The following is a 126545-nucleotide window of genomic DNA, read 5'->3' as shown; positions in this document are numbered from 1 at the left end:
ATGGGCGCCCAGCATCCACTACGGACTACGAGAAATAGAATTACCAGTGAGTAAATTCTTATTTTCTCTGACGTCCTAGTGGATGCTGGGAACTCCGTAAGGACCATGGGGATTATACCAAAGCTCCCAAACGGGCGGGAGAGTGCGGATGACTCTGCAGCACCGAATGAGCAAAAGCAAGGTCCTCCTCAGCCAGGGTATCAAACTTGTAGAACTTGGCAAACGTGTTTGAACCCGACCAAGTAGCAGCTCGGCAAAGTTGTAAAGCCGAGACCCCTCGGGCAGCCGCCCAAGAAGAGCCCACTTTCCTTGTGGAATGGGCTTTTACAGATTTAGGATGCGGCAGTCCAGCCGCAGAATGTGCAAGTTGAATCGTACTACAGATCCAGCGAGCAATAGACTGCTTTGAAGCAGGAGCACCCAGCTTGTTGGGCGCATACAGGATAAATAGCGAGTCAGTTTTCCTGACTCCAGCCGTCCTGGAAACATAGATTTTCAGGGCCCTGACTACGTCCAGCAACTTGGAATCCTCCAAGTCCTTAGTAGCCGCAGGCACCACAATAGGTTGGTTCAAATGAAAAGCAGATACCACCTTAGGAAGAAATTGGGGACGAGTCCTAAATTCTGCTCTATCCATATGGAAAATCAGATAAGGGCTTTTACATGACAAAGCCGCCAATTCTGACACACGCCTGGCCGAAGCCAAGGCCAACAGCATGACCACTTTCCACGTGAGATATTTTAGTTCCACGGTTTTAAGTGGCTCAAACCAATGTGACTTAAGGAAATCCAACACCACGTTGAGATCCCAAGGTGCCACTGGAGGCACAAAAGGGGGCTGAAGATGCAGCACTCCTTTAACAAACGTCTGAACTTCAGGCAGTGAAGCCAGTTCTTTCCGGAAGAAAATCGACAGAGCCGAAATCTGGACCTTAATGGAACCTAATTTGAGGCCCATAGTCACCCCTGACTGTAGGAAGTGCAGAAATCGACCCAGCTGAAATTCCTCCGTTGGGGCCCTTCTGGCCTCACACCACGCAACATATTTCCGCCATATGCGGTGATAATGGTTTGCGGTCACCTCCTTCCTAGCTTTAATCAGCGTAGGGATGACTTCCTCCGGAATGCCCTTTTCGTTCAGGATCCGGCGTTCAACCGCCATGCCGTCAAACGCAGTCGCGGTAAGTCTTGGAACAGACAGGGTCCCTGCTGCAGCAGGTCCTGTCTCAGCGGCAGAGGCCATGGGTCCTCTGAGATCATTTCTTGAAGTTCTGGGTACCAAGCTCTTCTTGGCCAATCCGGAACCACAAGTATAGTTCTTACTCCTCTCCTTATTATTATTCTCAGTACCTTGGGTATGAGAGGCAGAGGAGGGAACACATAAACCGACTGGTACACCCACGGTGTCACTAGAGCGTCCACAGCTATCGCCTGTGGGTCCCTTGACCTGGCGCAATATCTTTTTAGCTTTTTGTTGAGGCGGGACGCCATCATGTCCACCTGTGGCCTTTCCCAACGGTGTACAATCATTTGGAAGACTTCTGGATGAAGTCCCCACTCTCCCGGGTGGAGGTCGTGCCTGCTGAGGAAGTCTGCTTCCCAGTTGTCCACTCCCGGAATGAACACTGCTGACAGTGCTAACACATGATTTTCCGCCCATCGGAGAATCCTTGTGGCTTCTGCCATCGCCATCCTGCTTCTTGTGCCGCCCTGACGATTTACATGAGCGACCGCCGTGATGTTGTCTGACTGTATCAGCACCGGCTGGTGTTGAAGCAGGGGTCTTGCCTGACTTAGGGCATTGTAAATGGCCCTTAGTTCCAGAATATTTATGTGTAGGGAAGTCTCCTGACTTGTCCATAGTCCTTGGAAGTTTCTTCCCTGTGTGACTGCCCCCCAACCTCGAAGGCTGGCATCCGTGGTCACCAGGATCCAGTCCTGTATGCCGAATCTGCGGCCCTCTAGAAGATGAGCCCTCTGCAGCCACCACAGTAGCGACACCCTGGCCCTGGGAGACAGGGTTATCAGCCGATGTATCTGAAGATGCGACCCGGACCACTTGTGCAACAGATCCCACTGAAAGATCCTTGCATGGAACCTTCCGAATGGAATTGCTTCGTAAGAAGCCACCATCTTTCCCAGGACTCGCGTGCAGTGGTGCACCGACACCTGTTTTGGTTTTAGGAGGTCTCTGACTAGAGACGATAACTCCTTGGCCTTCTCCTCCGGGAGAAATACTTTTTTCTGTTCTGTGTCCAGAACCATCCCCAGGAACAGTAGACGCGTTGTAGGAACCAGCTGCGACTTTGGAATATTCAGGATCCAGCCGTGCTGTTGTAGCACTTCCCGAGCTAGTGCTACTCCGATCAACAACTGTTCCCTGGACCTCGCCTTTATAAGGAGATCGTCCAAGTACGGGATAATTAAAACTCCCTTTTTTCTAAGGAGTATCATCATTTCGGCCATTACCTTGGAAAATACCCTCGGTGCCGTGGACAGACCAAACGGCAACGTCTGGAATTGGTAATGACAGTCCTGTACCACAAATCTGAGGTACTCCTGGTGAGGAGGGTAAATGGGGACATGCAGGTAAGCATCCTTGATGTCCAGTGACACCATGTAATCCCCCTCGTCCAGGCTTGCAATCACCGCTCTGAGCGATTCCATCTTGAACTTGAACCTTCTTATATAAGTGTTCAAGGATTTTAAATTTAAAATGGGTCTCACCTAACCGTCCGGTTTCGGTACCACAAACATTGTGGAATAGTAACCCCGTCCTTGTTGAAGGAGGGATACCTTGACTATCACCTGCTGCGAATACATCTTGTGAATTGCCTCCAGCACTGCCACCCTGTCCGGGGGAGCTGTCGGCAAGGCAGATTTGAGGAAACGGCGAGGGGGAGACGTCTCGAATTCCAGCTTGTACCCCTGAGATACTACTTGTAGAATCCAGGGATCCACCCGTGAGCGAGCCCACTGGTCGCTGAAGTTCTTGAGACGGGCCCCCACCGTACCTGGCTCCGCCTGTGGAGCCCCAGCGGCATGCGGTGGACTTAGAGGAAGCGGGGAGGACTTTTGTTCCTGGGAACTGGCTGTATGCTGCAGCTTTTTTCCTCTACCTCTGCCTCTGGGCAGAAAGGACGCGCCTCTAACCCGCTTGCCTTTCTGGGGCCGAAAGGACTGTACCTGATAATACGGTGCTTTCTTTGGCTGTGAGGGAACATGGGGTAAAAATGCTGACTTCCCAGCTGTTGCTGTGGAAACGAGGTCCGAGAGACCATCCCCAAACAACTCCTCACCCTTGTAAGGCAACACTTCCATGTGCCTTTTAGAATCAGCATCACCTGTCCACTGCCGAGTCCACAATCCTCTCCTGGCAGAAATGGACATTGCGTTTATTTTAGATGCCAGCCGGCAAATATCCCTCTGTGCATCTCTCATGTATAAGACTGCGTCTTTAATATGCTCTACGGTTAGCAATATAGTGTCCCTGCCTAAGGTATCAATGTTATCTGACAGGGAATCTGACCACGCAGCTGCAGCACTGCACATCCATGCTGAAGCAATAGCTGGTCTCAGTATAATACCTGTGTGTGTATAAACAGACTTCAGGATAGCCTCCTGCTTTCTATCTGCAGGCTCCTTTAGGGCGGCCGTGTCCAGAGACGGTAGTGCCACCTTTTTTGACAGACGTGTGAGCGCTTTATCCACCCTAGGGGATGTCTCCCAACGTGACCTGTCCTCTGGCGGGAAAGGGTACGCCATTAGTAACCTTTTAGAAATTACCAGTTTCTTATCGGGGGAAACCCACGCTTCTTCACACACTTCATTTAATTCATCAGATGGGGGAAAAACCACTGGAAGCTTTTTCTCCCCAAACATAATACCCTTTTTTGTGGCACCTGGGGTAATATCTGAAATGTGCAACACATTTTTCATTGCCGTAATCATGTAACGGTTGGCTCTATTGGAATGTACACTAGTCTCATCGTCGTCGACACTGGAGTCAGTATCCGTGTCGACATCTGTGTCTGCCATCTGAGGTAGTGGGCGTTTTAGGGCCCCTGATGGCTTTTGAGACGCCTGGGCAGGCACGGGCTGAGAAGCCGGCTGTCCCACATCTGCTATGTCGTCAAACCTTTTATGTAAGGAGTTGACACTGTCGCGTAATTCCTTCCACATGTCCATCCACTCAGGTGTCGACCCCGCAGGGGGTGACATCACATTTATCGGCATCTGCTCCCCCTCCACATAAGCCTCCTCATCAAACATGTCGACACAGCCGTACCGACACACTGCACACACACAGGGAATGCTCAGACTGAGGACAGGACCCCACAAAGTCCTTTGGGGAGACAGAGAGAGTATGCCAACACACAAGAGCGCTATATATATATATAGGAATTCACACTACCCACAGTGATTTTTCCCCTATAGCTGCTGATATTACACAGATTGCGCCTAAATTTAGTGCCCCCCCTCTCTTTTTTACCCTATGTAGTCTGGAAACTGCAGGGGAGAGCCTGGGGAGTGTCCTTCCAGCGGAGCTGTGAGGGAAAATGGCGCCAGTGTGCTGAGGGAGATAGCCCCGCCCCTTTTCCGGTGGACTTCTCCCGCTTTTTTATATGTATATCTGGCAGGGGATTTTACACATATATAGTCTTAATGACTATATTATGTGTTTATTTTGCCAGCAAGGTACTATTATTGCAGCCCAGGGCACCCCCCCCAGCGCCCTGCACCCCTCAGTGACCGGAGTGTGTGGTGTGCATGGGGAGCAATGGCGCACAGCTGCAGTGCTGTGCGCTACCTTGATGAAGACCGAAGTCTTCTGCCGCCGATTTCCAGGAACGTCTTCTTGCTTCTGGCTCTGTAAGGGGGACGGCGGCGCGGCTCCGGGACCGGACGACCGAGGCTGGGCCTGTGTTCGATCCCTCTGGAGCTAATGGTGTCCAGTAGCCTAGAAGCCCAAGCTAGCTGCAAGCAGGTAGGTTCGCTTCTCTCCCCTTAGTCCCTCGATGCAGTGAGCCTGTTGCCAGTAGATCTCACTGAAAATAAAAAAACTAAATTATTCTTTCTTTTCTAGGAGCTCAGGAGAGCCCCTAGTGTGCATCTAGCTCGGCCGGGTACAAAATTCTAACTGAGGTCTGGAGGAGGGGCATAGAGGGAGGAGCCAGTGCACACCAGGTAGTCCTAAATCTTTCTTAGTTGTGCCCAGTCTCCTGCGGAGCCGCTATTCCCCATGGTCCTTACGGAGTTCCCAGCAGCCACTAGGACGTCAGAGAAAACCCGGATCAAGTGACCCGGGTAGCTACCTGGGTAGGACACGGGAACGATCCGAGTAAGGTGTTAGTGCTATCGGAAGCCGTGTCGATGCAACAGTGCTCCCGTTTACATTGTATGGAAGGGCGGCGCTGGGAGATCATGTGATCTCCCAGCGCCGCTCCTGCAGCGTCACCAACCCGGCAATATGCGGGGTTGGTGACTGCTGATGGGAAAGGGGCAGATGCGGGTCGCAGCCGGGTAGCACCCGTGTCAGCCTCCCGGCTGCGACCCACATCGTAGATGGAAAAGGGGTATAAGTTGCGGTTGGTTCTAAATCGGAGTGGGAAAAGGGAACTTTGACGTCACTAGGGGAGGAGCCACGTCACCAGGGGGAGGAGCTACGGCCGAACAGGGTACCCAAAAAGTACTCGCGGGCTCGCTTCGCTTGCCACCAGCCCAGGTTACTAAAGTTAATAGTCGGTGGCGTGGATAGTAGAAGAACTATCCCACTGGCCTAGCTCCTCCCCCTGCTGCCGTGGCTCCTCCCCCTAACGTAAAATGTCCATTGTGCCACTTCGATCCAGCGTCTTCCATTTAGTTGCTGTAAGGGCGGAAGTTCTCGTCTGCCCTCTCATCGTCACTTCCAGGTCCTGATCACGAAGGCAACATAGACATAGTTTCCCTTCGTGGAGAGGACCTTTCCCATAAGCCCCTCGACGTAGGCACATCCGTTCTTACACGCTAAGCTAAGAGACCTCACGAATAAAGGCGCCTACCCCGGGAACACCGCAGCGTGCTCTGTGCGTCTGTCGCAGCTGGGAATCGCTACAGGAGAGGACTGTGCTGTAACTGAGCGGCGTTTAGAAGCTCTCATCAGTGAGTATGTGATCTGCATTATGTATACAGGGCGCTGTTTTCCCTCCGAGCATTACACAGGCCAGCACAGGATGTGCTGGGGCTTGTAGTGCTACAGCAGCGGGGCTGGTTCTGATTATTGATACCAGTCTACATGCATGAAAGGTAATGCAGCCTGTGCAGCTGTATTATACGCCGGGCACACATGCAGTCCGTGGCTACGGGTACTATGCGCCATGCTATGTCTCTGTGCCCAATGGAACCTATATGGGGCAGAGCGCAAGCCTCGGAGGCGCACGTATCTCTTATACCCCTTTCACACCAGCAGCTTTGAACACGGGTAATTGGCACATGAACGCGCATATCCCGTGTTTATGTGCGGTATGAGAGGGTGCCGGGTTGAAATACCGGGTCCAGTAACCCGGTATTTCAACCCTGCTCTTGACCAGCGTTGAACCCGGCTCACTTTGCGGTGTGAACGGGAGCCGGATCAATGCGCATCGGCTCCCGTTCACTATCTATGTACAGGTGATCTCTAGCACCGCCCCGTCACCGCTGACTTCAGCAACCCGGCAATATGCCGGGCTGTTGACTGCGTTATGCAAGGCGTCTTACCCGGCAATGTCCCTGCAGGATCCCGGAACCGTATTCCAGGGTAAGACCCTGCATTTTTAGGTATGAAAGGGGTATTATACCCCTTTCACACCAGCAGCTTTGAACACGGGTTATTGGCACATGAGCGCGTATAACCCGTGTTCCTGTGCGGTGTGAAAGGTAGCAGGGGCAATAAACCGGGTTGAGCGACCCGGTATTTCAACCTTGCTAATGAGCAGGGTTGAACTCGTGTTTAACCCGGCTTGCTGTGCAGTGTGAACGGGAGCCGGGTCAGTGCGACCCGTTTCCCGTTCAGTGTGTGGACGAGTGGCTCTTGGAGATCATGTGATCTCCCAGCACCGTCCACGCCGCGTCACCTGCCGGGTTGCAGTCTGCGGTGTGAAAGGGGTATTGAGATGCGTCGCACACTGGGAGCTCCCGGGTGTGACCCGCCTCAGACAGTGTGAAAGTGGTGTTAGGGGAGCAGGGTGAGGGGTGTACACCGGCCCCAGGAACCACCCTGCACCTATATCGGTTACCTCTTGCCTGTCCTGCTGCCGCCAAAGCGGTTATTCCATCAGTAGTATTGGAAATTTGTCCCCGTTGCCATACTTCGGAAGAGAATGGTGTATGATTGGGCACTAATTGAATATACCTATAAGTCTCACGGTCTCCTGTTCTCTGATTTTGCTACTTACTGTAGTGCTGTCGCATTCATTGCACTACCCCTATAGCTTCACACCACTGTTTACTTAACTTTGTGTGTGGGGGTTGCCTTGGATTTCTGTATCACATCTTCCAAGAGCAAAGCACCCAAGGAGGTGGGCGCTCCTGTGCTGCTTACCTGTAGGGCTTGTGCCACTGTACTCTCTCTCCTCAGGATTCAGAATCCGGCTTGCGCTTCCTCTCACAGGTAGTGTTGCAGTTAGTTAATAAACTTGCCTACCCCAGACCCAATTGCCCTGCTAGTATCTCTAGAGGGGCCCAGCTGCCCCCAGTTATACTGTCTCTGTGTACTTTATAACCGACTGCCATAAAACCACCATGGATGCAGTCCTTCACGCAGTCAGTGCAAGGATTGGTGCGGGTGTCCGCATCTTTCCGACAGATGCTATACAGAGCCGTCCTTTCATGCACAGACCATCTATGTGGTTCTGCATCCCTGTCCGGTTATGATTCTGACATTGAGGTTTCCTCAGACCATGAGGAAAATATGTCAGATACTTCGGATGTTGAGATCGCTTCTATCACGGAAGACTCCCTATCTCAGGTTGATCTAGCGGCCCTGATTAAGGCGGTTAAATCTGTCCTTCTCATCCAGGATGCTGAGCCAGGCCCCTAAGGTTAGCACAGTGACAAGCGACTGAAGAGGGTTTCGGCAGAATTCCCTTTGGGTCTACCGGAGAACCTTCTAGCAGAGGCATGGGCTCACCCTAACAGTGGCCTCTAGGTTTCTAAGTATATTTCCTTCTATCTCAGTGAGGCAGCAATAGACACTGGTATCCTAACCTCAAAGTGTCAGCATCCTCTGTGTTGGCTGTGTTGACTAGGCTTCGTTCATGGTGTGCTGACTCTAAGAAAGCCTTGTAGGCTCTTCCTTATTCAGGGTATATTCTCTTTGGTTCAGAATTAGGCAAGATCGTGGCTACGGTGGCAGCCCCTAGGTTGCAAACATCTACTTTTCTCTTCTTTTGTCCGCAGGGAAAAGCCAATGTCCAGCCTTTCTCAAGATTCCAGGGTTACTCCTCCATGGTCTCCAAGCCCCAAGGTAAACTGCCCTGGTCTACCGGAGTCCCTACCACCGTGCCAGCTGACAAGCCTGCCGCATGATGGGGTGGGACTCCACCTGGGAGATCCCAGTGTGGAAGGCTGGCTTCTGCTATTCTGAGCCCTGGATGGTGACCATGTTGTATGCCTGTGTACAAAGTGTGATTTTCCCAGGGCTATGCCCTAGCCTTTTGTGAGTGGCCTCTGGGCCTAATTTGTGTTCTACAAACCTTCCAGTGCATCAAGGCAAGGCAGAAACACTGCAGGAATCCACTCACTCCCTTCTGGCCTTCAAATTAATTATTCCAGTTCCCCTGTCTCAGAAAGGCACGGGCTTCTATGCCAACCTCTTATTGGTTCAGAAGCCGAACGGTTTCTTCTTACCAATCTTCAACCTGAAGTCCCTCAACAGGTACTTGCGGATCCCCAGGTTCTGCATGGAGAGTCTGCGTTCCATCATTCTGGCACTGAATCTTGGTTATTTCATGGCCTCCTTGGACATCCAGGATGTTCCTATATGGCTAGGTCACTTTCTCAGGTTTGCAGTCTGGGAAGAACATTTTAAATTTCAGGCATTGACATTTTGTCTTTGCACGGCTCCTCGTGTCTTCACAAAAGTCATGGCTGCGCACTTGTGGTGCAGGGGTATCATTATCCTACCTTTTATCTGGATGACCTATTTATCCTGACCCAGTCACCAGATGTCCTCAGGGAACACATCCGTCTCACGATAGTTCTTCTTTTCCAGTCCCGTGGATGGCTCAACAGTTGGAAGAAACCCTCCTTGACTGTCTCAAGAGGTATTCCATCTGGGGACCTTGCTGGATTCCTCCAAAGTTCAGCGGGTGTTCCTCCCTGTGGACAAACTTTGGGACCTACAGGCCAAGATTTGCAAGTTCTTACGTATGCCCAGTTTCACTTCCAGCCTCTTCAGATGGAAGTTTTAACCTGGTGGAACTAATCCCATTGTCTGTTCAAGACACAAACGATCATCCTCTCTCGGAGGGTCCAGCACTCCCTCTTGTAGTAGCTCCAGGGGTCCCACTAGGACAAGTGCCACCCCTTTTGGATTCAGGAATGGGTCCTCCTCACCACCGATGCAAGTCTTTGCAGGTGTCGAGGGGGGGGGGGGGGGGGGGGGGGGAGTACCCTGTCGACCGACCTTTCATGGATGGTGGAAGGCTCAGGAGAGCCGGTTACCGATAACATTCTAGAGCTCAGAGCGGTTTTCAGGCCTCATTGTCTAGGTTAGCCACTCTTTCAGGTACAGTCCGACAACGTGACTGCTATCGCCTATACAAACCATCAGGGCGGCACCCATAGTCGCGGTGCCATGAAGGAGGCGAGTCGCATTCTCAACTGGAGTCCAGAATATGGAAGCAGACTTCCTAAGCTGCCAGGACGTTCACTGAGGTGAGTGGGCACTTCATCCAGATACCTTTCATCTCCTAGTTCTACATTGGGGCTTGCCGGAAATTGATTTGATGGCGTCTCTGCACAACCACAAGCTGCTTAAGTACTGCTCACACACCAGGGATCTGGCGTCTTAGCGGTTTGGTGGATCTTTCACAAAATTTCCGCACCTCCAGACCGCCGAGGTTTTTACATTTAGCTGATATTGTGAAATGTGTCGGCGTCTTGTTCTTTAAGAGTTGTTCTGAACATTCCAATAAAAGTAGTTTAGGACAGTAGTTTCTAGTAGACTGGAAAGTATGTGAATCCATCATGGCAGTACATGAGTAGGAGGTTGGTTGGAGACTGTGTACAGAAGACCTATAGACCCCTTTAGGTGGGAACTGGGGCACATGGGCATTTAAATGAGGTGTTCACCAAGCAGCAGCGAAGCCTAGTAAGCATTCTCTGATGCCAGGGCTTCTTGCATCAATTTCAGCGTTGCCTGCGTCGTTCACAATGTAGATAATCCGTAAAGCGCGGTGGAGTAGCACGTCTGTCAAAGCTCTGTGTAATGTACAGCGCAGTACATTACTGTGAGACGTATTAACACGCCGTAGTGTGAGGTCACATTCAGTTTGCATCAATGAGCATTGTTTTGCAGTGTCTGTGTATACATATAGCCTAATAGATGTAACAGATATGTTTATTCGTTTTTGGAATGCTTACATTCATTTATCGTCTTAATCGTTACATTTTCTTTTAGTGGCTAAAGTAAAGAAAATGACCCCCGAACAGGTGGTAGCGCTCGATCTTGAACTATGCAACGTAAGTGCAGCTCTTTGTAACATTTAATGCAAATAGTAGTGGGCGCTGAAAAGGGGCGGGGGGGGGGGGGAGGAGGACTTGCGTTAATGACCACTAAGCTCCAAAAATGTAAAAATGTCCCAATATGAAGCAAGGAAGTAATATTGTCCAGCATATTAAGATGAGTGCTTGTGCTGTAAGGAGAGATGGTGAGAACTAGTGAACTAGCATTCAGATAATAGACTTTAGATTGCAGTGATGTTATTTGCATGCCTTCCAGCAGGGGGCAGAAATGTATTATTAATTATTTCCCTTTATATGGCGCTGCAAGGGTTCCGCAGCGGCCAATTACAAAGTTCATAAACAAATAATCAAAATGGGAAAACGGTGACTACAGTAGAAGACAATATAGGACTAGTACAGGGTAAATAAACATAGCTACAGCAGCAGATGACACTGACAAGTAGCAGGGTGGCTGAAAACCACGTGATTTGGGCAGTTGAAGATTATTAAAGTAAGGTAAGGATAAGCACATGAGGAAAGTAGGCCCTAATCGTGAGAGCTTACATTCTATATATGTAATAGAAGCAGATCTGTGGGGTTTCCCCTACTTGAAAAATATTAAGAGAGAAAAATGAATTTGTTCCCTACTAAAGACTCAGGAGAAAAGTATTAATTGGATTCATAAACTTTTGAGGTAGCATTTATCATTTTATAAAATGATAGGTAGAAGCCGGTTGCTAGGGTCAACTTCTCCACTGGTCTCCTTCTCCACTCTTTCAAGGCTTAATACATAGACCCTATATTCTTTCTTTCTATATCCCCTCAGCTACAGCTTTTTCTCTAACGTCCTTGAGGATGCTGGGACTCCGTAAGGACCATGGGGAATAGACGGGCTCCGCAGGAGATAGGGCACTTTGAGAAAGCTTTGGACTCTGGGTGTGCACTGGCTCCTCCCTCTATGCCCCTCCTCCAGACCTCAGTTTTACACTGTGCCCAGAGCAGGATGGGTGCACTGCAGAGAGCTCTCCAGAGTTCTCTGCCTAGAAGCATTTTTGTTTGGATTTTTTTTCTACCTTTTACTACTTTTTCACAGGGAGCACTGCTGGCAACAGGCTCCCTGCATCGAGGGACTGAGGAGAGAGGAGCAGACCTTCTTGTCAAAGATAGGCTCTGCTTCCTCGGCTACTGGACACCATTAGCTCCAGAGGGGGTGAATGCAGGTTCTTACTGGGCGTCCACCCCCGGAGCCGCGCCGCCGTTCTCACAGAGCTAGAAGTACAGAAGACAGAAGTCGTCAGGTGGCAGAAGCCTTCAGCTTCACTGAGGTAACGCACAGCACTGCAGCTGTGCGTCATTGCTCCCATACACCTCACACACTCCGGTCACTGTGGGGGGGGGCGCCCTGGGCAGCAATATAAACACCTCTTATGGCAAAAGACAATATACATGTACAGGTGGGCACTGTACATGTATATAAAAGAGCCCCCGCCATATTTTTTACTAAGTTTGAGCGGAACAGAAGCCCGCCGCCGAGGGGGCGGGGCTTCTCCCTCAGCACTCACCAGCGCCATTTTCTCTCCACAGCACTGCTGAGAGGAAGCTCCCCGAACTCTCCCCTGCTTACACACGGTGAAAGGGTGCTTTAAAGGAGAGGGGGCGGGCACATAATTGGCGGTTTACATATTATACAGCGCTGCTGGGGAAAAACATTTTGTGTTGATCTCCAGGGTCATTGCGCTGGGGTGTGTGCTGGCATACTCTCTCTCTGTCTCTCCAAAGGGCCTTGACAGGAATACGGTCTTCAGGAAAGGGGTTCCCTGTGTGTGTGTGTGTGTGTGTGTGTGTGTGAGAGAAGTGTGTCGGTACGCGTGTGTCGACATGTTTGACGAGGAAGGCTCGCTTAATGTGGAGGGGCAGTGCTTGAATGTCAGGTCGCCGTCGGCAACGCCGACACCGGAATGGGTGGATATGCTGAATTTCTTGAATGCAAATGTCAATCTATTGCATAAAAGGTTAGACAAGGCAGAAGCTAGGGATCAGTCAGGTAGCCAGTCCATGCCTGTCCCTTGGGCGCCAGGTCCTTCGGGGTCTCAGAAGCGCACCATATCCCAGATCGATGACACAGATACTGACTCTAGTGTCGACTATGAAGATGCAAAATTACAGCCGAAGGTGGTATACGGTACATGATTATTGCCATTAAAGAGGTTTTGCATATTACTGAGGAACCCCCTGTCCCTGACACGAGGGTACACATGTATAAAGGGAAAAAGCCTGAAGTCACTTTTCCATCCTCATTTGAATTAAGTGACTTGTGTGAAAAGGCTTGGGAATCTCCGGATAGGAGACCACAAGTTCCCAAAAGGATTCTCATGGCGTATCCTTTTCCACAAACTGATAGGATACGCTGGGAATCTTCGCCAAAAGTTGACAAGGCGCTGACACGTTTGTCCAAAAAGGTGGTACTGCCTTCTCAGGATACGGCTTCCCTCAAGGAACCTGCTGATCGCAGGCAGGAAATTACCTTAAAGCACATTTACAATCATTCCGGTACTATTGCTCGACCGGCTATGGCGTCGGCCTGGGTTTGTAGTGCGGTTGTGGCATATCGGAACGGAGCATCCTTTATGTCCAGGGCCACCATCCAATCCCCCCCCCCTCCAGGCTGGCGATGACCGCCCTGAGTGATTCCATTTTGAACTTGAACCTCTTCAAGTACAGGTTCAGAGATTTCAGGTTTAAAATGGGTCTGACCGAACCGTCTGGTTTCGGGACCACAAACAGGGTTGAGTAATATTGCTCTCCTTGCTGGAGATGAGGAACTGTGACAATCACCTGTTGAATATACAATTTTTGGATTGCTGCCAACACTAGCTCCCTCTCTGACGGGGAAGCCGGCAGAGCCGATTTGAAAAATCGTCGAGGAGGCAAGTCTTCGAATTCCAGCCTGTATCCCTGAGAAATAATCTCTAATGCCCAGGGATCCACCTGCGAGTGAACCCAGACGTGGCTGAAAAACCGAAGACGAGCCCCCACCAGATCTGCCTCCCCTCGGGAAGCCCCAGCGTCATGCGGTCGACTTTGCAGACGCAGGGGAGGACTTCTGCTCTTTGAAACTAGCTGTGTGCAGCTTCTTTCCCCTGCCTTTCCCTCTGGCAACAAAGGATGATTCACGTACCTTCTTGTTTTTATTGGAACGAAAGGACTGCATTTGATAATGAGGTGCCTTTTTTTGTATGCTGCGGGGGGACATAAGATAAGAAATTTGACTTACCAGCCGTAGCCGTAGAGACAAGAGCCGAGAGGCCGTCTCTAAACAACTCCACCCCTTTGTAAGGCAAGGACTCCATATGCCGCTTTGAATCGGCATCTCCCGTCCATGGTCGGATCCACAAGAGCCGCCTAGCAGAAATAGACATAGCATTTATTCTGGAGCTTAATAAACAAATGTCTCTCTGAGCATCCCTCATATACAAGGCAGCATCTCTGATATGCTCTATGGTCATTTGAATGGCATCCCTATCTAAGGTGTCAATTTCCGTAGATAAGGAATCTGCCCATTCCCCCCTCATCAGGCGTTCCTGAGATTTGCAGTGCAGGACTGTCACTACCAATTTCAGACGTTGCCGTTTGGGCTTTCCACGGCCCCGAGAATTTTCACCAAGGTAATGGCGGAAATGATGGTGCTCCTGCGCAGGCAGGGGGTCACAATTATCCCATACTTGGATGATCTCCTCATAAAGGCGAGATTTCGGGAGAGGTTGCTGGACGGCGTGTCTCTGTCCATGAAGACGTTGCAGATACACGGCTGGATTCTCAATATACCGAAGTCCCAGCTAGTCCCTACAACGCGTCTGACTTTTTTGGGGCTGATTCTAGACACAGACCAGAAAAAGGTTTTTCTTCCGATCGAAAAGGTTCAGGAACTCATAGCCATGGTCGGGAACCTATTAAAACCAAAAAAGGTTTCAGTGCATCATTGCACGCGGGTCCTGGGGAAGATGGTGGCTTCCTACAAGGCCATCCCTTTCGGCAGGTTCCATGCGAGGACTTTTCAATGGGACCTCTTGGACAAGTGGTCCGGGTCCCATTTACAAATGCATCAAAGGATCACCCTGTCTCCCAGGACCAGGGTATCTCTCCTGTGGTGGCTGAACAGTGCTCACTTACTAGAAGGTCGCAGGTTCGGCATTCAGGACTGGGTCCTGGTGACCACGGACGCAAGCCTCCGAGGCTGGGGAGCAGTGACACTGGGAAGAAATTTCCAAGGTCTCTGGTCAAGCCTAGAGTCTTGTCTCCACATCAACGTCCTGGAGTTGAGGGCCATATACAACGCCCTGCGTCAAGCGGAGGAATTGCTTCGGAGAAAAACGGTTCTGATTCAGTCAGACAATGTCACGGCAGTGGCTCATATAAACCGCCAAAGCGGAACAAGGAGCAGAATGGCCATGGCAGAAGCGACCAGGATTCTACGCTGGGCGGAAGGCCATGTAAGCGCGCTATCAGCGGTGTTCATCCCGGGGGTGGACAACTGGGAGGCGGACTTCCTCAGCAGGCACGACCTGCATCCGGGAGAGTGGGGACTTCATCAAGAAGTCTTTGCACAGATCGTTGGGGACTGCCTCAAATCGATATGATGGCATCCCGTCGCAACAAAAAGCTAAAGCGGTATTGCGCCAGGTCAAGGGACCCTCAGGCGGTAGCGGTAGACGCTTTGGTGACACCTTGGGTGTTCAGATCGGTCTATGTGTTTCCTGCTCTTCCTCTCATACCCAAGGTGTTGAGAATAATACGAAGAAGCAGGGTCAGAACAATCCTCATTGTTCCGGATTGGCCACGGAGGACTTGGTATCCGGAGCTGCAAGAGTTGCTCGCAGGGGATCCGTGGCCTCTTCCTCTAAGGCAGGACCTGCTGCGACAGGGGCCCTGTCTGTTCCAAGACTTACCGCGGCTGCGTTTGACGGCATGGCGGTTGAACGCCGGATCCTAGCGGAAAAAGGGATTCCGAAGGAAGTCATTCCTACCCTGATAAAGGCTAGGAAAGACGTGACGTTAAAACATTATCACCGTATATGGCGGAAATATGTTTCTTGGTGTGAGGCCAGAGCTGCTCCTACGGAGGAGTTCCATTTGGGCCGTCTACTTCACTTCCTTCAAACAGGAGTGACTTTGGGCCTAAAATTAGGGTCCATAAAGGTCCAGATTTCGGCCTTATCCATTTTCTTTCAAAGAGAATTGGCCTCTATTCCTGAAGTACAGACCTTTGTGAAGGGGGTGCTGCATATTCAGCCTCCCTTTGTGCCTCCGTTGGCGCCTTGGGATCTTAACGTGGTGTTACGGTTCCTCAAGTCACCTTGGTTTGAACCACTCAAAACTGTGGAGTTGAAATGCCTCACGTGGAAAGTGGTCATGTTGTTGGCGTTAGCTTCGGCAAGACGTGTTTCCGAATTGGCGGCTCTATCACATAAAAGCCCATACTTTGGTTTTTCATGTGGATAGGGCAGAGTTGAGGACTCGCCCTCACTTTCTGCCAAAAGTGGTCTCATCTTTTCATGTGAACCAACCTATTGTCGTGCCTGTGGCTACACGGGACTTGGAGGATTCCGAGTCCCTGGATGTAGTCAGGGCTTTGAAGATTTATGTGACCAGAACGGCTAGAATCGGGAAGACTGAAGCTTTGTTCGTTCTGTATGCGGCCAACAAGGTTGGCGCTCCTGCTTCAAAGCAGACTATTGCTCGCTGGATCTGTAACACGATTCAGCAGGTGCATTCTACGGCAGGATTGCCGTGACCGATATCGGTTAAGGCCCACTCCACTAGGAAAGTGGGCTCTTCTTGGGCTGCTGCCCGAGGGGTCTCGGCATTACAGTTGTGCCGAGCAGCTACTTGGTCGGGGACAAACACCTTTGCAAAGTTCTGTAAGTTTGATACCCTGGCTGAGGAGGACCTCCTGTTTGCTCAATCGGTGCTGCAGAGTCATCCGCACTCTCCTGCCCGTTTGGGAGCTTTGGTATAATCCCCATGGTCCTTACGGAATCCCAGCATCCTCAAGGACGTTAGAGAAAATAAGATTTTACTTACCGGTAAATCTATTTCTCGTAGTCCGTAGAGGATGCTGGGCGCCCGTCCCAAGTGCAGACTTCTTCTGCAAGACTTGTATATAGTTATTGCTTACATAAGGGTTATGTTATAGTTTTTCGGTTGAACCGTGGCTATGTTGTTGTTCATACTGTTAACTGGGTAAGGTTATCACAAGTTATACGGTGTGATTGGTATGAATCTCGCCCTTAGATTTACAAAAATCCTTCCTCGTACTGTCCATCTCCTCTGGGCACAGTTTCCCTAACTGAGGTTTGGAGGAGGGGCATAGAGGGAGGAGCCAGTGCACACCCAGAGTCCAAAGCTTTCTTAAAGTGCCCTATCTCCTGCGGAGCCCGTCTATTCCCCATGGTCCTTACGGAGTCCCAGCATCCTCTACGGACTACGAGAAATAGATTTACTGGTAAGTAAAATCTTATTAGGTTGTTGGCGATTGGCCTTTGTTTAAAAAGGGATGCTTTTCTTTCATATCTAATTTGTCCCCTTTTAATTAAAATACAATTATTATTTTTTCTTTACTGAGGGTGTATATGCTTCGTCGACATTTATCCTGCCGACATTTGAAAAGTAGACAGAAGAATGCAGATATGGTAGTAATGTTTAAAGTATATTAATTGTGTCGGCATTATAGCTTTAAACATGATTTACTGTCATCTTTAAAGTTATAATTCCGACACGTTTAAAATGCTTTAAATAACATTACTACTGCGTCTGCAATCTACAGCCGACACAATGACCTTTTGATTGTGGACAGCATGTGTCGACTATATTCCGTTTTACTTTGTAACAAACTGTTGTGTTTTTACAGCTCTGCCAAATCCCCAAGGGTGTTTGTAGGGGACCTCTTCATAAACACATAATGGTGAGAGAATTTAATGGCTTTTAAAGTGACCTAATAATTAAAATGGAATGTCGTTTAATTATGTTGAAGCATAGTGTTAAGTACTCAATTGCATGCTGTGCGTCTATATAGTTATATAATTCCAGAGTGGATATGGTCTATACCATGGGTCTTCATCCTGCGGCCCTCCAGCTTCTGTGGAACTACACATCCCAGCATGCCCTGCCACAGTTTTACTATTAAGGCATGCTGAAACTGAATCAGGGCATGCTGGGATGTGTAGTTCCACAACAGCTGGAGGGCCGTGGGTTGAAGACCCATGGTTTATATGATCAAAGCGAAAACCTTTTTTCTCTTACGTCCTAGAGGATGCTGGGGTCCATATTAGTACCATGGGGTATAGACGGGTCCACCAGGAGCCATGGGCACTTTAAGAGTTTAATAGTGTGGGCTGGCTCCTCCCTCTATGCCCCTCCTACCAGACTCAGTTTAGAAAATGTGCCCGGAGGAGCCGGTCACAGCTAGGGGAGCTCTACAGAGCTTTCCTAGAAAAGTTTTATTTTAGAGTTTATTTTTTTACAGGAGGCTGCTGGCAACAGCCTTCCTGCATCGAGGGACTGAGGGGGGGAGCAGTGTCCGTCCTGCGGGGTTTTTAGCCACTGACTCCGCTGACTGGACATTGAGCTCCAGAGGGGATAGATCGCTCCCCGCCATAGGGGAGCGCTCACCCCGGCAGCCAGCTGCCACCCCCTTGCAGAGCTGAAGTGTGGCGAGTGAGTCACTGTCCCCCCTTACAAGCGGGGGGTCAGTGTGAAGAGGGCGGCTTAAGGGTAGGTTAATACCGTGCTCCCGGACGGCTCAGCGGTACTAAGGTGCGGCGCTGTGAGGGGCGCCCTGAGCCAGCACCTGACCCTACACTGACCAAAACAAGCCTATCGGGGTCTGCGGATCTCGGCCAGCACAAAATCCTCAGGCCAGTATAATCTACGAAGAGCGGGAAGACAGTGCCATTGGGGCGGTCGGAGCTTCTCCTCAGAGCGGACCCAGCAGCGTTCAGCGCCATTTTCCTGCCTGCAGACACGATGCAAGTGGATGAATAGTCCACCAGAGCAACTCCAGCTATCTGTTTGGTACAGGGGGTTGGAGAAGGGAGGGGAGGCTGTGTAAAGACTGTGTCGCCTATTAAGGGACATAGCGCTTGTTTAGGTTTTCCCTATTCTTGTTATAGTGCTGTGTGGGGGTTGGCTCCAATCTCTGTCTCTCTCTGCCATGCTTGGGGGAAAGGGGGGGGGAATCTGTGTCTGATGTGTATGTGGGTGTTCAATACCTTTCACTGCCATGTCTAGGGACTCGGTGACATATGCTATTGAGATGGATCCCTCTCAGGAGGAATCCTTTTCATTATACGCATAAAAGTAATCACGCTGCCGAACCAGCGTCTGCATACCCTATAATGGTCACAGTCGCTAGCAGGGGACTGAATCCCCAGACTAATGACTGATTCCTCAGTACACGTACGCTAACCAGGGACTGAATCCCCAGGCTAGCGATGGAATTCTCAGCGCTCAGACGCTGGCCGGGGACTGTATCCACTGGCTAACGACAGACTCCTCAGGCGGGTGTATAGAAGTTGCGCGGGAAGACGCGCCATCTTCGGTGGGCGGAGCTTCTTCTCAGTGGAGTTCAGCTCCGTTTTACATCTGCAGCTGGCATCGTCCAGGGAGACGTTGTTACGATCCGTCACGCTCACGACACAGCTGCTCAAGATGCACGGTTGGATCCTGAACCTTCCAAAGTCTCATATGGAAGAAAGCATTGGTGATTCAATCAATGGTCCGGGATGTCCTAAAGCCTGCCCGGGTATTGGTTCATCAGTGCATCTGCCTTTTGGGGAAGATGGTTGCCTCCTACGAGACTCTGCAGTACGGAAGGTTTCATGCTCGTCCCTTTCAGCTGGATCTATTGGACTAGTGGTCGGGGTCTCATCTACACATGCACCAGAGGATACGTCTGTCTCCGGAAGCCAGGTTTTCGCTCTCTGGTGGCACTTCCACACATTCTGGAAGGCCGAAGGTTCGGAGTTCAGGACTGGATCCTTCTAACCGCAAATGCAAGTCTAAGAGGTGGTCGAATCAGAAATCCTTTCTTCCGATGAACTTCCTGGAGATAAGGGCCGTGTACAACGCCCTTCTGCAAGCAGCACACCTTCTACAGGATCGGGCTGTTCAGGTGCAGTCGGACAACGTGACCACAGTGGTCTACATAAACCGACAAGGCGGAACGAAGACCAGGGCTGCCATGTTTTGAGGTGTCAAGAATCCTCCCCTGGGCAGAAAGGCACGCTGTAGCGATGTCGGCTATCTTCATTCCGGGAGTAGATTACTGGGAAGTAGACTTCCTCAGCAGACACGATCTCCATCCAGGAGAGTGGGGCCTCCACCCGGAGGTGTTCGAGGAGGTAACTGGTTGGTGGGGGGTTCCTCACATAGACATGATGGCCTCCCGTCTCAACAAGAAGCTGGGGAGGTACTGTTCCAGGTCGAGAGACCCTCAGGCAGTGGCGGTGGACGCACTGGTAACACCGTGGGTGTTCACGTCAGTGTATTTGTTCGCTTCACTTCCTCTGATACCAAGGGTTCTTCCGCTGGTAAGAAGAACAAAGGTTCTCATTGCTCCAGACTGGCTAAGGAGGGCTTGGTATGCAGATCTGCTGGATCTTCTGCAGGAGGATCCAAGGCCCTTACCTCTTCGGGAGGATCTGCTACGGCAGGGGCCGTTCGCCTATCAAGAGTTACCACGGCTACATTTGACAGCATGGCGGTTGAACGCCAGATCTTAACTCGGAAGGGTATCCCGAGTGGGGATGTTTCTTGGTGTGAATCAAAGAAATTTTCCTGTAGTGGAGTTTCAACTTGGACGTTTTCTCATTTTCCTGCAAGCAGGTATGGGACTGAGATTGGTCTACATCAAGGTCCAAATCTCTGCCTTGTCCATATTCTTCCAGTAACAATTGGCTGTCCTCCCTGAGGTTCAGACTTTTTTGAAAGGGGTTCTGCACATCCAGCCTCCCTTTGTGGCGCCAACGGCACCCTGGGATCTTGATGTGGTGTTGCAATTCCTGCAATCTGCTTGGTTTGCGCCTCTACAGGAGGCTGATCTCAAGTTTCTCACGTGGCAGGCGGTCATTTGTTGGCCTTGGCTTCTGCACGAAGCGTATCAGAATTAGGGGCTTTTACAAGATAAAGCCCTTATCTGATCTTCCATGAAGACAGGGCGGAACTTAGGACTCCTTCACAGTTCCTGCCTAAGGTTGTATCGGCTTTCCATATCAACCAACCTATTGTGGTGCCAGTGGCTACTGACTCCTCAATTGCTTCAAAGGCCTTTGATGTAGTGCGGACCTTGAAGATTTATGTGAAGAGGACGGCTCGTCATAGGAATAGTGACTCTCTGTTTGTCTTCTGATCCCAAGGAAATTGGGTGTCCTGCTTCTAAGCAGTCGATTTCACGCTGGATCAGGTTCACTATCCAGCATGCTTATTCCACGGCGGGATTGCCGTGTCCAAAATCTGTAAAGGCCCACTCTACTCGTAAAGTTAAGACCGATTCTGAACCTCAAGTCGTTGAACCTGTGTTCAAATTGAAGATGGAGTCTCTGAGAGCAGTGATCTCAGGTCTGTAGGGGAGGGGGGGGGGGTGTTCCTAGTGTCTCTGGACATCAAGGATGCGTACCATCACATTCCAATCTGGCAGCCTCATCAGGCTTATCTACGGTTTGCACAGCAGGACTGTCATTACCAGTTCCAGGCCCTGCCCTTTGGTATTTCCACGGCACTGAGGGTGTTCTCCAAGGTGATGGCAGTGATGATGTTTCTACTCCGCAAACAGGGAGTGAACATTATTTTGTATCTGGATGTTCTTCTGATAGTCATGGTCCAGGGAGCGGTTGTTGGACAGCATTGGCCTCTCAACCAGACTGCTCCTGGATCACGGGTGGATTCTGAACCTTCCGAAATCTTACCTAGAGCTAACATGGAAGCTTCCTTTCCTGGGAATGATACTGGAAACAGTCTCGGAAGGTGTTCCTTCCTTTGGAAAAGTCATTGGTAATCCAAGTCGATAGTTCGGGCTGTCCTGAAGCCAACCCGGATCTCGGTGCATTTGTGCATTCGCCTTCTGGGGATAATGGTGGTTTCTTACGAGGCGCTTCAGTACAGAAGGTTTCATGCAAGACCCTTCCAGCTCGATCTGTTGGACAAATGGTCCAGATTGCATCTTCACATGCACCAGAGGATCCGTCTGTCACCAAAAGCCAGGATCTCTCTTCTGTGGTGGCTTCAGACTTCTCACCTAATCGAGGGTCGACAGTTTGGGTTTCAGAATTGGATTCTGCTAACCACAGACGTAAGCCTCAGAGGATGTGGCATTGTCGACGGTCTTTATTCCGGAAGCAGACTTCCTCAGCAGACACGACCTGCACCCAGGGGAGTGGGGCCTTCTCCCGGAGGTGTTCAGGTGCTTTACACATCGATGGGGATATCCACAAATCGACATGATTGCCTCTCGTCTCAACAAGAAGCTCAAACGGTATTGTTCCAGGTCGAGAGACCCCACAGGCAGTGGCAATAGACACTGACTACTCCATGGGTCTATCAGATGGTGTACGTGTTTCCTCCATTTCCTCTGATCCGAAAAATTCTAAAAAGAATAAAAAGGGAAAAGGTTCAAGTAATACTCATTGCTCCGGACTGGCCAAGAAGGTCCTGGTGTGCGGATCTTCTGGAGATGCTCCTCGAAGATCCGTAGCCTCTACCTCTTCGCGAGGATCTTCTGCAACAGGGTCCGTTCGTCTATCAAGACTTACCGCGGATACGTTTGACTGCATGGAAGTTGAACGGCTGATTCTAGCCAGGAGAGGGATCCCTGACAAGGTCATCCCGACTATGATCCAAGCCAAGAAGGGGGTAACGGCTAAACATTACCACTGTATTTAGAAGAAATACATCTCTTGGTGTGCGAACAGACCATATTCTGCGGTGGAATTTCATCTGGGAAGTTTCCTGCTTTTTCTGCAGTCGGGTGTGGATATGGGCCTACGTCTAGGCTCCATAAAAGTCCAGATTTTGGCCATGTCAATTTTCTTTCAGAAACGATTGGCTTCTTTCCCTGAGGTCCAGACGTTCTTGAAAGGTGTTCTGCACATCCAACCTCCCTTTGTGCCTCCCACGGCACCTTGGCATCTCAATTTGGTGTTGCAGTCCCTCCAATCGGGACTGTTACGGGAGGTAGATGTAAAGTATCTTACGTGGAAGACCGTCACACTGTTGGCCTTGGCTTCAGCAAGACGCGTGTTGGAGCTGGGGGCGTTGTCTCACGAGCCCCTACTTAATTTTCCTTGAGGACGGAGCTGAACTCTGAACTCGTCAGCAATTTCTTCCTAAAGTGGTGTCTGCGTTTCACATCAACCAACCTATTGTGGTTCCGGTTTTTACTGACACCTCCGCAACTTCAAAGTTTTTGAATGTTGTGAGGACTTTGAAGGTGTATGTAAAACAAACAGCTCGTCACAGAAAATGTAACTCTGTTTGTTCTCTATGATCCCAATAAAATTTGTGTGTCCTGCTTCAAAGCAGGGTCAGATTCACTATCCAGCATGCTTATTCCGCGGCAGGCTTGCCGATTCCAAAATCTGTACAGGCCCACTCTACTAGGTCGGTGGGTTCTTCTTGGGCAGCTGCCCGGGGTGTCTCAGCTTTACAGCTCTGCCGAGCAGCTACTTGGAGTGGTTCGAAAACGTTTGCAAAGTTTTACAAGTTCGATACTTTGGCCTCTGAGGACCTTCAGTTTGGTCAATCAGTTCTGCAGGAACCTCAGCACTCTCCCACCCGGTTTGGGAGCTTTGGTACTTCCCCATGGTAGTAAATGGACGTAAGAGAAAATAGGATTTTAATTACCTACCGGTAAATCCTTTTCTCGTAGTCTGTAGGGGATACTGGGCGCCCGCCCGGTGCTTTGTTCTTCCTGCACTGTTACTTGGTTCAGTAATGTTGTTTGGTTCAGCTGTTGCTGTTCCTGGTTTCAAGTTTGGTTAGCATGGCTTTCCTCTTGTGTTGTGTTTGCTGGTTCGTAATCTCACTAAATGGATTCCCAGTATCCCCTACGGACTACAAGAAAAGGATTTAAAATCCTATTTTTTTCTTAATACAGGTTGAGTATCCCTTATCCAAAATGCTTGGGACCAGACGTATTTTGGATATGGGATTTTTCCGTATTTTGGAATAATTGCATACCATAATGAGATACCATGGCGATGGGACCCAAGTCTATGCACAGAATGCATTTATGTTTCATACACACCTTATCTACACAGCCTGAAGGTCATTTTAGCCAATATTTTTTTATAACTTTGTGTATTAAACAAAGTTTGTGTACATTGAGCCATCAGAAAACAAAGGTTTCACTATCTCAGTCTCACTCAAAAAAAATTCCGTATTTCGGATTATTTGGATATGGGATACTTAACCTGTATGAATGTTTTGCTATTTTAAAAAGTAATTTAAGAATACCTGACGTGCTTTATAATATGTTTGATACATGCGTGAACACCAGTATCTGAGATTTCTAATGTAGACCATATAAATTTAAAAACTAGGAATGCATTTATTAAAAATGAAGGGCATGCCCCTGACCCTGTCCTTTGGAAGAGGTGTGCCGAAGAAGCATCAGGGTTTAGGTGCAGTGAGGTCTAGAATATAGCCTTGCTATAATACTTCTCACCTACAAATCCGATATAGGAGTTGTCCACTAAGTCCGAAGTAGACTGGCCCATATCGCAGACTGATCTTGGTGATATCATGTTAACTGCTTGTTGGCAGGCTTGGGACTAGGGTGCCTGCCCCATCCCAACTGCAAACCTACCTGATGACCACCACAGAAGCTACCACAAAAGGATTTTTTCCTTTGTTCTACCATAGATCCGAAAGGACTGAAATCGCTGGCCCCATGGTCTTGCAGCATTGACCGGCGGGAAAGTATTCTTTCTACCCGGGGAATCTGCAATGATGGAACATAAACGTTCCCCCAAAAAGACAGAACCAGCAAAATGCAATGCCTCCAAGACCTTTTTAGATTCTGTATCCACCTCCCAGCATCTTACCCACAAAGCGCGTGTGACTGTAACAGCCAAAGCTGTAAACCCAAGGGCTGCATCCCCATATATGCCAGAACATCGGTGGTATGGTCCAGGACTGTAGAGTCGGTAAGGCAAACTTTCAACTCCCAACAAATTTATTTTAGTATTCAAAGTAAGACGGTAACCCCTAGGGTAAAGGGTTAAACTTTGGGTGGTCAAGCACTCTTTTGTTAGAGAATAGGTGTGTGTATATATAAGGTGTAAAGATACCGGGTTCCAAATCACTCGGGCACGGTGGTAGATGAAAAACCAACAGTGGTTTATTGAACAGAATGGGTTATAAACCGTTCAGCACACCTCTGTAATCCAGTTCCACATGACAATTCCCACCACAAACTCCTGATAGAACATTACTTCTTATGGGGGGTAGACACTGAGAGATCCGTGCTTAAATTCTAAGCAATCTAGTCAGATAAGCACGGAACTGTCCGTGTGTACCCCCCACAGCGATAGCAGCTATCGCTGGTGCTAGATTGTGCCAATCTAGCAGGTCGCTCATTTCACCGCTATGTGAAATGAGCGGCCCACCCGCAATATGTCCCCCCCCCCCCCCCCCCTCGCTCAGCACACATCTTCCCCCATGTGTACTGGCCTTTAGTAAACAATAGGAAACTAGGTCTAACATGAATGCATTATCTACAGCACAGGTTCTCAGACTCGGTCCTCAGGACCCCACACAGTGCATGTTTTGCAGGTCTCCTCACAGAATGAAGTAATTTGCTCCACCTGTGGACCTTTTAAAATGTGTCAGTAAATAATGAATACACCTGTGCACCTGCTGGGTTACCTGCAAAACATGCACTGTGTGGGGTCCTGAGGACCGAGTTTGAGAACCACTGATCTAAAGGGTAACAGATAACATAACACAAGTTATTACATATATCATGCACAAATGTTCTCTTACATAGGCAAAATATTGACAAAGACATACATATAGACATGCACAATAAAAAACACTCAGTGATTAACAAGCAATCTGGTCCGTTCCCTCGTTTTTTAAATGTTTTGAGAGAGGATTTTGATTTGTCAAATGACAATAGGAATAACCAGGTGACTGTAGATAGACGGGCCTACTGAGGTACTTTCGGAATTCTGCTATCTCCCGTTTGCCTAAGCATTGAATAGGGGATGAGAGATTCCTACTGGTGCCAATCCTTAGAAAAATTGTTTGTGTCGGAGAATAGGGAAGTTTTTTTTTTTTTTTTCTGCTTTTGACTATTTATTTGTTACAGAAAACATATGCTAAAATTCATTATTGAAGTTATATATCCAAATCAGTGGCATGAGCTGTAAAGCAGATATTGGCTATTTATTTTTGCATAAACGGATGTTATTCAAGTTCAGGTAAATGACACCATTAGTCTCCTTTACTGTATAAGTTGTGTACATTTCTGTTAACATAGGAGATCATTCATTAACTTTTGGGTATTTAGCAAAGAATTTCCCGATCATGTGACTGCCAGGGCTGCAGGTTGTGGTGTTGCTTACTAACTTTGTGCTCTATAACCTGCCTTCTTGTGTCACACAGGACAGACGAGTATATCTCAAGGCCACTACCAAGGAATTGGCAACACTGCAGGAGAAAATCGACGCACTAGGGGACGCGGAACCTATGATTGGTAAAATGGGAGGGTTCTTATTCTGTGAAGATAATTGGTTGGCATCCTGTTTACAACAGTACCACAAACCTAGATTGCTGTATTTACTAAAAGGCGTCAAGTTCGTTAAAGTGGACCTCTCATTTTTCAGTGACACTTTAGTTAGCCACTGTGACACCGGATTAACCTGGGGCTTTGTCATTTTCGTCACGTTGAATTGCAGAACCTGTTTTGAAGTAACGAAAAACAAAACACAGGTAGCGCAGGGTGCTCTTTCCTTTAATATTGCGTCTTGGTCTCATTCTAGCCGCATTCAAAGCCGCTCACAGTGTACCAGAGACGCTAGGCTGTGACGCTAGTCGCACAGGAATTGTTACAGCCTCTGTACAAAGTTGCAGATTGAGCATAACTATGTAGCTAAACGTATTGGAACTTTCTGCTGCGGGGTACACTGGGCTCCACAAGGATTGGACAATGGGGTGTAGAATAGTATCTTGATCCGAGGCACCAACAGGCTCAAAGCTTTGACTGTTCCCAGAATGCACAGCGCCGCCTCCTATATCACCCCGCCTCCCAGCACAGGAGCTCAGTTTTGTAAGTTGGTGCTGCAGTAAGCAGGCACTGAACAGAGGGGCTGCTCCAGGCAGCCCTAAGAAAAGGTTTTTATGAGGTAAAAAGTGAAGACTTCAAGGGCAGCAGCGGTGGTAAATGTCTTGTGACATTCACTGCTGCAGCTCCAGCTCTCCCTAGCGGCGCTGTACACTCCTGAGCCCTGGTTGCCGGGTACCTACAGCGGAGGCTCCGGTTTTCTTCACGTTAGACACACACGGCTGGGGCTCTCCAGGATCGCGTGGCTGCGCCTCGGGAGGTGGTAAGTGGGTCCCGCTTGCGGGACCCGGTCTTTATCGTGATCCGGCGTGGTCAGTGGGAGGCAGGCCGCGCGCGCTGGCGGTGGACACTGTGGCAGTACAGGCGATCCCACTAGATCACCAGGGCATGGGCGCAGGTCAGGTTTTCTCTCTAAACCAATTCTTATATCACCCACAGTACACGGTGGTTTTGCCAGCAGGGGGGATAAGGCTTAGACCTGAAGCCCCTCCCCCAGCCCCAGGGCGCCATTTCTAGCAAGTGTTCCCGCCCTGGAGCTGCATATCTGTCTTTTCCTCACTCCCTGTCAGTGTCTGCAGCGCCATTATCCCTCAGCTCACTGTTCCTGGGACTGCTTGGGTAAATCCTCCTATGTAAAGCCGCCTGGTTGTCATTGCTGTGACTTTAAATTACAATTAAGTATTCTACCTGCCTTTTTTGTCAGTGTTGGTTAAGAAAGAGTGCACTTAGTCAGGATTTTATAGTACAATTACCCTGTGATATACATACAGTTCTTACTGTGTACTGTTATATCTATTGTTATATAGCTGTGTAAGCTAGTCCAGTGCAGTATTATTGTCAGTAATAACCTCTGCATTGTACAATGTAACTTTCTGTGTGTGCATTTGATAGCTGAGTGGTGTCCATTTCGTGTCTTTCACTCAACCTGCTATCCCTATATTCCATAACCTGAGGGGGCTTTGTGCGTCAGGTGTTATCTAATATAGGATTTTCACAAAGATATACTGTATCACGTATTTATCTCTGATTTAGTCACCATATCTCTCCTTTTATCTCTACTAGTGCTGACGACACTCTGCAGGGGTTTGGGTTTAGAGGTATAGTGCTGCTGATAATTGTACTGTTAACCTCATACTGCAAGTTATATCATGTCTGCTTCTGAGGGTAACTGTTCTGGGGATGAACCCACTGCCGGTGTTGCTGACGCCACGGGGCCATATGAGGAGAATATAGCAGCTGTGGGCTCTGGTTCTGGAGGCTCTTTGCCCCCCAATGGGACTGTGGCAACGGAGGCACATACTGACCCACCGTGGGCCGCTTTTTCCACGCTTCTGCATACGCTAGTTCTTAAACTAACTACCCCTATGGGACCGCCAATGCCAGTACAACCGTATGTGGTCCCTGCAGCTAACCCGCCGTGGGTGGACGATTTATATGCTCAATTAAAGAAGTTGAACCAGTCCTTGACTACTAAAAAGTCTGACCAAGGCTCGCCTAAGTCCAAGAGGTCCTCTAAGCGAACGCTTCTCTCCTCACAATCCACTGCTGTCACTGACACCTCGTCTGATGAAGACTGCACATATACTGACCCCCTCAGGTTCTGACTTAGATACGGCTGATGGGGAGGGTAGTTCACATGTGGATGTTCCTGATCTTTTGGAGGCTATTAAGTTAATTCTGCAGATTACGGATGATCCCGAGCCATCCGTCCCTCCTAAGAAACCAGATAGGTTCAAGCGTCAGAAGGTGGTTAAGCAAGTTTTACCTCACTCTGACCACCTAGTGGATATATGTCAGGAACCCTGGGAAAACCCGGGTACGAAGTTTGTGCCTCAAAAGAAGATGCTGGCTCGCTATCCCCTCGCGCCATAGCTGTCCAAAAATTGGGAAACGCCTCCTCCAGTGGTTTCACATGTGGCTAGGATGGTGGTTTCCTCAGCTCTACCTGTCACTACCGTCACGTCTCTAAAAGAGCCTACGGATAAACGTGTGGAGGGTTGTTTGAAAGCGATTTACACCCTCACGGGTGCTGCACAAAGGCCCACTATTGCAGCTACATGGGCTGCAGAGGCTATTGAAGCATGGGCCTTGGAGTCAGAAGCTGAAATCTCTTCTGACCATGCTAGACAATGCTTGTCATATATTGTCACAGCTTCTCGATATATTAAAGAGGCGGCTTCTGATGCCGGTATCCTAGCAGCCAAGGCCTCTACTACGTCGGTACTGGCTCGCCGGATATTGTGGCTGAGATCCTGGTCTGTGGATCTGGACTCTAGAAAAACCCTGGAGGTACTCCCTTTCAAGGGAGATATTCTGTTTGGGGAGGACTTAAATAAGATTGTGGCTGACTTGGCTACTGCCAAAACTGCCTGTCTGCCTAATACCACTCCTTCTGTGTCGAAGGCTAAAGGTACGTCCTTTCGTCCTTCAGGTAAAGCAAAAGGTCAGGCGTACCATAAGCAGGCCCGCACTTCCAAACCTGGTAAGCCGAAGACCAAAAGAGCCTGGGCTGCCTGTCAGCCAGCTGCCAAGACCGATAAGCCTACCGCATGACGGGGCAGGGATCCCAGGGTGGGGGGCCGGCTTCTATGGTATACCCAGGAATGGTTGAAGACCACTTCAGATGCTTGGGTACGGGAAGTAGTCACTCGAGGTTACGCAATAGCCTTCAAATGCCGACCCCCTCATCGATTTTGCCAGACAGACGTCCCTTTGGACCAGACAAAGGCAAACACTCTACACTCGGTGGTACAAACCCTCCTGGATACAGGAGTCGTCGTACAGGTGCCTCTTGCTCAGAGGGGCCGGGGGTACTATTCTCCGCTGTTTCTAGTCCCGAAACCGAATGGGTCCTCCCGGCCCATTCTCAACCTCAAGGCATTGAACAGGTTTGTGAAGGTTCCAAGTTCCGTATGGAAACCCTTCGCTCTATAGTTCTGGCCTTGGAACCTGGCCTTGGAACCTGGGGACTACATGGTCTCCCTGGACATACAGGATGCTTACCTGCATATTCCTATAGCAGTGTCACATCAACAATACCTGAGGTTCGCTATTGGCAACCTACATTATCCGTTTCGGGCGTTACCTTTTGGTTTAACAAAGGCTCCGCGAGTGTTCACCAAAGTTATGACGGTGGTACTCCGCCGTCAAGGGGTCAGGATACTGCCATATCTGGATGACTTGTTAATCCTGGCAAATTCCCCAGATCTTCTCCTGCGTCATCTGGATATGACGGTCCGGTTTCTACAAGCCCACAGGTGGCTCATCAACTGGAAGAAATCCTCCCTGGTCCCAGCTCAGAGCATGGTGCACCTGGGAGCGTTGTTGGACACTCACAACCAGAGGTTGTTCTTGTCTCAGGAGAAAGTCCTGAAGATTCAGGACAGGATTCGTTGCTTCCTTTCTCGTCCGCATGTGTTGATACATTCGGCAATGCAGGTGCAGGGCCTAATGGTATCAGCATTCGACATGGTGGAGTATGCTCAATTCCATTCTCGCCCCCTCCAGAAGCAGATTCTAGCCAAGTGGGACGGCCTGCCTCACCGGATCAGATCTCAAATTATCTTTTTGACTCCGAAGGTCCGTCTGTGGCTACACTTGGGGCTCTGGGTCCAACAATTGTGCAGGGGTCGTCCCTTCTGGATATCCAACTGGGTCCTGTTGACGACAGATGCCAGTCTAAGAAGTTGGGGCACGGTGCTGGAGCAACACTCCCTTCAGGGTCGGTGGACCAGGGAGGAATCTCTCCTCTTGATCAACTTTCTGGAATTGCGGGCGGTCTTCAATGCGTTCAACCTGGCCCAGCATTTAATTCAGAACCGTCCTGTTCAAGTACAGTCGGACAATGCCACCACAGTGGCTTACATTAATCATCAAGGCGGCACTCGAACCAGTTTGGCAATGAAGGAAGTCTCACGGATTCTACGTTGGGCGGAACTCCATCTACTGGCCATATCGGCAATATTCATTCCGGGAGTCCTGAATTGGGAAGCGGACTTTCTGAGTCGTCAGGACGTGCATGCCGGCGCGTGGGGCCTCCATCCAGAAGTGTTTCAACTCCTTGTGGAAAAGTGGGGTCTTCCAGACGTGGATCTGATGGCGTCTCGACACAATCACAAGGTTCCGGTCTTCGGAGCAAGGACAAGGGATCCTCAAGCAGCATTCATGGATGCGCTGGCGGTGCCGTGGAGGTTTCGGCTGCCGTATGTGTTCCCTCCGGTGTCACTCCTGCCCAGGGTAATTCGGAAGTTCAAGCAAGAAAAAGGAAATCTGCTTCTCATAGCTCCAGCGTGGCCCAGACTGCACTGGTTCTCAGACCTGCAGGGCCTATCGTCGGAGCGTCCAATTCTACTTCCACAACGCCCAGACCTCCTCGTTCAGGGCCCTTGTGTCTACCAGGACCTAGCCTGGCTGTCTTTGACGGCGTGGCTCTTGAAGCTTCCATCTTGAGGGCTAAGGGTTTTTCTGAAGAGGTCATTAAAACTATGTTGCGGTCCCGGAAACCGGCTTCTGCTCGGATTTACCATAGGGTCTGGCATTCCTACTTTGTTTGGTGCGCATCTAACAATTATGACGCTTCCAAGTTTAGTACAGCCAAGCTTTTGGCTTTTCTGCAGCAAGGCCTAGAGTTGGGCCTGCGTCTGGCCTCCCTAAAGGTTCATATTTCTGCCTTGTCGGTGTGGTTTCAGAGAAAAATTGCGACTTTGCCTGATGTTCATACTCTCACTCAGGGTGTGTTGCGTATCCAACCTCCCTATGTCCCGCCTGTGGCTCCTTGGGACTTGTCGGTGGTTTTGGAGGCGTTGCAGGAGCCTCCATTTGAACCCCTCGGTTCAGCTGACCTTAAGTGGCTTTCCCTTAAGGTGGTGGTCTTGCTGGCTATTGCCTCTGCTAGAAGAGTGTCGGATCTGGGTGCCTTGTCTTGTAGTTCCCCATATCTGATTTTTCACCGTGATCGGGCGGTTCTTAGGACTCTTCCCGGATATTTACCTAAGGTGGTTTCTTCGTTTCACCTTAATCAGGAGATTGTGGTTCCGGCCTTTGTCTCTCCTGATTTGTCTCCCAAAGAGCGGTCTTTGGATGTGGTACGGGCTCTCCGTATCTATGTGAAGAGAACTGCTTCTATCCGAAAAATTGATTCTCTTTGTTTTGTTTGGATTTCACAAACGTGGCTGGCCTGCTCACAAGCAGACCCTGGCCAGATGGATTAGAATGGTGATTGCACATGCTTATGTGAAGGCTGGTCTCTCTGCTCTTGTTCACATTAAGGCCCATTCTACTCGGCCTGTTGGACCTTCTTGGGCGGCCCAACGTGGTGCGACCCTTGAACAATTGGGCAAGGCGGCTACGTGGTCTTCCGGGAACACGTTCATAAGGTTCTATGCCTTCGATACTGCCGCTTCCCAGGATGCTTCCTATGGACGCCGGGTTCTTGTGCCCGCTACAGCGCGTCCCCTCCCATAAGGAACTGCTTTAGGACATCCCCATTGTCCAATCCTTGTGGAGCCCAGTGTACCGCACAGCAGAAAACGAGTTTTATGGTAAGAACTTACCTTTTGTTAAAACTTTCTGCGAGGTACACTGGGCTCCACAAGGCGCCCACCCTGACACACTTAGCTTCTTTGGGTTGGTTTGGCATTAGCCGCTGACACTTCTCTTGTCGTGAGAGTGTGGTATATGTGGCTATTAACTGTTGTCTCTTTTCCTGCTACTGCATTGGGCTGGTTAACTAAAAACTGAGCTCCTGTGCTGGGAGGCGGGGTGATAAAGGAGGCGGCGCTGTGCATTCTGGGAACAGTCAAAGCTTTGAGCCTGTTGGTGCCTCGGATCAAGATCCTATTCTACACCCCATTTTCCAATCCTTGTGGAGCCCAGTGTACCTCGCAGAAAGTGTTTTAACAAAGGTAAGTTCTTACCATAAAACTCGTTTTTCTCTTGAGTCCTAGAGGATGCTGGGGACTCCAAAAGGACCATGGGGTATAGACGGGATCCGCAGGAGCTTGGGCACACTAAAAAGACTTTTACTGGGTGTGAACTGGCTCCTCCCTCTATGCCCCTCCCCCAGACCTCAGTTAGACCTTGTGCCCAGGAGTGACTGGGGACACACTAGGGGAGCTCTACTGAGTTTCTCTGGAAAGACTTTGTTAGGTTTTTTTATTTTCAGGGAGACCTGCTGGCTACAGGCTCCCTGCATCGTGGGACTGAGGGGAGAGAATCAGACCTACTTCTTCTTAGTTAAGGACTATGCTTCTTAAGCTACTGGACACCATTGGCTCCAGAGGGTTCGATCACTTGGTGCGCCTAGCTGCTTGTTCCCGGAGCCGCGCCGTCGCCCCCCTCACAGAACCTGGGTGAGTATTAGAAGATCCGAAGACTTCAGTGACTGCAGAAGACTTCAGTAACGAGGTACGGATCTTCAGTCAGGTCTGGGTTCAATCAGCCCTGGATCCTTGGGTCGTAGACAGTGTCCCAAGGGTACAAGCTGGCAGAAATTATGGTACTTCTGCGCAAGCGAGGGGTCACAATTATCCCGTACTTGGACGATCTCCTGATAAAGGCGAGGTCAAAGGAACAATTGTTAAAGAATGTGGAACTCTCCCTGACCGTTCTGCAACATCACGGTTGGATTTTAAATTTGCCAAAGTCTGTTAATTCCGATGACTCGGCTGCCCTTCCTGGGCATGATCCTAGACACGAAGCTTCAGAGAGTGTTTGTTTCTTCCAGAGGACAAAGCTCTAGAAATACAGACCATGGTCAAGGAGCTGTTGAGACCGATAAGTGTGTAGATTCATCACTGCACTCGAGTGCTAGGGAAGATGGTGGCGGCTTACGAGGCCATTCCGTTTGGCAGGTTTCATGCCAGGGTGTTTCAGTGGGACCTGCTGGACAAATGGTCCGGGTCTCACCTACACATGCACCGAAAAATTTGTCTATCTTCCAGGGCCAGGATCTCTCTCCTGTTGTGGCTGCAAAGCTCTCACCTCCTAGAGGGACGCCGTTTCGGAATCCAGGACTGGGTTCTGCTGACCAGATGCAAGTCTCCGAGGCTGGGCCGCGGTCGCGCAGGGAAGAAGTTTCCAGGGAAAATGGTCAAGCCAGGAATCTTCTCTCCCACCTTCTTTAGGGGTTCCCTGTCCTGATCCAGTCGAACAACATCACAGCAGTGGCGTACGTAAACCGCCAAGGCAGAACAAGGAGCAGGGCGGCAATGGCGGAAGCCACAAGAATTCTCAGCTGGGCGGAACAGCATGTGAGCGCTCTGTCAGCAGTTTTCCTCCCGGGCGTGGACAACTGGGAAGCGGACTTCCTCAGCAGACACGATCTCCATCCAGGAGAGTGGGCTCTTCGTCAAGAGGTGTTTACAGAAGTGACAAGGCGTTGGGGTGTTCCTCAGATGGACATGATGGCGTCTTGCCTCAACAAGAAGCTTCCGAGGTATTGTTCCAGGTCAAGGGAACCCCAAGCCTGTGCAGTGGACGCCCTAGTAACTCCGTGGGTGTTTCATTCGGTGTGTGTGTGTGTTCCCTCCGCTTCCTCTCATTCCAAAGGTGCTGAGGATCATAAGACGAACAAGGGTTCAGGCACTACTCGTCGTTCCAGATTGGCCGCGGAGGGCCTGGTTTCCGGATCTTCAGGAATTACTAGTGGAAGATCCCTGGCCGCTTCCTCTAAGAGAGGACCTGTTACTGCAGGGGCCCTGCCTTTTTCCGTACTTACCGCGGCTGCGTTTGACGGCGTGGAAGTTGAACGCCAGATTTTAGCTCTGAAGGGTATTCCCGGGGAAGTCATCCCCACTCTCCTTAAGGCTAGGAAGGAGGTCTCGGCGAAACATTATCACCGTATTTGGAGAAAATATGTGTCGTGGTGTGAAACCAAAGCTGCTCCTGCGGAGGAGTTTCACTTGGGTCCGTTCCTCCCATTTTATGCAGGCAGGCTTGGATGCGGGCCTGAAATTGGGTTCCATCAAGGTGCAGATTTCAGCTTTATCTATTGTCTTTCAAAAGGAATTGGCCGTCCTTCCTGAGGTTCAGACTTTCGTGAAGGGAGTGCTGCATATCCATCCTCCATTTGTGCCACCTATGGCGCCGTGGGATCTTGAAGTGGTGATGCAGTTTCTTATGTCTCACTGGTTTGAGCCTTTGCGTAAGGTTGAGTTGAAGTTTCTCACTTGGAAAGTGGTCATGCGTTTGGCTCTGGCGTCTGCCAGACAAGTGTCCAAGTTGGCGGCCTTGTCTCACGAGCCCATATTTGATCTTTCATTCGGATAGAGCGGAATTGAGGACTCGTCAACAATTTCTGCCGAAGGTGGTTTCTTCGTTTTACATAAACCAACCTATTGTGGTACCTGTGGCTACAGATGCTGTAGCGGTCCCAAAATCTCTTGACGTTGTAAGAGCTTTGAAAATTTATGTCGCTAGAACGGCTCTTACTAGGAAGACAGAGGCTCTCTTTGTCCTGTATGCTTCCAACAAGATTGGAAATCCTGCTTCTAAGCAAAGAATTGCACGCTGGATTTGTAATACGATTCAGCAAGCTCATTCTTCGGCTGGACTACCATTGCCGAAGTCAGTAAAGGCCCATTCTACCAGAAAGGTGGGCTCATCTTGGGCGGCTGCCCGAGGGGTCTCGGCACTTCAACTTTGCCGAGCAGCTACGTGGTCGGGTTCAAACACTTTTTTGCTAAGTTCTATAAGTTTGATACCCAGGCTGATGAGGACCTCATGTTTGCTCATTCGGTGCTGCAGAGTCGTCTGCACTCTCCCGCCCGGTCTGGAGCTTTGGTATAGACCCCATGGTCCTTTTGGAGTCCCCAGCATCCTCTAGGACGTAAGAGAAAATAGGATTTTAATACCTACCGGTAAATTCTTTTCTCCTAGTCCGTAGAGGATGCTGGGCGCCCGTCCCAGTGCGGACTGTTCTTTGCAGTTGTATTGATACTGGTTACTTGTGGTTACACGTGGTTTTTGTATCAGTTATGTTCAGCTTGTTGCTGTTGTTCGTTCATACTGTTATCTGGTTTCATGCTACTCCAGTCGTACGGTATGTTTGTGGTGTGGGCTGGCATTTTTTTATCGCCCTTAGTTAACGAAAATCCTTTCCTCGAAATGTCAGTCTCTCCTGGGCACAGTTCCTATAACTGAGGTCTGGGGGAGGGGCATAGAGGGAGGAGTCAGTTCACACCCAGTAAAAGTCTTTTTAGTGTGCCCAAGCTCCTTTGGATCCCGTCTATACCCCATGGATCCTTTTGGAGTCCCCAGCATCCTCTACGGACTAGGAGAAAAGGATTTTACCGGTAGGTATTAAAATCCTATTATTATTTTTTTTATACAGATACTCTTAGTTGCATAGAGATGTGCGAGTGCCACAAACCCCAGTGATCGGTGTACACTAGCAGTGTAGTTTTCTCATACGTCCTAGAGGATACTGGGGTCCACGTTAGTATCATGGGGTATAGAAGGGTCCACTAGGAGCCTTGGGCACTTGAAGAAATCAATATTGTGCACTGGCTTCTCCCTCTATACCCCTCCTACCAGACTCGGTTTAGAAAATGTGCCCGGAGGAGTCGGTCACGCTTGGGGAAACTCCTGAAGAGTTTTCTGCATTTATTTGTTATGTTTTGTTTTCAGGCAGGGCTGGTTGGCACCAGCCTGCCTGCTTCATGGGACTTAGTGGGAGAACGGCCCAACTTCCTGAATAGTTAATGGTCCTGTTTCTCCGCTGACAGGACACTGAGCTCCTGAGGGAGTCATTTGCAAGCTGTGGGAGGGTACGCTCGCCGCCACCCCTAACAGAGCCAGAAGATAGAGTGGTGAGTACATTGCCGGCGTCCCAGTTAGCGGGTTGCTGGCGGGAATGGTGGCACAAGGGTAGGAGCGCAGCACTGCTGCAGGCTGCGCTCCGGGGGCTCAGTAAGGTGATACACTTGGATGTGTCCATGCTGTGAGGCAGGCGCGCTGAGCCACCAATGAAACCTAGATCTGGCCACTTGCCTAACACTGGAAAAACACTGTTCTACAGCATTCAAAGGCAATAAGGGTAATCCCAGAAAACCAGCAGCTGCAGGTTCTCAGGAACAGGCCTACGGATCTGCTTCCTCAAAGCCTTCAGCATGATGGTGGACCACACTGCCTGGAAGACAGGCAGGTGGGAGCCCGGTTACGTTATTTCAGTCACATTTGGACAACATCTTGCCTGGATCACAGACCTTGTCGCCCAGGGATACAGACTGGAGTTTTAGTAACTCCCACCTCACAGATTCTTCAAATCAGGCTTACAAGCTTCTCCAGAAGCAAGTATGACTTTACAGGCAGCCATTCAAAAACTGGTACAGTCTCAGGTCATTGTCCCAGTTCCACCTCCACTACAAACCAAGGGTTATTAATGTTTGTGGTTCCGAAACCGGACTGTTCGGTGAGGCCCATCTTAAACCTCCAAATCACTAAACCCGTACTTGCGGGTGTTCAAGTTCAAGATGGAGTCCCTGAGATCGGTGATCTCGGGTCTGGAGGAAGGGGAATTTCTGGTGTCTCTGGACATCAAGGATGCGTACCTTCATGTTCTGATTTGGCTGCCTTATCAGGCTTATCTAAGGTTTGCACTACAGGACTGTCGCTACCAGTACCAGGCCCTGACATTTGGCCTCTCCACGGCTGAGGGGATTTACCAAGGTAATGGCAGAAATTATGTTTCTCCTCCGCAAGTAGGAAGTGAACAGAATACCGTACCTGGACGACCTGCTGATCGAAGCACCATCCAGGGAGAGGTTGTTGGACAGCATTGTCCTCTCAACCCGGCTACTCCAGGATCACGGGTGGATTCTGAACCTACCAAAATCCCACCTGGAACTAACACAGAGGCTTCCGTTCCTAGGGATGATCCTGGATACGGAGGTACAGAAGGTGTTCCTTCCACTGGAAAAGGCGTTTGGTAATCCAGTCGATGGTGCAGGATGTTCTCAAGCCAACCCAGATATCTGTGCATCTCTGCATTCGCCTTCTGGGGAAGATGGTTGCCTCTTACGAGGCTTTGCAGTACGGAAGGTTTCATGCAAGGCCCTTCCAGCTGCATCTGTTGGACAAATGGTCCAGATCGCATCTTCACATGCACCAGAGGATATGTCTGTCGCCAAAAGCCAGGATTTCTCTTCTGTGGTGGCTTCAGACTTCTCACTTGACTGAGGGTCGAAGGTTCGAGATTCAGAATTGGATTCTGCTGACCACAGACGCAAGCCTCAGAGGTTGGGGAGCAGTCACCCAGGGGGATAGGTTCCAAGGGAAATGGTTAAATCAGGAAGCCATTCTTCCGATCATCATTCTGGAACTAAGGGCCATATACAACGCCATTCTACAGGCAGCACATCTTCTTCAAGATCACGCCATTCAGGTTCAGTCGGACAATGTGACGGCAGTATTGTAGATAAACCGACAGGTCGGAACGAACAGCAGAGCAGCAATGTCAGAGGTAACAAGAATACTCCTCTAGGCGGAAAGACACGCGGTGACGCTGTCGGCAGTCTTCATTCCGGGAGTGGACAACTGGGAAGCGGACTTCCTCGGCAGAAACGACCTCCAGGTGTTCGAGTCCTTTACGCGTCTGTGGGGGATTCCACAGATAGTCATGATGGCCTCTCGTTTCAACAAGAAGCTAAAGCGGTGTTCCAGGTCGAGGGACCCACAAGCAGTAGGCTCTGGTGACTCCATGGGTCTACCAGATGGTTTACATGTTCCCACCTCTTCCATTGATCCCAAGAATTCTCAAAAGAATAAAAAGGGAAAAGGTTCAAGCAATTATCAGTGCTCCGGATTGGCTAAGAAGGGCCTGGTATGCGGATCTTCTGGAGGACCCGTGGCCTCTTCCTCTTCGAGAGGACCTTCTACAACAGGGGCCGTTCGTCTATCACGACTTACCGCAGCTACGTTTTATGGCATGGAAGTTGAGCGTCAAATTCTAGCCCGGAATGGCATCCTGGACAGGGTTATTCCAACGTGTAAACATTACCATCGTATTTGGAAAAAATACGTCTCGTGGTGAGTACAGGAAAATTCCTGCAGTGAATTTAATCTGGGACATTTTCTCCTTTTTTCTACAGTCAGGTGTAAATGTGGGCCTACTTTTGGGCTCCTTGAAAGTCCAGATTTCGGCCTTGTCCATTTTCTTCCAGAAGCAATTGGCTTCCCTCTCTGAGGTTTAGACGTTCTTGAAGGGTGTTCTGCACATCCAACTGCCCTTTGTGCCTCCCACGGCACCTTGGTATCTTAAAGTGGTGATCGAACTGGTTTGAACCTTTTACAGGAGGTTGACGTAAAGTTTCTTACGTGGAAGACTGTTACACTGTTGGCCTTGGCTTCCGCAAGGCTTGTGTCCGAACTGGGGGCGTTGTCTCATAAAAGCCCCTTATTGATTTTTCATGAGGATAGAGCTGAACTCGGAACTAATCAGCCTCCGCACTCTCCCACCCGGTTTGGGAGCTTTGGTACATCCCTAGGGTGCTAATGTGGACCCCAGTATCCTCCTAGGACGTAAGAGAAAATAGGATTTTAATTACCTACCGGTAAATCCTTTTCTTGTAGTCCGTATTGGATACAGGGCGCCCGACCAGTGCTTCGTGTTTCCTGCACTGTTGCTTCGTTAAGTGTTGGTTCAGCTGTTGCTGTTCAAGTTTGGTTAGCTTGGCTTTCCTCTTGTTTGTGTGTGCTGGTTCGAATCTCACCACTGTTATGTTACATCCTTCCTCAGGATATGTCGGTCTCCTCGGGCACAGTTTCTAGACTGAGTTTGGTAGGGGGGGCATAAAGGGAAGAGCCAGTGCATACTATTGATTTTCTTAAAGTGCCCAAGGTTCCTAGTGGACCCGTATATACCCCATGGTATTAATGTGGACCCCAATATCCTTTACGGACTACGAGAAAAGGATTTACCAGTAGATAATTAAAATCCTATTTTCTCGCTTCTTGTCATTTTAGAGGTGCATGTTTTTTGGGGGGAAAAGGCACTTTGCCGTGGCTTAAACTGGGTCATACTAGGCGATGTATCGTCCGTTTGAGTGATTAGCTGATACAGTGCTAGAGGGTTGGCGGGTGTATGCAAAGGATATATCTGAGAATGATGTTGATCAGACGTATTGCGCCGGTTGTGCAGCACACCTGATGGTTGATATATGTTCAGATATATCTGCGCATCTGGCTGTGCTTCCGGGCGATACACTGACCGCTGTATACTTGCTACAGGGGCTGACGTCACGGCTGGACGGGCAAATGCAGATCCCCGCCCAGCTGGATGGCAGGAACAAAGCATTCAGCTGCCGATCTGTAAATGTATATGCTTACCTGGATCAGCTGCTCAGTTTGACAGTGGCTCCGTCGGCGCAATGCGTACCCAGGATTATCAACGAGGACCCTGGCGTGCCAAGGGGGGCTATTTGTTGTGCCTAGTGCAAAGATATATGAGGACACATCTGTACGTCTACTGTCCCATGAAAACATTACTGGTCTGGGCTGATGCCAGTGACACTATAAAGTCTTATTTATTTGGTCTCTTTTTCCACCAGGTCTTGAATTCATCATCCAGTATGCCCCGGATGTAAAGGGGGTCCTTACGTATCATTGCGAACTGTGCAACGTTTTTTTTAAAATTAACCAGAGCTTTAGCCATATTACTGGATCTAGTCATCGGCTTATGTACTTGGTAAGTGCATTGTCTGTTGTGTTTGGCTAAGGTGAAAGCACCTTTTTATTATGTATATGTTTTAGTGGAATGCAGTTGAGATCCCGCCGTTCATAATGCCGACGGCAGAATCCCGACCGCTAAAAATGCCGGCAGTCTGAATACCGACACGTAGGTACTATTCCCGCTCGTGGGTGTCCACGACACCATTAGGGTGGGAATAGAACCCGTGGCGAGTGCAGTGAGCCCGCAACTTTCCATATGTTACCGCAGAAAAATGGCAGGTGGTTGTTTTTTTTCTATTTCAGAAAACAAAGGGTTTCGAGGAAAAGACTCTTCACTTTAAGACCGTGCAGCAATATGAAGAATTTGTGAGGAGGTGCAAGTTTGCTGAGAAATTTTGGGGAAGTAATAAGATAAAGGTGTGTGTCCATACTTTCATCATTAAAGGCTGCTGTATAGCCGATTGGTTGCCATGGGCAACGTCACCCCTAGTTCACTTCTCCACTCTTTTCACTGCTTGATACATCTCCCCCTAGGAATCCAAAAATGAATCTGTCCTGACTAGCAGATCTAGAAGGGATTATTTTTATAAAGTGTCTCTAATTTCTATTACATATTTACATAATCATAGTCCTAGTTCTAGCGTATACCCATGGGTTAGTACCAATGAAGTGTGTGATGAAAGAGGAGGAGGGAGGGCCAGGTTTACATTGTAAAATGGAATGGGTAATTGGGGAGATAAAAGGAGAATAGAGAAGGAGGAGGGAGGACCGGATTAGGCACAGATCCGGTAGGCTAGGATCCAGAAACGAGGTTTGAGGAAGCATTGGATGTTGGGAGAGAGACTGATAGAATGATGGAGAGTGTTATTGGTTAGGGGCAGTGCGACAAGAGGATTGCCCAAGGACGCACAAACTCAATTATTGCAGTATTTCCTACAGAACCAATATGTGGGTATCTCAGAACTTGCGTAGTCTCAATTTCTTTTTGTGTATTTAAATGGAACACAAGCTAAACAATGCTATGTTGGCATGTTAAAATGGAAATCTTGCTCTTAATCTGTGCAGTCTCTTTTGCTAATTAGAATATCCATTAATAAAAGCAGGAGATAATTGCATGAGTGTCTCTGTTGATTACGAATATTTTTCTCTTCTGAACACTTACTAGGTGGTAGAAGAGCTTGCTCCAATACCAGCCAATGCACAAGCTAAAGGTAAGTTTTACCTCTTCGTCTTTGTATTTCTCCCCCCCGCCCTTAATGTATAATGCATTGACTCACGATCATTAATATGTGTGGCTACATACACCATACAAGAGCTGAAAGGGCATCATTTTAAGTGTAACCTAACAATCAAACCACATATGCTTTAGTTATTTGCGCTATTGTTGTTTTCGTTTTGTTCTGAAAGAGTTTAGTAGTTACTGTGTCCTGCTGCCATATTTCTGCAAGAGCCATCTCCAAATCTCACATGATCAGTAGTTTATTGTGCAGATTTTATCCTTTCATCCCTCTGGGTAGACTGTATTTCTCTTACGTCCTAGAGGATGCTGGGGTCCATTTTAGTACCATGGGGGTATAGACTTGTCATTTGGGAGCCACTGGCACTTTAAGAGTTTAATAGTGTGGACTGGCAGCCTCCTTCTATACCCCTCCTAGCAGACTCTGTTTAGAAAATGTGCCCGGAAGAGCCGGTCACAGCTAGGGGGAGCTCTTATGAGTTTTTCTAGTTTTTATTATTTTCTGAGTTTGTAAGGTTACAGGCAGACTGCTGGCAACAGCCTCCCTGCTTTGTGGGACTTAGGGGGGAGTAGGAACCAACTCTTGAAGTTAGTGGTTCTCTATCTCCGCTGACAGGACACTGAGTTCCTGAGGGTGCTGATCGCAAGACCACGAGGCGACCGCTCACTCCCGCAGCACGGCCGCCACCCCCTAACAGAGCCAAAGGAGTGGTGAGTACAGCGCCGGCGGCCCGGTTAGCAGGTCGCTGGCGGGAATGGCGGCACAAGGGTGGGAGCGCAGCAGACAAAGTATATAGGCGCTTGAGGGGCGTTCTGGGCCAGCACAATTCACTCTAAACTGGTCACTTTGCTAACAGGAGCTAATCCCTGCTGTTGGCAACAAACACCTCAGGCCAGTATAAACAACTTAGTGCGGAAAGCTGCGTGCCATTGCAAGGGGCGGGGCTTCCTCTCATAGCGGATCCTCAACTCGCCAGCACCATTTTTTCCTTGCAGATCAAAGCAAGATACGCTGCCCTCCAGATAACTCCAGCTATACCTCTGCGGTACCAGGGTGTTATAGGCAGGGGGGGGAAGGGGGTGGGGGGGTGAGATAGGAGAGTAGTGGAGTGTGATAACTGTGCTAATTACCCTATTAAGGTTAGTTAGTCAGCGCCGGGACTTTTATCATCATAACTGCCTGTTGGGGCGCTGTGTGGCTGGCTCCTTTATACTCTGTGACTCTCTGAAGGTACTCTGGGGGAAACTGTGTCTGACATTTTCCTGTGGGTGTAAGTGTGTATATCTCGCGTTACCATGTCTCAGAACTCTGTGTCCTGTGCTGCAGAGTGTGTATCTTCTCCTGAAGAGTCTATTCCAAGTACTCAGGACTGCAATATTCTTTCCCTGCCCTCTGAATCTGAACCCAATGGGTGGTTTCTTTGAGGGGAATGATTTCAACTAGGTGGTCGCATACAGAGAAAGAAACAGTTTTTGAAAAAATCTGTAGAGGGTTTGACATACTCAAGCCCCGCTACTGCGTCGATGGCAGAGATGATGCTGCTCCTCCACAAGCAGGGAGTGAACATAACTCCATGTCTGGACGATCTGCTGATAAAAGCATCTTCCAGGTAGAAGCTGTTACAGAGTATTGCTCTCTCAATTCGACTACTCCCAGGATCATGGGTGGATCCTGAACTTTCCAAAGTCTCACATTTGGAGCCGACAAGGAGGCTGTCCTTCCTGGGGATGATTCTCGACACGGAATTGCAGAGGGTGTTTCTACCGGTGGAGAAAGCGTTGGTGATCCAAGCAATGGTCCGGGATGTCCTGAAGCCAGCCCGGGTATCGGTTCATCAGTGCATTCGCCTTCTGGGGAAGATGGTGGCCTCCTACAAGGCTCTACAGTACGGAAGATTCCACGCACGGTCCTTCCAACTGGATCTCCTTGACAAATGGTCGGGATCACATTTTCACATGCACCAGCGGATACGCCTGTCGCCGAAAGCCAGAATTTCACTCCCCTGGTGGCTGCAAACTTCTCACCTTCTCGAGGGCCACAGGTTTGGGATTCAGAATTGGATCCTTCTAACCACGGATGCAAGTCTCATAGGTTGGGGAGCAGTCACCCAAGGGGAAAACTTCCAAGGAAAGTGGTCAAGTCTGGAATCAATCCTTCCGATAAACATTCTGGAAATAAGGGCCGTATACAACGGCCTTCTACAAGCGGCACGTCTTCTTCTGTAAGATCAGGCCATTCAGGTTCAGTCGGACAATGTAACTGCAGTGTCCTACATAAATTGACAGGGCCGGAACGAATAGCAGAGCAGCAATGTCAGAGGTAACAAGAATCCTCCTCTGGGCAGAAAAGCACGAGGTGGCGCTGTCTGCAATCTTCATTCCGGGAGTGGACAACTGGGAAGCGGACTTCCTCAGCAGACACCATCTCCATCCGGGAGAATTAGGAGGTGTTCGCCGAGGTAACAAGTCGATGGGGCGTACCTCAGATAGACATGATGGCCTCCCGCCTCAACAAGAAGCCTCTGAGGTAGGTACTGTTCCAGGTCGAGAGACCCACAAGCAGTGGCGGTGGACGTTACACTGAGTGTATGTGTTCCCTAAAATTACACTCATCCAAAGGATTCTCAAACTAATAAAAAGAACAAGAGTTCAGGTGATCCTCATTGCTCCGGACTGGCCACGAAGGGCTTGGTATGCGGATCTGCGGGAATTGCTCCAGGAGGATCCGAGGCCTTTTCCTCTTCGCGAGGACCTTCTTCAACAAGGGCCGTTCGCTTATCAAGACTTACCGCGGCTACAATTGACGGCATGGAGGTTGAACTCCAGATTTTAGCTCGGAAGGGCATTCCGACAAAAGTCATTCCTACCCTGATACAGGCCAGGAAGGGAGTTACGTCTAAACATTATCATCTGATTTGGCAAAAGTATGTGTCTTGGTGTGAATCCAAGAAGTTTCCTACGGTGGAGTTTCAACTAGGACGGGCTCTCCTCTTTCTGCAAGCAGGTGTGGATGTGGGCCTACGCTTGGGCTCCATAAAAGTCCAGATTACAGCCTTGTCCATTTTCTTCCAGAAACAATTGGCTGCTCTCCCTGATGTTCAGACTTTCTTGACGGGTTCTGCACATCCAACCGCCCTTTGTGCCTCTTACGGCACCTTGGGATCTTAATGTGGTGCAGCAGTTCCTGCAATCGGATTGGTTCGAGCTCTTACAGGAGGTTGATGATGATGGTTGAAGTTTCTTACTTGGAAGGCGGTCACACTGTTTGCATATGCGAGGCGTGTCAGAATTAGGGGCATTTGTCCTGCAAGAGTCCCTACTTGATTTTCCATGAAGATAGGGCTGAGCTCAGAACGCGTCAGCAATTTCTTCTAACGGTTGTATCAGCTTTTCATAGCAACTAACCTATTGTGGTGCCAGTGGCTACTGACTCCTCAATTACCTCAAAGTCCTTGGATGTTGTGAGGGCTTTGAAGATTTTTGTGAAGAGAACTTCTCGTCGCAGAAAGTCAGATGCTCTGTATGTCCTTTTATGATCCCAACAAGGTTGGGTGTCCTGCCTCTAAGCAGACAATTTTCTCACTGGATCAGGTTTACTATCCAGCATGCTTATTCTATGGCAGGCTTGCCGTGTCCAAAATCTGTTAAGGCCCACTCTACTTGTAAAGTGGGTTATTCCTGGGCGGCTGCCCGGGTGTCTCTGCTTTGGAGCAGCTACTTGGTCAGGTTCGAACACGTTTGCTAAGTTCTACAAGTTCGAAACTTTGGCCTCTGAGGACCTTAAGTTTGGTCTATCTGTTCTGCAGGAACCTCCGCACTCTCCCTCCTGTACTCGGAGCTTTGGTACATCCCCATGGTACTAAAATGGACCCCAGCATCCTCTAGGACGTAAGAGAAAATTAGGGGTTTAATTACCTACCGATTACATCCTTTTCTCGTAGTCCATAGAGGATGCTGGGCATCCGCTCAGTGCTTCGTTTTCCTGTATCGTTACTTGGTTCAGTCGCTGCTGGATCGTTTCAAGTTGGTTAGCTTGGCTTTCCTTTTATGTGTGAGCTGGTGTGAATTTCACATCTGTGTATTTCCTTCTCTCGAAGTATGTCAGTCTCCTCGGGCACAGTTTCTAGCCTGAGTCTGGTAGGAGGGACATAGAGGGAGGAACCAGCCCACACTATTAAACTCTTAAAGTGCCCATGGCTCCCAAGGGACCCGTCGATACCCCATGGTACTAAAATGGACCCCAGCATCCTCTACGGACTACGAGAAAAGGATTTACCGGTAGGTAATTAAAATCCTATTTTCTCTTTCACCCAGTCTGGGGGGGCAATGGGCTATGGGGTTGTTTGACGGGACCGTAGGAACTTGCGCTTAATTAGACTAGTATAACTTTAAGAGTAGTTTCTCCTCCCCTCTGAACTCCTTTAAAAAATGGCCCGAGAATGATAATGAAAAAATCCAAATGGCCCTTGGTAGAAAAAAGGGTACCCACCCCTGCTGTAGAGGGTAGCAGTTTGACACGCAGGCTTAGCGTCATCTTGCAGGTTAATCCGCGGCTTCCCTCTTCATGCGCAGGGAATTTCACTTGTGTTTGTGCCCAGGGGGAGCAAGAGAGGGCACTGGAGGGATTAGCAGGCTGCACGACCTGACTCCTCTCCCCCTCCCCCCTCCTGTGGTGACGGCAGCCGTCTCTGCCTGTGGAATGGTCGCAAGAAAGGAGGACAATACTCATTGAGTATACTTGATTGCTGATTCTATGTATACACGGTTTATTAACCAGCTATGCTTGTTCAGATCTGCGCTGCAAGTGCCTCTCCCCTCTACATGATCTTACTCTTGGCTCCTGATCAAGTTTGCTTGTACCTTCCCCCCCCCCCCCCGCACAGGTAAAACAGGGCTAGTGCACGTCAAAAGCAGGGGTGTGGCTTCATAGGGAAAGGGCGTGGCCACTGTTGTGCACCCAGTAGATGTGACCCCTAGTAGCGCCGCTTACAAACACACAAATACTAGCCCCGGGCCCCTGCCTCTAGTGCTGCCGGCTGCAGTGGGCGCCCACATGGCGCCTGATGCAGCTTGGGTGCGGCTAGGCGGCAGATGCCTAAGGGGTGACTGCGGCTTTGCCCGCAGGCTGCAGGGCCCCCGCTCGGCTTGCCCGTGCCTAGATCCGCTCCGGTAGCTAATACAGGAGACTTAGCGTGCGAGATGCGCTATTCTCCTGAGTTCTTGAGCCTCTGTAGACATGTGTATTGTACTCTACTCAGACTGCTTGGGTTCTTATGTGCCACCCCCACTGAAAGAATAAATAATAGCGCCCCACTGAATGAAAAAATAAATAACCATGCCCCCCCCCCCCCCCCCCAATAAATGAAGAAATAAAGAATAGCGCCCCATTGAATTAAGAAATAATAGCAACCCCCCCCCAATTGAATGAAGAAATAGCAAACGCCCCCCAAATTGAATGAAGAAATAATAGCGAGCGCCCCCCCCCAATTGAATGAAGAAATAGAGCGCCCCCCCCCCCCATTGAATGAAGAAATAGCGCGCGCCCCCCCTATTGAATGAAGAAATAGCGCGCCCCCCCATTGAATGAAGAAATAGCCCCCCCCATTGAATGAAGAAATAGCCCCCCCCCATTGAATGAAGAAATAGCGCCCCCCCATTGAATTCAGAAATAGCGTGCCCCCATTGAATGAAGAAGAAATAGAGCCCCCCCAGTTGAATAAAGAAGAAATAGCGACCCCCCCATTGAATGAAGAAGAAATAGCGCATCCCCTCCCCCCCATTGAATGAGGAAATATTGGTTCCCCCCCAGACCCCCAACCCCATTGAGTGAGTAAATAGTTCCCCTTACTGAATGAATGAATATGCTGGCCATCAACAGTGGTACCAAGGCATAGCTATTCAACATGCAGCCCTCCATCTGCTGTGGAACTACACATGTTAGCATGTCTTAATACCAAAACTGGGGCAGGGCATGATGGGATGTGTAGTTTCACAGCAGCTGAAGGGCCCCATGTTGAATACCCCTGCCATAGGGTAACTAAACCAAGGGCAATATCCTAAGGCTGATATCTTATTTTGGGCATGTTGGCAACTTTTGTCTGAAACCAGCATGATGTATAATACACGTCTTTGTTTTTCCCATCCTATGAATATCGCATAATTGATTCTTTTTGTTCTGTTTCTGTTTTCTTCTTCAGATGGACAGAGTCCAACCTTTCTAGGTAATTTCTACCCATCCATGTTTTCATGTCACCGGGTTTTCTGAAGGGAGGGGGTAGGGTTACCGTGCACACAGTGCCTCTCCGGGTGCCGAAAGCCAGTCAGTCATGTAAGCCCACCCCCAAATGGTACAGCCCTCCCCTACACAGGTCTCCCAGTGACGCAGGGAAACGCTAATCTCTTGGCGGCCCTGAGGGCAATAGTAATCCATGTTAAAATGTTTCTGGATAATAAAAACAAACACAGTGCTCCCTTTTTACTTAATACATCCAAAGTATCTATAATTTCTGTAGCATCCATAAGGGATATTGGGGACAGAATTAGTATGATGGGGTATAGACGGGTCCAAAGGAGCCAGTGCACTTTAAATTTCTTCCGCTGAGTGTGCTGGCTCCTCCCCTCTATGCCTCCTCCGACAGCCCAGTTTAGAAAAAAGTGCCATCAGGAGAGTGGTTGCACACTCTGAAGAAAAGCGAGTTCCAGGGAGCTTCTATTGCTCCATATAGATCGCACTATCCAACTTCTGTCTCACCACGGGTGGATCCTCAATCTGCAGAAGTCCCACCTGGAACCATCTCAGAAGCTCCTGTTTCTGGGGATGCTACTGGATACTGTAGCGCAGAAAGTGTTCCTCCCAGAGGAAAAAGTGAGAACACTTCAAGAAATGGTTCGAATAGTGCTCCGACCTGCTCGAGTCTCCGTTCATCTCTGCATAAAATTGTTGGGAAAGATGTTGGCCTCGTACGAGGCGATTCAATTCGGAAGGTTTTATGCCAGACCTGTCACGAACCGATCACTCACCTCTGCGGGTTCTGGGGTCCGTTCGTTGCCGGCGCGGTTGCTCGCAGTGCTGTGCAGCCATGTGGGGATGTGGCGTGGTCAGCGGCAGAGGTGATGCAGGTTCTGCGAGTGCGGGGACCAAATCGCCAAAGGCACCGCTGTGTGTCTGCAGTATAGGAGGCGGCCATGCTGGAGACCAAATGAGCACTTGTGAAACACCTGTGGGTAAGTGTTAGCCAATCCCGTGCTTGTGCTGCCTTTAAGTAGGCTGGGATTATGTTGCTCTGAGCCAGTGCTTTGTTGTATCTACTCTATGCCCTAGCTCTGTGGATTTTCCATGTGATTCCAGTGGTCCAGATATCGCCTCTGCTCCCAGAGGTCGGCCTGCAGCCTTCACTGCAAAAGATCCACCAGCTCCCTGCTGTGCTGTCAGTCAATTGCTCTCCCAGTGGCAACAAGTGAATTTCCAGAGTCTTGTGAGAGCTTACCCTGTCTGCCTGCTTCAATCACACAGCCTTTGGAAGATTCTATTAAACTCAGGTGCTCGTTTAATCAGCTCAGCTTAACCCATTCATCACCATTGTCGTCTGCTGCAGTTTCACAGTGTTCTCTTCACAACTCGCAAGTATTCCATTCAGTATTTTTTTTTTTTTTTTGCGGCAATCAAGGACAATTCTTCACAGCCTTCCAGTTTAATCTTTAATACCAAGTCTCTGCAGTTATTCATTTATGTCTGCAATATCCAGTTAACACTCCTTACAGTTTGGCACCAATCATTGCTTCATTTGGATAATTCGTCAAAAAAAAAAAAATATATATATATATATATATATATGTGTGTGTGTGTATGTATATATATATATATATATATATATATATATATATATATATATATATATATATATATATATATATATATATATATATATATATATATATATATTTATGTATATATATTATGTATATATATATATTATGTATGTGATTAATAATTTGTCATTTAACGCCTTACTGGAATTGTTGCCTTTAATAAATATATGAAACTGAACTTTCTTCGTCGTCCCTGCTTTCATCATTCCCCAGCACCTACACCTTTGGTTGGTCCAGGGTTAACGGATTTACAAAAACACTCGGCCCTGACAAGACCCTTCCAATTGGACATCCTTAACAAGTGGTCCGGTTCCTATCTTCAGATGCACCGGATGATTCAACTGTCACCCCCAGGCCAGGATTTCTCTACTGTGGTGGCTACAGTCTTCCAACCTTTTGGAAGGTCGACGCTTTGGGATTCAGGATTGGATCCTCCTCATGACTGATGCGGGTCTAAGAGGATGGGGAGCGATCACCCAGGGGGCACAGTTCCAGGGCAGGTGGTCTGCCCAAGAGGCCCTACTTCCGATCAACATTCTGGAGCTTTGGGCCACCCACAATGCTCTGCTTCAGGCGTCTTCTCTACTACTGGATGGGGCGATCCAGGTGCAGCCGGACAACGCCACAGCAATGGCGTACATCAATCGACAAGGAAGGGCAAACGGCAGAGCCTGCATGCAAGAAGTGTCAAGAATACTCCTCCGGGCAGAAAGAAATGCAAGAGCGCTGTCCGCAATCTTCATTCCGGGAGTGGATAACTGGGAGGCGGACTACCTAAGTCGCCACGACCTCCACCCGGGGAGTGGGGACTACACCCTCAAGTGTTCCAACTGATCGACAGGTGGGGTTGCCCACAGATCGATTTGATGGCCTCTCGTCTCAACAAGAAGCTTCACTGCTATTGCTCACGAACCAGGGACCCTCAGGCAAGTGCAGTGGATGCATTGACTTCGCCTTGGCCTTACCAGCTGGTCTACCTGTTTCCTCAGATTCCTCTGATCCTAAGGGTGCTGAAGCAGATCAGACATCGGAGTGGAAGCAATCTTGATTGCCCCGTATTGGCCCCGAAGAGCGTGGTACACTGCTCTCCTGGATTTGTCCGTAGAGGACCATTGGCCTCTACCACTAAGAAAGGATCTTCTTCAACAAGGACCGTTCGTCTACCCGGACTTACGGCAGCTTCGTTTGACGGCATGGAAGTTGAGCGGAACATCCCAGCACACAAAGGGCTTTCCGAAAAGTCATTGCCACTATGGTACAAGTCAGAAAACCTGTGACATCAAAATACTATCATCATATCTGGCGGAGATATGTCTCGTGGTGCGAGGAACGCACATATCCCTCTGCAGAATTCCACTTGGGAAGGTTCCTCCGTTTCCTGCAGGCTGGAGTGGATAAAGGCTTGCGTCTGGGATTCCATCTTTTTTCAGAAGAAATTGTCTTTCTTGCCGGAAGTTCAGACCTTCTTGCAAGGAGTGCTTCACATACAACCTCCTACGGCACCTTGGTATCTGGATGTAATGTTAAGCTTTCTACGGTCCTCCTGGTTTAAACCTCTGACGACGGTAGAAGATAAGTACCTCGTGTAAAACGGTGATGTTGGTGGCCCTGGCTTCTGCTAGGCATGTCTCAGAATTGTGGGCCTTGTTGTGCAAAAGTCCGTACTTTGGTCTTTTACGAGAAGAGAGCGGAGCTCAGGACTAGACAGCAGTTCCTGCTGAAGGTGGTCTCCGCGTTTCACTTGAATCAACCTATTGTGATTCCGTCTGGTTCTGACACTGCTGCTCTTCCAGAGGCATTGGATGCTGTACGAGCCTTGAAAATCTATGTCAAGAGGATGGCTCGGATCAGAAAGATGGATTCCTTGTTCATGCTCTATGATGCGCAAAAAAAGTGTTGCCCTGCTTCAAAGCAGTCCATTGCTCGTTGGATTAGGCTTACTATCCAACAAGCCTATGCATCGTCGGCCTTACAGGTTCCCCAGTCTCTGAAGGCCCACTCTACTAGATCGGTGGGTTCTTCCTGGGCGGCTGCCCGTGAAGTCTCGGCCCTGCAACTATGCCGAGCTGCTACCTGGTTGGGGACGAACACCTTTGTGAAGTTCTGCAAATTTGATACCCTGACCAAAGAGGATACCCAGTTTGGGCAGACGGTACTGCAGTTTTCGCCACATGTTCCCCTTCGTTCTGTAAACTTTGGGACATTCGTACTAATTCTGTCCCTTATGGATGCTAGAAAAAATAGGATTTTAAATACCTACCGGTAAATCCTTTTCTCGTAGTCCATAAGGGATATTGGGCGCCCACCTCTGTGCGGTGACTTTCTGCAGGTTCTCTGTTACGTGTTTCTGTTCTGCTGTTGCTGTTAATGTTGCCAGACTTTGCTGGATAAGTTTGTATTGGTGTGCTGGTGTTCAAATCTCGCCACACCTGTTATGTTCCTTCTCTCAAGTATGTCATTCTCCTTCGGGCACTGTTTTACCTATACCTGGGCTGTGGGAGGAGGCATAGAGGGGAGGAGCCAGTACACCCAGTGCAAGAAATTTAAAGTGCACTGGCTCCTTTGGATCCGTCTATACCCCATCATACTAATTCTGTCCCCAATATCCCTTTATGGACTACGGGAAAAGGATTTACTGGTAGGTATTTAAAATCCTATTTTCTGCAGCGGGGTACACTGGGGGTTCCACAGGGATAACATCGGGGTGTAGAGTAGGATCTTGATCCGAGGCACCAACAGGCTAAAAGCTTTGACTGTTCCCAAGATGCACAGCACCGCCTCCTCTATAACCCCGCCTCTGTGCACAGGAGCTCAGTTTGTAAGTTGTTGCCCTGCAGGCAGGTCACTAATACCCCTTTCACGCAGGCCAAAATTTCCCGGGTTATTGCACATGAACGCGCATCAACCCGGGTAATTTCTCAGTGTGAAAGGGTACAGGGACAAAATCCCGGGATTCCTGCCCCTGCATTTCAACCCTGCAATCGACCAGGGTTGGTCCCGGGATCTTCCCGGGAACCTGGTCAGTGTGAACGGTGCAGGGACATGTCCCTCCTTCCCGTGTTGCCTCTGCTGATGCCGATTGGCTATTCAGGGTGTACCTCACAGAAAGATTTAACAAAGGTAAGTTTTTACCATAAATCTCCTTATTGTCCCCAGCGGATAAAGCAAAAAAAAAAAAAAAAAAAAAGGTGCCCCAGTGGATAAATAAATGATAGTACCCCTACCTCCCTTTGAATCCAGAAATAAGTGCCCCCATTGCCAAATCTGTAGCCCAATAAATTGAGGGGCAGTAAGCAGACTGTACTGTAAACCTATACTTCTCTTTCTGTTCTAGAATTAAAATCGGCTCATGAAGCCAAACTGAAAGCCGCACAGGACAGGTAATATTAAAATAAGTCCCAAATAAGTCTCCAGTTATCTGATCACATTCTACCGGAGCCAAAATAATTTTTTGGGTTATTTCATAAATATTTTGTTTGTGTTGTTCAGGTGATTGTTTTGTTTACTCCCTTTTTTTGTGTGATCCACGGATTCCATTATTTGTTGGTATAGTAACCCTTTAAAAACTAAATTGTCATAACCATTCGGTAATAAAAACGAATCATATTCGATGTCCAATTATCCAAACTACCGTCAGCCCCAATCAGATTGAATAATGAAATTTCTGCTGTAGTTGTCTGGACTTTTTGTCCTTTTCGACAAGGTCTGTAAGTGAATTTTTATACTTTTGCTAGATCCTTTTAGAATATGTATCCACCTTCCAAACAGGTGTGTACGGGTACCATCCCCATCTCCAAATTAACCTTACAGATCTCGACCAAGGGGTCAATTTACTAAGGTGGGAGTTTTTATTTTTAGAACTGGTGATGTTGCCCATAGAATCTCATTGGTTGCTATCTATTGTCTATAGATCTTCTAGAAGCAGCTAGATAAATGTTAAGTAGAATCTTTTTGCTATGAGCAACATCACCATTTCTATAAAGCTCCCACCTTAGTAAATTTACCCCCAAGAGTCTAGATCCAGATCATGCCTGCTGCACCCTAACCCCACACAAAGAAGGAACTTCTGGGGGACTATGGGGACCTGGGACTCTGACCAGCCATCCGCAGGTGGCCCCCATACTGCAGTTGATAATGGGGGTTATTCCGAGTTGATCGCTTGCTAGCAGTCTTTAGCAGCCGTGCAAACGCAATGGGAGTGTATTTTAGCTTAGCAGAAGTGCGAACGAATAGATCGCAGAGCGGCTACAAAATATTTTTGTGCAGTTTCAGAGTAGCTCAAAACCTATTCAGCGCCTGCGATCACTTCAGACCATTCAGTTCCTGATTTGACGTCACAAGGCCGTCCAGCGTTCGGCCAGCCACGCCTGCGTTTTTCCGCACACTTCCTGAAAGCGGTCAGTTACTACCCATAAACGCCGACTTCATGTCCATCACTCTGCGGCCAGCAGTGCGACTGAAATGCATCGCTAGACCCTGTGTGAAACTACATCGTTGTGACCGTACGTCGCGCATTTTGCTGCATGCGCAGAGCTGCCGATTTTTAGCCTGATCGCTGCGCAGCGAACAAATTCAGCTAGCGATCAACTCGGAATGACCCCTAATGTTACAAACGATCGATGTACAAACCATTTCTTTTTTTAAGTTTGAAATTGTGATTTGTGTTTGACGTAAGCCCGAATAACGTCGATCCTGTATGTCTTTATTTTTCATGTGATAACAGTGGTGGAAAAATTAAGGTGGAGGTGAGTAGTACAGTACGTCTTCTATGGTTTAGCCTGCGACATAGTGCGTTCTCATTAACACTGCTCCGTTATCATTCTGTTAGTGGGATCTGCTGATAAGGCAGTGGTAACTATATATTAAAAATGGAGGAGCATGGACCTATGGTGACGGCAATGCAGAATGTACAGCGCATGTTGCTGATCCCCCTCCCTCTCCTATCTGGGTCAGTGATCTTGTCTCTGGTCCAGTAGCGGATCTTGCCACGGGCAAGCAGGACTTTTGCCCGGGGCGCCGCCTTCCGGAGGGCGCCGCACCAGGGCAAGATCCGCTGCTGTGCCCCCCGCTGGCCGCCTGCCCCCCGCTGCCGCTGTGAAGGGAAACTAGACGCGCGGAGAGGACTTTTGCTGTGCGGTGCGCTATGACGTCATCACGCACCGCGCATCATTTCAGTCTGGACAGGGGGGCGTAAATGACCACGCCCCCTGTACGAAGCCACGCCCCCTATTGTCGCCCAAGAACCGGCCCTGCTGTGGTCACGCAGCGCTCATAGGAGCCAGTTCTGTGGGGGCTTCAGAACCCCAAATATTTGTTTCCACCAAACATGCCTATGTATGACACATCAGGGGGTAATGCCAGCATCCCAAACCATTTAAAAAAAGATGTCCCCCATGACTCTCTAGACATTGTGGGGCAGATGTATTAAGCTGGAGAAGTGATAAAGCAGTGATAAGTGCAAGGTGATAACGCACCAGCCAATCATTACTAGGGAGCACTAGACTGAGCCCAGCAGACTGTACATGCTACAAATCTATTCCTTCTAGTCTTATCTAGACGTGTAGTTGGAAGATGCAATTCTCCAGTGTTTGTGGAGTTTCCTAATGCTTGGTGTATCAGGATACAATGCAGCAGAAAGTACAGTACTGTAGATAGATGTATTCAGCATACAATGAGAGCTTGTAAACCACTTTCCAAGATATGAGGTTTGCAAAGTAGGAATATGCAGTAACAGCAGTGCACTAACAAAAGCATAGAGCGAGAGATGTAACCAGATAAAGTAGTCCTGGCACTCATCTAGGCGCAAGGATAATTGGGGGTCCTTTACCAGAGTAGCTGTCAGACGCAGGATGCTGTGGATGTAACTTTGTATGGTTACAGGCAGAGAAGACGTGTAACATTCCCAATTATCACGTAGAATATTTCCACCTGAGAACCCGCAGGACCTGCATGGAGCCACTGCTCTAGTAGTTGGGTTTTTTTTTTTTGTTTTTTTTTTGCCTCCCCTATTGATCCACTGACTCTAAAGGGAAAATGCCCATTCCGGGCCAGAAGTGGGGGCGTATCATTATACTTAACAGTGTTAACTGAAACCACTTCTAAATCCTAATGTTTCACGCTCCCTCAGAGCATTGGCTTGGATTTATTGGACTTGCCTAGCGTAGTTTGTGTATACAAGAGAGCAGGAGATATAGCGTAAGGGTCCTCTTTCTGCAGAGAATGCACATTGATACTGTGGCCTAGACAGATCCTTACAGATGTCCATCTGGCACTACAAACCCCAGCACTGCCGGCACAGCACTGTTTCACTCTATTTGCGATTGATGATGAGCTATACTAACGTATCATGATGTCATGTGATTGATAAATGTGTCTCCGCCCCCCAGGTGCCCAAATGTGACGTGGACAGTTTCAGCTGCAATGAGGAGCTGTTTGAATTCTTGGTAAAGTTTTTTTTTTTGTCTTTTCACCAATATTATCTCCGACACAGCTACTGAGATGTTACACTTGTTGGCATCCTACAAATACTGGATTCCAGCTATTCTTTGCGCTGTCCCTGTAGCATGACAGGCCAGGCAGCAAAAAAAAAAACACAGGTTTTGTTTTTTTAAAGTTGGTGGCGGGGCAGCTTGTTGAAGGCTTTGTGCTCTTTTTAGATTTGGGCCAAATTCCGGTAAAGGTGTAAATTTCCATCTTTACAAAAAAAATATGCAATTTTGTGATGTAGAGTTGAGCTAGGATGTTCCCCCTCCAAACTTTTCGGCCCTTTGTACATTTTCAACCTGCAGCGCCATATGGTTTTGCGAAGATGAAAAGTAGCCCCTTTTCGGTGGATTTATGCCAGGCATGTCCAAACTGCGGCCCTCCAGCTGTTGAGAAACTACACATCCCAGCATGCCCTGACACAGTTTTGCTGTCAGAGAATGCTAAAGCTGTGTCGGGGCATGCTGGGATGTGTAGTTTCCCAACAGCTGGAGGGCCGCAGTTTGGACATGCCTGATTTACGCCCAACAAAGGAGTGCCACGGTACACAAGGCAGTATATGATAAATGTATATGAAGAGGTTCATCTTAGATAGCAATGGATTTCTGGTCCTTTAACTATATGAAATTCAAAGTTGCATATCCTGTAGATGTCTTCAGTTTTTACTGACCACTTTCTGGCAACTACTCAATACATACTGTACTTATCCACATAGATCTTAGTAATGCTTCTTGTTCTCGTGAATGAGACCAGGGGGTATATTTACTAAAGTGCTGGTTTATAGAAATGGATATATTTCCCATAGCAATACTTAACATTTCTTCTTCAGGGTTCATAGGGGTTCCACAGGGAACATCGGTGTTGTAGGTGGTGGTTGAGAGTCCGGGCACCAAACAGTTAAGCTTTAGTGTATCCCAGAATGCTCGGCTCCATGATCATGCATTCAGTTTTAATTGGTGCCTGTTGGAAGCGGGTGCACCGTGACAGGGGGCTGCTTAAAGCAGCCTCAAAGCGTGCTAATTTTTAAATGTTTTATTTTTCTATTCACTGTGACAGCGCTGCAAGTCTGACAGACTTCAGCACTGCACCTCCATCACCCTCCGCTGTCGCGGCAACTCCTGCTTGGCCAGTGCCTCCGACTGGAACTTGCGTCGGAGGAACACATGGCGCGACTAGCACTGCTGGCTGCTGGGACCCCGGTACTGCGTGGCTGGCATTGTGTGGCAGGTAAGAGGGTTCCCTCACCGGGACCCACAACTAAATCTGGGGGGGGGGGTAGCGTTGGAGAATACTAAGCCCTCTTAAGGGACTTAGTTTTGCGACCCAGCTGGGTTTTTACTTGGCTATAAGGGCACGGTGTGACTGGCTCCATCTTCTGTGTCTCCCTGCGGACTCTGTGTGGGTTAAACTGTTTCACCTTCTGTGTGTGGGGGTGTGTGTCCCATCACGGGACTGTGTTTCCTGCACAGCAGTGTGTCTGTCCTCCCCGGGGGATTCGATATCGTGTACCCAAGATAATGCACATTCTCAGGCCAGTGGGTCAGAACCCGCATGGTTAGATTCCATTAAGGGGATGATCTCCAATATTTCTAATAAATTGTCCCATACTGAGAAAGAGACGCAATACTTAAGACAGTCTATGGATGACCTGATGAATGGAGATTCAGTTCCCATACCAGCATCTCAGACCCCTGCCGTTTGTCCACAAAAGCGTACTCTGGCCCAGATCATGCAGGCTGATACTGATGACGATGCATCAGTCACAGAGGAGGGTGAAGTGGACGCCAGTGGGGGGGATGCGGTCCAGTCACAAGGAATACAGGCCCTGATTAGAGGCTATCTGATATCCTGCACATTCCTGACAAGGTGACTCAGGTAGATGAAGATTCTTATTTTAATGTAAAAAATAAATCCTCAGCTACTTTTCCAGCATCAAAGGGATTGAATGCCCTATTTGAGGAAACTTGGGCTAATCCTGACAAGAACTTTCAGATCCCTAAAAGGTTATTTCCATCCTTTCCTTTTCCTCTGGAGGATAGAAAGAAATGGGAAAACCTGCTGATTGTGGACGCATCGGTATCTAGGTTGTCACGTAAGATAGTCTTACCCGTTCCTGGGGCAGCCTCCTTAAATTACACGGCTGACCGCATGATTGAGACCACTCTCAACTCCCTATACATGGCTGGTGGGGTGGCCCAGAGACCCACTATTTCTTGTGCATGGATCACTAGGGCCATTGCTAAATGGTCAGGTAATCTGATTAATGGGTTAGATTCCTTACCCAGGGGCGAGATAATCTTACTCCTACAGCATATTCAGGACTCTGCTAACTTTATGGTAGAGGCCATAAAGGAAATTTGTTTGCTCAACGCACGCACCACTGCCATGACAGTGTCAGCACGCAGGAGATTGTGGCTACGCCAGTGGTCTGCGGCTTCCGGGTGAGGTCCTTTTTGGAGATGAACTGGTTACGTGGATATCCAAGGCCACGGCAGGTAACTCTACATACCTTCCTTCCACGGCATCCCCAGCTAGAAAAACCTATACTGCTAAAACTCTGCAGTCCTTTCGGACCGCAAAATTTAAAAGTAAATACAAAGGCAATAGAGGTAAACCCAGAAAACCAGCAGTTGCTGGTTCTCAGGAACAGACCTCCAGTCTGCTTCCTCAAAGCCTTTAGCAGGACTGTGTGGATCACAGTGCCTGGAAGACAGGCAGGTGGGAACCCGATTACGTTATTTCAATCACATTTGGGCAACATCATGCCAGGATCTCTGGGTCAAAGATTTCATCGCCCAGTGTTACGGACTGGAATTTCAGAAACTCCCACCTCATAGATTGTTCAAGTCAGGCTTACCAGCTTCTCCAAAAGCAAGTATGACTTTACAGGATGCAATTCAGAAACTGGTACAGACTCGGGTCATTGTCTCAGTTCCACTTCACCTACAGAACAAAGGTTATTACTCCAAACTGTTTGTGTTACCGAAACCGGACGGTTCGGTAAGGCCCATTTTAAACCTCAATTCACTGAACCTGTACTTAAGGGTGTTCAAGATTGAGTCTCTGAGAGCGGTGATCTCAGGTCTGGAGCAGGGGGAATTCCTGGTGTCTCTGGACATCAAAGATGCGTACCTTCATATTCTGATTTGGCCGCCTCATCAGGCTTATCTAAGGTTTGCACTACAGGACTGTCACTACGAGTTCCAGGCCCTGCCATTTGACCTCTCCACGGCACTGAGGGTATTCACCAAGGTATTGGCAGAGGTGATGTTTCTCCTCCGCAAGCAAGGAGTGAACATAATACCATACCTGGACGACCTGCTGATAAAAGCACCATCCAGGGAGAGGTTGTTGGACAGCATTGCCCTCTCAACCCGACTACTCCAGGATCACGGGTAGATTCTGAACCAACCAAAATCCCACCTGGAACCAACACAGAGGCTTCTGTTCCTGGGGAGGATACTGGATACGGAGGAGTAGAAGGTGTTCCTTCCGTTGGAAAAGGCATTGGTAATCCAGTCAATGACGCGGGATGTTCTAAAACCAACCCGGATATCGGCGCATCTATGCATTCGCCTTCTGGGGAAGATGGTAGCCTCTTACGAGGCTCTGCAGTACGGAAGGTTTCATGCAAGGCCGTTCCAGCTGGAGCTGTTGGACAAATGGTCCGGATCGCATCTTCACATGCACCAGAGAATACGTCTGTCGCCAAAAGCCAGGATTTCTCTTCTGTGGTGGCTTCAGACTTCTCACCTGACTGAGGGTCAAAGGTTTGGGATTAAAAATTTGGATTCTGCTAACCACAGACGCAAGCCTCAGAGGTTGGGGAGCAGTCACCCAGGGGGAACAGTTCCAAGGAAAATAGTCAAGTCAGGAAACCAGTCTTCCGATCAACATTCTGGAGCTAAGGGCCATATACAACGCCCTTCTGCAGGCGTCACATCTTCAAGATCACGCCATTCAAGTTCAGTCGGACAATGTGACGGCAGTAACGTACATAAACCGACAGGGCGGAATGAAGAGCAGAGCAGCAATGTCAGAGGTAACGAGAATTCTCCTATGGGCAGAAAGGCATGCGGCGGCGCCATTGGCAATCTTCTTTCCTGGAGTAGACAATTGGGAAGCAGACTTCCTCAGCAGACATGATCTCCACCCAGGAGAGTGGGGCCTTCACCCGCAGGTGTTCAAGTCCGTGACACGTCAGTGGGGAATTCCACAAATCAACATGATGGCCTCTCGTCTCAACAAGAGGCTAATGCGGTATTGTTCCAGGTCGAGGGATCCACACGCCGTGGTGGTGGATGATCTGGTGACTCCATGGGTCTACCAGATGGTGTACTTGTTTCCACCACTACCATTGATCCCAAGAATTCTCAAAAGAATATAAAGGGAAAGGGTTCAAGCAATTCTCATTGCTCCGGACTTGCCAAGAAGGGCCTGGTACGCGGATCTACTGGAGATGCTCTTAGAGTACCCGTGGCCTCTGCACCTTCGCAAAGATCTTCTACAACAGGTGCCGTTCGTCTATTAAGACTTACTACGGCTACGTTTGATTGCATGGAGGTTGAGCGTCAAATTTTTGCCTGGAAAGGGATCCCGGACAGGGTTATTCCAACCTTGATCCAAGCTAGAAAAGGGGTAATGTCTAAACATTACCACCGTATTTGGAAAAAATGTCTCTTGTTGTGAGAACAGGAAATTTCCTGCGGTGGAATTGAGACTGGGACGTTTTCTCCTTTTCTACAGTCTGGTATGGATGTGGGCCTACGTTTGGGCTCCTTTTTAAAAGTCCAGATTTCGGCTTTATCCATTTTCTTCCAGAAACAATTGGCTTCCCTCCCTGAGGTTCAGACATTTGTGAAGGGTGTTCTGCACATCCAACCGCCCTTTGTGCCTCCTACGGCACCTTGGGATCTCAACGTGGTGTTGCAGTTCCTGAAGTCGGAAATGGTTTGAACCTTTACAGGAGGTGGACGTAAAGTTTTTCTTATGTGGAAGACCGTCACACTGTTGTCCTTGGCTTCAGCAAGGCGTGTGTCGGAGCTGGGGGCGCTGTCTCACAAGAACCCCTATTTGATTTTTCATGAAAATAGAGCTGAACTCCAAACTCATCAGCAATTTCTTCCTAAGGTGGTGTCTGCATTTCATATCAACCAACCTATTGTGGTTCCGGTTGTTACCGACACCTCTGCTACCTCAAAGTTCTTGGATGTTGTGAGGGCTTTGAAGATCTATGTGATGCGGACAGCTCGTCACAGAAAATCTGACTCGCTGTTTGATCTCTATGATCCCAAGAAGATTGGGTGTCCTGCTTCAAAGCAGTCTATTGCTCGCTGGATCAGGCTTACTATCCAGCATGCTTATTCTACAGCAGGATTGCCGGATCCTAAATCTGAACAGGCCCACTCTATTTTCAATCTTTTATAACTTGTCCACTCTACTAGGTCGGTGGGTTCTTACTGGGCGACTGCTCGGGATGTCTCGGCTTTTCAGCTCTGCCGAGCGGCTACTTTTTCGGGTTTGAATAAGTTTGCGAAGTTCCACAAGTTCGATGCTTTGCCCTCTGAGGACCTTCAGTGTGGTCAACCAGTTCTGCAGGAACCTCAGCACTCTCCCACCCGGTTTGGGAGCTTTGGTACATCCCCTTGATGCTAATGTGGACCCCAGTATCCTCTAGGACGTAAGAGAAAATAGGATTTTAATTACCTACCAGTAAATCCTTTTCTCGTAGTCCGTAGAGGATACTGGGCGCCCGCCCAGTGCTTCGTGTTTCCTGCAGTGTTAAGTATTGTTGTTGCTGTTCCTATTCAAGTTTGGTTAGCATGGCTTTCCTCTTGTTTGGGGTGTGCTGGTTCGACACTCACCACTATTCTGTTAAATCCTTCTCTCGTATGTCAGTCTCCTCGGGCACGTTTTCTAGACTGCGTATGGTAGGAGGGGCATAGAGGGAGGAGCCAGTGCACACTATTAATTTCTTAAAGTGCCCAAGGCTCCTAGTGGACCTGTCTATACCCCATGGTACTAATGTGGACCCCAGTATCCTCCACGGACTACGAGAAAAGGACTTACCAGTAGGTAATTAAAATCCTATTTTCAGCTGGACACGTGGAAACGCATATACTGTATGTTTACCCTTGCTAACCACATTCAGTTGCATTTGCAATATTTCCTGTTGAGATGAAGGAAAGCTGACATGCAGCATACATACAGACCGACAACAGAAAGTTCATCATAGCGCGGCACAACTTAAACACTGACCTATCTGATTTGTGTAATGATTTATATTTTACTAATGTTAATATGCGCTTACGTTAAAGACCCCTGCGAGAGTGTGTGTGTGGACGGATGTTTTAGAAAACAAGCAGCTGTATTATGTGATAACGTTGAGGTAATGAGCGATGCCCCCTGTGCGTACATTTCCCCTTCCATCTGCTCTACTCTGCTGACCGCCAGTAAATGTCTCTTGCAGGGAACCTTCTCTGTAGAAAGTGAACGCGACGTCCCCTTTGTCATGAAAGTCTCACAGGCCTTTGCTAAAGCCCTGGTGCAACACAAACGTCTGCAAGCGTTAAAACTACTTGTTTCTGCTAACAGAAAGAAAATGCAAGAAGAGAAGAAGGTATGTTATCAATTTAATTTTTTTTTATCTTACAACACACCTAGAATACTATAGCTGTAGATGTTGCTATAATCTATCTCCTAATAGGCTGTTTCCTGGTTCTGTCCTGATGTTTTAAGCTAAAATTAAGGGTTTTCTTACATATGGGGGGGGGGGGGGGGGGGGAGGCGGTGGTATGCGGGTTGTTGGCAAACTCATTGACTTGTTAGGGATTACAGTTGCCGTCAGCTTGTCTCCAATGCCTTTGGTGGAGCCAGCCACCTGGTTTCCCTCATGCATTTCTCCCTCCTTCCCTTATACGCATGTCCTGAACTGTAGTGTGGGGAGCTTGGTGGTACATAATAAGGAAAGCGGTAATAGCAGCCAGAGAGGAGACTCGGACATGATGCTAATGCTGGTCAGTACAGGACTTGCTTCCCTATGAGAGGGAGAAACGCCTTTGTCTGGAGAGGTTAGCAGCCCAGTGGTAGGGACGTCTGGGGCTTCTGAAGACCATATTGGCTTTGAGGGCCGTAAGGATTTTCCGTATTGGCCCCTACTGTCCCCAGTATAATATACAAGGATTATAAAATAGCTGCACATCAGAACAGTGGGAGAAAAAGAACATTTTGGAGTACTTAACGTTGAATCCTTTTCTCTGAATCCGGCTGGGGGGACACTGGACCCCATGGGGTTTGTAGGTTGGGACCACGGAGCTGGGACTAAATAAAATTAAATTGTAGCTTTAACACTGAAGATCCTCCACCCTACTCATGCCAGTACAACTTTAAAAGGGTATCCAGTCTTTAGGTTGACATAGCAAAGGTCGACACATAAAAAAGGTCAACATGAGTTTTTCACATTTTGTGAACTTTTATACTTTACGATCCACGTGGACTATGATTGGGAATAGTAACCTGCCCTTGCCCGAATGCGAGCCATGCTAGGGGACACGGTCCACTAATTGGGGTTCCCGGTCACTTTACGAAGAAAACGACACCCAAAAAATATAAACTACCCATGTTGAAATAATGACCGTGTCGACCTAGTCACTAGCAACCAATCGTGGTTGACCTAATGACTGTCGACCCTATTATCCACACCCCTTTAAAAGAGCCCGGCAAGGAGAGACCCTGACCCAGTGAACCTGTTGGAACAACAATTAAAACAGGGAATCACTAGTCAAGACAAAACACCAGATGACAGAGTGAGGGAGGGAACGCAGTGTCCCCCCAGCCTGATTCAGGGAAAATGATTCAATGGTAAGTACCCAAAAATCTAATTTTCTCCTTCAAGACGGGGGGACACTGGACCATGGGACATTCAACAGATGCTCCCAAGGAAAGGAATGCTCAGGATGCCTGACTGAAGAACTGTTCGCCCAAAGTGGGCGTCGCTGGAGGCAAAAACAGAAAAACGATCAATCATGTGGACAGAGGACCAGGTAGCAACCCGACAGACTTGTTCATCGGAAGCTCCATGCCGCACTGCTGAGGTCTCCACCGCTCTAGTAGAATGCGCCGAAACCCAGGCTGGTGCTGGTCTCCCCGCACTAGAGTAGGCCTGAGAAATTAGACAACTGATCCACCATGCAATGGTCTGCTTCGTGGTAGGCAAACCCATGTTTTTGAGTGTCATAAAGAACACGTATAGAGGCGACAAAGTTTTGTCTAGGTAAATCCGCAGGGCCAGGACTACAGCTTGCAGAGCCAAATCATCCCGGTCCCAGGAACAAGTGGAAAGACGAAACAACCTTTGGTTGGAACAAAGGAATCATACGTAAAACTATCCTGTCCACATGAAAGATGAGAAATGGTCACAGACGGAGCCTCGACTAGCGTGTCTCCATCTGTATGAACCCTCCGCTCTTCACTCCACAAGATGTAAATCTTCCATACCCTGTGGTAATTGCATGACCAAATCATTTTCTGTGCCTGCAAAATAGTATGGACTAAAAGAGAAAAACCTTTAGCCTTTAAAAGTTCTGTCTCTAAAGCCGCGCCATTAAAGCCAACCAAAGAAGATCCTCGTGCAGAAACGGACCCTGTGGCAGCAAATTTGGCCACTGTGGAAGACGCCACCTGGAACTCAGACATTTTGAGAACATTTGTGTAGCCGGACCTAAGCGGCCAATCTGGAGCCACTAGGATTAGTCACCCGTTGTTGTTTAATCCACTTGAGTACCCTAGGGAACAGTAAGATCGGGAGAGACCGATACCCCCACATGAAAGTCTCATGGAACAAAGGCCTCCGTCCAGGAAATAATTTGGGCTGCCTCTTCCATTGCTTCCATGTTCTTGGTGCCTGCTTGATTATTTACATATGCCACCTCCGTGGCATTGTCCAACTGAAACCGTACCGGCCAGCAAGGTTGGACTGGGCTGCCAAGAGACCCAGCAAGATGGCTCCGAGTTCAAGCACATTGATTGGCAGAGCTGTCTCCAACTGTGACCAAAGACCTTGGAGCCGAATATGTATTGTCACAGCTCCCCATCCTTGGAGTCTCACGTCTGTGGTTACAATTACCTAATCCAGAGTGACCAAGGATTGTTCCTGGAGCAGATGATTGGAAACCAGCTACCACCAGAGGGTTTGACGTGTACTAGTGGACAGAAGGAGCTGAGACTAGATGGATTCCGTGCACCCTGTCCAATTGAAAAACTCGCACTGGAATTCTCGCAATTTGAACCTGGCATACTGAATGGTCTGGAATCTTGAGACCATTGTGCCCAAAAACTTCATGCACAGCAAGATTGACGGACGCTGTTCCAACTAAAGTCATGACTAAATTCTGTAGGTCCCAGGCTTTAGACTGTGACAGGAATATGCGCTGTAGAGATTTGTCAAAATCCACCCCCGGGAACAGCAGGCACTGTGGTGGAATCAAGTGGAACTTCTCAAAGTTCAAGATTCAGCTGTGATTCTGGAGATCCTGTACCGTGCGATCTAAGTGTACCTTCAACTGTGAAACTGAATCGGCCTTCACGAGTAGATCATCTAAATAAGGTACGATTGTAATACCTTCTTTACATAGCAGACTCTCCATCACCAGCTTGATCTTGGTGAAAACATGCAGGGCTTTGGCTATCCTAGAATGGCAGGGCCTGGAACTGATAGTAAGCAGATCTAACTGTGAACCGGAGTAGTGAGTGATGACCTGACCAAATAGGAACGTGAAGATACGTGTCCCTGACGTCCAGTGAGGCCAAATATTTGTCTGCCTCCATGCCGTCTATCACAGAGCAGAAAGATTCCATCCTAAAATGATCCACCCAAAGCCTGTTTAAGGTGCAGAGATTCGGAATCTGCCGAAAAAGGACCAGTTGATGGACAAGAAATAGGTTGGAGTAGAGTTCCGGTTTTCATTCTTGCTCCCGAATTAGAGCAATAACACCTTCCAAAAGAATAGAATTGATAGCCTGATGTAATATCACTCTCTTCTCTGCATCCTGGGGAAGAGCAGTGGCGAAAAATGCTGCGGTGGCGCACCTTGGGGGTCAATGACATTTACCTCTGCAAATGTCCATCACTCGGGCATCGGAAAATTACTCCACCCACCGGTCTCTGAACTGGAGCTATTGGCGCCCGACCAGTGACTGGATTGAATGGGGAGAGACAGAATCTGGTTCTGCGGAGTCTTATGAGTGCCTGTCGCAGTTAGATACGGAAGCCCTGCCGGGGAAGAATACAGGGCCGCGCAGCTGCCCTGCACCCTCTACAAAGATGAAAGTGTGCACCATACCCAGGTCCAGGCAGTCTTTGTGGAGACCTGGAGTGTCATCGGGGGACTGACGCTGCGGCTGCAATCCAGCAAGCTGTCACTGCACTCCCACTGTCACCTAAGTAAAGCTTAAAAGAAAATTAAGAGAAGAAATCAATCTAACTAGCTACAGAGGGCTGCCAAGTAGCCCCCTAAAACGTCCCCTTCTACGAAGACGCTTAAAACAAAAACAAAAAACCTAGCATTCTGGGGATTGCAGGGGGTGTTAAAGCTACAGTTTAAGTGCCAGCTGCACAGTCCCAACCTGCAACCCATTGTCCCCCAGCATTGATGACTGAGACAATAAATACATTCATCTTTTTACAATAATATGACTGACCATGAGTGACTACTTGCCTGTGATTGGTGGTTGGTGAAAGCCATTTTGCAACGTTCATTTATAGACAGCAAGTGGGGAATCCAATTGGGCGTGAGGTTTAGTGAGGTAGAAAACCTTGTGCTCAATTTTGTATTACCACAGGGGTGGGTGCATCAGATACCTGCAGTATCCTATAAGAAATAAGTTTCTGGTTTCAGCTATGAAAACTCTGCGTCGCGTGAACCCCTACACACACACACACGCACGCACACAATGCTTACCTGTCCGGTGGTCTCCTGGGCTCTTGGTAGTCTCCCCTCAATCTTGCCACTGGGGAGGGGCCTGCTGGGAGATGTAGTTGGCTCCGGGGGGGAGGGGGGATTATGCTTGCAGTGGAAGGGTGGGTCACACACAACGCACTCATGCACTTGCAAATACTCACCGCTGCCACAGGGGACTGGCTCCCAACGCTGTAAGAAGACTATCCCGCATTTGTGTAACTACTGAGTAATTAAGCCAGTTGGAAACTTTCAATTGCTTAATTAGTACTCCTGGGAGTGGCCCTAGAGCAAGTCTCGGTGATTTTTGCTAAAAAAAAAATAACGATTTTAGAAAAAATCAGACCTGCTCTGGAGGTGTGAGAAAAAAGGTGCGGCCACAGGGAAGGGGGGGGGGGGGGGGGGGTTGTTTTTTTAAATTTCCCACATGCAATTGGATTCAGCCCCTGTGTGAATCATTTTTTATGGGGGGGTTTTCTGGCTTTGTCAATTTTTACAATTTGGAGGCAAATTGGACTACACCAGATTAATAGGGTTAAAGAAACGTAACCCTTTTTAGTTTTTTATGTAATAAAGTGGAAAATAAGGAGTCGTCTTTCATTTGATTACATTTCTTTTACAATTCTGTGTGTTTGTTTTGTTGTTGGTTATAATGTTCTGGCCTCATGGGCTTGGCAGTTTGGGGGCTTTGTAATTATACTGTAAATGTAAAGAGCAATGGAATATGCTGCGCCCTATAAGAAACGGGTAATAAATGATACTGGGAGCGTAAGAGAACCAACACCACCGCTACTTAGTGCCATTCTTGTTACCTGCCGCAGCGCAGGGTGTTAGGATCAGCCCCGTTGCTTTTTAGCATAGTGCTGGCGGAGTGTAGTAAGGGGAAAGGGCATGTTGTACTTCCTCTCCCTTTCCCTCCCTTTGCTGACCAGCCTGTGGCTGATTTTTGCTATAGCGAGCTGACCCCATAGTCTCGTGCTCTTAGTGGAAACCAGGCCATGTTTTCTAGCTCTCTGGCGATGGAACAGTAACCCATCTCCTTCATAGAGTGAGGACAGCTGTTTATAGGCTGAGCCAATGTAGTGAGAATACAGAATGTCACCAGGAACCAGTGTGTTACTATTAATCACAGAGTGGCTCCGCAATGTCACAGTTGTGTAGGAGATAGCTGGTGTGTAAGACGCAGGGGCTCACTAACTGCTTCAGCACAAGTCTGAATAGGTTCTAGGAAACCCGTCTAGCACAACACAGCCACTTGCCCTTTTCCAGTATGTAACAGGTTGTGCTTGTCTCTTAGGCATCTACAAACCAACCGAAAGATGGTCGCCGGCCAATGACAGACTCTCAACGTGCACACATGGCGAATAGAAAAGGTAATGCTGAGTATTATTTGTTACGGTCTTTCTTATGCCATAATTGCTCCGCTGTTGCGTGCACAGAACTACATGTTTATAATCCCACCCATGTGCGGATCGGTATGCAGCTCTGCGAACGGAGGGCCCCTGTGCGCACTTTTGGTGTCATGTCGTCATGCATGCACACTTGCAGGTGCCCCATCACTGCTGCAAAAGAGCCATCTCAGACCAGCTACAGGCTCATGTCCTCACTGAGTCTATGGGGTTAATTTGCGAAAGGTTGATTTTTTTTTATTTTGATTTTTTTTTTTTTCTATTCCTGATTAATTTGAGGAAATTTCTCTAGCATCCATACGGGATATTGGGGAGACTTAGTACGATGGGGTATAGACAGGGTCCAATGGAGCTGGTGCACTTTACATTTCTTCACTGGGTGTGCTGTCCCCTCCTCTCTATGACCCCTCCCACAAGCAGTTTAGAAAAAAGTTCCCTCGGGAGAGGATGCACAACTCTGCAGCTCCAGAGAGATTTCTTCAGTTTCTTTTCAAGCGTTACTATTTTCGGTATGCTGTTTGGGCAACAGCATACCTGCACCGTGGGTGTTAGGGGAGGGGGGGGGGGGGGGCGGACACCAGCCTTGCAAGGTGTCAGAGCTGCTTCCCCGCTGGGGGCGCCCTGGGCAGCAATATAGATTACCTTAGAGGCAAATAAATACATCACATATAGCCATTAAGGCTATATGTATGTATTTAACCCAGGCCAGTTTTCCTAATAACCGGGAGAAAAGCCCGCCGTGAAAGGGGCGGAGCTTATTCTCCTCAGCACTCGGCGCCATTTTCCTGACCAGCTCCGCTGGTGAGGAAGGCTCCCACTCTCCCCTGCACTACAGAAACAGGGTTAAAGAGAAGGGGGGCATAAATTGGCGATATAATTATATATTAAGAGCCCATATATAGAAACAACACCTTCTAGGGTTGTTATATACATTATGGCGCTTTTGGTGTGTGCTGGCAAACTCTCCCTCTGTCTCCCCAAAGGGCTAGTGGGTCCTGTCCTCTATCAGAGCATTCCCTGTATGTGTGTGCTGTAGGTCGGTACGTGTGTGTCGACATGTATGAGGAAAATGTTGGTGAGGAGACGGAGAAAATTGCCTGTAATGGTGATGTCACTCTCTAGGGAGTCGACACCAGAATGGATGGCTTACTTATGGAATTACGTGATAATGTCAACACGCTGCAAGCCGGTTGACGACATGAGACAGCCGGCGGACAAATTAGTATCGGTCCAGGCGTCTCAGACACCGTCAGGGGCTTGTAAAAACGCCCATTTACCTCAGTCGGTCGACAGACACTGACACGGACACTGACCCCAGTGTCGACGGTGAAGAAACAAACGTAGTTTTCCTTTAGGGCCACAAGTTACATGTTAAGGGCAATGAAGGAGGTGTTACGTATTTCTGATACCACAAGTACCACAAATAAGGGTATTTTGTAGGGTGGGAATAAACTACTTGTAGTTTTGCCTGAATCAGATAAATTAAATGAAGTGTGTGATGATACGTGGGGTTCCTCCGACAGAAAGTTATGGGCGGTATACCCTTTTTCCCGCCAGTAGTAAGGGCGAGTTGGAAAACACACCTTAGGGTGGACAAGGCGCTCACACGCTTATAAAAAACATGGCGTTACCGTTTCCAGATACGGCCGCCCTCAAGGAGCCAGCTGATAGGAAGCTGGAAAATATCATAACAGTATATACACACATACTGGTGTTATACTACGACCAGCAATCGCCTCAGCCTGGATGTGCAGCGCTGAGGGGGCTTGGTCGGATTTCCTGACTGAAAATTTTGATACCCTTGACAGGGACAGGATTTTATTGTCTATAGAGCATTTTAAGGATGCATTTCTATATATGTGTGATGCGCAGAGGCATATTTGCATTCTGGCATCAAGAGTAAATGTGATGTACATATCTGCCAGACGAAGACACGACAGTGGTCAGGTGAGGCAGATTCCAGACGGCATATGGAAGTATTGCCGTATAAAGGGGCGGTCCATTGGACCTGGTGGCCATGGCAACAGCTGAAAAATCCACCTTTTGTTACCCCGAGTCACATATTGGCAGAAAAGGACACAGTCTTTTCAGTCTCAGTCCTTTCGTCCCCATACGGGCAGGCGGGCGAAGGCCAGTCATATCTGCCCAGGGGGAGAGGAAAGGGAAGAAGACTGCAGCAAGCAGCTCATTCCCAGGAACAGAAGCTCCTCACGGCTTCTGCCAAGTCCGCAGCATAACGCTGGGGCCGTACAAGCGGACTCAGGTGCGGTAGGGGGTCATCTCAAGAGTTTCAGCAACAATCGCAAGGGAACTCCGGGATCCTACATGTAATATCCCAGGTGTACATTGGAAATTCGAGACGTCTCCCCCTCACACAATTCACAGGCTGTATTCCCAGCAGGTGATAATCAAAGTACCCTTCTTACAACAAGGAAGGGGGTAGTATTCCACACTATATTGTGGTACTGAAGCCAACCGGCTCGGTGAGATCTGAAATATTTGAACACTTACATACAAGCGTTCAAATCAAGATGGAGTCACTCGGAGCAGTGATAGCGAACCAGGAAGAAGGGGACGATATGATGTCACTGGATATCAGGGACGTTTACCTACAGGTCCAAATTTGCCCTTCTCACCAAGGGTACTTCAGGTTCCTGGTACAGAACTGTCACTATCAGATCAGACGCTGCCGTTTGGATTGTCCACGGCGCCCCGGGTCTTTACCAAGGTAATGGCCGGAATGATGATTTTTCTTAAAAGAAACATGGACGCTTTCCTGATAAGGGCAAGGTCCAGAGAACAGTTGGAGGTCGGAGTAGCACTATCTTAAGTAGTTCTACGACAGCACGAGTGGATTCTAAATATTCCAAAATCGCAGCTTTTTCCGACGACACGTCTACTGTTCCTAGGGAAGATTCTGGACACAGTCCAGAAAAACGTGTTTCTCCCAGTGGAGAAAACCAGGGAGTTATCCGAGCTAATCGGGATCCTCCTAAAACCAGGAAAAGTGTCAGTGCATCATTGCACAAGAGTCCTGGTAAAAATGGTGGCTTATTACGAAGCAATTCCATTCGGCAGATTTCCCGCAAGAACTCTTCAGTGGGATCTGCTGGACAAATGGTCCGGATCGCATCCTCAGATGCATCAGCGGATAACCCTATATCCAAGGAAAAGGGTGTCTCTCCTGTGGTGATTACAGAGTGCTCATCTTCTAGAGGGCCGCAGATTCGGCATTCAGGATTGGATGCCGGTGACCACGGAGGCCAGCCTGAGAGGCTGGGGAACAGTCACACAAGGAAAAAATTTCCAGGGAAGTGTGATTAAGTCTGGAGAATTCTCTCCGCATAAATAAGCTTAGAGCAAATTTATAATGCTCTAAACTTAGCTAGACCTCTGCTTCAAGGTCAGCCGGTATTGATCCAGTGGGATAACATCACGGCAGACGCCCACGTAAACAGAAGGGCGGCACAAGAAGCAGGAGGGCAGTGGAAACTGCAAGGATTTTTCGCTAGGCGGAAAATCATGTGATAGCACTGTCAGCAGTGTTCTTTCCGGGAGTGGACGACTGGGAAGCAGACTTCCTCAGCAGGCATGACCTCCACCCGGGAGAGTGGAAACTTCATAGGGAAGTTTTTCAACATGATTGTGGACCGTTGGCAAAGACCAAAGGTGGACATGATGGCGTCCCGCCCGAACAAAAAACGGGACAGGTATTCCGCCAGGTCATGAGACCTTCAGGCGATAGCTGTGGATGTTCTGGTAACACCGTGGGTGTACCAGTCTGTGTATGTGTTCCCTCCTCTGTTTCTCATAACCAGGGTATTGAGAATTATAAGACATAGAGGAGTATGAACTATACTAGTGGCTCCGGATTGGCCAAGAGGGACTTGGTACCCGGAACTTCAAGAAATGCTCACAGAGGACTAAGGGCCTGGGGAGCTAAGAAGGGACTTGATTCAGCAAGTACCATGTCTATTCCAAGACTTACCGCGGCTGCGTTTGACGGCATGGCGGTTGAATGCCGGATCCTGAGGGGAAAAGGCATTCCATAAGAGGTCATACCTACCCTGGTCAAAGCCAGGAAGGAGGTGACCGCACAACGTCATCACCACATGTGGTGAAAATATGTTGCGTGGGTGAGGCCAGGAAGGCTCCACGACGGAAATTCAACTAGGTCGATTTCTACACTTCCTGAAAACAGGAGTGTTTTGGACCTCAAATTGGGGTTCATTAACATTTAAATTTCGGCCCTGTAGATTTTCTTCCAGAAAGAATTGACTTCAGTTCCTGAAGTCCAGATTGTAAAGGATGTATTGCATATACAGCTTTTTTGTGCCCCTAGGGGCACCGTGAGATCTCAACATAGTGTTGGGATTTCTTAAAATCATATTGGTTTGAACCGCTCAAATCTGTGGATTTGAAATATCTCACATGGAAAGTGACCATGCTGTTGACAAATATCTCACATGGGAAGTGACCATGTTGTTAGCCCTGGCCTCGGCCAGGCGATTGTCAGAATGGGCGGCTTTGTCTTACAAAAGCCCATATTAAAATTTTCCATTTGAACAGGACAGAACTGGGACTCGTCTCCAGTTTCTTCATAAAGGGGTGTCAGCGTTTTCACCTGAAACAACCTCTTGTGGTGCCTGCGGCTACTAGGGACTTGGAGGACTCCAAGTTACTAGACGTGGTCAGGGCCCTAAAAATATATATATATATATATATATATATATATATATATATATATATATATATATATATATATATATATATATATATATATATATATATATATATATATATATATATATATATATATATATATATATATATAATATATATATATATAGTTAGGACGGCTGGAGTCAGAAAGTCTGACTTGCTGTTTATACTGTATACACCCAACAAGCTGGGTGCTCATGCTTCTAAGCAGTCTATTGCACGCTGGATTTGTAGTACAATTCAGCTTGCACATTCTGTGGCAGGCCTGCCACAGACGAAATATGTAGATGCCCATTCCACAAGGAAGGTGGGCTCATCCTGGGCGGCTGCCCGAGGAGTCTCGGCATTACAACTTTGCCGAGCAGCTACGTGGTCAGGGGAGAACACGTTTGTAAAATTTTACAAATTTTGATACTCTGGCTACGGAGGACCTGGAGTTCTCTCATTCGGTGCTGCAGAGTCATCCGCACTCTCCCGCCCGTTTGGGAGCTTTGGTATAATCCCCATGGTCCTGACGGAGTCCCCAGCATCCACTAGGACGTTAGAGAAAATAAGAATTTACTTACCGATAATTCTATTTCTCGTAGTCCGTAGTGGATGCTGGGCGCCCATCCCAAGTGCGGATTGTCTGCAATGCTTGTACATAGTTATTGTTACAAAAATCGGGTTATTACTATTGTTGTGAGCCATCTTTTCGGAGGCTACTTCGTTTTGTTATCATACTGTTAACTGGGTTCAGATCACAAGTTGTACGGTGTGATTGGTGTGGCTGGTATGAGTCTTACCCGGGATTCAAGATCCTTCCTTATTGTGTACGCTCGTCCGGGCACAGTACCTAACTGAGGCTTGGAGGAGGGTCATAGGGGGAGGAGCCAGTACACACCATGTGACCTAAAAAGCTTTTTTAGATGTGCCCTGTCTCCTGCGGAGCCCGCTAATCCCCATGGTCCTGACGGAGTCCCCAGCATCCACTACGGACTACGAGAAATAGAATTATCGGTAAGTAAATTCTTATTTTTGGCGCCTTCCTCTGCTTACCGCAGCAGGCTCACACAGCTCATCCTGACACTCAGAAAACGCTGCAAAACTGGTACAGGGTGTAGCAAAGGGGGAGAGCCGCTATTGTACTATGAAGGACAGTAATCCTAGGTGTTTCACGGTGATATAACAACTTACAGCCTCACTGGGGTGTGCTGGTCTTCTCTCTATCTCCCTCTCACATACAGTAAGGGCAGGCTTGCTGAGTTTACTTGTCTGTGTATGTAATTGTGCTTTACTGTGAACATGGGTATACACAATCTATGCAGTGTATGCCACACCAGAATATCTCCCTTATCATCTGATTCTGTGTCATGTGAACAATGCAGCCAATCTTCACGACTCGGTGAGGGGGCTGGGGGAGAGGGTCAAGAGCCCTCCTGGCTAGGTGCCATTAAAACTGTGATGATTGATATGTCATCACAACTCACTGGTAATGCTCAAAAGACTCAGCTACTGCAGCATGCTGCTGCAGATCTAGCTGCCAGGGCAGATGTTACACCGCGCCCCCCTCTCTAACGCAGGACCACACAAGCGTGAGCGTGGTTTACCTGCTCGACTCTCCGATTCAGATGATGAGATACAGGAGGATGGGGATGACCTGGATCCCGTTAGTGAAGACTCCACTTCTGCTCGGGGTATTGAACCCCTCATTCTGGCTATACGGGACGTGTTAAAACTCCCTCTAGAGGACACTGCATCACAGCAGTCGTTTTTCTTTACACAGAACAAAACTATTGTCACTTTCCCTGATTCTACAGAGTTAGATGACCTGTTTAAGTTAGCAAGTGTCAAAAAGATTTTTGCACACTTTCCCATTTGCTCCTGAAGGTAGAAAATTCTGGGAAGAACCCCCGGGGGTTGACGTATCAGTCTCTCGACTGTCTAAAAAGGCGGTGCTGCCTGCCCTGGGCTCCTTTACCATAAAGGACCATGGGGACAGAAAAATAGACTACACTAAAGTCTATCTACACGGCAGCAGGTTTTTCTTTTTCATCCACTAGGGGTCACTGGAGTACTCTTGGGATATGGACGGCGTAGCAGAACAAAGGCACTGAATATTTAAATTTAGAACTCTCCACCCCTCCATATCCCAGAGTACCTCAGTGTACGAACCCAGTGTTTTTTCTGTGCTCAAAGCACTAACATCGGCTTGTGGGATTCCCACACTTGGATGGAAGATTTTATTAATTTTTCATTTTGACTTTTTTAAATTTTAATTTTACACTTAGCACATCCCTTCCCAGTTTCTGGAAAAACATGGGTCCGGGATGGTGCCGCTGCAAGGCAGCGCATGGCGTGTCGGTCCTCACAAAGAGCACCCTCACAGCCACAGGCAGCCCACTGTCTCCTGCAACAGCTAGACGGAGCTTACAGAAAGAAGCCCCGTCACAGCCAGGAAGAAATGATCAAAGAGCTGGACGGAGCTTACATAAAGAAGCCCCGTCACAGCCAGCAAGAAGTTATCAAAGAGCTGGACGGAGCTTACATAAAGAAGCCCCGTCACAGCCAGCAAGAGGAACAAGCTGGACGGAGCTTACAGAAGAAGCCCCGTCGCAGCCAGGAACAAGATGACTTGAAAGCTGGACGGAGCTTACACAGAGAAGCCCCGTCGCAGCCTTGAATAGGAGAAAGGTAAGCTGGGGAACGGGGCGGTCAGCGCAGGCGGCCGCCCCGCTAGGTGGGTCACAGTGAATGCCGCTTCCACGCACCGCCCGCCACAGCGCCCAGCCGCTACGTCGGAGACTCGCTCCAGACGGCAGCGCTACGTCCGCCCGTCCCAGCCGCTCCGTCCGGCCGACCAGCACATCCACCCGCAGACGCTCACTAACAGCGTTAACAGGGTGACAACCGGGCCGCTGCTCCGTCCGGCCGCCCAGCACCGCAGATGCCAGCCTCCCTGCAAGTCTTCCCGGCTGTTCCTGAGAAGACACAGCGTTACAGGGGGGAAGGGGGGCGGTGGAATCGGGCGGCTCACTGCGGAAAGGGTATGTTAAATACATATATAAACAGCAGTTATATATGCAGCTAGATGTGACAGTAAATAATGCAGACATGTATTATAACCTGTCCTGTGATATCAGACCTATATTAATGATTATCATGTATAATAGGCTATTGAGCCTATATATTAATATCTGTGATTATCACTGTATAATAGGCTATTGAGCCTATATTAATGTATGTGATTATCACTGTATAATAGGCTATTGAGCCTATATATTAATATCTGTGATGATCAAATAGGCTATTGAGCCTATATTAATGTCTGTAATTATCATAGGCTATTGAGCCTATATATATATATATATATATATATATATATATATATATATATATATATATATATATATATATATATATATATATATATATATATATATATATATATATATATATACATTCATAGAGCATGTGTTGTACCCATACTGTGATTATACTGTATAATAGGCTATATTAACACTGAACAATTGTAACTTGTTCGGTGATTATCACAGTCAGCATGGCAAAGGGGCCATTTTAACATGCGTCCTGTTTTTTTTCCAGTTTGTAATTCTGGAACATTCCTGCCCTACATCTCTAAGCCACCAGAGGCGCAGGGGTGTTAGTGGGAATTTGGTTCGGGTTTCACATGCCCATGTGAATTGCTTTTCACATAAAGAATACTCTGGTTTCTCTTCAGATCGAATAAATCTTTCGCTTTTTACTACAGATTTCCGTTGAGAGAAACAACCATGAGTTTCATATAAATATGCTTTTCAGCAATAAAATATATATATGATAATAACTTCAATAAGTCGTGCAAGTGTCTGTCCGTTGACTATTGTGGTGTCTGTCTGCATAGCGAGTAAGGCTCTAGCGCAGACTAAAAAATAATTTTAAAGATCCTATGTTAAGCATTGGCAATTCAAATTAAAAGAGCGGTAATCGGAGTCTCGGAAGTTACTCCACCAGCACTAACGAAGGACAGTCTTTCCAAAGGGCCAATTTCCCTTTGGGTACCAGGGTGTTTATTTAACTGGTCTTATAATTTTAATGCACGATTCTATGTCAAATCTCACACCGATAACTACGAGTGAGAAGGGTACATTAGTCCAGCACTCAGATAGTGCGGGGTTTTTGACAACCATACATTGCTAAATCCCAGTGAGTCAATGTCTCCATTTTTACAGAGACTGAGTAGACTCTAACCACTATTTAAGACGCGATCCGCCATTGGTAAATGCGTCTGTGTCAAACATTATAAAGACCCAAGATACATTTGGGTCACTAGACTATGTATGGAAACAATGAACTGTTAAAAGAAGCTGCAGAGTATATCTGTAAAGCTTCTGCTAACGCCGGTTACTTCGATTCTCACTTTTCATCGTCGCTAGTTTAAGCGCGACAAGGCCAGAGCTTGTTTGGTCCTAAATTTGATATTCAGCCATTACCGCATCCAGTATCAAAACGGAGATACTTGTGCCGGCGTTTAATCCCTTTAGACTTCAGTTTTTTCAAGGCGGTGGTACAAAACAGTCACGCCTTGTAACGACAGGACGCTACAGTCAGCAAGCCAGTGGCTTGACGACCTCTTAGGCCATCTCCATGTTCCAATTGTGGAAGCGCGTCTTTACACGTTACATTTGCGTTTCCAGACATCAACTCATGGATGTCTCAGCTATTTACAGATTAAAGGACAAGACTGCCTCTGTCGAACGGTTTGGCAGGTTGCCATTTAGTCTCTGCTGGTTTTCAGCTGTCTTTATAACCAGGCAGTAGTACACCAACAGAGTCAGGGTTACTTATTCCCCTCTGTTTGGGGTAACAAAACCAGACAGCTCCGTCGCAGTCTCAATCAGCAAGTCACTTACTGCAGTTTGAAAATGGATTTTCTGCGGTTAGTATTTGCATATTTGGAGCCACAAAATTGCATAATTGCACTTGATTTTCACAATGCGTATTTACCCATTCCGGTTTGGTCATCACAGGTTCTAGCGTTTGCAAAACGCCACAACCATTAACCATTTCAGGTCTACCGTTTGGCTTCTTGTCAACGCCTCGGGTATTTACCAAAGTGATGTTGGTGATGATAGCTCATCTCAGAGTCCTGACAGTGACAATCGTTCCATACTTAGACGATCTGCTCATAAGAACTCTGTCTCAACAGAGTTCCTCTAACTTGCGCTACTAATGTATACTGCGGTGGCAGGTCAAGTTCAAAAACAATCGCATCGAATTCCGTCTGAACGACGTCAATTCCTAGGTAAGAATATAAATACGGTAAATCAAAGACATTTACCTACTACACCAGCAAGAACAAATGTACATCTAGTAATTAGTGCAAAAGCCACGCACACTAGCGGTACATTGGTGTATTCGCCTGTTAAGAATAATGATGTGTTTTCAAAGCGCTTTAGTTCGCCGCCCTTCACTCGCGTTTCCCACAGAGGGCCGAGGGTGTATATACTCTGGACGAGAGTCTCAGAGGTTCAGGAGTTGTAGTTAAAAAAAAAAAAGATCAGCGACAGAGGTTCTAAAACGGATCACGACAGATTGCTGTCGATAAATGTCCTGGAACTCCGTGCAATTTACAATGCACTACATGCTTCGCTTTCAGTCTGACCAAGGGCAGTCAGACAACGCAACGGGAGTTGCATACACAACAACCAGGGAGAACCAAGAAGCCGCATGGCAATGCGGCAGGTAGCTCGAATCCTCAATTGCCCAGAACACCATTATGTGATGATGTCAACGGGGTTCATTCCGCGAGTGGACATCTGTTAGACAGATGATCTCACCCGTCAGGATTTATATCCTGAAAACTGGACATTAAATCCAGAGGTGTTTCATATGTGAGCCCACAGAAGGGGTTACCCTCAGGTATACATGATGGCATCTCGCCACAATTACAAAAGCTCAGTATGTGTACAAAACGACAGATCACAAGGGCAGTGGCGGTGGAGTCTCTCACATTCGTGTGGTCATTCAGCATCGTGTATCTGGCTCCACCTTTTTTCCGCTGCTCTCTCCGTTGCCAAAACGGATCATAAGACAGTTCGTCACAGTCATACTAGTGATATCTCATGGGTTTCGGAGAGCTTGCTTCTCGAATCTCCAAGGAATACTTGCACACGATCTTGGCCAGCTCATAATACGTCCAACCTGTTACAACAGGGAACGTTCTTTTACCCATAGTTACCTATGTACCTATTACCTATGTACCGCAGCTGCGGTTGAAGGGGTGGGGGTTCAGACCGCCCTCTTAAGAAAAGAAATAGGGCATTACAGTATCGGTTATACCAACCATGTTACGAGCTACTAAGCCGCTTAAGGCAGCTCATTATTACAAAATTTGGTGTGCTTATATAGGTGGTAAAGCTCGGAAGTTTCCGACATCATCTTTCAAGTTACCCGTATTCTGTTATTTTACAAACGGGGTGGGATGGAGAACTGCGTTTATCTGCACTGAGGGTGCAGGTATCTGTGTGGTCAACTTATTTTCAAAGACGTTTGACTCTATTGCGTCTGTACACACCTTTCTACAAGGTGTCATCAAAGTGCAGCCTCCATTTATCCCACCTACAGCGCCAGGTGACTTGAGGTTGGGTTCAGATTTCTTACAGTTTTCATATTTTGAACCCTTACAACAAATGGGGATTAAGTTTCTCACTTGGGAAAACATTTTTCTTCTAGCCTTCGCTTCGGCAAGGGTTTTGGTTTCATATTTGGGTGCCTTGTATTCCAAGCCACCGTATTTGAGTTTTCTCATGACAAAGCAGATCTTCGGACGAATTCCGCTTTCTTATTCTTCACATCAATATACCAATAGTGGTTCCTGTGTTGACAGCACATTCTAGAATTCTGAATGTGGTACACGCATTACGCGTTTATATATGTCCCGAACGTCTACAGTACGTGATACGGATACGTTGTTTGTTCTCTAGGATGCTGCCAACTGGGGTTAGCCAGTTTCTCAGCAGACATTATCCAGTTGGATAATAATGACTACAAGTCAGGCTTACTTTAAGGCTAAGTTACAATCGCCTACGTCAGTAATAGCTCATCCCACAGGTTCTGTGGGAATGTCAGACCCAGCGGGTCGTGGAGCGTCTACGACGCGGCTACATAGCCTTCAGTGCACCACGTTTGTGCACGTTTACACGTTATGAATGGTTGCGGCATCAGCATCTAGCTTTGGCTGCCTACTGTTACAAGTGTCAAACAGCTCTCCCGCCCACGAGGGAAGCTTTGGTACGTCCCAAGAGTACTCCAGTGACCCCTAGTGGATGAAAAAGAAAATAGGATTTTGGTACTTACCAGGTAAATCCTTTTCTTTGAATCCATAGGGGGCACTGGACGCCCACCCAGAGCAGTTTTACCTGGGTTTTTTTAAGCTCAGAGGAGCTTAGGGTAACACGTTTTACCTGGTTTGTATTAAGCTCAAAGGAGCTTATGGTAACACATTTTCACCGATTGGTTCAAACTATAAAGGTCTATCGGTTATGCTGTCAACTGTTTAGTTGACATTAACATTATGGGTCAACTTTGTTGTTGTCCGTTATATTATAGGAATTCTCCATTGTCAACCTCTCTATAGTAGTTCGCTCAGTAAAAACACTGGGTTCGTACACTGAGGTACTCTGGGATATGGAGGGGTGGAGAGTTCTAAATTTAAATATTCAGTGCCTTTGTTCTGCTACGCCGTCCATATCCCAAGAGTACTCCAGTGCCCCCTATGGATTCAAAGAAAAGGATTTACCTGGTAAGTACCAAAATCCTATTATCGCAAAGGCCGGTCATAGCGGGTTGCTGGATGACCCATGCCATTCACACGTGGGCTTCTCAAATATAGGAGGGCCTCTCCGGGAATATGCCTCTAGTCACTATGGTGACTCTCCTGAAGGACACTGCACACGTCCTGTGTGACTCGCTCAAGGAGATGGGCAATATTAATGCTAGGATCTCTGGCATGGCAGTGTCGGCACGCAGAGCCTTGTGGTTGCGTCAATGGATAGCAGACGCAGAGTCCAAGGGCAGTGTGGAATCTCACCCCTTTTCTGGGGACTGGCTCTTCAGGGTTGAGACAAATACACACGAAAAGAAGATGACAGTGGGCGCTAGTGTACGGGCTATGAGACCATAATAATTCTACAATACTCATCACTGACTGCAGCTTCACAATTTGAGGTGCTGAACCTCAAAAAAAAAAAGTAAATAGTAAAAAAACACAGAGAAGCGCTGTCATGGAAAGTATTAGTACAATTTATTTAAAAAATATATATATATATTCAGCATAATTATAAATCAACCAAATATCCTGATACTTTAAGAAGTGACTGATGTTATGATCTCTATAATAGAAACAATTGTAGCTTAAATTTATATTAGCAACAAATAAATGACACCCTAGGACATTCTTTTAAACATTGTATCCAGCTTTGATTTATATTGTAAGGCTCTTTGATTTAAGAGGAACTCAATAAAGCAGGCTCCACGTGTGGGTTATTTTACCATGTGGACTGATTGAACGTTTAAAAGTTTTATAGTCCATCCATATCGAGGATATAATGAAAAGTTCAGCATTGAAATAACCACTGCGTTAGCTTTATGTATGTATGGACTTTGCACCCTTTTATAGCTCCCAGATCATCCGGTATTTAAGAGGCTTTGCTAGGGTCACGTTTAATATAGAGAAAACGTTACACACACACACACACATGTGGCGCTCAAAGGACAAATTATTCTCCCATGTGTCATAAAAGGTAATAAGACAATAATCACCCTAGATATTCACAATAATGATGATCCACCGTTTCTGTAATCAACCTAAAGAAAGGTGACCACCTCCACACAATGGTTATTGGTGGTGGGGTCAAAAACAAAAAGAAATATATAGTGCGGTGATCCTTTTTCAATTGATTGAATTTATGCAACTGATGCACTTACAAACACACGAATGTAAATCTGCATTTCGAAGATGGTTCCACTGGTGCAGAATGAGAACTTTCAGATGCGTCTTTAACATGAAAGATGCTTAAATCTGTAAGACAGAATATACTTGCCTCCGCATAGTATGAAGGAGCGCAAGTAAAAGGAATATAGTGCAATAGTTTTTGGAAAAAACACACATTTAATACAAGATGCACTTACAGACATAAATGATTCAAAGGCATGGTATGACAATCCAAAGGAAGGTGCAGCAGCTCAGCATGCTGCCCACAAACCCGCGGTCCCCAACCTGACGAAGGACTATTGAGTCAGAAACGCGTTAAGTGCTTGTTCTTCTACAATCCCTGCTCACAAAGGAACTTGCCAGCTTCAACACCACTACTCTGAGGGGCTTCCTGATCTCTTGTATCCAGATCTAGAGATCTTCTGTTGGGGACCGCGGGTTTGTGGGCTGCATGGTTCTCCGACCTGCTCAACTATCCATCTTTGCATAAGATTGTTGGTGAAGATGGTCGCCTCATACGAGGCGATCAATATGGGAGTTTCCATGCCAGAACATTTCAATTGGATCTACTGAGCCAAGTGGTCCAGATCACATCTTCAGATGCACCGCATGAAACAGCTGTCACCTCAGGCCAGGATTTCTCTCCTGTGATGGCTGCAGTCTCCCAATCTCCTGGAAAGCCGAAGTTTCGGATTTCAGGCTTGGATCCTTCTCACGACGGATGGGAGGATGGGGAGCGGTCACCCAAGGGGCTCAATTCCAGGCAGGTGGTCAGCCCACAAAGCCGTCCTTTGGATCAACTTTCGAACTTCGGGCGATCTACAGTGCTCTGCTTCAAGCCTCTCCTCTACTCGGATCACGCGATCCAGGTACAGTCAGACAACGCCACAGCAGTGGCGTACATCAGTCGACAAGGAGGGACAAAAAGCAGGGCCTTCATGCGAGAGGTGTCAAAGATATTACTCTGGACAGATAGAAATGCAAGAGCACTGTCCGCAATCGTCATTCCTAATGTGGACAACTGGGAAGCGGACTTCTTGAGTCGTCACAATCTCCACCCGAGGAGAGTGGGGGCTTCACCATCGGGTGTTTCAGCAAATCATTGACTGGTGGGGTTGCCCACAAATAGACATGATGGGTTCTCGACTCAACAAGAAGCTTTGTTGGTACTGCTCACGAACCAGGGCCCTCAGGTGAGGGCAGTGGATGCATTGACGTCGCCTTGGCCTTACCGGCTGGTCTACCTGGTTCCTCCGATTCCATTGCTCCCAAGGGTGCTCAAGCTAATCAGGAATCAAGGAGTCCAGGCAATTCTGATTGCCCAGTTTGGCCTCGGAGGGCATGCTATGCGGATCTTCTGGACATGGAGTATCGAAGACACTTGGCCTCGGCCACTGAGAAGAGATCTTCTTCAACAAGGTCTGTTCGTCTACCTAGACTTACGACGGCTTCATTTGACAGCATGAAGGTTGAGCGGAACATCCTAGCTTTTCCAAAACGGTTATTGCTACCATGTTTCAGGCCATGAAATCTGTGACGTCAAAACACCATCATATCTAGAAAAGATATGTCTCTTGGTGTGAGGAGCGCACGTATCCGCCTGCGGAGTTCCACTTGGGACGTTTCCTACAGGCTGGTGTGGATAAGGCCTTACGTCTGGGTACCATTAAGGTCCAGATTTCAGCTCTCTCAATTTTCTTCCAGAAGAAATTGGCTGTGTTGCTAGAAGTTCAGACCTTCTTGCAAGGGCTGCTTCACATGCAACCCCATTGTCCATTCCTTGTGGGAGCCCAGTGTACCCCGCAGCAGAAAACGAGATTTATGGTAAGAACTTACCTTTGGTAAATCTTTCTGCGAGGTACACTGGGCTCCACAAGGCGCCCACCCTGACGCACTTGGCTTCTTTGGGTTGGTATGGCATTAGCCGCTGACACTTCTCCTGTCGTGAGAGTGTGGTGTATGTGGCTACTAACCTTTGTCGTCTCTCTTCCTGCTACTGCATTGGGCTGGTTAACTAAAAACTGAGCTCCTGTGCAGGGAGGCGGGGTTATAGAGGAACAGCCAAAGCTTTGAGCCTGTTGGTGCCTCGGATCAAGATCCTACTCTACACCCCAATGTCTATCCTTGTGGAGCCCAGTGTACCTCGCAGAAAGAGATTTAACAAAGGTAAGTTCTTACCATAAATCTCGTTTTTAATTATCTACCGATAAATCCTTTTCTCGTAGTCCATAAGGAATATTGTGCGCCCGCCTCAGTGCGTTGACTTTTCTGCAGGTCATCGCTTCTATGGTTACCTGTTCAGCTGTTGCTGTCTTGTTACCAGCCGTTACTGGTTGTTTTATGTTGGTGTGTAAATCTTGTTATGTTCCTTCCCTCGAGTATGTCCTTTCTCATTCGGGCACTATTTTACCTAATAACTGTCTGTCTGTGGGAGGGGGCACAGAGGGGAGGAACCAGCACACCCAGATGAAATTTAAAATGCACCGGCTCCTTTGGACCCCGTGTATACTCCCATCGTACTAGATTACCCCAATATCCCTTATGGACTGCGAGAAAAGGATTTACCGGTAGGTAATTAAGATCCTATTTCTCTTACGTCCTAGAGGATGCTGGGGACTCCGTAAGGACCATGGGGTATAGACGGGCTCCGCTGGAGACATGGGCACTCTAAGACTTTAGATGGGTGTGAACTGGCTCCTCCCTCTATGCCCCTTCTCCAGACCTCAGTTAGATCCTGTGCCCAGAGGAGACTGGATGCACTGCAGGGGAGATCTACTGAGTTTCTCTGAAAAGACTTTTGTTAGGTTTTTTATTTTCAGGGAGCACTGCTGGCAACAGGCTCCCTGCATGGTGGGACTGAGGGGAGAGAAGCAGACCTACTTAACTGATAGGCTCTGCTTCTTAGGCTACTGGATACCATTAACTCCAGAGGGTCGGAACACAGGTGTCGTCCTCGCTGTTCGTCCCGGAGCCGCGCCGCCGTCCTCCTCACAGAGCCGGAAGATAGAAGCCGGGTGAGTATAAGAAGAAAGAAGACTTCACAGGCGCCATTGCTCCCACACTCACACTCACACATAAGGCACAGCAAGGGTGCAGGGCGCAGGGGGGGTGCCCTGGGCAGCAATTATTACCTCAGAGGACACTGGCATAGATATCAGATACTGCGGAGGCAGTATATTATAAAACCCCCGCCAGTATAAAAAAATTGAGCGGGACCGAAGCCCGCCGTCGAGGGGGCGGAGCTTGATCCTCCAGCACTAACCAGCGCCATTTTCTTCACAGCAAGCTGCAGAGAAGCTGCTCCCGGACTCTCCCCTGCTGAACCAAGTACAGAGGGCAAAAAAGAGGGGGGGGGGGGGGACATTTATTTGGCGCAAAAAGAGTGTATAATAAATCTATATAAAAGCGCTGTGCAGACTGGGACTTGTTTCCGGTGTCCAGTGGCGCTGGATGTGTGCTGGCATACTCTCTGTCTGTCTCTCCAAAGGGCCTTATTGGGGGGCTGTTCCCATATTTGTATATCCCAGTGTGTGTGTGCGGGTGTCAGCACGTGTGTCGGCATGTCTGAAGCGGAAGGCTCGTCTAGGGAGGAGGCGGAGCAGATGATTGTGTTGTCTCCGTCGGCGCCGCCGACACCTGATTGGTTGGGTATGTGGAATGTTTTAAATGCCAATGTGACTTTATTACATAAAAGATTGGACAAAGCAAAAAACGTCCCCTTTCCCAGATAGCAGACACTGATACCGACACGGATTTCGACTCCAGTGTCGACTATGATGATGCAAGGTTGCACCCAAGGGGGTGGCCAAGAGTTTTCAATATATGATTGTTGCAATAAAATGTGTTGCATATCACAGAGGACCCCTCTGTCCCTGACACGAGGGTATGCATGTTTAAGGAAAAGAAACCTGAGGTAACTTTTCCCCCATCTCATGAGCTGAACGCTTTATTTGAAAAAGCTTGGGAAACTCCAGAGAAGAAACTGCAGATTCCCAAGAGAATTATTATGGCGTATCCTTTCCCCTCACAGGACAGGTTACGGTGGGAATCCTCTCCCACGGTGGACAAGGCTTTGACGCGCTTGTCCAAAAAGGTGGCGCTACCGTCTCCAGACACTGCAGCCCTCAAGGATCCTGCTGATCGCAGACAGGAAACTACCTTAAAATCTATTTATACACATACGGTTGCCCTGCTAAGACCAGCAGTAGCGTCGGCATGGGTGGGTAGCGCAATTGCAGCGTGGGCAGATAACTTGTCATCTGACATTGACACCATAGATAAAGATAGCATTTTGTTGACCTTGGATCACATTAAAGACGCAGCGTTATATATGAGAGAGGCTGCGAGAGATATTGGGCTGTTGGGTTCAAGAGCCAATGCCATGGCAGTTTCTGCTAGAAGGTCCCTGTGGACCCGCCAATGGACAGGTGATGCCGATTCAAAGAGACATATGGAGACTTTACCTTACAAGGGTGAGGTTTTATTTGGGGAGGTACTCGCGGACCTGGTTTCCACAGCTACCGCGGGTAGGTCTTCTTTTTTGCCTTACGTTCCCCCACAGCAAAAGAAAACACCTCGATATCAGATGCAGTCCTTTCGGTCGCATAAGTTCAGAAAGGGTCGGTAGAGGGAAAAGAACGCCTGCTATGGCTAGTTCCCAAGAACAAAAGTCCTCCACGGCCTCTACATAATCCACCGCATGACGCTGGGGCTCCGCTGCGGGAGGCCGCACCGGTGGGGGCACGTCTTCGACTATTCAGCCAGGTCTGGGTTCAGTCGGATTTGGATCCTTGGGCGATCTAAATTGTATCCCAAGACTACAAACTGGAGTTGGAAGAAGTGCCTCCTCGCCGATTTTTCAAATCTGCTTTGCCAGCTTCTCTCCCAGAGAGGGAAATAGTTTCAGCTGCCATACAAAAGCTGTGTCAACAGCAAGTGATTATCAAGGTTTCCCTAATGCAACAGGGGAAGGGGTTTTATTCAACCCTATTTGTGGTCCCGAAGCATAATGGCTCGGTCAGACCGATTCTGAATCTAAAATCCCTGAACCTATATTTGAAAAGGTTCAAGTTCAAGATGGAATCTCCGGTCAGTGATCTCCAGCCTGGAAGGGGGGGAATTTTATGGTGTCGCTAGACATAAAGGATGCATACCTTCATGTCCCCATATATCCGCCTCATCAGGCGTACCTGAGATTCGCTGTACAGGATTGTCATTATCAGTTTCAGACGTTGCCATTTGGGCTTTCCACGGCCCCGAGGATTTTCACCAAGGTAATGGCGGAAATGATGGTGCTCCTGCGCAAGCAAGGAGTCACAATTATCCCATACTTGGACGATCTCCTGATAAAAGCGAGATCGAGAGATCTGTTACTGAAAAGCGTGTCACTCTCCCTGAGAGTGCTACAACAACACGGCTGGATTCTAAATCTACCAAAGTCGCAGTTGGTTCCGACGACTCGGCTGTTATTTTTGGGCATGGTTCTGGACACCGAAAAGAAGAGGGTTTTTATCCCAACGGAAAAAGCCCAGGAACTCCAGAACATGGTCAGGGACCTGCTAAAACCAAAGTGTGTCAGTTCATCAATGCACTCGAGTATTGGGAAAGATGGTGGCGGCTTACGAGGCCATCCCGTTCGGCAGGTTCCATGCGAGAACGTTTCAGTGGGACCTTCTGGACAAGTGGTCAGGGTCCCATCTACAAATACATCAGAAAATAAGCCTGTCCCCCAGGGCCAAGGTGTCTCTCCTGTGGTGGCTGCAGAGTGCTCACCTTCGATAGGGTCGCAGGTTCGGCATTCAGGACTGGGTTCTAGTGACCACGGACGCGAGCCTCCGAGGATGGGGAGCAGTCACACAAGGAAGAAATTTTCAGGAAATGTGGTCAAGCCAGGAGACTTGTCTACACATCAACGTGCTGGAATTAAGGGCCATATACAACGGCCTACAACAAGCGGAGACTCTTCTTTGCAACCTACCCGTTCTGATTCAGTCAATGTCACAGCCGTGGCGCATGTAAACCGCCAAGGCGGGACAAGGAGCAGAGCGGCAATGGCAGAAGCCACCAGGATTCTTCGCTGGGTGGAAAAGCACGTAAGCGCTCTGTCAGCAGTCTTCATTCCGGGAGTGGACAACTGGGAAGCAGACTTCCTCAGCAGACACGATCTCCATCCAGGAGAGAGTGGGGACTTTATCAAGAAGTTTTTGCAGAGATAGTTGGGGACTTCCTCAGATAGACATGATGGCGTCACGTCTCAACAAAAAGCTTTGGACGTATTGTTCCAGGTTGAGGGACCCTCAGGCAGTGGCGGTGGACGCCCTAGTGACACCGTGGGCGTTTCAGTCGGTCTATGTGTTCCCTCCACTTCCACTCATCTCAAAAATATTGAGAATCATAAGACGAACAAGAGTGCAGACAATACTCATTGTTCCAGATTGGCCTCGAAGGGCCTGGTATTCAGATCTTCAGGAAATGCTCACAGAAGATCTGTGGCCTCTTCCTCCCAGGGAGGACCTGTTGCAACAGGGGCCCTGTGTGTTCCAAGACTTACAGCGGTTACGTTTGACGGCATGGCGGTTGAACACCAAATCCTAGCTAGGACAGGTATTCCGGGGGAAGTCATCCCTACGCTAATCAAAGCTAGGGACGAAGTGATGGCGAAGCTTTATCACCGTATCTGGAGAAAATATGTATCTTGGTGTGAAGCCAAGAATGCTCCCACGGAAGAATTTCAGCTGGGTCGTTTTCTCCACTTTCTGCAGACAGGAGTGGATATGGGCCTAAAGTTAGGCTCCATTAAAGTGCAGATTTCGGCTTTATCTATATTCTTTCAGATGGAATTGGATTCTCTCCCAGAAGTCCAGACTTTTGTAAAGGGAGTGCTGCACATCCAACCTCCCTTTGTGGCACCATGGGACCTTATTAACGTGGTGGTACAGTTCCTTAAATCACACTGGTTTGAACCCCTTCAAACAGTTAAAATTTCTCACTTGGAAAGTGGTCATGTTGTTGGCCTTGGCATCTGCGAGGCGGGTGTCCGAATTGGCGGCTTTGTCTCACAAGAGCCCCTATCTGATTTTCCATGTGGACCGAGTGGAGTTGAGAACTCGTCCTCAATTTCTACCTAAGGTGGTTTCGTCGTTTCATATGAACCAACCTATTGTGGTGCCTGTGGCTACGGGTGACTTGGAGGATTCCAAGTCCCTGGATGTAGTCAGGGCCTTAAAGATTTATGTAGCCAGGACGGCTAGGATTAGGAAAACAGAGGCACTGTTTGTCCTGTATGCAGCCAACAAGGTTGGCGCTCCTGTTTCTAAGCAGACTATTGCTCGCTGGCTCTGTAACACGATTCAGCAGGCTCATTCTACGGCTGGATTGCCGTTACCAAATTCGGTAAAGGCCCATTCCACTAGGAAGGTGGGCTCTTCTTGGGCGGCTGCCCGAGGCGTCTCGGCATTACAGTTTTGCCGAGCAGCTACTTGGTCGGGTTCAAACACTTTTGCAAAATTCTACAAGTTTGATACCCTGGCTAATGAGGACCTCATGTTTGCTCAATCGGTGCTGCAGAGTCATCCGCACTCTCCCGACCGGTCTGGAGCTTTGGTATAATCCCCATGGTCCTTACGGAGTCCCCAGTATCCTCTAGGACGTAAGAGAAAATAAGATTTTAAACCTACCGGTAAATCTTTTTCTCCTAGTCCGTAGAGGATGCTGGGCGCCCGTCCCAGTGCAGACTATTTCTGCAAGGCTGCTTAGATAAGGGTTATGTTACAGTTGAGATCATTCTCTGGCTGATGCTGTTTTGTTCATACTGTTAACTGGTTTCGTATATTCCATGTTGTACGGTGTGGGCTGGTATGTATCTTGCCCTTAGATTAACAAATATCCTTTCCTCGTACTGTCCGTCTCCTCTGGGCACAGTTCTTTAACTGAGGTCTGGAGGAGGGGCATAGAGGGAGGATTCAGTTCACACCCATCTAAAGTCTGAGTGCCCATGTCTCCTGCGGAGCCCGTCTATACCCCATGGTCCTTAGGGAGTCCCCAGCATCCTCTATGGACTAGGAGAAAAAGATTTACCGGTAGGTTTAAAATCTTATTTTTTTTGCCTGCTATTGCTTCTGCCAGGAGGGTGTAGGACCTAGGAGCTCTCTCCTGTCATCCTCCCTTCCTGATTTCTCATCATGACAGAGCGGTTCTCTAAACCAGGCCTGCTTACCTTCCGAAAGTGGTTTACAAATTCTACCTTAATCAGGAAATCGGGTTTCCAGCTATTGTCTCACCCGCTTTGTCAACTAAGCAACGTGGGGCGCCCGCCGAACAATTGTGCAAGGCGGGTATGTGGTCTTCTAATCGCACGTTTTATGCCTTTGATTCATTCGCCTCCCAGGATGCTTCCTTTGGACGCTGGATTCTTTTATCTGCTCAGGCGCGTTCCGTCCCTTGAAATACTGCTTTGGGACATTCCTGATTTGTTCTCTGTGGAACCCCTATGAACCCTGACGAAGAAAAGTAGAGTTATGGTAAACTTACCTTTGTTAGCCTGTCTTCGAAGTTCATGGGGTCCACAGGGAGCATCTGGGTTGTAGGTGGGGGATGAGAGTCCAGGCACCAGTTAAGCTTTCAGCATATTCCAGAATGCTCTGCTCATTCCGGGATACGCTCAAAGCTTAACTGTTTGGTGCCCGAACACTCATCCACCACCTACATCCCCGATGTTCCCTGTGGACCCTATGAACTTCGAAGAAAGAGTGAACAAAGGTAAGGCTACCATAACTCTTGTTTTCTCGCTCATATATGTTACAGTGTAGAATTGACGGCCTGCATTTCTCCATCTAGTGAGCTGAGACTGTTGTGGCCTGTAGCTGTACCCATATATCTCATGGAAGGAATTTTGTATGGTCATTTTTCTCCCTCTCTCCAAGGAGACGGTAGCAGCTGCCATCATCCTTCTCCCAGTAATTTATATATAGTGCCCCGGGCATTAGTGTTGGCATTGGAGACCCAGAATATGAATACTGGAACTAAACTTTTTTTTTTTTTTTTTTTTTTTTATACATTGCTGATTTACTATTTTTGTTATAAATGTCTGATTATTATTCCATATCATAGTTACTTTTTCAAGGGTCTATGACCATCTTTATATATGTTACTTTGCAGCACATTTGGCAATAAAGCAGAAGGATTCTACCGGAGTCTTGGTGGATGTCCGTGGACCAGGCTTCAAGTATAAAAAGCAGATTGGTTACGGAAAATATAACCCCGGAGGTATGTATTAATGAGGCGTCATTCTAAACTTGTCATTAATAGCGTTGTAGAAATATGATAAATCCTTACAGCCAGAATCCAGATCTTCTCCTAAAACAGCCACCCGTCCCTTAAAGCTTATCCACCTATGTTTAGTAAGTGCAGTTAGACCCAGGTCTGTTCTGTGTAATGCACCACTCTGTCGGGGGTTCAGTATGATTTATCGACAGACACAATGCCAACTGTTATAATCCCGACATTGTCCAACAGTTAAATACCGACACGATCAAAATGGCGACATTATGCCGACATGATCAAAATGCTGACGTAGTAGGCATACCGACATTTGAAATGCCAGCATTTCAAATGACTGTATTCTGACTGTCGGCATTTTGAACATGTTGGTATAATGGTATTTTGACTTGGTCAATGGCTGTCAGGATTATGACAGTCTGTATTGTGTCCGTCGGTAAATCAACTGCTACCCATCTGTTGGATGTTATGTTTAGTAAGCGCAGTTAGACCCAGGCCTGTTCCTGTGTAATGCACCACTCTGTTGGATGTTTTGTATAGTAAGCACAGTTAGACCCAGGCCTGTTCCTGTGTAATGCATCACTCTGTTGGATGTTATGTATAGTAAGCGCAGTTAGACCCAGGTCTGTTCCTGTGTAATGCACCACTCTGTTGGATGTTTTGTATAGTAAGCACAGTTAGACCCAGGCCTGTTCCTGTGTAATGCATCACTCTGTTGGATGTTATGTATAGTAAGTGCAGTTAGACCCAGGTCTCTTCCTGTGTAATGCACCACTCTGTTGGACGTTATGTATAGTAAGCGCAGTTAGACCCAGGTCTGTTCCTGTGTAATGCGCCACTCTGTTGGATGTTTTGTATAGTAAGCACAGTTAGACCCAGGTCTGTTCCTGTGTAATGCACCACTCTGTTGGATGTTATGTATAATAAGGATATAATAGCAGCTGCCATCATCCTCTCAGTAATATATAGTGCCCCAGGCATTAGTGTTGTCATTGGCGACATAATATGAATACTGTAACTAAACAATTCTTTGATACATTGCTGGTGACTATTTTTGTTATAAATGTGATTATTATTCCATATCATAGTTACTTTTTCAAGGGTCTATGACCATCTTTATATATGTTACTTTGCAGCAGCTGCCAGAGCCCAGCCAGGTAAACAAGGTCCTGACTACAAGAATAAAATGCAGAGTGGAACAAAGAACCCAGAAGGTATGTATTAATGAGGCCTCATTCTAAACTTGTTGTTAATAACGTATTATAAATCCTTCCAGCCACAACCCAGATCTTCTCTTATAAAAGCTCATCTTCCTTACCTGTACTGGGATGCCGCCAGGACTTCAGCGTGGGTAATAAGGATGAGTTGGTATTACTGAGAGTTAAAGAGTTCATTAATTAGGTTTATATTAATACCTACCTGGCAATATTATAGTATATTTGTGCAATGTAATAATAGCTGTCTGTATTTCACAATAGTGCAAATGAAGTAGAATATAGTATTCAGTCAGCTAGAACCTGCAAGTGGTACAGCAGTATTTAACTATATAAATGAGACGGCAAGTAATAGTATATAGCACAGCATCTGATCATTGTGTGTAGTTGCGTGGTACAGATCCGTGTCTCACTGCGGTTACTGAACTACGTTACAGAGCCAGACGTTCTCATTGCTGGACCCACATTCTATGGTAGGTGTGGATGAGCCTCTAGTTTGTTTATTGTGTAAGTGGATTTCTATTAAAGCTCCTATATTTATGTAGCGAGATGTGCTCTTTATTCTATACATGACATCATCCTAGATGGATACTCCTTAATATTGGTCCATGGGAGGAGAGAAGAGTTATTGGAGAGGCTCTGTCTCCACCTGTGTATAGTAAGCGCAGTTAGACCCAGGTCTGTTCCTGTGTAATGCACCACTCTGTTGAACGTTATGTATAGTAATCGCAGTTAGACCCAGGTCTATTCCTGTGTAATGCACCACTCTGTTGGATGTTATGTATAGTAAGCGCAGTTAGACCCAGGTCTGTTCCTGTGTAATGCACCACTCTGTTGGACGTTATGTATAGTAAGCGCAGTTAGACCCAGGTCTGTTCCTGTGTAATGCACCACTCTGTTAGACGTTATGTATAGTAAGCGCAGTTAGACCCAGGTCTCTTCCTGTGTAATGCACCACTCTGTTGGACGTTATGTATAGTAAGCGCAGTTAGACCCAGGTCTCTTCCTGTGTAATGCACCACTCTGTTGGACGTTATGTATAGTAAGCGCAGTTAGACCCAGGTCTGTTACTGTGTAATGCATCACTCGTTATTAAAACGTTATGTTTAGTAAGGAGACGGTAGCAGCTGCCATCATCCTTCTCCCAGATAGATAGATATATATATATATATATATATATATATATATATCTCTATCTCTATTACATTGGAGACACACAATATGAATACTATAACTAAACATTTCTTTATGATACGTTGCTGATGACTATATTTATGTGTGTGATTATTATTCCGTAACAGTAGTTTTTTTTTTCAATGTTCTGTGACCGTATTTATATATGTTACTTTGCAGCAGCTGCCGGAGACCAGAAGGGGGAACAAGGTGCTGCCGACCAGCCTAAAAAACCGACTGATTACGGAACAGAGAACCCTGCAGGTATGTATTACTGAGGCCTCATTCTAAACTTATTTAAAAGGCTGTATAAATGTGATAAATCCTTCCAGCCACAACCCAGATCTTCTCTCATAACAGCCACCTGTCCCTTTAAAGCTTATCCTGCTTGGGTCTGGGTCTCGGGGTCAACACCAATTGGTTGACACCAGAAATAGGTAGATATGAGTTTTTTTGGGGGTTTTGTGTCGTTTTCTCCGTAATGTGCCCTGGAACCCCAATTAGTGCACCGTGTCCCCTCGCGTGGCGAGCGAACGGGCAAGGTGCCTCGCTCTGCTACCACAGCGCTCGGGACAGGTTACCGTTCCCAATTGTAGTCCACGTGAATCATAAAGTATGAAAATGTTCAAAAAATTAAAAAAAAACTTGAAAAACTCATGTCAACCCTTTTTTTTTTTCCATGTCTACCTTGTCAAGTCGACATTTTGTCCATATCGGCTTATTTCAGGTGTCAACCTAATGTGTGTCGACCAAGTGTTGTCGACTTGGAGTCTGGATACAATCCTGCTTACCTGTGCTGGGATGCCGCCAGGACTTCGGCGTGGGTAATAAGGATGAGTTGGTATTACTGAGAGTTAAACAGTTCATTAAGCGGGTTTATGTTAATGTACCTGGCAATATTATAGAATGTTTGCGCAATGTAATAGCAGTCTGTATTTCACAATAGAGCCAATTTAATAGAATATAGTGTTCAGTCTTTGTACTGCTTCAGCTAGAACCTGCAAGCGGTACAGCAGTATTTGAATATATAAATGAGACCGCAAGTAATTGTATATAGCACAGCATTTGATCATTAAACACCACTTTTCTCTGGCAGAGATGGTAACAGAGAAATCGTAATATACATTGCCCAGCATAGACAGATAATGAAAAAGAAACTACAATGTAATAGAGGGATAGTAAGGGGTAAAGACAAATAAAGTAATCCAAAAACAAATCTGAAGGTCAGGGCAGGCAACCTACAAGCATTGCCAAGGTTAAAATAATAATCGGTATACCAGATTGTATCCAGGAGGTGCACAAGTAGAGGCCATGGTGCTACGTTATCATTGGCTTGGAAACCATTACCTGCTTGTCATTTAAACTCTTAGAACTCAATTTACACGTACTTGCTGAGGGGTATATGGGCGCACAATCTGTGATGTAATGTGACCGCTGCCGTGTATAGACCAGAGTCCTGGCCACAAGATTGAAAATTGGGTGGTATTGGCTCTCTAGTCACAGCCGCAGCATTCTTACAAATGCAGCCTGTTTTATTAAGAACATTAATGTATATAATATACATTTCTCTGACGTCCTAGTGGATGCTGGGAACTCCGAAAGGACCATGGGGAATAGCGGGCTCCGAAGGAGGCTGGGCACTCTAGAAAGATTTATGACTACCTGGTGTGCACTGGCTCCTCCCACTATGACCCTCCTCCAAGCCTCAGTTAGATCTTGTGCCCGGCCGAGGTTGGATGCACACTAGGGGCTCTCCTGAGCCCTTAGAAAGAAAGTATAGATTTAGGTTTTTTATTTTCAGTGAGACCTGCTGGCAACAGGCTCACTGCAGCGAGGGACTAAGGGGAGAAGAAGCGAACTCGCCTGCTTGCAGCCGGATTGGGCTTCTTAGGCTACTGGACACCATTAGCTCCAGAGGGATCGACCGCAGGCCCAGTCCTTGGTGTTCGGTCCCGGAGCCGCGCCGCCGTCCCCCTTACAGAGCCAGAAGCAAGAAGAGGTCCGGAAAAACGGCGGCAGAAGACATCAGTCTTCACCAAGGTAGCGCACAGCACTGCAGCTGTGCGCCATTGTTACTCAGGCACACTTCACACTCCGGTCACTGAGGGTGCAGGGCGCTTGGGGGGGGCGCCCTGAGCAGCAATAAAAACACCTTGGCTGGCAAAAATACCACAATATATAGCCCCAGAGGCTATATATGTGGTAAATACCCCTGCCAGAATCCAGAAAAAAGCGGGAGAATAGGCCGCGGAAAAGGGGCGGAGCTATCTCCCTCAGACACACTGGCGCCATTTTCTCTTCACAGTGCAGCTGGAAGAAAGCTCCCCAGGCTCTCCCCTGTAGTTTTCAGGCTCAAAGGGTTAAAAAGAGAGGGGGGGCACAAAATTTAGGCGCAATATTGTATATACAAGCAGCTATAGGGGAAAATTCACTCAGTTATAGTGTTAATCCCCACATTATATAGCGCTCTGGTGTGTGCTGGCATACTCTCTCTCTGTTTCCCCAAAGGGCTTTGTAGGTCCTGTCCTCAGTCAGAGCATTCCCTGTGTGTGTGCGGTGTCGGTACAGCTGTGTCGACATGTTTGAGGAGGAGGCTTATATAGTGACGGAGCAGATGCCGATAAATGTGATGTCGCCCCCTGTGGGGCCGACACCAGAGTGGATGGTTAGGTAAAAGGTATAAACCGACAGTGTCAACTCCTTACATAAAAGGGTGGATGACGTAACAGCTGTGGGACAGCCGGCTTCTCAGCCCGTGCCTGCCCAGGCGTCTCAAAGGCCATCAGGGGCTCAAAAACGCCCGCTCATTCAGATGGCAGACACAGATGTCGACACGGAGTCTGACTCCAGTGTCGACAAGGTTGAGACATATACACAATCCACTAGGAACATCCGTGACATGATCCCGGCAATAAAAAATGTGTTACACATTTCTGACATTAACCTCTAAAAATGGGTTTTTATGTTTGGGGAGAAAAAGCAGGCAATGTTTTGTTCCCCCATCAGATGAATGAATGAAGTGTGTGAAAAGCGTGGGTTCCCCATGATAAGAAACTGGTAATTTCTAAAAAGTTACTGATGGCGTACCTTTTCCCGCCAGAGGAGATATCCCCTAGGGTGGATAAGGCGCTCACACGGTTGTCAAAATAGGTGGCACTACCGTTTTAGGAACGGCCACTTTGAAGGTACCTGTTGATAAAAAGCAGGAGGCTAGCCTGAAGTCTGTATTTACACACTCAGGTACTAGACTGAAACCTGCAGAGCGTGCTGCTGCAGCGTGGTCGGTGACCCTATCAAACATACTAGTTTGCTAACATGAGAACATATTAAAGACGTCGTCTTATATATGAGGGATGCACAGAGGGATATTTTGCCGGCTGGCATCCAAAATGAATGTAATGTCCATTCTGTCAGGAGGGTATTAGAGACCTGTCACTGGACAGGTGATGCTGACCTTAAAAGGCGCATAGAGATTCTGCCTTATAAGGGTGAGGAATTATTTGGGGATGGTCTCTGGGACCTCGTATCCGCAGCAACAGCTGGGAAGAAATATTTTTACCTCAGTTTTCCTCACAGACTAAGAAAGCACTGTATTATCAGGTACAGTCCTTTCGGCTTCAGAAAAGCAAGCGGGTCAAAGGCGCTTCCTTTCTGTACAGAGACAAGGGAAGAGGGAAAAAGCTGCACCAGTCAGCCTGTTCCCAGAATCATAATTCTTCTCTCGCTTCCTCTGAGTCCACAGCATGACGCGGGGGCTCCACAGGTGTAGCCAGGTACGGTGGGGGGCCGTCTCAAAAATTTCAGCGATCAGTGGGCTCGCTCACAGGTGGATCCCTGTTTCATTCAAGTAGTATTTCAGGGGTACAAGCTGGAATTCGAGATGTCTTCCCCCCGCCGTTTCCTCAAATATGCCTTGCCGACAACTCCCTCAGGCAGGGAGGCTGTGCTAGAGGCAATTAATAAGCTGTATTCCCAGCAGGTAATACTTAAGGTGCCCCTACTTCAACAAGGACGGGGTTACTATTCCACACGGTTTGGGGTACCGAAACCGCATGGTTCGGTGTGACCCTTTTTTATATTTAAAATCCTTGAACACATACATAAAAAATTAAAGTTCAAGATGGAATCGCTCAGGGCGGTTATTGCAAACCTGGACGAGGGGGATTACATGGTATCCCGGGACATCAAGGATGCTTACCTGCATGTCCCTATTTACTATCCTCGCCAGGAGTACCTCAGATTTGTGGTACAGGATTACCATTACCAAGTCCAGACTCTGCCGTTTTGACTGTACATGGCACCGAGGGTGTTACCAAGGTAATGGCCGGAATGATGATACTCCTTCGAAAAAGGGGAGTTTTAATTATCCCGTACTTGGACAATCTCCTTATAAGGGCGAGGTCCAAGGAGCAGTTGCTAGTCGGGGTAGCACTATTTTGGAAAGTGCTACAACAGCACGGTTGAATTCTAAACAGTCCAGAGTCACAGCTGGTTCCTACGACACGTCTACTGTTCCTGGGGATGGTTCTGGACACAGACCAGAAATAAGTGTTTCTCCCGGAGGAGAAAGCCAAGGAGCTGTCATCTCTAGTCAGAGACCTCCTGAAGCCAAAACAGGTATCGGTGCATCATTGCACGCGAGTCCTGAAAAAAAATGGTAGCTTCCTACGAAGCAATCCCATTCGGCAGGTTCCATGCAAGAATTTTTCAGGGGGACCTGTTAGACAAGTGGTCCGGGTCGCATCTTCAGATGCATTAGGCTGATAACCCTGTCTCCAAGGACCAGGGTATCTCTACTGTAGTAGCTGCAGAGTGCCCATCTTCAAGAGGGCCGCAGGTTCGACATACAGGACTAGGTCCTAGTGACCATGGTTGCCAGCCTTTGAGGCTGGGGGGCAGTCACACAGGGAAGAAACTTCCAGGGACTTTGGTCAAGTCAGGTGACTTCCCTACATAAATATTCTGGAACAGAGGGCCATTTACAATGCCCTGAGTCAGGCAAGGCCTCTGCTTCAAAACCAGCCGGTCCTGATCCAATCAGGCAACATCACGGCAGTCGCCCATGTAAACCAACAGGGCGGCACAAGAAGCAGGATGGCGATGGCTCGATGGGCGGAAAATCATGTGTTAGCACTGTCAGCAGTGTTCATTCCCGGAGTGGACAACTGGGAAGCAGATCTTCTCAGCAGACACGACTTCCACCCGAGAGTGTGGGGACTTCATCCAGAAGTCTTCCAAAGGATTGTACACCATTGGGAAAGGCCACAGGTGGACATGAAGGCGTCCCGCCTCAACAAAAAGCTATAAAAGATATTGCGCCAGGTCAAGGGACCTTCAGGCGATAGCTGTGGACGCTCTGGTAACACCGTGGGTGTACCAGTCGGTTTATGTGTTCCCCCCTCTGCCTCTCATACCAAAGGTACTGAGAATAATAAGAAGGCGAGGAGTAAGAACGATACTCGTGGTTCCGGATTGGCCAAGAAGAGCCTGGTACCCAGAACTTAAAGAAAATATATCAGAGGACCCATGGCCTCTGCCGCTCAGACAGGACCTGCTGCAGCAGGGGCCCTGTCTGGTCCAAGACTTACCGCGGCTACGTTTTGATGGCATGGCGGTTGAACGCCGGATCCTAAAGGAAAAGGGCATTCCGGAGGAAGTCTTTCCTACGCTGATTCAAGCCAGGAAAGATGTAACTGCAAAACATTATCACCGCATATGGCGGAAATATGTTGCTTGGTGTGAGGCCAAAAAAGGCCCCAACAGAGGAATTTCAACTAGGTCGATTTCTGCATTTCCTACAAGCAGGAGTGTCTATGGGCCTAAAATTAGGCTCCATTAAGATACAGATCTCGGCTCTGTCGATTTTCTTCCAGAAAAAATTAGCTTCAGTACCTGAAGTTCAGACATTGTAAAAGGAGTGCTGCATATTCAGCCCCCGTTGGTGCCTCCAGTGGCACCTTGGGATCTCAACGTGGTGTTGAGTTTCTTAAAAATCACATTGGTTTGAACCACTAAAAACCGTGGATCTAAAATATCTCACGTTGAAAGTGGTCATGTTATTGGCCTTGGTTTCGGCCAGGCGTGTATCAGAATTGACGGCTTTGTCATATAAAAGTCCTTATCTGATTTTCCATATGGATAGGGCAGAATTGAGGACTCGTCCCCAGTTTCTCCCTAAGGTGGTATCAGCTTTTCACTTGAACCAACCTATTGTGGTGCCTGCGGCTACTAGGGACTTGGAGGATTCCAAGTTACTGGACGTAGTCGGGGCCTTGAAAAATTATGTTTCCAGGACGGCTAGAGTCAGGAAAATTGACTCGCTATTTGTCCTGTATGCACCCAACAAGTTGGGTGCTCCTGCTTCTAAGCAGACTATCGCTCGCTGGATCTGTGACACGATTCAGCAGGCGCATTCTGCGGCTGGACTGCCGCATCCTAAATCAGTGAAAGCCCATTCCACAGGGAAGGTGGGCTCATCTTGGGCGGCTGCCCGAGGGGTCTCGGCTTTACAACTTTGCCGAGCTGTTACTTGGTCAGGGGCAAACACGTTTGCAAAATTCTACAAATTTGATACCCTGGCTGAGGAGGACCTTGAGTTCTCTCATTCGGTGCTGCAGAGTCATCCGCACTCTCCCGCCCGTTTGGGAGCTTTGGTATTATCCCCATGGTCCTTTCGGAGTTCCCAGCATCCACTAGGACGTCCGAGAAAATAAGATTTTACTCACCGGTAAATCTTTTTCTCGTAGTCCGTAGTGGATGCTGGGCGCCCATCCCAAGTGCGGATTGTCTGCAATACTTGTAAATAGTTATTGCTAACTAAAGGGTTATTGTTGAGCCATCTGTTGAGAGGCTCAGTTGTTTTCATACTGTCAAACTGGATATAGTATCACGAGTTGTACGGTGTGGCTGGTATGAGTCTTACCCGGGATTCAAAATCCTTCCTTATTATGTCAGCTCGTCCGGGCACAGTGTCCTAACTGAGGCTTGGAGGAGGGTCATAGTGGGAGGAGCCAGTGCACACCAGGTAGTCATAAATCTTTCTAGAGTGCCCAGCCTCCTTCGGAGCCCGCTATTCCCCATGGTCCTTTCGGAGTTCCCAGCATCCACTACGGACTACGAGAAATAGATTTACCGGTGAGTAAAATCTTATTTTCTCTATCGTCCATAAGGGATACTGGGGACACTTTAGTACGATGGGTATAGATGGGGTCCAAAGGAGACGGTGCACTTTAAAAAAAAAAATGTCAACAGGGTGTGCTGGCTCCTCCCCTCTATGCCCGCTCCCACAGCTCCGTTTAGAAAAATGTGCCCTCAGGAGAGGATGCACATCTCTGGCTGATATGGTGATGCTGATTCAGCATATCCAAGAATCTGCCTGCTTCCTCTGATACCATCAAAGAAATTGGCATTATAAATGCCCGTACATCTACCATGGCGGTTTCTGCACGTACAACGTTGTTACGTCAGCGGACGCGGAGTCTAAAAGGCGTGTGGAAGCCTTGCCCTTCACAGGAGATTGGCTGTTTGGAGGTGAGTTAGACACGTGGACTTCAAAGGCTACTGCTGGAAAGTCCACGTACCTCCCTTCTGCTGCTCCACCGGCTAAACGTTCTTACACTGGGCCTTCTCTACAGTCCTTTCGGACAGCGCGCTGTAAGAGTAAGGCCAGAGGTGCCTCAAATGCAGCACGAGGCTCCAGAGTTAAGTCACGTAAACCTGCCACCACAGGGTCTCGGGACCATAGCATCAGCTCGGACACCTCCAAACACTCCGCTCCAGGGAGATCTCGGGGGTAGGAGCTCGTCTGAGATTCTTCAGCTCCATTTGGAACAGCTCCTGCCAGGATGCCTGGGTAAAAGACCTGATCTCCCAGGGCTACAAGCAGGAGTTTGAAAGTTCTCCGCCTCACAGGTTTTTCCAAGTCTGATTTACCAGCTTCAGAAACCATGTGCCTCATGCTAGGGGAGGCCATTCAGTAGTTAGCTCAGACCCAGGTCATTGTTCCTGTGCCACCTCAACAACAAAGCGAGGGATACTATTCCAGCCTTTTTGTGCTACCAAATCCGGACTGTTCAGTGAAGCCCATTTTGAACCTGAAATTGTTCAACCCATATCTGCGGGTTTTCCGGTTCAAAATGGAGTCTCTGAGAGCAGTGATCTCAGGTCTGGAGGAGGGAGAGTGCTTTGTCTCCCTGGACATAAAGGATGCTTACCTCCATATACCGATATGGCCGCCTCAACAAGCTTACCTCAGGTTTGCTCTGCTTCAGGAACACTACCAGTTCCAGGCGTTACCCTTCGGACTATCCACGGCTCCAAGGGTCTTCACCAAAGTAATGGCGGAAATGATGTTCCAACTCGGGGTGCAGGGCGTGAACATTGTCCCCTACCTGGACGTTCTGCTGATCAAAGAGAGATCAAAGGAACTACTGCTGGACAGCATCTACCGCACAACATCCCTGTTGTCATGCCATGGTTGGATGCTGAATTTTCAAAGATCCCACCTGGAGCCAACCCAGCGTCTCCAGTTCCTCGGAATGATCCTGGACACGGTGGCTCAGAAGGTCTTCCTTCCTGCAAACAAGGCAACGGCACTTCAGGAGTTTGTTCGGGCGGTTCTGCGACTAAACTGGGTCTCTGTACTTCTTTGCACCCGTCTGTTGGGAAATTTTGGTGGCCTCCTTCGAGGCCATTCAACTTGGCAGACTCCATGCAAGGACCTTCCAACTGGCGCTCCTGAAGAAGTGGTCTGGTTCGCATCTGCAGATGCACCAGATCATACGTCTCTCACCGCAGGCCAGGTTTTCTCTCCTGTGGTGGTTGCAGCCCTCCAGCCTCTTGGAGGGGCGGAACTTTGGGATCCAGGATTGGATTCTCTTGACCACGGACGTGAGCCTTCGGGGCTGGGGAGCTGTTACCCAAGGGGCATCGTTTCAGGGCCGGTGGTCAAGTCTCGAAGCATGCCTTCCTATAAACATACTGGAGCTCAGAGCGATATACAATGCTCTGCTGCAGGCTTCTCATCTGCTGCAAGGTCAAGCTATTCAAGTTCAATCAGACAATGTCACGGCAGTGGCTTACGGCAATTGGCAAGGAGGGACGAAGAGCAGGGCCTTCATGCGGGAAGTATCAAAGATTCTCCTCTGGGTCGAAAGGAATGCAAGGGCGGTGTCGGCCATATTCATTCCAGGAGTAGACAACTGGGAGGCGGACTTCCTAAATCGTCACGACCTCCACCCAGGAGATTGGGGTCTCCACCCTCAGGTATTTCGACTGATCACAGATTGGTGGGGCTGTCCGCAAATCGATCTGATGGCCTCTTGTCTAAATCAGAGTGCCGGGATCCCATCCGTCGGTATGCTGACTGCACCCCCACCCCTCTGTGGACTTATGCAGTTTCTCTACATACTTCCATACAGTTCTTGAGACAAAAATGTGATTGCCGCGGCTAGTGGTCGCCTGATCGGAGCAACAATTGAGTAGCTTCAATTAACGCCCATTCGTATAAACGCCCAGCAGGGGGTGGCGGACGCCACAATTGAATTTGCCCATATGTTACTTTATAGAATCAGCAGCCCAAACTTCTCCATCCAGTGAGCCGAGACTATTGTGGCTTATAGCTGTACTCCATATATCTCATGGAAGGAACTTTGGGGCAGATGTATTAAGCCTGGAGAAGAGAGAAAGCAGTGATAAGTGGAAGGTGATAATGCACCATCCAGGCAGCTCCTAACTGTCCTTTTTCAAATCTGTACTGATTGGCTGGTGCCTTATCACCTTCCACTTATCACTGGTTTATCACTTCTTTATCCCTTCTCTAGGTTAATACATCTGCCCCTTAGTATGGTCATTCCTCTCTCCCAAGGACACAGTAGCAGCTGCCATTATCTTCTCACGGTCATTTCCATATCGTGTCCCAGGCATTCGTGTCAGCAGTGGAGACCTTTATAAAATGTGAATAATGTAACTAAATATCTCTGTGGATACGTTGCTGATTACTGTTTTTGTTATAAATGTGTGATTATTGTTTCAGAAGTTTTTCTTTTTTAATGGACTATGACCATCTTTGTTACTTTTCAGTAATTCGTATGTTACAACAGCTGGAGGCTGTCAAAGCAATGCATATTCAACGAGGTCCTGCCTTCAATCTGCGTGGTTCTGGAGCACAAAACCCTAGAGGTATGTATTAATGAGGCCTTATTGTTATAAATAACACTATGTATATGTGATAAATCCTTACAGCCAGAACCCAGATCTTCATCTAGAACAGCCGCCTTCCCTTTAACGCCTATACTGCTAACCTATACTAGTCCAGTCAGCCCTTAGGTGGTGTTAATCAGCACAGGTTCCTACAGTGCTGTTTACAAATTAGAATGGACACTATTATAGGTAAGTGCTGGATAAATTCATGTGTTAGTATTAGGGAGAACCATCTATTGAGGTTTATGTGGATGCATTGGATAGGCTCACACCTTTGGCCAAATGGGTGCTAAAAACTTCACTTATACTCCATGTTAATTGTAAGATTTTATCAAAATTATTTTTGACTGTCCGTATTCTTAGTGCTTAGAGTGTGCACCTGCATTCTTTTTTTCCTGCATGGTACTAAAAGTCTCAGCATGGTAGCACCTCAGGTCTAAAATGAGGGTGTGCTGTCCAAGCGGCACTGAGGTCAAGGGTTCAATTCCCACTAATGGTATTAACTGTGTGGAGTGGGTTTCCTCCAGGTACTCCGGTTTCCTCCCACAATCCAAAAATATAGTGGTAGGTTTTATTGGCGCCAAACAATTAACCCTAGTGTGAATGTGTGTGGTGTACATGTGGTAGGGAATATAGATTATAAGCTCCACTGGGGCAGGGACTGATGTGGATGGCCAAATTATTCTCTGTAAAGCGCTTAGGAATGTGTGTGCTATACTAAATAACTGGTAATCAATAAATAGTGAGGAGTAAAGATAAGTATAGTAATCCAAAAACAATTTAGAAGGTCAGTGCAGGCAGCCTACAAGAATTGTTAATCAAGTCAAGGTTAAAATAATACTCTGTTTACCAGATCGAATCCAGGAGGCACAGGTAGAGACCACAGTGTTAGAAACTATCACTGGCATGGAGACTAATACCTCCTTGTCTTTGAAACTCCCAGGACTCAATGTACATGTACCTGCAGATGGTATATGTTTGTGCTATTCCCAAGATAATTGAATACGGTATTCAGACTGCGACCCCCGGAAATTTGCTGGAGCTAGCAAGGTGGCAAATTCCCGACCCTCAGCCCCGCTTCCACACTAAGCAGAATCCCGGCTTGCTGCACGTTCACGTGCAATGACCTGGAATTTTGCCTTTAGTGCGAAAGGGATATAAGTGTCGGACTACCTAGTGACCAATGAGGCACTATCCTTTGCACATGCTGTGTGACTGAATGGCTAACGGCAGTTTTAAGTTGCACAGCCTGCCCTTTAGAGATTTTGGCTCAGTTAAGTACATTCAAACATTTGAGATGTGGTCTGAGTAGCTTGCGGGGGTGGGGGGGGTGGGGGGTTGTAATCTGGAGGACCCATTTGTTGGAGCATATCCTTAACGCATCCAATCAGTGGGTGATGCAGGGTCCATAGGGGCCACTGATTTCAGCCTCTGTGGTCTGTATGGGTTAGGGCCTGGGAGACAGATACACTTGAGGACTCTGGAGTTCTTGGTGCCATTAGATGCCAAGGACATCCTCCAATCTAAGAGACCACCATTGGCTTTTCAGATTTGCCATATCGTCCTGTTTTTTTATTCAGGCTCAGCCTTTCTCCTGGGGCCAGTGTTAAGGGTATCCAGCAAATGCATAGCATTGATGGTTGACTTTCAGAGGTCTAGGCGGGTGACTGTCATTTCCTACCTGAAACCTTGATCAAGGTGGCATCTCCATCTTTGCTCTTACATATGAACCTGAAACAATCACAGACCTTAAGGCCCAGAATTCTGAGACCGTACTGTCTCAGGATAGGGAAGCACTTATCTATACTATTAGGGAGGTCCTGAATATCCCTGATTAAAGAGGCAGAACCTGATTAGTCATTTTTCTTTGTCATCCATCTGGGGGACGTGGCGCCGTTACTTGTGGGTTAGAGGTGTGTGGTAGTGGAGTTTGGCACAGAATCTATCAAAAAGCTGCCTCCTCCCCCCTCTAACCCCTCCCATCTCCTTCCTGCTCAGCCATCACTCAGTTTTAGTTTTGGGTCTGTGGAGTCCTTAGAATTTTTTTATTTTTTTTTTTTTTTTTTTTTTAGTTTATTCTCGAGTACCTAGTCCCCGTTTACAGGTGAGAGGTACTACTGGAGTGGGTTTAGTATCCCACTCTGTGCTGCCGCTGGAGGCCACCACACTTTGGTCACTGGGGCCTTTCTTCAATTCAGGATGCGGCAGGAATAAGGTACAGGACAGCCACAATCTGTCACTGACCGTATTGGGCTGTCCCCTCTGTTATTGACTGCAGAGGGGTCGGGGTTTTTGCTCGGGTCTTTTTCTCGTGGACAAACCGGATGGTTCGTTCCGACCCATTCTGAATCTAAAAGCCCTCAACCTGTATCTCTCAACCCAAAAATTCAAGATGGAATCCGTTCGCTCAATTTTCGCCGCCATGGAGCCAGGGGAATATTTGGCTTCAATAGACCTAAAAGACGCCTACTTACATGTTCCGATTTGGATAGGACATCAATCTCTTCTGAGATTTGCAGTCGGTCCGTGGCATTTTCAGTTTCTTCCCTTTGGTCTCTCCACGGCTCCTCGGGTTTTTACAAAAGTCATGGGTCATGTCGTCGCGGTTCTCCGTTGTCAAGGGGTCAACATCACTCCATACTTGGACGACCTGTTGGTCAAGGCCCCGTCAGCGGAGATTCTCACTCAGAACCTGCGTCTACCGATAGAGACTCTGCAGTCATTCGGGTGGATAATCAACTTTCCAAAGTCGTCTTTACTCCCGTCCCAGAAAATGATTTTTCTGGGACTTTTATTCGACACCAACAGCCAGAAGGTGTTTCTTCCTACGGACAAGATTCAGGATCTGCAGTCCAGAATCCAGACCCTGTTACACTTACCGGTAGTGTCTGTCCTCAGATGCATGCAGGTGTTAGGCAAGATGGTGTCCTCATTCGAGGCAGTCCCATACGCCAGATTTCATTCCCGACCTCTTCAGGCTCAGATTCTCAGCTGTTGGACTCGGACGGATCAACGTCTCGAATTGCAGTTGATCCGCTTGTCTGTAAAGGCTCGTCAGTCGCTTCACTGGTGGCTTCACAGTCACAATTTGAGAAAAGGAGCGCCGTTCACGGTTTGGTCTTGGATGATGGTCAGCACGGACGCAAGCCTCAGCGGTTGGGGAGCAGTGTTCCAGACTCATCACTTCCAGGGGCGCTGGAACAGTCAGGAGTCAAAGTTACAGATCAACATTCTGGAATTGAGGGCGATCCGGTATGCACTCCTTCAGATTCAAACCATGGTACAGGGTCATCCAGTTCGTGTGCAGTCCGACAATGCCACAGCAGTGGCTTACATCAACAAACAGGGAGGAACTCGCAGCTGGTCCGCAATGAGAGAAGTCGCTCAGATTCTCACGTGGGCGGAACGTTGGGTTCCCGTAATATCCGCAATTAACATTCCAGGAGTCGAGAACTGGGAAGCGGATTTTTTTTGAGTCGTCACACGATTCATCCGGGAGAATGGGAACTTCACCAGGAAGTGTTTCTCTCTAGTGGGCCGCTGGGGAATGCCCGACGTAGACCTCATGGCATCTCGCCTCAACAAGAAACTTCCTCACTACGGCTCGCGGACTCAGGATCCTCAAGCGTTCCTGATCGATGCTCTAACGGCTCCGTGACCGTTTCAACTGGGTTACGTGTTTCCGCCAATTCCACTGCTTCCACGTCTACTTCAACGCATTCGGCGAGAAGGTCTCGCAATAATTCTGGTGGCTCCAGATTGGCCGCGCCGACAGTGGTACACTCTTCTGCGCAGCATAGTCGTCGGAGACCCCTTTAGTCTCTACCCTGCGACCAGATCTTCTTCTTCAAGGGCCTTGTCGCCACCCAGATTGAAGTCGGCTGGCTTTGACGGCTTGGTTCTTGAATCCAACATTTTAAAAGCAAAAGGTCTTTCTCGTTCTGTTGTACAGACGATGATTCGGGCTAGGAAACCGGTGACTTCTGGCATTTACCATAGGGTATGGCGTATTTCCATTGCTTGGTGCGAAAAGCGGGGCTTGACTCCGCATTTGTTTAGACTTCCTCGCCTGCTCTCTTTCCTTCAGGAGGGTCTCGATAAGGGTCTGAGGCTTTCTTCACTGAAGGGTCAGGTTTCAGCCTTGTCGGTTCTTTTTCAAAAGAAACTAGCAATCATTCCAGAGGTTCAAACATTCCTTCAGGGAGTACTTCGAATTCAACCACCTTTTGTTCCTCCGGTTCCTCCCTGGGATTTAAACTTGGTCCTTACGGCCCTTCAAAAATCTCCATTTGAGCCTTTGTAATCTGTGGAACTACGTTATCTAACACTAAAAGTATTTTTTCTTTTGGCTATTGCCTCAGCTAGACGAGTGTCTTAGTTGGCGGCTCTTTCTTGCAGGCCACCCTTGTTAGTGTTTCATGAGAACCGGGTGGTTCTGCGGACTAAGCCTTCTTTCCTTCCAAAGGTTGTTTCAGCATTCCATTTAAATCAGGACATTGTCCTTCCAGCATTTTCTCCGTCGTCTTCTCCTGGGGATAACTCCCATTTGGCCCTCCTGGATGTTGTTCGGGCCTTACGTATTTATTTGTCTCGCACGGAGTCTTTCCGTCGTACAGATACCTTGTTGGTATTGATTGATTGCTCCCAATCGAGGTTGGCCGGCTTCCAAGAACACTGGCCCGTTGGGTAACTTTGGCCATCAGACAGGCTTACGTGTCTTCGAATGTTTCGGTTCCTGACTCAATTAGGGCTCATTCGACTAGAGCAGTTGGAGCCTCTTGGGCTGTTCGCGGTGGTGCATCTATTGAGCAGCTGTGCAGGGCGGCAACCTGGTAGTCAGTCCATACTTTCACAAAGTTTTACCGTTTTCATACTTTTGGTTTGGAGACTGCATCTGTTGGGCGTCGTATTTTACAGACGGCTATGCCGTCAACGTCTCCCTCCTCTCATTAGCTTGCTTTGGGAAATCCCACAAGTAACGGCGCAGCTTCCCCCAGATGGATGACAGAGAAATAGGGATTTTTGTTTACTTACCGTAAAATCTTTCTCTGAGTCCATCTGGGGGACGCTGCGATCCCTCCCGTAGATTTGTCTGGTTTATTTGGTTGTTTTTTGTTCTGGTCTATCTCTTTTGACTTGGCTAAACGTTAACTGAGTGATGGCTGAGCAGGAAGGAGATGGGAGGAGTTAGAGGGGGGAGGAGGCAGCTTTTTGATAGATTCTGTGCCAAACTCCACTACCACACACCTCTAACCCACAAGTAACGGCGCAGCGTCCCCCAGATGGACTCAGAGAGAGAAATTTTACGGTAAGTAAACAAAAATCACTTTTTAATGTAAAACAAAAGTCTACTGCCACCTTTCCTGTCTCGAAGGAATTAAACACACTTTTTAAAGAGACATGGGTTAATCTTGACAAGAAATTTCAAAGACCTAAGTGGTTGCTAACTTCCTTCCCATTCCCACCTGAGGATAGGAATGTGTGGGAGACTCCTCCTGCTGCGGATACATCCGTGTCCAGGCTGTCACGTAAGATTGTACTGCCTGTACCTGGTGCTATCTCTTAACCACTTTACTGGCATGGTCCGATTTCATGCACATGCGCTGTCCCACCCTGTCCCTCCATTTTTGACGAGGAGATCCGTGCATAATATAATGTTTTTAAATTAAAAAAAAAAAATACTTTTTCAACTTTATTAAATAAAATAAATCTTAATGTTTTATTGCTTTTTAAGGGAAAAATCGTCAGTTAAGTGGTCAAAAAGATCCTGCTGATCATAAGATTAAGGCTACGTTCAAATACATTTACACTGCAGTGGGAGTCGCACAAAGACCCCACCATTGCTTGTGGTTGGATCACAAGGACCATTGTTAAATCCTGAGGCATAGTGTCACAACCCTCTAACACTCCTGCAACATATTCACGATTCTGCTAACTTAATGAGTGAGTCAATCAAGGAGATCGGCCTGATGAATTCACGCTCCACAGCTATGGCTGTGTCAGCTCGCAGGGCGCTATGTCCGCCGCAGTGGACAGCGGACGCTGATCCCTAAAGGGGCATTGAGAATCTTCCCTTTACAGGGGAGGCTTTGTTTGAAGAACTAAACAAGTGGATTTCACAAGTAACGGTTGGTAAGTCCACCTATCTGCCGTCTGCAGCTCCTCCAGCTAGGTGTGCTTACACCGGCCCCACTCTACAGTCTTTTCGCGTGGCCAGATTTAGAGGTAGGGCCAGGGGTGCCTCAAATGCAGCTAGAGGAAATCGAGGAAAATCTCGCAGACCAGGGCACCCCTGCAAGTGTCCCGAGGCACCCCAGGGAGCCACGGCACACCGTTTGGGAACCTCTGTCCTAGATCCATATCACTCTTGTAAACTCCAGTTATAACTGCAGTCATTTGTTCTTTTACTTGCCCGTCTCTCCCGCTAAGGCTCCTCATTGGTTTGGAAGCTCCGCTGGTTAGACACTTCCTACTGTTTGAACTTGATCACAATTTTATGAAAGGATAACGTGTAGAAAATGGAAGTCACTTTTTTTCCTATAATCCCCCTCACTAATTAGTGGTGAATTGCAGACAGCCTTCATGGAAAATGTCTATTATATTGGTAAAACCTGTGGGGAGAGAAGATCTGGTTTATGGCGTATTCATGCAAAACTGTTCCTGAATTTGACAATTTGTCTCCGAGAATGTACATTGGAAAATCTTTAATTGCTTCCTCTCTGATTAGGAACATCTGGCTTTGTATCTGTTAATGATTTATGTAGTGACCCCGTAGACCTTTTACTTTGCAGGACGTGGATCTCACCAGAACCAGGGGAATCCCGGACGTCCGTTTATGAGCCAGAAATCGTTTTATGGGCCAGGAGCAGGCAACAAACGTAAAGGTATTGTATACGTGATTGACCTATATTGCTACGTATTGCCGGCTGTGATACTGCAGTGTTTTCTGTGTATGCTCGCCGTGTATTATAGATAATTGCTGTGTGTAATCTCCAGAAACTTTCCTAACACTCTATTATAGGAGCTCTTAGTATATTTGTCCTGGGAAATCGCTCTCACTGTCATAGATAGTATAGGACACAAATGTTGCTGATGCAAAGATGTACAGTATAAGACAAAACCTAAAAGTAAAATGAATCGTTAGCTCTCACTTGGAAATCAGTGCAACGCATTTCACCCCTTGACCTTCACTTTCTCGGGCAGTAGTTAGCCAAATGGACAGGTTCTTATAATAATAGTAATAGTCATCATCGTGTGACCGGGGTCTGGGGACCAGGGAATGACGTGAGGCACAACGTTCTGCTTGTTATGTACAGGATCAAAGCATCGGTCAGAATGCAGAGAGCTGCAGGAGGGCGAGATACAGAATTATTGTTTCTGCAGCGGGGTACACTGGTATTCCACAGGGATAACATCGGGGTGCACCAACAGGCTAAAGCTTTGACTGTTCCCAGGATGCACTGCACTGCCTCCTCTATATCCCCGCCTCCAGGCACTGGAGCTCAGTTTGTAAGTTGGTGCCTGCAGTGCAGGCAGCTAACAGGATGGGCTGCTCTAAACAGCCCTGAAAAGAGCTTTTTTGAGAAGAAAGAAGACTTCAAGGGCCGCAGCACAGGCACTAGATGCTATATATGTCTGAGATATCATGCTGCGGCTCTATCACCTCCCCCAGCGGCGCTGTATACTCCCGCGTCCTGGTTGAAATCGCAATCCGGTTGCGGTCCCAAGAGGCGGACCGTGCCTCTGGTGTGGTCACTGTGGCTGTGCAGGGACCCCACTATATCCACCAGGGCAATGAGCACAGGTCGGATTCACTAAAATCCGTTTATTATAGGCTCCACAGTACCCGGTGGTGACGTTCAGCTGTCCAGCAGAGGGATAAGGCGCTGACCTGTTGCTCCTCCCCTAGCTCCAGGCGCCATCTACAGTAGATATTCCGGCCCTGGATCTGCAGCTCTCTTCCCCCCCCCCCTCGCTTCCTGTCAGCGTTTAGGCACATTTCCTTTTTCTCTGTATTCCAGTCACCTCATACCACTTAAATCCTCTGTTTGTTCTGCATTTGCAGTCACCTGCTACAGGTTTTTTTTTTGGTCAGGTATTGTATTTTTCTGGCTATAATGTACTGTTGCGCCCTAAGGCTACATTCTCAATAATGTCTGATGCACAGGGCGGGAACGCAGCGGACGCTCCTGCCTCAGGCAGTGCTGACGTCCTGCATTTACCTGAGGAAAATATTTCAGCTGAGGGTTCAGGTACTGGGTGTCCTGCACCCCCTAGTCAACTTGTAGCACCCCAAAATCCACCTTGGGCTGCTTTTTCTAATTTACTGACTACGCTTGTAACACAACTTACACCCACTATGGGACCTCTTGTGCCAGTACAGCCACATGTTGTCCCTGTAGTTAACTCAGTTACAGCAATTAAATCAGTCCTTGGTTAAACAAAAGCCTAACCCACGCCCTACTGGGACCAAAGGGTCATCTAAGCGGGCCATTTCTTCCTCACAATGATCCTCCAGATAAGTCTATGAAACCTGAGAAGTTCAATCGTCGGAAGGTTGCTAAATTAGTCTTACCACATTCTGACCATTTAATTGACATACATCAGGAATCCTGGGAGTCTCCAGGAAAGAAATTTTCCCTGTCTAAAAAGATGCTAGCTCGTTATCCTGTCTCTGCAGAGTTAGGTACCAAGTGGGAAACACCACCACCGTTGGACTCGCATGTAGCTCGTCTTGTGGTGTCTTCTACTCTACATGTCACTATCTTCACCTCTGTGAAGGAACCGACTGATAAGCACGTGGAGAGCTGCTTGAAGTCTATTTACACATTTGCGGGTGCAGTACATAGACCCACCATGGCAGCCTATTGGGCTGCAAAAGGTATTGAAGCCTGGGTTCAAGCAGTTGAGGCAGAGCTACCTCTGAATTTTCCTGATGATGCCTGACACTGCCTATCGTATATTACCGCAGCCTCTCATTACATCCAGGAGGTGGCTTCTGTTATGGCGGCCAAGGCATCTACTACGTCCATACTGGCTCGCCGGATTCTGTGGTTAAGTTCCTGATCGGCAGACCTGGACTCTAAGAAGACCTTGGAGGTGCTCCCTTTCAAGGGAGATATTTTATTTGGGGAAGATCTAAACAAGATTGTGACTGACCTGGCGTCTGCCAAGACTGCGTGTCTCCCAAGTACTAATCCTTCGGCTCCGAAAGGCTATGAGTACCACTTTTCGTTACTTCAACCTCCAGGCAAAGCAAAGTGTCAGGCGTACCCGAGACAAGCTCGCACTTCCAAAACCTCTAAGCCCAAACCTAAACATTCTTGGGCTGCCCGTCATCTTGCTTCCAAATCAAGACAAGCCTGCTGCATGACTGAGTGGCCCTCCCCCTGGGGGACCCCAGGGTGGGGGAGGCCAGCTTCTACGGTTCGCCCAGATATGGTTAAAGACCACTTCAGACGCCTGGGTACAGGAAGTAGTCTCTCACGGATACACCATCTTTCAAGAAATGTCCCCCTCGCCAGTTTTGCTAGACTGTTATCCCTTCGGATCCGTTAAAGGCACTAACTCTACGTTTGCTTCTACAATCCCTCCTCGATACAGGAGTGATAGTGCCGGTGCCTCTGTCTCAGAGAGGCAGGGGGTACTATTCAATGCTGTTCCTAGTTCTGAAGCCGAACGGATCCTCCCGGCCCATTCTCAACCTCAAATCTTTGCACAAATTTGTGAAGGTATCCAAGTTTCGTATGGAAACTTTTCGTTCCATTGTTCTGGCATTGGAGCCCAAGGATTATATGGTATCCCTGGACATACAGGATGCTTGCCTACACATTCCTATTGCCACGTTGCATCAGCAGTATCTGCGGTTTGCTGTTGCCAACCTACATTATCAATTCCAAGCCTTGCCCTTTGGACTGACCACAGCTCCTCGGATCTCGACCAAGGTCATGGCAGTTATTACGGCCATTCTCCGTCGGCAGGGTATCAGGATCCTGCCGTATCTGGACGACTTGCTGATCCTGGTGAGCTCCCCAGAGGTTCTCATCCGTCATCTGGAACGGACGGTCCAATTCCTACAAGCCCACGGGTGGCTCATCACCTGGAAGAAACCCTAACTGGTCCCTGCTCAGAGCATGGTGCACCTGGGGGCATTGCTGGACACACACAACCAACGCTTGTTCTTGTCTCCAGGGAAAGTACTGAAGCTTCAGGACAGGATAACATACTACTTTCTTGCCCAAGAGTGTCGATACACTCAGCGATGCAAGTACAAGGCCTCATGGTGTCAGCTTTCGACATGATAGAGTACGCTCCATTTCATTCCCGCCCTCTGCAGCAGTTAACGCTTTACAAGTGGAAAGGCCTGCCTCACTGGATCAGATCTCACATGATTTCTTTGACTCCGGAGGTACGTCGATCACTGGCCTAGTGGTTACAGGACCAACAATTGAGCAGGGGTCATCCCTTTTGGATCTCCAACTGGGTCCTTCTGACGACTGATGCCAGCCTGCGGGGTTGGGGCGCGGTGTTCGAACAACACTCTCTCCAAGGTCGATGGACATGGTAGGAATCTCTCCTCCCGATTAAACATTCAGGAATTGCGGGCAGTGTAAATGCTCTGGACCTTGCCCTGCCCCTGATACAGAACAGGCCTTTTCAAGTACAATCTGACAGCGCCACCACGGTGGTCTACATAAATCATCAAGGCGGCACTCGAAGCCGCATGGCAATGATGGAAGTGTCAAAAATTCTTCAATGGTCGGAAAGCCATCTGCCAGCCATATCTGCAGTGTTCATCCCGAGGGTCCTCAACTGGGAAGCGGACTTCCTCAATCGTCAGGACGTACACGCTGGAGAGAGGAGTCTTCATCCGGAAGTCTTTCAACTCCTAGTGGACAGGTGGGGCCTACCAGATGTAGACCCGATGGCGTCTCGACACAATCACAAGGTTCCGGTCTTCGGAGCAAGGACAAGGGATCCTCAAGCAGCGTTCGTGGATGCACTAGCAATTCCATGGAACTTTCAGCTGCCATACGTGTTCCCTACGGTGTCACTCCTGCCCAGGGTAATGCGGAAGTTCAAGCAAGAAGGAGGAATACTACTTCTTCTAATCGCTCCAGCGTGGCCCAGGCGGCATTGGTTCTCAGACCTGCAGGGTCTCTTTTCTACTTCCTCAATGCCCAGACCTCCTCGTTCAGGGCCCTTGTGTCCATTAGGACCTGGCTCGACGTGGCTCTTGAGGCTTCACTCCTGAGAGCCAAATGATTCTCTGAGGCGGTTATTCAAACTATGTTGAAAACCCGTAAACCGGCTTCGGCTTGGATTTATTATAGGGTCTGGAATTCTTACTTCACCTGGTGTGCGAATAAGAATTCTGATGCATACAGGTTCAGCACTGCTAGACTTTTGGCTTTTCTGCAACAAGGCCTGGACTTAGGCCTTCGTTTGGCCTCACTCAAGGTTCATATATCTGCCTTGTCAGTGTGGTTTCAGAGAAAAATTGCGTCTCTTCCTGACATTCATAGAAACATAGAATTTGACGGCAGATAAGAACCACTTGGCCCATCTAGTCTACCCATTTTATTTTTTTTATACTTTTTTGAAGCTTAATTCTTTGTAAGGATATTCATATGCCTATCCCAAGCATGTTTAAATTGCTCTACAGTCTTAGCCTCTACCACCTCTGATGGGAGGCTATTCCACTTATCCACTACCCTTTCTGTGAAATAATTTTTCCTTTAAATTTCCCCTGAACCTGCCTCCCTCCAGTTTCAGTGTATGTCCTCGAGTTCTAATACTTCTCTTCCTTTGAAGAATGTTTCCCTCCTGAACTTTGTTAAAACCTTTGGTATATTTGAAAGTTTCTATCATGTCTCCCCTTTCCCTTCTCTCCTCCATACTATACATGTTAAGATCTTTTAGCCTTTCCGGGTAAGTTTTGTGATGTAGGCCATGCACCATTTTAGTTGCCCTTCTTTGTACACTCTCTAATGCAGGGGTGGCCAATCAGTCAGCGACAAAGAGCCAAGAAAAATCTTTGGGCATACCAAAGAGCCGACATCATGTGCACGCCAAAGGCACGTGTTGCAAAAATGGGGCGTGGTCTTGTGCCCGCTAGGCCACGCCTGTTATAAAATACATTGAAAAAGCCAGATCCAGAATAAAATACATAGAAAGGGACAAATCCACATAAAATACATTAAAAAAGCCAGAGCCAAATAAAATACATTTAAAAGCAAGATTAACATAATACCCTTCAGTTCCTCCATGTGTCACTCCAGGCCCCCATGCCACTGTAGTAGCCCTTCACGTGTCCAGTAGCCCCTGCTCCAAACCTGAGGTGGTCCATGCTGAGGTAGCTGTAGTCCCCCTTTGCTTGCCAGTGGGTTCTCACCTAGTATCCGGCTCCCTCAGTCCACTTAGTGACGCTGGCACTGCGTGCCTGGCTGGAGCACAGTGGTTTCTGGATCTTTTGCGGTCACCTGACCTCAAGTGTCAGGAGCCGCATCTGAATTACGAAAGAGCCGCATGCGGCTCAAGAGCCACTGGTTGGCCACCGCTGCTCTAATGTATTTATATCCTTCTGGAGATATGGGCCCTCATTCCGAGTTGATCGGTCGCAAGCCGAATTTAGCAGAGTTACACACGCTAAGCCGCCGCCTACTGGGAGTGAATCTTAGCTTCTTAAAATTGCGACCGATGTATGCGCGATATTGCGATTACTAACTACTTAGCAGTTTCAGAGTAGCTCCAGACTTACTCTGCCTGTGCGATCAGTTCAGTGCTTGTCGTTCCTGGTTGACGTCACAAACACACCCAGCGTTCGCCCAGGCACTCCCACCGTTTCTCCAGCCACTCCTGCGTTTTTTCCGGAAACGGTAGCGTTTTTATCCACACGCCCCTAAAACGCCGTGTTTCCGCCCAGTAACACCCATTTCCTGTCAATCACATTACGATCGCCGGAGCGAAGAAAAAGCCGTGAGTAAAAATACTTTCTTCATAGTAAAGTTACTTGGCGCAGTCGCAGTGCGAACTTTGCGCATGCGTACTAAGCGGATTTTCACTGCGATGCGATGAAAAAGAACGAGCGAACAACTCGGAATGAGGGCCATGGTCTCCAGAACCGGACACAGTATTCCAGATGAGGCCGCACCAATGACCTATACAGTGGCATTATTACTTCTCTTTTCCTGCTACTGATTCCTCTCCCTATGCAACCAAGCATCTGACTTGCCTTTCTCATTGCTTTGTTGCATTGCTTTCCTGCCTTTAAGTCACTTGAAATAGTGACTCCTAAATCCCTTTCCTCCTCAGTAGTTTTCATTATAGTACCCTTGATACTATATTTAGCCTTTGGGTTTTTGTGCATGATTTTGCATTTTTTAGCATTAAACTGTAGTTGCCATGTTCTTGACCATTTTTCAAGCCTAGCTAGGTCATCAATCATTTGTTTTACCCCTCCTGGTGTGTCTACCCTGTTGCATATCTTTGTATCATCTGCAAAAAGGCATACTTTCCCTTCAATACCATTTGCAATGTCACCAACAAAGATATTAGAGAACTGGTCAGAGTACAGATCCCTGGGGTACTCCACTGGTAACATTTCCCTCCATAGATTGCACAACATTTACTACAAATGTCTGTTTCCTATCCTGCAACCAGGTTCTTATCCATTTAACTATTTTATAATCCACCCCCACACTTTAAAGTTTATTTAGCAGTCTGCGATGTGGGACAGTGTCAAATGCTTTACTAAAGTCTAGATATGCTACATCTACAGCTCCCCCTTGATCTATTATTTTCATCAGAGTCAAAGAAGTCAATAAGATTTGTTTGACCTGATCTCCCACCAGTAAATCCATGCTGTTTTGGATCCTGTAAGTTGTTTGATTTAAGTAGTTTTTCCATTACTTTCCCTACTACTGATGTAAGGCTTACTGGTCTGTAGTTACTTGCTTCTTCCTTGCTTCCACTTTTGTACAGTGGAACTACATTTGCTCTTTTCCAGTCCTCTGGAATGGCACCTGTATTTAGTGACTGGTTAAATAATTCTGTTAATGGTGTCACCAGCACATCTTTTAGCTCTTTTAGTATCCTTGGGTGTATCCCATCTGGCCCCATTGATTTATCCACTTTTAGTTATGAAAGTTCAGTTAGGACCTTCTCCTCTGTAAATATATTTTCATCTACCTTAATTTTATGAATGTCCTTGCAACATAACTGGGGCCCCTTCCCTTCTCCTTCTGTAGTAAATACTGAGCAAAAATAACTATTTAGGTGATCTGCTATTGCCTTGTCTCCCTCCACCAAATTCTCACTCTCTGTCTTAAGTCTTATTATTCCTCCATTTCATTTTCTCCTTTCATTTATATACTTAAAAAAAGTTTTGCCCCCTTTATCTACTGACTGGGCCATTTTCTCCTCAGCTTCTGCCTTTGCACGTCTGATCACTTTCTTAGCATCCTTCCGTCTGTCAAGATGCACCTCTTTGTCATTATTATTTTGAGTCTGTTTGTATTTCTTAAAGGCCATCTTTTTTGCTTTCACACTAGTTGATACTACTTTAGTGAACCACACTGGCTTCCTTTTCCTGGTGCTTTTCCTAACCCTTTTGATATAAAGGTCTGTTGCCCTTCGTATTGCACTTTTCAGTTTTTCCCATCTCTCCTGCACCCCTTCCAAGTTCTTCCAGTCCTCCAATGAATCACTTAAACATCACCCCATTTTTGCAAAGTCAGCATTTCTAAAATCCAACACCTTTGTTTTTGTGTGACAGGAGTTGGATCCTGTCTTTATACTAAACCACAGGTTCTCAAACTCGGTCCTCAGGACCCCACACAGTGCATGTTTTGCAGGTCTCCTCACAGAATCACAAGTGAAATAATGAGCTCCATCTGTGGACCTTTTAAAATGTGTCTGTGAGTAATTAATACACCTGTGCACTTGCTGGGTTACCTGCAAAACATGCACTGTGTGGGGTCCTGAGGACCGAGTTTGAGAACCTCTGTACTAAACCATACTGCTTGATGGTCACTGGATCCCAGGTGCTCACCCACATATATGTCGGATATCCTGTCACCATTTGTAAGAATTAAATCTAATATTGAGTCTTTGCGAGTGGGCTCCCTCACCAATTGCTTGAGAGATGCTCTCTGTAAGGAATTTAGAAATATGCCACTTGTAGCTGAACTTGCAAAGGACCCCTAGCAATTTACATCAGGTAAATTAAAGTCTCCCATGATTATGACTTCTCCCTTTAAAGCCATTTTAGAGATGTCCAACAATAGGTTCCGGTCCAAATCCTGCCCCTACCCTGGTGGTCTATAGATCACCCCAAAGCGAATAATGTCCTTCTCCCCAGTTTCCGTGGTGACCCAAAGGGCCTCAGTTTTGTCCTCAACATTTTGTATTAAAGTAGCATTTATGCTTTTTTTCACATACATTGCTACCCCTCCTCCTATTCTTCCCATTCTATCCTTCCTAAATAAATTGTATCCTGGTATAGCTATGTCCCAGTCATGATTCTCAGTGCTCCATGACTCAGTAATTGCGACAATATCCAGGTTATCCCTTGTCATTATCGCAATTAGCTCTGGAATTTTGTCTCCTAAGCTCCTAGCATTTGCGCACATAGCTTTAAGAATTTTGTCTGTGCATCTGTTATTAGTAGCCATGTCCAGACAGTACAAAAAAATAAGTTTAAAGTTGAAATTACCTGTTTGGTGATGTTGTTCAGTGTTTGTTTGTTTCACATACTTTCACTCGGGTGTTTTACGGATTCAGCCTTCCTATGTCCCTCCTGTGGCTCCATGGGATCTGTTGGCTCTCGATGCCCTGCAATAGTCTCCATTTGAACCTCTTGAGACTGTGGACCTTAAATGTCTTACGCTTAAGGTCGTGTTTCTACTGGCTATTGCATCTGCTAGGAGGGTGACAGACTTAGGCGCTTTGTCCTGTCGTTCACCTTTTTTAATTTTTCACTGTGACGTGCGGTTCTTCGAACTCGCCCTGGCTATCTCCCTAAGGTGGTGTCTTCGTTCCACCTTAACCAAGAGATTGTGGTTCCGGCCTTTAACTGTCCTGCTTTGTCCTCCAAAGAACAGTCTTTGGATGAAGTACAGGCTTTCCGAAAATATATGTGGAGAGGACTGCCTCCGTCAGGAGGTCAGATTCTTTTTGTCCTTTTTGGTTTTCACAAAAGTGGCTGGCCTGCGAATAAGCAAACTTTGGCCAGATGGATTAGAATGGTGATTGCACAAGCCTATGCACAGGCTGGGCTCCCAGCTCCTGCTGCTATTAAGGCCCATTCTACTCGGTCTGTTGGACCTTCTTGGGCGGCCCGCCATGGCACTTTCGCAGAACAGTTGTGCAAGGCGGATACGTGGTCCTCAGTGAACACGTTCATCAGGTTCTATACCTTTGATACTTCCGCCTCTCAGGATGCCTCCTTTGGACGTCTGGTTTTTGTGCCCGCTACAGTGCATCCCCTCCAATGAGGAACTGCTTTAGGACATCCCCGACTTACCATTGTTCAATCTTTCTGCGAGGTACTCTGGATTCCACAGGGCACCCGCCCTGACGCACTTAGCTTCTTTGGGTTTGCATGGCGTTAGCCGCTGGTACCTACCAGCTTTTACCTGCTACTGCATTGAACTGGACTGGTTAACAAAACTGAGCTCCAGTGTCTGGAGGCGGGGATATAGAGGAGGCGGTGCAGTGCATACTGGGAACAGTCAAAGCTTTAGCCTGTTGGTTCATCGGATCAAGATCCAACTCTAAACCCCCATTGTTATTCCCTGTGGAATCCAGTGTACTTCGCAGAAAGATACTGTATAACCATAGTAAGTCTTACCATAAATCTCCCTTTTTCTGAAGCCTTTTACTTCGAGAGAAACAAATGGACAAGCAAGTGGGCTTAGTCTAGTACGTTTATGGGCCGGATGCTGCGCTTACGCTGGTACACTTATAGGCTGGAGGCTGCGCTTACGCTGGTACACTTGTGGGCCGGACGCTGCGCTTACGCTGGTACACTTATGGGCCGGATGCTGGTTCAGACGCACACAAGTATGGGCAAAGCAGAGACGCGTGAAAACCAAACGCATCTCCACTTTTGACTGAAGTGGCGTAACCTGGCTGTAGTGTAGCAGAATGCAGCGATGGTGGTTTATTTGTGGGCTCCGATATAAAACCTGCCCTCGCTTGTATATGTATATCAGTGCATTATATACTGTCATTGTATAGGCTGTCTGGAGAAGCACATCGTAAACCAGTGCGGAAAGCCCCTTCAGTGTGTACTGGGGTCACTGATACATGCAGTATATCAGTATGGAAAGCTGGGTAGCAGCTCATACAGAAAATAGGAATCCTGCAATGTAAATGTGACTTTATATTACTTTATAGGACCCCCCGGCTATCAGCCAGGAGCCCAGCGGCCCAGCAAGTTTCCTGCTAGAGGCGCCTTCTTTCCCTCCAGAGGCCGCGGTGCTGACAGAAGAGGTTTACCGGCAGGCTCAGCCCACTAACACCGGTCTCACCACATTATGGGGTAAGTACTGATACCCCATGTCATATACAGGCCGCTATGGACAGTGCAGTCTCCTGCCCAACCCTCTGCTGTCTGCAGCCTTACATTCTCACACATAAATGGATGTTATATTCCATGTGCGGCTGATCGCAGTGCTAGACACATTACACTGTCTTCTATCAAATACGTCTAGAAAATACTTGATTACAGTAACAGTAATATGTCAATTAATTTTTTTATAGAATATATAGCACATGTGGGAGAATTTGCTTGAATACCCATCACCATGAATGAATGTGTATAGTAACTATCACAGAATGATTTCCAATGCTGTACATGGAATATATGTATCCTCCCTTCTCTGCCCAATGTCAGCAGCAGCAGTGTGCGAATGATACGATATGAGTCCAGCCTGTGTCGTGTAGGTGTGGGCTTGGAAAACATTTTTTAATAAGTGAAATTCAGCTTTAGGAGCCCCCTCCCCCTAGAATGTGGGCCACAGTAATGCTTAACCCCTGCTGTCCAGTATCAGAGACTTTACGCCATATCAAACCCCCCCCCCCCCCCCCCCCCCCCCAAAAAAAGAAGAAGAAACAATATCGAGCATCAGAGACTGTGTGATATAGTAACGCGCCCCCACTGTCCAGCATCAGACACTGTGTGCCATATTCACACCCCACACTGTCCAGCATCAGAGATTGTGTGCTATACTAACACTGAACCCCCCCACCCCGTTATCCAGCATCAGTCTTTGCGCCATAGTAAACCCCCCTCAATATCCAGCATCAGAGACTGTGTGCCATAGCAACACACACACACACACACACTGTCCAGCATCAGACACACTGCTAAAGAAACTCCTCACCCCCCCCCCCCAGTTATCCAGCATCAGAGACTCTGTGCTATAGTGACATTTAACCCCCCCCCCCCGTTATCCAGTGTCAGAGACTGTGTGCCACAGAAATGCTTACTCGTTATAAAGCGTCAGACTGTGTATGCCATAGTAACACTTACCCCCCCCTGTTATCCAGCATCAGGGACTATGTGCCATAGTAACACTTACCCCCCCCTGTTATCCAGTATCAGGGACTAAGTGTTACTATGGTACACAGTCCCTGATGCTGGATAACGGGGGGGGTAAGTGTTATTATGGCACACAGTCTCTGATGCTGGATAGCGGGGTGGGGTGGGGGGGGGTGCCATAGTAACACTTACCCCCCCCCTGTTATCCAGCATCAGTGACTGTGTCCCATAGTAACACCCCCCTGATATCCAGCATCGGAGACTGTGTGCCATAGTAACACTTACCCCCCTGTTATCCAGCATCAGAGACTGTGTGCCATAGTAACACTTACCCCCCTAATATCCAGCATCAGAGACTGTGTGCCATAGTGACAATTACCCCCCTAATATCCAGCATCAGAGACTGTGTGCCATAGTAACACTTACCCCCCTGTTATCCAGCATCAGGGACTGTGTGCCATAGTAACACTTACCCCCCTAATATCCAGCATCAGAGACTGTGTGCCATAGTGACAATTACCCCCCTAATATCCAGCATCAGAGACTGTGTGCCATAGTAACACTTACCCCCCTGTTATCCAGCATCAGAGACTGTGTGCCATAGTAACACCCCCCTGTTATCCAGCATCAGGGACTGTGTGCCATAGTAACACTTACCCCCCTAATATCCAGCATCAGAGACTGTGTGCCATAGTGACAATTACCCCCCTAATATCCAGCATCAGAGACTGTGTGCCATAGTAACACTTACACCCCCCCCTTCCTCCCCCCTGTTATCCAGCATCAGAGACTGTGGTTTACTTATTTCAATTAATAAATTTGACAGTGACAGAAAAGAATATTACAGAATGATTTCTTGTTTGTAAAACACAAACTTTCTTTATTTAGGAGCCCATCTCCGTGTTATGGGACATGGGAGACTGACAGGAGAGGGAATACCGACATCTGCAGAAATATCCAAGAAAATAGAGATTTTATCCTAAGTGAAAGCTTCAGTGAGTTCCAGCAATGTTACCAGTCATACACCTGTTCTACAGTGACTGCATTCATAAGGGTTTATAGTATAACATGGGGCCTCATGTATAATAGTTCTGTAACCCATAGCAACCTACCTGATAGTCATTTCCTAAGTTGTACTAGAAAGTTGGAATCCTGTTGCTTTTGGAAACAGCACATAGCAAAATATGGGTGATTCATTTTGTGCAGTGTTGTCTTTATTAATGTACAATAAATGTACCCCCTTTCTTATCAAGTAGTTTTATATTTGTGTTTTACTTTATCGGAGATGCCGCAACCTGCCCAGCACCGTAACTAGAACCAAGATCAGCATGTAAATTGGACCATTAAAAAAAAAAGTACCCGTTTGCTACAGATATTACCCCTTTCCCCACCTCCCGTGGCTGTCACACACACAGGAATTCGCTATCATAGATGGTACGCTGCAGTGCCGCTTCCAGTGTAATCTGACACACATCAGATACAGCCACCGACCGGAATTACAGTAACCAAGGGGGCGTCACACATTGTGACCGTTCCCTGTAAAGATGAATTTGTAGTTTAATGAAAACGGCAAACATCTGACCGTGACATCTTCTTATTCAGACACATTCCCAGGATCCGTTCAACCTTCATAATCCGTTATGGGATCACTTCTCGGTCTGGGTATAATAAACGTTGTCTCATGTTTGATCGCTGCCCTCCCACTATAATTATCTCTGATAGGCTGATAGTGGGCTAAGTGGTGGGAGCAACAGCCTATTGGAATAATGTATACTTCAGTGCTTACCGTCTCTTCCCCGAGCACTGGGCCTTATAATTTACTCTCACAAGCGTTATCAAGAACCTCCGCTGGTCTTTTCCATTTGTATAACACTGTGTCCCACAGAAGCAACCAATCACAGGGAACAAGACTACTTCTAGTGACCGTTTCTCCAAACCTATAACGGACGCCAGTAACAAGAGCTGGTGCCAGAGACTCTAGCACAGTATGGAACCACACACAGGAGAGCTGAACTGCAGCACGTAACACACTCACAGATTACACAGCATCTATGTATCTTTGTATTACTGAGTTGTGTAGCAGAAAAGCATTGTGCTAGTTACAGTGTATATTACTGTAGCGGGTACTGACCATATTCCTATAGTGTAATGAAAATTATACACAAGTCCCATTATTATGACCACCAGCTAATAGCCAGAGTAACCGCCGTGTGCAGCACAGACCGCAGACAGACGGGCTGAACGATTATGTTAGACACATGTCTGGTAGCCCCCGGGCTCATTGTGACGGTGCGCTGCTCCACTGTAGTGTCGGTCAACTCCTGCGCACCTTTGTAGCCAACGTTCACCTCTCGTGTCAGTGGCACGTGGTGCTCCTCCGTTTCCACGTTGGTTATATGCAATGGGGCCATTTGTCCAGTCACCACAGCAGCACGTGGACAGGTCACACACTGCGCTGTGTGAGATATGCTGCCGCCCTTTGTCCGAAAGCCGATAGTCATCCCTTTTTCTCTATCGTCCTAGTGGATGCTGGGGTTCCTGAAAGGACCATGGGGAATAGCGGCTCCGCAGGAGACAGGGCACAAAAGTAAAGCTTTCCGATCAGGTGGTGTGCACTGGCTCCTCCCCCTATGACCCTCCTCCAAGCCAGTTAGATTTTTGTGCCCGGCCGAGAAGGGTGCAATTCTAGGTGGCTCTCCTAAAGAGCTGCTTAGAGAAAGTTTAGCTTAGGTTTTTTACTTTACAGTGAGTCCTGCTGGCAACAGGATCACTGCAACGAGGGACTTAGGGGAGAAGAAGTGAACTCACCTGCGTGCAGGATGGATTGGCTTCTTGGCTACTGGACATCAGCTCCAGAGGGACGATCACAGGTACAGCCTGGATGGTCACCGGAGCCTTGCCGCCGGCCCCCTTGCAGATGCTGAAGTAAGAAGAGGTCCAGAATCGGCGGCAGAAGACTCCTCAGTCTTCTAAAGGTAGCGCACAGCACTGCAGCTGTGCGCCATTTTCCTCTCAGCACACTTCACACGGCAGTCACTGAGGGTGCAGGGCGCTGGGAGGGGGGCACCCTGGGAGGCAAATGAATACCTATTTTGGCTAAAAATACCTCACATATAGCCTCCGGAGGCTATATGGAGATATTTAACCCCTGCCAGAATCCGTTAAGAGCGGGAGACGAGGCCGCCGAAAAAGGGGCGGGGCCTATCTCCTCAGCACACAGCGCCATTTTCCCTCACAGAAAGGCTGGAGGGAAGGCTCCCAGGCTCTCCCCTGCACTGCACTACAGAAACAGGGTTAAAACAGAGAGGGGGGGCACTAATTTGGCGATATGCTTATAGATATTAAGATGCTATAAGGGAAAACACTTATATAAGGTTGTCCCTATATAATTATAGCGTTTTTGGTGTGTGCTGGCAAACTCTCCCTCTGTCTCTCCAAAGGGCTAGTGGGTCCTGTCCTCTATCAGAGCATTCCCTGTGTGTGTGCTGTGTGTCGGTACGTGTGTGTCGACATGTAGGAGGACGATGTTGGTGAGGAGGCGGAGCAATTGCCTGTAATGGTGATGTCACTCTCTAGGGAGTCGACACCGGAATGGATGGCTTATTTAGGAAATTACGTGATAATGTCAACACGCTGCAAGGTCGGTTGACGACATGAGACGGCCGACAAACAATTAGTACCGGTCCAGACGTCTCAAAAACACCGTCAGGGGTTTTAAAACGCCCGTTTACTTTAGTCGGTCGACACAGACACAGACAGGGACACTGAATCCAGTGTCGACGGTGAATAAACAAAC

At 47.9% G+C, this 126545-nt stretch overlaps 1 protein-coding gene and 1 non-coding gene across 2 annotated transcripts; both read left to right on the top strand.

Moving 5' to 3' along the window:
• The first annotated feature begins 5323 nt into the window (after nt 1-5323).
• On the top strand, nt 5324-124001 carry LOC134980361 (uncharacterized). The gene is made up of 20 exons (XM_063947159.1): nt 5324-5341; nt 10640-10701; nt 17591-17644; nt 26344-26434; nt 40570-40706; nt 40994-41107; nt 41856-41901; nt 48125-48148; nt 53131-53176; nt 54520-54541; nt 56183-56239; nt 62749-62898; nt 68532-68607; nt 91496-91603; nt 92752-92829; nt 94183-94266; nt 104083-104181; nt 110994-111086; nt 121603-121747; nt 123638-124001. Coding segments are annotated over exons 1-19 (1464 nt in total). The 5' UTR covers nt 5324-5340; the 3' UTR covers nt 121725-121747; nt 123638-124001.
• LOC134981600 (U5 spliceosomal RNA) lies at nt 77067-77187 on the top strand. The gene has a single exon (XR_010190719.1). It is a non-coding gene; the product is annotated as a U5 spliceosomal RNA (small nuclear RNA).
• Nucleotides 124002-126545: the final 2544 nt, after the last annotated feature.

The sequence above is a fragment of the Pseudophryne corroboree genome, chromosome 12 (assembly GCF_028390025.1).
Source record: "Pseudophryne corroboree isolate aPseCor3 chromosome 12, aPseCor3.hap2, whole genome shotgun sequence".
Lineage (NCBI taxonomy): Eukaryota > Metazoa > Chordata > Amphibia > Anura > Myobatrachidae > Pseudophryne > Pseudophryne corroboree.
The sequence above is the reverse complement of the archived record's forward strand: the minus strand, read 5'-3'. Positions and strand labels throughout refer to the sequence as shown.

What these genes read in the sequence shown, in the direction of transcription:
- LOC134980361 (XM_063947159.1), top strand. An exon ending in ACAGAGTCCAACCTTTCTAG is followed by an intron (nt 48,149 to 53,130) that starts GTAATTTCTACC and finishes TTTCTGTTCTAG; the next exon opens with AATTAAAATCGGCTCATGAA. An exon ending in AGCAGGCAACAAACGTAAAG is followed by an intron (nt 111,087 to 121,602) that starts GTATTGTATACG and finishes ATTACTTTATAG; the next exon opens with GACCCCCCGGCTATCAGCCA.